The sequence below is a fragment of the Sciurus vulgaris genome (genome assembly GCF_902686455.1).
Source record: "Sciurus vulgaris genome assembly, chromosome: X".
Lineage (NCBI taxonomy): Eukaryota > Metazoa > Chordata > Mammalia > Rodentia > Sciuridae > Sciurus > Sciurus vulgaris.
The window spans coordinates 49,008,018-49,140,282 of NC_136471.1; the positions used below are offsets into that span (position 1 = coordinate 49,008,018).

The window sequence follows — 132,265 nt, forward strand, 5'->3', positions numbered from 1 at the left end:
AATTGGTGTTTATATGCCCTACAGATGATAAATGCTGAAGATTGAGAATCTCTGCTCTAATCCATTAATAATTCATAAGAGTTTTATATGTTATCATCTTACCTGAGCCTCAGTCTCCTCAGTAGAACTGACAAATTTTTCTCCTTCACGACAGTAGTGTTAAAACTGAGGAAAAACCTAAATAAACCTATTTCTAGCTTCATTTGCTTTTATTTACTTGCTTTTAGTTCTTTTAAAAAAATAACTAATTCTGGAGGTCATGCAGCTAAGCTACAAATTATTATTCTCCCACTAGCTTTACTGTAGATAACATCTCTGAAGGGTGAGTCATGATAGGTTGCCTAGGTTACTATTCAGGGACTTGAAGCCTGCTTTTGTCAAAACCTCTTGGTTTTTGTCAAAACCACTTGGGCCTGTGCATATGACCAGTAGGTGACCTTTTGATATTGGGAAGCCAAAAACTCCACTTTCTCATAGTACTAACACTGCCACTTCCTGAACATGTGTTCTGTGACGACTTAGGAAGATTGATTATGCATGCATGGACCACTGGTTTACTTCACCTCCAATCACCTTTCCCCATGCTTTAAATCACCCTGTTTCTTTATCCCATAAATATACCCAAATCCTATTCTTGGGGAAGTGAATTCGAGACATGGATCTCTCCCTCCATATCCAGATGTCTTGTCAGTAAACTTCCTCCTTTACAAAACTCTGTGATTGGCATTCTTTGTAATGGGCTAAACAGAACTGGTTCAGTAACAGTGTGAGGAATAAATGGGAAATTCTATGCAGATGGTATCTGGTGATACCTCTGTTGTAAGATGAATTACTTTCTGGGACTGAGAAAATAATGTAATAGAAAATCTTTATTTGATTTCCTTTTTTTAAAATGTGCTTTCTTGTCATCCTTTATCTTCTGGGTGTCTCTAAGAGAAAAAATAATGAGAAAATCTACAAAGAATGTCTGGAACACAACAGGACAAATGTTATTCTGGCCTATCCTGCTTTCTCTCTCACATAAAGATATGACTTTGACATAAAATGCATAGGACATAGCTATCATAGACAATTTCTAGAAATGAAAGCAAGAAATTAAATATACACACATTTGCATAATGCACGAAGCTTTGGTGTTTCATCTTCATTGCAAGATGAGTGCTAAGGAAAGAAAATACTCCCACAATTTCTTAATTCCAGGTGCTTACTTGGACCCTGTTCAGTTAGTTCTTGTTTAAAACTGGAAAGGAGTCATTCCTACCTGATCAGTCTGGCTAGAGTTTTATTAATTCTCAGTCAGGGCACCTGTCAATCAAAGTAGCCAACCTGAACCTCCAGGCTAATGCAAACATTGCCATCATGCCCAGAATACTGTCTGGAATAGAACAGTCACTCAGTGTAGGGGAATGAATGAATGAATGTTCTGGGCTCAGTCTCCAAATGATCACGAATCTCCTTGTGCAGGAGGCTACAGTCACAACCTCTGATAAATAGAAAGAAGCAGTATCTGAGCACCTGAGAATATCAGGCCCTATTCTGTGTTTGGGATACATTGGTGAAGAAAATGAAGTTCATGCAACCAGCATCTAGGGTTTTAGAATATAGAAGACAAAACAGACAACAATGAAATGCCCTATACACCATAATGTCAGGCTATGAATACAAATGTGGATATGAGGTTTAACATTGAGATTTAACATATAGCATAATTATTCCACCAACAGCTTGGAGAAATGATCGATGCCAATTCTAGAGCATTTAATGTACATGATAAGTTTAAAATATCTTGCTATACCACTTAGCAAAGAAGCTATCAAAGTTTACTACTGGGGAGATTAAAGAATACTGAGGTCATGTCAAAAGTACACAGGAAAAACAGGCAGAGGCTTTTTTTTTTTTTTTTTTTTTTTTTTTTGAGATGGAGTCTCACTACATTGCTTAGGGCCTCACTACTTTGCTGATGCTGGCTTTGAATTTGCAATCCTCCTGCCTTAGCCTCCCAAGCCACTGGGATTACAGGTATGCACCACCATGCCTGGCTATTGAATGTGTTTTAAAAACTGTTGATATTAGTACTCAGAAAAAAATTATAAAAACAATTCAAATATATGAAAGACTATTCAACCTTATTCATAATATATGGAATATAAGTTAAAACTAAACTCTGATATGATTTCTTATGAGATTGGCAAAAATTCAAACATGTGACCACATAGTCTTTTGGTGAGGCTATGCACAAGCACTCAAGCTTTGATGGTAAGAATGTAAAATAGTACAACACCATTGCAGAGAAAATAGTTAATATCCAGTACCCTTTCACCCAACAATCCCATTTCTTGGAATCTAACCCAAAGAAACACTGGCAAAAGTACATTATTACATATGCACTAGGTTATTCATTGCAGCTCCAAAACTAATAGTAGAATTTTTTTTAACCTGAACTTAAATTTTCATCAGTAGAACTGGTTGAATCAACTGTAACACATTCACTTAGATGAAGTATTATGAAGCTGTAAAAAATGAAGAATACATATTCTGTACACTACTTTGAAGTGATCTACTAGTATATTAGGTGAAAAAAGCAAGATGGAGAAAAGTATGTGCATTATATTACCATTTATCTATAAAAGGAAAGAGGGGGTGTTGAGTACATAGACAATACAATGTTCAAGATAGATAGATAGATAGATAGATAGATAGATAGATAGATAGATAGATAGATAGATAGATAGATAGACAGATAGAAATTTTTCTTAACCCAGTTCCATCTGATTTTCCCATTGTTCACACCATGGGTGTAGAAGCTCAGGTTGTGGAATTAGCAGTAGCCAGGTAGCCTAGCTTTGTGAAAACCCACAGGCACCCAAGAACCCAGTCACCCACATAGTATTTGTCCAGCTGGATTTCAGTCTTGCTTTGGTCCCATCCCTTCTTTCTATGTCCCTATTTCTCCCTTGTGGAATGGAAATGTTTACTCTGTGCCTTCATATATTGGATATATGTAATTTGCTTTTGATTTTTTCAGAGGCTCACACTGAGAGTTTGCCTTGAGTCTTGATGGAGACTTTGAACTTGAACTTTTGGGCAATCCTGGAACAGTTGAGACTATGGGGACTCTTGGAAATGGACTAAATGCATTTTACATCATGAGAGGGACAGGAGCTTTTGGGGACTAGGGGCAGAATATTATGGTGTAGATATGAGGTGTCCCCTGAACGTTCATGTGTGAGACAATGCAAGAAAGTCTAGAGGTGGAATGATTGGGTTACGAAAGTCTTAACCTAACTGGTGCATTAATCCCCTGATAGGGATTAACTGGGTGGTAACTGTAGGCAGGTAGGGTGTGGTTAGAGGAGGTGGGTCATTGGGGGCTTGTCTTTGGGGTATATATTTTGTTCTTGGTGGGCAGAATTCTCTCTGCTTCCTAGTGTCATGTCTTGTGTCTCACCTCAGTCCCTAGGAATGGAGTCGGCCATCTAGGAACAGCAAGCACCAAATAAAATTTTCCTCACCCACCAAAAAAAAAAAAGGGGGGTAGTGGTGGTTCTTGCTAGAATGACATAGCAAGATATTTGCTAAAGACAGACCAAGGGCAGTTGGCCATGGCCATGGCCTAGTTGAGCAGAGGGCTCAGATGAACCTGACTAAAATTTGGTCAAACAAGGTATCTATCTTAATCCTTTCGTGCTGTAATAACAAAATACATTGCATTGGATAATTTATAAAGAACAGAAATTTGGGGGCTGGGGAGATAGCTCAGTTGGTAGAGTGCTTGCATTGCAAACACAAAGCCCTGGGTACGATCCCCAGCATTGCAAAAAAAAAAAAAAAAAAAAAAAAGAACAGAAATTTTATTTCTTATGAGTCTGGAGGTTGAGAAGTCCAAGATCAAGACATCATCAGGACTGGCATCTGGCAAGGGTTGCTCTCTGCTTCCAAGATGGCACCTTGTTTCTGTGTGGTGAAAGAACACTGTTTTCAATGGCAGAAGGGACAAAAGACAAGAAAGCATTCCCTTAACCTCTAGCCCTTTTCTAAACCCTCATGTCTTCATCATCTCCCCAAGGCCACACCTCTGATTACTGGTGCGTTGGTAATTAGATTTCAACATGAATTTTGGAAGGGACACCATCATTCAGACCTTAACAGTGTCTTTGCTAGGCCATGATAGCCTGGAGAGAGAATGACAGATTTGGGGTAGTTCAGGGAAGTTTTTATGGAAGTAGAATATTGATACATTGATGGACTACTCTCTTTGATGAGTTTTCCCTGCAGTATGGACCTGCCTTTGGTCAAAGTTGAGTCAAATCCTGTGTTTTCTTAGACTATATCCCTGAATTTCAGGAACTTTACACTGAACATAAAGTCCCCTGAAATTAGAACCAAGAAGGTTGGGTGGGAAAAGCACATAATAAAAGAGGGAGCTTGGCCTGGGGAAGGCTGACAGTCTTACATTCATGGAGTAATTCAAGCTATGGTTGTTCACCAAAGTATTCACCATAGCTTAGGTCAGAAATCTGCTTTGGTAGTATGGATCTGTGACCCTCAGGGCTGACTCATGTCCACACTCAGGAACCAATTGGGATTGGGAAGTTTTGAAAGACTTCAGGAAAAGACTGGCACAAGTCCACTTGTGGGTGGGCTTGGGTCTCCTGGAAGGTACTTGACTCCTATATTTGGGGAGCCATAAAAGGTGTTTGTTGTCAGATATCCCTGATGCAACTGATGAAATGGATCCAATAGAAGTCTATTTGCAGTAGAGAATGAGGAGCCTCCAGGAAAGGACTCAAGCCATTTCCACTGCTTGAGTCAGGCTACATGCAGAGAATTGGTGGGGAGACCTGACATGAGACTATTTTCAGGTCAAATGTGTGAGGCAGGGTCTACTGCAAGAGAACTCAGCTTGAAAGAAAACAGAGTCAGGCACAAGGAACTCAGCTAAAAAAATCCAAAAACACACACAAAAACTTGTCATTAGGGAAACAGAACTGTTCTAACAGCAGCACTAGAATTAGAATTCCTATTTGTGCCTGTTCCAACAGTTCATAATTTAGTATAGGTAAATGGGTCAGAGAATAATAATTGCTGAGTAAGTCATGGTGAGTTTATATGTTGTCTCTTATTACCTATCTCTTCTTTCAGAAGCCTAACTTCCATCAGATGACTGAAGTCAAGTGTGTTCTATGCATCTGTCTGTGCTGACTACTGCTGTGTGGGAAAGCAGTGGCCCGTATGTAGGTTCCATACACAGGCACAATCTAACCCCTGACTTCCTCGGTGGAGTCCTATACTCCACTAACCTGGTGACCCCATGGACGTGACTGTTTTGCATTCCCAAGACTTAATTACATTAATTAAATGTGTGAGAGCAGGTTGTGAAAGGGCTCTTATGGCACTCCTAGACTGATTATCAGTCACAGCAAATGGAATTTAATTCTGTCAGCAGCTCTGTTTCATAATAGCCTTTAGGGTTCATCTTGGAGAAGTCTTCTTTTTTCTAGGAATTCTCTCTGATGGAAAGGAGCTTCATTATGATAAAAGAAAATTTTTGAGATGCCCTAAATTTGATTATAAGGAACTGAAAGTAGAGGAGGGAGAGATAAAGGAAATTAACCATTTAGCTGCAGGTGAAACAAGACAGTTTATGTTGAAATCTTGACCTAAATCCCATTACTGCTGACCACCAGGGCAAAAGCACCCTGAAAATTTCTGGACTGTTAACCCCAACCATTACAGAAGCAACAAGTACTTCTTAAGGACTTCCTTCCCATCCTAATGCTCCCCCTTTTTTCTATAGTCAGTGTAGGTTTAATGTAACCAGGACTTTCCCTCCCCAGGTTTATAAAAATACTCCTACCTCTAGATCTGGCGGACATGTTTGCAAATGCTACTGAGCCTTGTTTCTGATAGTTTGTGGAAGCTCATCCCAGGACCTGGTTCTTTTTCAAGCTAGAATCTGTAATGGTCAATTAAACCTTTTATTTTAGAGATCCCTTAGTTTCAAGAGTTTTGGTTTAACAACTTGTAAATGACTTTGTCATGCATGTTCTTATCAATTTTCAAGGGCAGGTGAGGCAGAGAAAATGTTCTACACTTACTCGTAGCATTGTGTGTTTTCGTTAATCCCTTTAGGGTTGAATGAATGAACACAGGAATACGTGAATGGATGAATGCTGAAATCCATGCATAAGCCAGTGGTTCTTTCCAGCAGAATCACCCTGAGCACTTGTTAAAACACAACTTGCTGGGCCACATGCCCAGACTTTCTGACTAAGTTCCTCTGGGACGAGAGTTTGGGTTCTTAATGAGGTCACAAGTCATGCTGCTGCTGATGATCCACAAACCACACTGAGAAACACTGGCATGAGCTATCATGGAGGACCCTTTAGGCCTCAAATATTGTGGCCTGACACTGCCAAGTAGTTCCCACTGTCTAAAATTATCCCCCTAGGCTGGGGATATAACCCAATAGTAAAATGCTTGCCTAGCATACACGAAGCCCTGGGTTCAATCCCCAGCACCACAAAAATAAAATAAAATAAATCCTTTGACTCTCTAGGAATGTGGATGGGCTGCCAACTTTACTTCTCAGCAAACTTTCCTAAATAACATTAGATTTGAGAGCATTGGTTTATTTGTGGTGCTGGTGGTGATGTATTTGTGCATGCACCTGTGTTGTTGCCATGATGGGTACTGCTATTCTGTCGCATACCTCTAATGCTGACCACTAACTTTTTCCAGGCTCTCTCCTTTGCCTTTCTTAAAATCAAGAATTAATCAAGGAGAAGGAAATGGTAGGTTGTCTGTTCCCCTAAGCCCTTGATCAAGTTACCAACATGGAGAAATGAGAGGATCATGGACTTGAAGCCAGGTACTTAGGAGGTTTGCATGTAGCTTTTAACAGTTAGGTGACTTCCTAAAGCTTTTGGGACTTATCTGAGGCTTAGGTTCATTATCAATAAAGTTAGGATTATGACTTTTACCTCACAATATTGTTGAGTATATTAAATGAGAAACCCTGAATGTGATGGTTAATATGGATTGTCAACATAATATGTGTGTCAATGAGGGTGTTTCTAGAGATTATTGATATGTGGGACAGCAAATTGAAGAGGAGTAAAGTAGACCTACTCTGAGTGTTGGCAGTGCAACCCAATGGGCTAGGGGCCTGGGTGCAAGGAGGGAAGATGAAGGAGGAAGCCATTCTCATTCATTCTTTCTCTTTCTCATTCTTTCTCTCTTTCTCTCTGTCCTTCCTGACCCCCACCATAAGCTAAGTAGCTTTCTTCTGCTGGGCCCTTCCTCCATGATGTACCACCCCACCTTGGACCACAGTAATAGAGTTGGCTATCAACTGAAACCTCTGAAACCATGAATCCCAAATAAACTTTTCCTCTTCTAAGTTGTTCTTGACAGGTATTTCAGTCACCGACACAGAAAGGTGACTAAAACACTGGGGAAAGTATTTACCAGTGTCAGATACATAGTAGGTATTCAGAAAAACATTACATCCCTTCCCATCCTCTATTCTTCTGCCCTCATTCTGATGTTCTTTAATAATATTCTAAGGTGAAGGGTGGAGATGTGGCTCAGTGGTAGAGTAAGAGCATGCTTACCATGTGTGAGGCCCTGGGTTCAAGCTCTGGCACACAAAAATTATCCTGAGGTACTTTCAAAGGTCCCAGGACCAACATGATGTGTGCCCCAATAATCCAGTATGCATAAAGCAAGTGACGTTTGCAGAATTATTTTGGTATCATAATTAATCACCACTTCTAAGGTCTGTCCTGTTTTCTTCACTCAATCTATACTTCTCCACATTAGGTCATTTATCAGACAATAGTAATAATACCAGACATTTATAGAGCACATTCCATGTGTCAAGCACTGGGATTGTTGTAGAGACATTTTTATATTTAATCATTACTACAACCCAACAAAATGATACTTTAGTGATCCAAGTGACAAATGAAGAAATTCAGGCTCAGGGAAATTAAGAGCCTTTCCCCAAAGTGTTTTTATTAAGATCTTACTATTGCATGACACTGCCATAGGTGTTTTAACATTTATATAAGGTAAATCAAAGAAAAGGCTGGTATCTTATAGGATATGATTTGCCCTATCCAAGAAGACAATTCCCTCACATGAAACCACTAGGAAGCAACAGAGAATGCGGGGGCTCATCTTCAGTACAATCTGTTTTGGAAGCAGGAAATATAGGAACAAGAGTGGTTAGAGGGGGCTTCAAGATGAAGGTGAGTAAATCTGCCTAAGGCCCTAAGAGGGAAAGTATACAAATCTTGAAACAAATGTTTATGGGGATTTTTAAATGTGCATGTTAGATTTTAAATTATAAAATATGTGATTATTTTTATATTTATAATTACATATTCAAGTTTTTTAAAAAACTAAAGTAAAATATGCCAGAATGTCAACAGTAATTTCCTCTATATCATTTTAATCTATATGTATTTATTTGCCATCATAAATATCTATAGAAAACATTATTATTGCATGATCAGCAAAATAAAAAAATATTAACAAAACTAGGAAAAAAAGTAACCACTCATCTGCCTTTAAGGAATTTTTACATAACTTTTCTAAGACCAACTGCGGGTGATCCCTTAACTGCCTATTAATGGCTCAGAAAACAGTGAACTTCTGGGACGGAAATACAGTGTAATGCAGTCCAAAATATTATGCTCAAGACTGAATGCATAAAACATGTATTGGGAAACATGTCTGTGTGACAGCTAATCTTTAATCTAAATGTAGGTCATAACGATAGATTTCTACTGGTTTTTGGCTTGCCCTTTCCAGGGGTGGGGGACCCAATCTTTTCATTCTCCCAGATATTCTTTGTATCCTGAAAATCCCTCTGAAGAGGCAAGGAGTTCAAGTTTCAAGTCTGAACGTTCCAAGTGAACAAGATATCCTTACAGTATGGGAGGAAATAAACATATGCTGAAAAGTAGCTTTAGATACAGGGACCACCATGACCATATGAGACATAGGAATGCAGGAGATGGAGGAACAGGAGCTGAAAAGGACACAGCTAAACCTGGGATCCTTCAGAGTCCCACCTCCAGGGAAGCCCTCTAAACTGGAGTTGCCTGAGGCTGAGAGTGGAGACTTCTCTTGACAGTTAATATCCCAGGATCCCATGGGTCTGACATAATCCACACTTACTAAATATTTCTCTTCCCTCTGAGACTCTATTCTCACTTCCTATCCTTACCCAAAGATGCTCACTTCTAAGACATGCCCCTAGAGGGGCCATGCATCATTTGTTGAAAGTAAATGGTTCTACTCGGGGTCTACAGTCATACCTCGCACAATGCCTAGCACCTGATCCAAGTGCTCGATATTTGTTAAGTGGATGAATAAATGGATGGATGGCTAGATGGATATTTGATCAAAGACTTTGCTGGAGATTATGGGCCAGTAGTGTTAGATTTGCTTCTATAGTTTAGGTGAATAGCTTTTGTTTCAGACAGACACTTTGGTTAATGGTGATTGCAAAGGGGTTGAGATGGAGAAAGTCTGGACTTTTGTCACATGATCTTTATTTAATATAAAGCAATAAGAAATAAAATTAATAAATGGAGATAGGGAAAATTGTTTTTGCCCACCTTAGCTGATTGACTATTTAGAAACTAGTCCTCCTTCCCCAAACCAATATTCCTCATCTCCAAAACCAATAATGGTCATTATCTCACAGGTCATTATTTGATTCCTATTAAAAACATTAGCCCAATAATGACCAGTGAAAGTTCACATCATGTACAATCACAAGAATTGGATCCTAATTAGGATAAGTTATACTCCATGTACATATAATACATCAAAATATGTTCTACTGTTATGTGTATCTAAAAAGAACAAATTTTAAAAATTATATTTAAAAAAACCCACTAGCCCCATGCTTGAAGCAGAGCAATCATTCAACAAACATCAGTTCTCTTTCCACTGAAACTTTCCTAGAAGAAACAACTTTGAGATCAACTAAATAGCATAGCTAGCATAAAAATCTCAAAAAAAGGGTCAGCAAGGAGGGAAATAAACGGGCATTTGTACTATGGTTGACTTTATCATTTCTTTGGCATAGGAAGGTCATCTGGTTGAGTCTGGGATAGAAAGAAAAATCATAAGCTTGATTTTATTTACTTAGGTGTCTTCCATGTCTTATTATGCCTTCACAAAACAAGATACAGAGCATTGTCAGTGCCAGGCCTATCATTAACTCTAAGATCTTGATGGAGTCAAGATGCCTGTCCTCTTTACTTCTCCAATAAGATAGCAACAACTACTTATCTAAAATAGATCACCCAGGAATGCTTTGGAAGCTGAACAGCTAGTAAGTGGAACAAAAGGGACTCGAAGGCAAATCTGCTCTTAGAAATATACCACAAGAGAAGTGAGGATGCCCAAATATCCACCTAATCCAAGTGCATGGGAAAAAATGAATAAATATTCATTCCCAGGAGCCATCATTTAACCACAGATTTCTTTTATCCTATTTTCTTAAATAAACTGTCCTCTGCATTTTCTATTTCAGAACATCTGATTGGTAGGACTGAAGACAGAATCTGCATCAGTGCCTGATGCATCACCAACTCTCTCCCAAAAGGCTATAAGAAATAAAGAAACAAATGGGATGTAGAAAAGGATAAATATAGAAGAGGGTCAAAGGAAAGATGAAAGTGACTGACAAAAACAGCTGGGCTTTTTAAAAAAATTATTGAGATACAGCATTCACATAGTAATGTGCACAAATCTTCAATGCACACCTTGATGAATTTGATATACATGTATATACTGGTATAACCAGATTGAGATATAGAACATTTCTATCAACTTATAAGGTTCCTACATGCCCCTTCCCAATTAAGACTCAATTCCAGAAGCAACTAATGATTTAATTATTACAAATATACATAGATTAGTTTGCACTTCCTAGAATGTTCTATAAATGGAATAATGGAAGTATGTAACATTTTTTCCCTTTGGTATTGAGGATTGAGCCCAGGGGTGTTTTACCACTGAGCCACATCCCCAGCCCTTTTTATTTTGGGGGACAGCACCTTGCTAAGTCACTGAGGCTGACCTCAAATTTGTAATCCTCTTGCCTCTGCCTCCTGATTAGCTGGGATTATAAGCATGCATCACTGTGTAGAATCTTTTCCTTAATCTGACTTCTTTCACTCAGCATAGTTATTCTGAGATTTGTCCATGCCGGCGCATATACTGAGAATATATTCTTTTTTATTGTTGAGTAGTATTATATTGCGTGTACGTGTCACACTTTCTTTATCCACTCACTTGTTTATGCACATTTGGGTTGTTTCCAGTTTGGGGCAATTATGAATGGAGATGCTAAGACCATTCGTGTATGAATCTGAATCATAAGCATTCATTTCTCTTAGATAAATACCTAGGGATAAAATCATTGGGTCATAGAGTAAACCTATGTTTAGCTATAGTAGATTTGTTAGGTCTCACTTCCCTACCTAGCCTGTCTTTCAGACAACTTAATTTAATTTCCCCCCTAAAATGGAAGATACATATACTATTTATAGATAATCAGAAAATACACCAGAGTACAAAGGAAGGAAATTAAAAATAAAGCAACCTAGGTTTCAAATAAGCTCTCTCCTTTCTGGGAATTGGTATTGACTATTGGCTGATTTGCGAATGCATAATAATAGCTAGAGATTTTCTGAAAACTTAACTGAGCAGACTTTCAAGCGTAAAATCAATTTACAAATTCATGGAGATGCTGTCTATGAAAGTGATAGAGCCCAATATGCTATAAGGCCCAGTTCAGAAAAAGTCTCCAGTCAAACCCAGACAGGCAAACAAGTGGCAGCCTTCCTGAGGTTTCTTACTACACAACACAAGGGGCAAAGGAACACATAACAGAGTCTATTTCTGCTCTGGGAACTGAGTTTTTTCCTATTAGGAGAAAAATGCTAAGATCACATCATAACATGTGCTACATTCACACAATGTAATAAAGTGTAGTCAAATGTGATTATGTAGATCTATATTTAACAATGATAAAATATGATCAGGACCTATTTTTAGAACTTAATTTAGTATAATGGTTAGGATCATGGGTTTTACAACCAGATAATCTGGATTTGATACTTGCCTGCAAACCTAGTCCTTTAACATGAACAAATGTCATAGCATCAGGTGTGGTGGCACACACATGTAATCCCAGCAATTTGGAGGGCTGAAGAAGGAGAATCCCAAGTTCCAGGCCATCCTCAGAAATTTAGTGATACCATGTCTAAAAATAAAAATATAAAAGGGGTTCGGGATGTAGTTCAGTAGTAAAGTGCCCCTGGATTCAATCCCCAGTACCAAAAGAAGAGAGAGAGATAGAGAGAGAGAATGCTTTGCTGTACCTCCATTTCATCTTCTGTAAAAAGTGAGTAATAATAATAATGTACTCACTTCAGGGAGCTACTTTGAGGATTAAATAAAACATTAGAGCACTTATAAAAGCAATTAGAAAAAATAAATCTTGGTTCACAGTAACTTTATCATCAACAACTTGAAATGAATCATCAGTATTACTCAGCAGCCCTATATTTCTCTGGTCAACCCACAACCTGTCCTCATTCTTACAACTCATTAAATCTCCATTTTCTTCAAACTTCCAAACCCTCCTCCTTATTCTCTCTACATGTGTATGACCACACTCCCATTTACACAGAAAAGAGTGGAGGGAGGCTTTAGAAGGAAGTTCCTTCTCATCTTCCTGACAAGCATAGACCTTCCACAGTTGTACACATCCTTATCAGCAGTCCCTTAATTACAACAGAGATGCTTTTGCTATCTACTGAACATTAATTCCTCCACTTGCTTTGGACTACAGATCCTCCTCTTTCTCAGCAAATGTATACTACAATATAATTCCTTCTCTCTGATTTATTTTCAATCACTCACTCCCAAAAGACACTTAACAGTAAATTTTACACATCCACAAAATTAATCCCTATTTAAGTGCCCCTCAGTCAGGCGTGGTGGTACATGTGTGTAATCCCAGCTACTTGGGAGGCTGAGGCAGATTTGAGGCTAGCCTGGGAAATTTAGGGAGACCTGTCTCAAAACACTTTCCAAAAGGGAGAACTAGGGATGGAGCTCAGTGGTAAAGTAGTAGGCCTCCTTTGACCTCTAATCTCATTCCTGCTACTAATGACTTTTCCACACATTCCACAACCAAAATACTTCAAATAGTTGCCTATACTCTTTTGTTTCTGTTTCCTCATCAGCCTTTGTCTGCTAGCCACACTCCAATCCATTCCAATCCAGATTTCAGCTCCATTACTCCAAAAAAAGTAATCTGGCTAAGGTCACTAATGACCTCCACATTTCCAAATACAACACATTCACCAGTGCACACCTTATTTGAATTCTCAGTACATACACACTTGATAGTTCACTCCCTGTTTCTTGCAACAGTCTCTGTTTTGTTTCAATAACTCAAGTTCCTCCTAGCATTCTTCTAAGCTTTCCTGGATGCTATTTCTATCTCCTTTACAGGTTGATCCTCCTCCACTCCACATGAAATATTAGTGTTTCTCAAGGCTCTTTCCTATCCTCTCCTACATTCTCACTCTGATGCTCTGATCAAGACCCCACACATGGCTTCAACTATTACTTGAATACATATAGCTCACAATTTACATCTTCAGTCTAGAGTTTCCTTCTGAGCTCTAGATCTGTCCATTCTACTAACTATATGGCTTCTTTTGGGTGTTCTCAGACACTTCCAATACATGTCTAAGACCAAACTCATTGTTCTTCACCAAGCTTGGTATTCAGTATCTCTGACCAGAAGCCCAAACATCCAGTTGTATATGTCAAAAACAGAGAAGTCATCCTTGACCCTTCACTTTCCCTGTAAATTATAGTGGGGGAGGTCAAAGTGATTTTTTCCTATTTTTTACTCTACTCAATACAAAATGCTTCTGTGACCCCACAAGTACGGGGGTATTTCCTCACACATCAAGCAATAATTCTGCAGCAGACACCAATTGGGTGTCCTTTACATTTCTTTCTTAAAAACTTTTTGTACTTGTAGATGAACAGCATGCCTTTTGTTTATTTTTTTAATGCAGTGCTGAGGATTAAACCCAGTGCTTCACGCATGCTAGGCAAGAGCTCTGCCACTGAGCTACAGCCCCAGACCTCCTCTACATTTCTGATAATACCTAACTTGAAGATAGCATCAGATCTGATAGGTTAAGAACAGTTCCTCAAGACTGCCCCACCCCAACTTCATATGCCAGATTGTGACCTGTGTTTTGACAAAGTGGCTATAAACCAGGGCTTCCACTATCCCCTCCATGAATTCAATTAATTTGCTGCCACAATTTAAAGAACTCAATGAAACACTTGTATTTACCAGTTTACTATAAATGCTATTTCAAGGAATACAGATGAAGAGCAAGACAAAAGAAATGCATAGGATGAGATATAGGAGGAGGGTGTAGTTTCCATGCCATCTCCAGGCACAACACCCTCCAGAAACCTACATGTGTTCACCTCTCTGAAAGCACTTCTGACCCATGTTTTGTATTTTTATGGAGGCTTCACTATGAAGGTATTATTGATTACATCATTGGCCATTGGACCAACTTAATCTTCAGCCCCTCTTCCCACCCCAATGGTTGGGGTGGGGCTAAGAGTTCCAACCTTGTAATAATGTCTTCATATTTCGGGTAGCTAATTCCCTTTATAAAGTTTTCTAAGGGCCCCAGACACCAATTATCTCATTATACAAAAGGCAACTCATCACTGCAGTGATTCTAAAGGTTTCAGATGCTGTATGTCAGGACACAAGGATGAATCACTGCTATGGCATTAATATTTGTCCCCTCCAAATCTTATGTTAAACTTTGTCATTGTGACAATATTAAGAAGTAGGACCTAAAAGAGGTGAATAGGTGGGTACCAAGGCACAGTGAGATGGAAGCAATTGAATCTAGTTTCTTCTGCACAGTGGGATGAACGTCATTTACGATAACATATTATATGTTTTGTGAGTAATTAGAGGAAGGGAGCTAGAAGGTTATAACATAAAGAAGATGGAAAAATTTGCTCTGATTCTCTGAGTATACGTTATATGCATGTGTGTGTGTGTGTGTGAGAAGTGCCACTGTGTACGCCATAAATATGTATAAAATAATAATAAACTTCTAAAAAGGAGGTAATTAGGCCATGAATGCTCTGCTCTTGTTGTTAGGATTAATCCCATTACAAAAGAATAAGTTCAACCCCCTCTTGCTCTCTCTTGGACCTTCTACCCTCTGCTGTGAGAATGTAGCTTTCCCTAAAATATACTAATGGCCTCCATCTAAACCACAGCTACCCTAATCCAAGCTACCACTGACACTACTCTAGATTGCTGCAATAGTTCCTAATGAGACTCCCCAATACATTGATTCCTTCCCAATCCTTTGCCCACTCTGTAGCAAATATTTCTGTAGGGCAATATTTTCCAAAGACAGATCTGATTTTTTTCCTGCCCCCACAGAGTTTCCAATGGCTCTTAACATATAGACAACACAGCTTAAGCTGGCTTCTAAGTTTCTGCCTAACCCTGACCCTCCATTCTGGCATGGCTTCAACTCCCACCAGACTCCTCTCCCAACTGACCCTTGAACTCCAGCCATACTGGTTTCTCAATCCTTTTACTCATCATGGTACCTCTGAACGTGAAACCTTAAACTTGTTCCCCAAATTCCTGCTCAAAACTAATTAACCTCTACTTTTCCTAATCTCTACTCTTCCTAGAGCCCTCAGCACAATAATCACTTCCTTTGGGTACCAACTTGAATCACAGTCAGATACCCCTAATTTATGGGTTCTCACAGCACTTTATTCCCATTCTGCTTAATACTTGTCCTCAATTCAATTGCACACTTACATGGCTATTTGCTTGCTATTTGGCTTCTTGATGGCAGGGACTTGATGTTTTTGCTCATTCTTCCTCAGCACCCAGCTCAGTATCTGGCAATAAACAGAGGGTCTTTTAAAAAAGAATTGCCACCCAGCATGCCAGACTAATATATACTACCAGAAGCACTGTCTAAGAGTACCTTCTGCCCGAGAGAAATAGAGCCAAATACTAGTTAAAAGCAGTAAAAACAGGGCTGGAGTTGTGGTTCAGTGATAGAGCACTTGCCTGGCATGTGTGAGGCCCTGGGTTCGATACTCAGCACTACATATATATAAAAGATTCATTGACAACTAAAAAAAAAATTTTAAAAAAGCAGTAAAAACAGCCAGGTGTGGTGGCACATGCCTGTAATCCCAATGGCACAGGAGGATTGAGAGTTCAAAGCCAGCCTCAGCAAATGCAAGGCACTAAACAACTCAGTGAGACCCTGTCTCTAAATAAAATACAAAATAGGGCTAGGGATGTGGCTCAACCGCAGGGTGCCTGAGTTCAATTCCTGGTAACTCCCACCCCTGAAAAATGCAGTAAAAACGGATTTTACTGAGTATATACTATTAGAGGAAAAGAGACTTCAGTATAGAACTGAGCTCAATTCCAAATGCAGTAAGGGTAAACTTGGGTTATAGACAAGAAGTTGAGTAAGTGGGTCAGTAGATGGAAGACTACTAAGAGGAGCCATCAAAAGGGGGAGTCTTACTAGAGTCAGGTCAAGGTGATCAGCTATAGAGAATCAGAGGATGAATTAGCCATCCCATATAGGTTTTGTTTTTTCATTTGTTTGTTTTAGCAGTGCTTGGAATTGAACCCAGGGCCACCACCTGCAAGGCAAGGCCATTCATTACTTTCATCTAAGCACAAAATGAGTGGAGATATAGCTTAGTCATAAAGCACATGGCTAGACTGACAGAAGCCTTGGGTTCCATTCCCAGCATCACCACAAAAAAAAAAAAAAAAAAAAAAGACCAGACTAACTGGACAAGCAAAAATCAAAACCACTACATTTAAATAATGCGCTTCAGGAGCCCCAAGCAGGAGGATCACGAGTTCAAAACCTACCTCAGCAATTTAGTGAGGCCTTATGTGACTTAATGAGACCCTGTCTCCAAATGAAAAATAAAAAGGGCTGGGAATACCGAAACAAAAAAAAGAGAGAGAGAAGACAAATCAGTGTGAACTAAGGAGAGAAAGAGATTCAACAAAGAGAAAGATATTTAAGAATCTGCTACAGAAAAAAAATTTTAAAATAAAAATGAAAAGGAAAAATAATATGAAAGGGAAGTAACAAAATAATATGTTCCTAGAACTTTTTTAAGTTCTAATATAGCCAGGCATGCTGCCTGCCTGTAATCTCGGTGACTTGGGAAGTTGAGGCAGGAAGATCGCACGTTTGAGGCCAACCTCGGCAATTTAGCAAAGCCCTGACTCAAAAAATAAAAAAAGGGTCTGGGATGTCACTCAGTTGTAAAGTGCCCCTGGTTCAATCCCCAGTACCAAAAACAAAACAAACAAAAAAAACACAAAGTGCCAATATAGTGTTGTGACCATTGGTGAGTTGTTTATCCTTGATCCAGTCAGCAATGGGGGTTTCTGGAACAGAAGGTAAAGGATTCATCTTAAGGCATAAAAATTGAAGCAACATTCCAATCGAAGTAAACATGGATTCAGCACCTACTGTGTGCCAGGCAAATACCTCTGTGTAGGGCAATGCTGTACCCTCTGCTGGGGTGAGGTAATTGTGTTGCCCCCTAGCATATGCTCCCGGGGCTGCTCTCGGGAGTAGACAGGTCCACATCCCAAGGCAATCAGTTCGAGACAAACATCGGAGTAGGCGCCTGGCACAGGCAGGGCATGAGGCGATCCTAGGGTTCTTCCTTCCCTTTTCCTGTCGCACGGTTAGGCTGGTCCTTACCACCTCCCAACCCCCTGGCACCCAGTGGGAATAAAAGGAGCAAGAGGGGCTGGAAGGAAGTGCGAGGTAATTAGGTAACCAGGACTTTTCTGAGACTCAGCGGTGGTTGACAAAAGTGATTACCTTCCCTTTCCAAGCTGTGCTAACACCAGAGTCCTCTTCCCCTCCCCCACCAACAGCCGCCATTCACCACGCTGACCACTCCCCATTTTCTCTTGCCGCCGGCGCAAGCCCCCGCCTGGCCGCAGCCGCCATTTCCCAGCATCCTCTTCTCGGCCCCTTTCCCTCAAACAAAATATCCTGGAGGATGGAGAAAGAGGTATTTTAGGACCTCTAGAAATCTGGAAGGGAGAGAGGAGTTCTTACCAAACTCTCTCCGCCCACCCCCTTTCTCGTCCTCCTTTGTGGGATAGCGGTAAGGGGGCCAGCGGGCTAGGGAGTGAGAGAGGAGGAGCTGGTTACTGCGTGGCCGCCACCACCTGCATCCCACAGGTCACAGGGCGCCTCTACCTTTACACCATCCCGTGCCGATCCGAAAGATGTCATTCTTTTTCTTCTGCCAGAGATTATTTCCTCCTCCTCTCCAGCATCCTGCTTCTTTCCCCCAAGTTAGTTGATTCCCACCTTCCCTGAAACCGAGTTTCCTGATCTCTAAAGTGGTTTTAACAATGAAACATAAAACTTGTGTAGGAGAAACAGACCTTGTGCAAAGGAAGGGGAACAGGAAGAAGGAGGGAGAGAACTCTATAAACAGGTCCTACTGATGTCCAAGTAGATATCCTAACTGTAAGCAAAGAAGCAAATGAAGGAAATAGGAGAGATGGCTAAACAGTAACACAGGTTTAGTCGGTACAAACCTGCGAAGGGTGGCCGAGTGGAGACTGAAAACTGTCTTCCGCTTACAGCCTGCGGTAGATAATAGGGGAGTGGGTGAGTGCAGTTAGGTCGTTGCTAGGGAGTTGTTAGAAAAGGGTCCTGTGGCGTCACCTTCTTAAGGAACCAAAAAATTTTTCATAATTTCAGTCCCATGTAACAATTTCCTTTCTTATAATGGTGGAGTGTTTGGGTTTTCTTTGCATGATGACGGAGTATTATCTGGGGTTTAGGTCAGGCTGACTCAGTGACCTTGAGGTGATTCTTGTTCTAAGATGGAGGATATTTTTCAAAATGGTGTCACCTGTGTCACGTTCTTCCTAACACTAACAAGTTGGTTAGAATAGGTAATAATTACTGAATGTCATGGTGATTCTCGGATGTTGTCTCTCAGTGCCCATCTCCTCTTTCAGAAGCCTAACCTCTGTCAGAGGGCGGTACTGACCATACACAGGCTCCAAGGACAGGCATAACCTAACCCCTCACCTCCTCAGTGGGGTCCTGCACCCTGCTAACCTGGTGACCCTATGAATGTGCCTGCTTTGCATTCACAAGACTGAAGTCAGTGTGGGAGCAGATTATGAAAGGGCTCTTCTGATACTCCCAGCCTGGTATCAGGCTCCACAACTGGAGTTTTATTCCATCAGCAGCTGTTTTGCAATAGCCCATGAGGCCCGTGCTGAAAAAATGTTCATTTTTACTGATAGGGCTAAGAATTCTCCTTGAAGGAAAAGGAATTTGATTTGTAAATTAATGTGCAGTGCATTTTCTTACCAATTTGCTGAGATGAGGCAGAGATGTGCCACGCTTGCTGGGCTCCACTCTCAGAATTTCTGATTCAATCCTTCTGGGCTGCATCCTGAGAATTTGCATTACTAATGAAGTAATGCTGCTACTGATGTGCCACAAACCACACTCTGAGAACAATTAACAGGAGCCATTCTCCAGTGGAGACTCCCCTAGGCCACAATTACTGTGGCTGCCTACTTTTTGCTTGATTCTGCCCAGTAGCTCATGCAGTCTAAATTGAAATCTCCTGACTCAGTGGTTCAGGGTGTGGGTGGGCTGCCCACTTTATCTCCTAGAATACCCTGGGTAGTGCTAGCTCTAACTGTACATTACCAGTGGTGGCGGGATGTGCCTATGTGTGCATGTTCCTTTGTAGAGCTCTAGTACTAACCGCTGCCCTCCAGGTTCTTTACTTTGCTTCCTAGAACCCTAGAGTTTTTCTTACCCAACAAAGATACAAACACCTATGATCTCAGGATTCAGCCTATCCTTTCCTGGGTTTTGGTGACATCTAGTGGTTAACTGGAGAATCTTCGCTCATACTTGAAGAAACTTCTGGAAAATTAACTGAACAGCAGGGCAAGCAAAAACACCTAGTTTACCCTCTGAGAAAGGCTTCCTGCTGGACTGAGGACAAGATAACTAGCTCAAGAAGAGTCAAAATGAATTTTTTTTTTGCTTTCCTGCCAACTGTTGTCTTTATGGTTTTGTTTTGTGGTACTGGGGATTGAACCCAGGGTTGCTTTACCACTGGGCTACACCCCTAGTCTTTTGTCTTTTGAGACAAGTTCCCCCTAAATTGCCCAAGCTGACCTCAAACTTTCAATCCTCCTGTCTCGACCTCCCAAGTTGCTGGAAGTACAGGTGTGTGCCACCATTCCTGACTCCTGGCAAATACTACAGAAATTATAAATCCTAAGAGAATCTCAAATCTCCCACTGCATCCTCAGTTTGAAGGCTTTTCCAGAAATGGTACTCAATGAAGTCTCCCTGAATAAAATGGGGTCAACTAGTATATGCTATTTAGTTTCTATTTCAGGGTATTTCTCTGGTTCCAGAGCTTAAACAGCCTAAGGATTACAGTCTAGTTCCGAGGTAGTCAGATCTACAGATTACTGTAGTAGTTCAGATGCAGCTGGTACTGATCTGAGGGTATCCAGGACTGGAGGTCTGAGACCTGATGTTAACAGACTCTCAACTGTTAACGACCACTGTGATGTGAACAGAAATCTAATATACACCCAGATAGAGAGGCCACAATGACAACTTGAAATCCTCATGTGAGGTCCAAGATATAATAAAAAAATATGTGGCTTATAATTTTAAAAAAATTTATAAACTACTTGCTACAGGAAACAAAGGGAAGGCAATCAGGGATGATAAAGGAGGCTTCATCTTAAAGTTGTTCTTTCATTGTTGGACCTTTAGCAGTTGGAGAACTGTGACAAGTCTCAAAACATAGTCTTGAGACTGGCAATATCAGCATATTCTTGGGTGCCACCCAGAACTACTTAAACTTCCAAGGTTGGAACCCAGCAATGTTTTAATATGTTGTGAATACAAAACTGATGCATGATAAAGTTGGAGAATCACTGGTTTAAAACAAGCTTTAGATACCCTTGGAAAACCTGAAAGTAAGGGGTGGTTTAATGGTAAAAAGTCTCTAAGAGTCCTATGGAAATGGTAATAAGTTTAGAAACAGGAAAATGTTAAATCTTAATATTAAAGAAATACAAATTAAAATAGCAATAGAATATCACTTTCAACTAACAAACTGGCACACATCAAAATGAATAATGTACATTGTTAAAAAGGGTATAGAACCAGATGTGGGAGTAACACCTGTAACCCCAGAAGCTCAGGAACCTTAAGCAGGAGGATCGAAGTCAAAGCAACTTAATAAGACCCTGTCTCAAAATAAACATAAAAAGGCCTGGGAATGTGGCTCAGTGATTATACACTCCAGGGTTCAATCCCTGGTACCAAAAACCAAAACAAACAAACAAAAAAAGAGGGTATGGGGGGAATAATCAAACATGCACTCCCAGGAGAAAGACAAAGTACTGTAAAGTTTCTGGTAAGACAAATCAAACGTTTTAAAAATATGTTTACCTTTGATTCACCAAGTTCACTTCTAGGAATATATCTTAGAAATAATAATAATATATACAATTATGTATACATAAAAATGCTAATATATTGTTTACAGCTTAAAATTTAAAACTCAATTTCAATGGCAGAGAATATTAAAATCTATTAGTGTGCCCATATAATAGAACATTGTAAAAAATCAAGCTATACAAGATTCTTTTTCCAGTTTTTAAAAGGAAGATTTATTTAACAAGTTTCACTTAGTACAATACATCTAAATGGAAATCACAATACAAGGAAATATTTAAATCAAAGCCTCAGAATTTCATACAAACGACATGACCAAACTCCTGAAGTATTGGTATTACAGCTCAAAATTGTCCCAGATCTTAAAAAAAAAAAAGTAAAAGTGTACACTCACGTGCCTTACAGGATATTAAATCAAAAGCTAGAATTAACAAACATGCCAAATGTTTTCACTTTGAATCGTAGACACAGCTCCTATATTTGAGTTTTACAGAAAAGCATGTTTCTCAACATGCATCTGAAGTTTTCAATGTACTGTGGTATAAGAGCAACATTTAACATAAGTGAAACTGCTTTAACCTAAATATGCTTACTGCTTAGGTACACTCCTACAACATAACTAACTTGAGGAAAGCTGAAAGTTGTTTTAACAGTTATGGTCAATACTGAACTTTGTTATTACATCCTAGATGAATGTTTCAGTGTTCAAAATTACTGAGCTTAAAGTTTGAAAACAATCTTGACTTCCACTTTACAGTAAGCATGAATCACAAGCCTGTAATGCAAAACTGTTAAACTTAACTTTTGTTTTCTTAAAAAAGGAGAAAGAAAGGAAGAAAGGAAAGAAAGCTGACCAAGAGTGATCAGAATCAATTTTATTACCCATTTACCAATCATACTGGATATACTAGACATCCCTCCCATTCTATTCAGCTCCCATAAATGCACAGCTTTTATTTCTGTAGTAGCTGTTTAGTGCTCCTTCTCTACCTAAGCAAGGTTTGACTGATAGTCACTGGAGTTTTCCTGCAGAACTTGGTCATAACCACTCATACTGCTCTGACCACCATAACCACCTCCATAACCACCACTCAGCTGCTGGCTAGCAGGACCCCCATAACTAGACTGGTTGGATAAGCCCATCCCTCCCATCATTTGGCTACCATAAGCACCACCACTTGCCCCTGCTGTAGAATTCAAAAAGAGTTCTACATAGCTGTGATCATAAGCCCCTCCACTTGTTCCTGCAGTAGAATTCAAAAAGAGCTCCACATATCTGTGTTGCATATTAGCTTTATCTTTTGCCATAGCTGCCACAGCATCTTCATGAGTAGCAAATTCAACATCTGCCTCACCAGTAACTCTGCCATCTGGTCCAATTTCAATGTGTACTCTCATGGGATTAAGAGGTGAGAAAAAATTGTAAATATCATTCTCAGTGGCTCTGTAAGGTAACCCCCTCATGTGTACACAATGCCCTGTGGTGCTCTGGAAACTGGACCCACCATCTCCATATCTATGATCAGACATTCCTGAGAAACAGTAATTGAGGTCTCTTCCAAATCTATCAGACCCAAAGCCATACCCGTCATTATAGCCACCATAGTCATCATAACCTCCATACCCTCCACCATATGCACCCCGCCTCATCCTCTCAAAACCAGCTCCTCTGCCAATGCTATTATACCCTCTGCCAGCTCCTGGCCTGTCATAAGGACCTGGCCGCTGCATAGCCATGAGCTTTCGAGGGGGGTCATAGTGGGTTCGGACTTCAGCTCTGCTACTCTTGAAGATTTCAATGTACCTGTGCCCTATCCTTTCCTTGTGTTTCTTTAAGGCCTTTTCAGCTATCTCCTGTGAAGCAAACTGCACAAAAGCCTCCCCTGTGCTCCGCCCCTGAAAGTCCACCGGCAGCGTCATCCCATTTGGCACAATTTCCAACCCTGAAAAGAACTGAACAATCTCTTCCTTGCTACAGCCAAATGGGAGTCCTCTAAGCCGGACGAAACCATCGTTGGCAGTATCAGGACTATTTGGACCTGTATGCTTCAACACCCAATCCATTTCAACACTGTTGGACTTGAATACTTCAACATATCTATGTCCCATGGTTTCTCTGTCCTTCTTCAAAGCCAATTTCACTTCGTCTTCAGATTCAAGTTCAACAAATGCTTCACCACTTGGTCTGCCTTCTCTGGTGTAGATGAAACGAATACCTGATGTGCCATTTTGGATTTTGCAATCAGAGAAGAAGCGCATCACTTCATCAGCTGAGCAGGACCAGGGTAGGCCCCTGACCTTCACCACGAACCCCTCCCTGCCTTCGGTGCTCAGCATCATGGTGACTGTTGGGCTCTTCTGGCAAGCTTGGCTCAATGCAATTTCAATGTGGCTGAAAAGAAAATTAGAAAGACTACTGTCATGGAATAATGTTCACAATATAGGAAAAAAGGAAACTATTAAATTACACTGGTAGCTTTTTAAAAAAAAAATCCCTATAAACAAAAAAAGACTGCACCAAATTTTTAACCCATTCATTCAGCAATTATTTACTCAATGCCTATTCTGTGTCAAGTACCATTAATGGTGATAATGTCTGAGTGCTAGGATTACAGGAACTTTTTGTTTCAGGGGATTTTTTCCCTTTGGACATTTCTGTATGTTCTAAGTTTTCTGTGTATAAACATCATACAAAAAAAGCTTCAGAAATTAACAGCAACAAAATCAGTGAAAGTGGACAACAAAAAATATGGCTATATCTGATTACATAAGAATGAAAAACTTCATTAGATGAAAGATTAAACAATTAAAAAACAAAACATGAGAAGATACCTGGAAGAAATAAATTAATATCCTTATTATATAAAGAATGTATGCAAATCAATAAAGCCTGGGAAATATTAAGGCCTAAAAGATAAACAGTAAAAAGACATTACTGGGAATTTCTGTATCCAAACATTTTTTTAGATGCCAGGTCCAGTACTTATCTCTGGCATACAAGAATCAATAGGCCCAGAAAGAGTTTATGGTCCTACAGGGACAGTCTTCACTAAAAATGTAAGTGCAAATATACATTATACCTGCTATGAGAGAACTCTGTAGAGTGTAAGGACAGTGTAAAGGAGGGACTAGTTGGTCAATTCTATCAGTTGGAGGCAGAATTGTTAAATGAAACAGATACCTAACCCATTCAGGGAGTCATAAACAATTTTTTTTAATTCTGACAGCATAAATAGGAGGGGTAAAAGCAAGAAAAGATGGCAAGGTGGAGATCAGATCCCAAAGGCCCGATTTCATATACAAATGCTAAGGCCTCTAACGGGTTTTAAACAGTGGAGTGACGTCATAAACCCTTTCAGACAGATCACCCAGGCAACAGTGGCACTCACACAGGAGGGGGTCTAGGTGAAACGCAGGAGATTAGTCAGAATGGTCTCTCAGAGATATGTTAAGAGATTCAGTAAGGGAACAGCGGTGAGAAGGAAAAAGATAATATTGTACACACATATTTAAAAAGTGGATTCTGTAGGACTTAGTAACATTAAATGTAAGGGGAATACAGGGATAAGAAGATACAGGAGTGGAGTCTGGGAAATTTTCAAACTTCATTAATTATCAGAAATAAGTTAAAACCAGAATCACCATTTTTCACCCATCAAGATAGTGAAAATTAAACAGTGACAATAATACTGTTCAGGGGTTCACAAACTAGTACACTGCTAGAGGAGTGAAAAATAGTTAACAGTATTCTGGAAAGCTATAATATTTATCACACTATTTGACAGTTCACTTCAGGTTATATACCTTACAGAAATGAACTGAAATTTAGAGCAAGATTTGTGAAACTATATATTCCCTGAAATATATTAAATCAAGAAAAATAGAGTATCACAAATTTACGTAAAAGTTATAAAAATATTTAACATGAGAATAGCATGTTATAATAATCTTAAATCACCCAAGATTACAGCTATTTTATAATCTCAACTATGTAAAAAATAAATATTCACATACCCTTTGACTCTGCTAGAATTTCTTCCAGGAATCTGGTCAACAAAACTACTTACAAAAATGTTTGCTGCAGCACTGTAATGGTAGAAAATAACCATCAATAAAATGGCAGAATGAATTATACTGTATCCTCAAAATGGAATGCTCTGCAGCCATTTAATAAAAGATCAATTTTCCCTGACCTAGAAAGATTTCAAAAATACATTAAAGAATATATAGTATGATCCTACTTATATTAAAGTACAAGCATGTATGTAAATGTGTAAAAAGACCTATTAGTATGTAATACAAACTTTTTTGAGGATAAGAAAACAACTGAAGAGTAGGGTAAATAAAGCGGGACTTTCACTTTTTATACTACATAATTCCATACAGGTTTTAATTCTTTAAACTCAGTTTATTGGAATAAAAATAACAATGTTAAAAATATGTATGGGGATGATGTCAAATGTTTATAGTGATTACTCTGAGGGGTAGGTTCATGGGTCTTTTTTCCTTTTTATTCATATTTGTGTGAATCTTAATTTTCCACAGAAAGAAAAATTACTTTTACTTCAGGAAAAAAAAGTAACAAAAAAATAAAAATATTTGCCTTTCTGGGATTTGGCACAGCGAATTTTATAAAATTTTCTAATTTTGTATGTGGATAGCTTATCTGACATGGTCTCAGAACATTGGGCCTTTTGAAAAGAAAGTACGAAGTGTAATAACTGTCATAAAACCACACTGAGGATTCAATTCAAACATTTACTAATTGCCCATTATGGTCCTGCAACTCCAGTGAAAACCATTTTCCTACAAACAATCCTTAGATCTCAGTGACAGATCACCCCTGGAATAATGAAGAAGTCGCCGTGCAGCACTCTACCGCTTAATAGCCCCTCTGTAGTGGCTGGAGGTCCCGCTTCCTTACAACTCCTGGGAAGGCCTCCAGAACACTTGCCTGAAGTGGAACTTGGATTCCATTTGTGAGTTAAGATTTTGTGTATTTACGTATGTTATACACACACTTTAAAAAAAAACTTAATGACATAAGGTTGAATAGTGACAAATTACGTTTGTTTAAAATTTATGAAGTATACTGTTATTTTTTAAATGATAAAAATTTGACATGTAATTACTGTTATAAGCAGAAAATAAACGTTATTCAAATACTCAACTAAGCATTTACTGGGCGCCCCAGTCAGGCACGCAGCATTTGCCTGGATGGGACTCTACTGACTTAATTCACTTGAGGCCTCTACCGACATACAATCAGGCAGTAGAATAAGTGCCTGAATGGATGGACCAGCACTCAAGACCACTGGTATCAATATCGGTTTTTCCTAATTCAGTGCCGTAGTTTTCAAATCTTTTCCACCTTACGGGCCCTCTCGGGGGTTTCCTGAGACCGGCCCAGACAAACAGATGTACAAAAACACACACACAGTCACGAACGTCCACCATTTCCCCACCAGGCGCAGCGAAGGCGGCTTCCCGGCACTGAGATGAGGGGGAGGGGGGAGGGGGAGCGGGGGGAGGGGAAAACCGAAAACGAAAAAGGCGGAGGCGGCTCCCGAACCCCGCTCTGGTCTTCAACATCACCATCCCCGAATCCCCAGCTCCCACCCACACACCAACCTCTAACAATACCGGGTAATTTTCCTCCTTCTTCCCTCAAACGGCTATAGCGAGACGGTAGACGACGACCAGAACTACTTCTGCTCACGTAAGCGTTTGATCACGTGAGCGCCTACGTCATGTGAGATCTCGGTCACGTGAGCAACTCTCGGCCTAAACTCGGGATCACTAAGGTGCCGCACTTCCTTCTGGTATAGAAATAGGGCGGGCCAATATCAAGAAAGGAAGAGTGTGATTGGTTAGCTGTGCGTCTTACGTGATTGGTTATTGGTCTGACTCTGGAAATAACCGTCCAGTTGCCTGAGAAACAATAACGTCATTATTTAATAGCCCATCAGTGATTGGTCCGCCCCTCAGGTTAAACTTAAAAGCCCAGGTTACCCACAGAAAACTGTATCACATAATCACCGTGACGATGAAGCTGAAGAGCCAGGATCAGTGGCTGGGCTATGTGCTTGCGCTTCACTTCCCGACCCTAGTACTTTGGAGAGACCTTGGGGCCATGGCACTGGACAATGGCTTGGCGAGAACACCTACTATGGGCTGGCTGCATTGGGAGCGGTTCATGTGCAATGTCGACTGCCGGGAAGAGCCGGATTCCTGCATCAGGTATCAGATTATTGGGTGCCCCCTTCCCTTCACTTTTCCGTATGTTTATCTGGATGTGTTTGGGGGAATGGAGGGTCTCAACGTGAATATTTGAACCAGAGGAAGAACTCCCCTACTATTGTTTGCTTTTTTTTATCCCCAGCAAACTGCTCTAAACTTTTCTCTGGTGACCCTTCCTTGTTTAGAAGCCCAGCCAGCGGCAACTGCTTCACTCCCTCTCGCTCTCCCTGTCAGGTAACCCAGCCAGGGACTTTCTTCATTTAACATGTGGTTATATTCAGACCCTTCTTGTGACATTCTTCTCTGTCTTTGCCTGACACTAGCCTTCAGCCAGCCCTAAGCACAGCTGCAGTGGGTTGGAAGACTGGGAAACTTAAGATTCGTGCCAATTCTTCTCCTTTTGGGGGTATGGGTTCCTTGGGTGTAACTGGAGAGTTTTAAAACGGCCATGGGTTCTCTGAAATCTACATCAGCCCTCGCGCTTGAGTGTGCAATCAAGCTGGAAAGTTGACCTGGTGGAACGTAGTACATCAAAGGTGATATTGAGGCTGGGTTAAACAGGTATTTAACCTATCTGACCCTCATCATCCTTGTCTGTAAATTGGAATAACATTACTTACCTCAAGGAACTGACTCAGAGAGAGAGAGAGAGAGCTATAAGTTGAATTCCTATCTCACACTGGTGAGCTTTCATTGAAATTAACCCATTTAAAGTATGTAACACACGATCCCCAGCACCCCCCCCAAAAAAAAAGTATGTAACACAGTGCCTGACCCCTAGATTGAGCAAATGGCATCCATGGGAAATAGATATTAAGTCTGCAAATTTGAATATGTGTATTTTTCTGGAAAGGGGGTCTTTACATTTCTTAATATTCTCAAAGGGATTCATGATCTAGAAAAGGTTACTTAAGAATCACTGATATTGTTGAAAACATAATAAGGTTACCCATGGTGCAGAGGCCCCTCTAAAGGCAGTAGTTGTAGTACCTCTTTGCGTCCATAAGTTATTCCTGTGAATGTTATTTACAGATAAAGTGAGGATGTTGGTCAGACATCACAAGTAATTGACCCTTTAAGTTTCAGTTAGTCTGCTGTGACTTTAGCATACAGTGTGTGTGGCACAGATGCACATCCCAGATTTCTTCCTTTGTTTTTTTTTTGGGGGGGAGGGGGAGCTTTTCCTTTTTTTAAAGTGATGGTTGCCTTATTTTTGTTCCTGGTTGTAAAACCAATGCATGGTCATTGCAGCAAATGTAGATGGTAAAATATGGTACAGTGAAAATTAAAATTCCTATTTCACAATCCAGAAATAATCATGGTTAAATTATGGCATATTTGCAACCGTTTTCTATGTAAATGAAAACTTCGGTTTCTTTTTTTCATTATTTTCCCTAAAATGTGTATCACATTTATATCATGAGTGGTTAACTGCTAGACTCTGGGACCCTGCCTGAGTTCAAATCTTATCTCATTGTTACTTTGCCATGTGACTTTGGGCAAAGTACATATCTTTTCTAGATATATGCAGAGTAGAGTGCCTGGCACAAAATAAGAGATTCATAAATGCAAATTGTCTGCATATACCATAATTTATTTAAGTAATCCCCATTTAAGAAAGTCACTGTTTTTCTGTTGCTAGCAACTTAGTTCTTCAAATGTTATACATCATCTGATTTTTACCTAATTTTTTCCTTAGAACCCAAATTATTGGATCCAGATGTTAGATAGATTGTTTAGCCATGAACGGGTGAATATGGGAAGGATAGACAATAAAGAACCATAACTTCCAGGGAGAACATCAGACAGATATATCAAAAAGAGAGTCCTTGAACACAGAACTGGGGATAACAGGAAACCTTATCTATACAGACAAGTGTTGGGGAAATGGGGACTGATATGTCAAACCCCAGTCATAATTTGTTATAACCCCTTAAAAGAACTATTGTTTCAAAACTTTATCTCTTAAGACCAGGTCTCCATGACCCTCCCTTTGTAGCTAAGTAATCACAACCACCACAAAGTTTATTGAGGTCTGTACAAAGGGTAATAAGTCTCTTAGGGGGTTATGTAAAGTTTGCTGAGAGCTGTTCAAAGAATAAAAACCATTCTAGCATTCTATGGGTATGCAAAAACTGGAACAAGAACAAAGAAACCCAAATTTTAAAAAAATAATCCTCAGACTCTAAGACATGACCCTAAAGTATGCATCCTTATCTCACCCACTCTCTAGTAAACTCCTGCCTATTACTCTGAACAACTTGCTGGAAATTCTTTCTGCGGGGGTGTAAGAAATGATTGCTGTGGATTCCAGTAGTCCCGTTTGCCCTGCAGGTCTTCTCTGGAACACAAAGTTATGTCCATTCTGATACATGTCACACTATCCTTCCCAAAGATTTTTCAAATGTGCATTCTCAACAACAGTGTGTAAGAATGCCTGTTTCCCTCCATCCTGGCCAACAATATATTTTTGTTATTCTTTGAAACCTTTCCAATCTTGTAGGTGTTTTTATTTGCATTTCTTTTTTGTTTTTTAAGATGCTGGGTATGGAACCCAGGGGCTTCACACATGCTAGGCTAGGCAAGTGCTCTACCACAAAGCCTCTATTATTTGCATTTCTTTGATTACTAACAAAGCTGAATATCTTTTCGCATGATAAATCGACTCTTTCCAGCTGTTTCTTTCATGGATTGCTCCTTTGTGTCAGTCCCCTATTCAATTGGAATGTCTGGGTTTTTGTTGTTCTGATCAACCATATGTTGGGAATACAGGTGGGATTCCTGTTATGTGTTGTTTTTTTTTAATGTATGTAATCAGGCACATCATTTCTTTTATGATTTCTGGCTTTGGGGTCTGGATACCAAGAAATATTAAACATGGTTCAGATAAAAGCAAAGACAGTTTTATTTGAGTGCAGAATAGATTTATAAATCAGGAGCACTGGCTTAGTTAGATAGAACTAACATTACACAAAAGGGAAGGTGAGCTTGGTTTTTTTGTTGTGGTTTGGTTTGGTTTGGTTTGATTTGGTTTGGTTTCGGTACTGGGGATTTAATCCGGGGACACTTAACACTTAGCTATAACATCACCCCTTTTTTATTTTGAGATAGGGTCTCACTAAGTTGCTTAGGGCCTTACTCAATTGCTGAGGCAGCTCTCAAACTTGTGATCCTTGTGTCAGCTTCCCGAGTTGTTGGGATTACAGCCATGTGCCATTCCACCTGACTGAACTTGGGCTTTTATAAGAAGTGTGTAGTGCAGTTTACCATATTTTAGAGGGGAAAAAGTCTCATGGTATCAGGTGACTGAATCTACTTCTAAACTTTCTCTTAAAGTTCTTTAATCTTTGTATTCTAATTCTAAACTACACTAGGTGTCTTTAATTTTTATAGAAAGTACACATTTACTCTTTCAGGTGAACTTTTTTAATCTTTTTGCCAAGTTCCTTAAAAAGTTCTTTTGGGATTTCTCAGGGTTTTATTAAATATAGAAAGAGTTCATAAGGTCAGTTTGCTTTTTAATTTTTTATTGTTTCTTTTTCATTATAACATTAGGATTCATTTTGACATAATTAAAAGCATGGAATATAATTTGCTCAAATTCAGTCTCTAGTATTTCCCCTTCCCCTCCCCTCCTATCTTCCCCTGTTCCCTTTCTTCTACTCTACTGACCTTTCTTACTTACTTTTATATACATACATATATATATATATATATATATATATATATATATATATCTTTGGTGATGAGGATGTGAGGGAAGTGGTACACTCATACATTGTTGGTAAGACTGCAAATTAGTGTAAGCACTCTGGAAAGAAGTATGGAGATTCCTCAAAAAACTAGGAATGGAACCACCATATGATCCAGCTATCCCACTCCTCGATATATATACAAAAGATCTAAAATCAGTATACTGTAGTAACACAGCCACATCAGTGTTTATAGCAGCACAATTCACAAGACCCAAGCTGTGAAATCAGCCAGGGTGCCCTCGAACAGGTGAATGGATAATATGTGGTATATATACACAATGGTCTATTACTCAGCCATAAAGAAGAATAAAATGATGGCATTTGATGGTAAATGGATGGAACTGGAGACTATCATGCCAAGTGAAATAAGCCAGACCCAGAAAGCCAAAAGCTGAATGTTTGCTCTGATATGTGGAATGTAGTCTGAAATAAGCAGGAAAAAACGTTGGCTTTTCAAAAATACTGAGTTTTCTTATCCAAGAGCAAAATAATGTTTCTCCAATTATTCAAATAATTTGGGAACATTCATAGTTTTAACATATGGACAGTATATGTATCTTAAATTTATCTTTAGTTTATTTTAGCTTTTTCTGTTTCTTCTTAATTGCTCTTGTGAATGGAATAATTTTCTCCAAACAGGTAAGTGTTGATATCTAAAGGAGCTGCTTATTATATTAACTTTACAGTTTCTTATTCTGCTAAACTTTCTTCATAATTCTAATACCCTTTTCAATTTCCTTATGTATCCCTCATTCCTATTTTGTTCCTTTTATTGCAAAAACATATGCTTTTAGTTTTAAGAAAAATCTACCATAAGATAGGCATAAGAAAAGTAGTAAAATCCATTCCCCCCAATAACCTTGCCCATTCACTTGACTGCTCTTCTCCAGAGACACCCACTATTCAGTGCTTGCTTGTATAGCCTTCCAGATGTATTTATGCATTTGAACACAAGTCTGTGTTTTGTCTAAAATACAAATTGCTGTGTTAGATATGAAGTTTTTTACTTGATTTAAAATTAAATATTCTGGTCACCTTTCCTTGTTAGAATATATAAATCTACTTTAGTTTCATGGTTTCATAGTATTCCATTAAGTTCAACTTAACCAGTTCTCTTCTGATAGAAATTTAGGTTCATTACAGTTTTTCAGTATTGCAGACTATACAGCAATAAACGTACATTTTATGCAGTAATATCACTATCCATAGGATAAAATTCCTAGAAATGATACAAAAAGACTGCCAAGCTGGGCGCAGTGGCACATTCCTATAATCACAACAGCTCAGGAGGATAATAGGGCTGGGATTGTGACTCAGTGGTCAAGTGCCCCTGAGTTCAATCCCTGGTAACAAAAAAGAAAAAAAAAAAGACTGCCAAATAAGGCAGCATTCTCTTCTGACTCTCCAACCAATTCAGGGTCCTGTTACAACCTAACTAACTTTTAGATGAAAATGGCATCTCATTTGTATTTGTGCCTCTTTTTGTAAAAGTGAAAATGGGCATGATTATTCGCCATTTGTATTTCTTTGACTCTGAAATGTGTTGCCCATTTTCCTGTTGGGTTATTCATCTCTTGTTTTTACTAATTCTCAGGAGTTTTCTGCCATCCTTTGTTCAAATATGCTGTAAATATTGTCCAAGGTAGCTGCTTAACTTTGTTTATGGTGTTTTCAGCCCTCCAAAAATTTTTAATTTTTATGCAGATAAATTTGTCTGTTTTATCCTTAATAATTTGAGTTTTAGGTCATTTAAGTGAGGATTTTGGCAGAAATTTGGGGGAAATTGTTTTTGTAGTAACTTCTAAATCATTGCTTAAATGCTGTCAATAATACTTACATAAGAGTACCTTCAGAGACAACTCCTTTCCCAGATCATTTTTTTAAACTTTTTTTGTTTTAGATGGACAGAATACCTTTATTTTATTTATTTATTTTTATGTGGTGCTGAGGATTGAACTCAGTGTATCACATGTGCTAGGCAAGCGCTCTACCACTGAGCCCCTCCCAATAATTTTTTAACAAAAGTAAGTCAGCTACATTTTCTCTCAAACTTTCCTAATAAACAACTAACAGGCAACTCTGCACTCATTAAATATTACTTACAACTGCATCTTCTTAAAATCTAGGAGTTGCAAAATGACTACCAAGCAGGCTTAATTTCTGACAAGCTCTACTTTCTGCCCTTCAGTCCTCAACAGCATAAATGTAAAATTAAGTCCAACAACTAGATTTTCCCTAGTGTAGCAATAATTTAGTCATGTCTATGAAAGCCAATAAATACTTCCTATGTAAACAAACTTGTAATTCTGTAATAGCAGAAAACTGCTTATGGTGCTATCTATACAGCATTCTATTTATTTCCATCTCAGGTTCTGAAACAAAAAAAAAAGAATTTTACCTCAAATTACAATTATAAAATAATTCAAACTATCCCTTAAAGCTAAATCAGATGCTTAAATTAGCCATCCTCTCTCCATTCCCTATCAAGGGAGGAAAACAAACCTGGTCATAGTTTTCTATGTTGCAGTATCAGCTGTCATTTAAAAGCCTTCCATCTCTAAGCTGATGGGCACAAATAATGCAACTTGAAAGTTAAGGAAATTGGCAGAACTTGGGGGAAAGAATATTTTCCACAATTTTACAGTACTTGTTTAGCGTTTAAGTATTTCCAAAGTGGTGATCAACTCTTCAGATTATATTAGAAGCATCATACCTCTTCACATCAACCATTGCCAGTTTCATTCAGTGACCTCCTTCCCCTATGGGAAGTATCCAGAAATTTACTATTTTCTTTTACAACTACTCACTAAGGGCTCTTCTACTGATGAGAGTAGGCAAAGTGCACGCTGTGTGTTGCATGTTTTATTTACCACCCTTGGCTTTATTTTCACAGTGAATTCCTGGCTTAATTGTAATCAGCCAAGAAACCCTCCCTATGTGCTCTCCAGTTATTCCTCATTACTTGCAAGGAGAGTCAAGCACAGAGGAAAGGAAAAAAAAAATACTTCAACATTGCCAGCCAAGCCATAAAAATGTGCGTTCTAGTTTGCTATATACCGGGAAACCATAGATGTGCTTCAGCCCCTTTCAAACCTGCAGGAAAAAAAAATCAAAAAGGTATAACTTTAAGGAATGCTAATTAGCTGTCGAAAAGGGGGGAATGGATAAAAGAATGGATAGCCTCAAAAGCTAACCACCCTCCAAACAGAAGGGAAGAGTACTGAGCATAGAAAAGGCAACACTGGGCCTGCCTTTAGAAATAAAATGACCATGCAGAAAATTACATTTGCAGATTGCATTAGAATTCAAGCCAACCAGACAGGATTAAAACAAATCTTAATTCTTCCTTGGGGCCAACATCCAGACCCCCACCCCACTCCAAAGAGAAGAATGATAATAGAGGTACTCACTAAAGAGAGAAAGACTAAGTTAAACAGATGCTTCCAAAATCTATCCCCATTCATTTGGTACAGTGTTCACCACAATTTCAACTAGACTAACATAGGAAGAGGTTAGAAAATATGCAATTTGCGATCAGGAGAAAAATATGGGGAGAGAGTAGTTTTACTATAGCATTGTTCATTTCAGTCCAGTTAAAACATTCCCACCATTATGGCTTAAAAATATATCTGTACAGGGAATTTTTTTTTTGGAGGTGAAGAAGCAGGGGATGCTTTTAAACTCAGTGTTTTAGAGAATTCATGGTCAGTCAGACAAAGAAGGGCTGTGCAGTTTTAAATCACAAGTCCCTCTCTTGCCTTTGTCAAATAACTTAGTCAAGCCCCATTTGCAGAATGTTGTCTATACAGCTGCTCTCCAGGATACCTGGATGGAAAGGCCATTTGGTTTAGTTGCTGCCTTCTAGGACCCAGGTTCCTGTGGTGGCAGCAGCAGCTCTCTCATTCCCATTTTAACTTTTTGGAGGGTTTTTGTTGTTTTATTTTTGTTTTTACTATGGTGTTGGATATAGAACCCAGAGCCTTGCCTATGCTAGGCATGGGCTCTAGCACCATGCTACTACTCTAGCCCCTTGTTTCAAGTGTTTAGGGTGGAAGAAATTTTGAAAGAACAGTTAATTTTACCTTACATTAGTTGTGATTACTTCCACACTTATTGGACTTGAAAATTTTTGTGTGATCCCAAATTTCATCTAATGAATTGTAATGATTATTGGAATTCCTTTTTCAGTGAGCAGCTCTTCATGCAGATGGCAGAACTCATGGTCTCAGATGGCTGGAAGGATGCAGGTTATGAGTATGTCTGCATTGATGACTGTTGGATGGCTCCCCAAAGAGATTCATTAGGCCGACTTCAGGCAGACCCTCAGCGCTTTCCTGGAGGGATCCGCAGACTAGCTAATTATGTGAGTTTGTAAATGAATCATTTTCATTCGGGGATCTGTAAGCACTTAGTCATAGAAGCTTGTTGAGAAATAGTCCTCGTGCCACTTAGGGAGTTGAATGGCTGCTGTTATCTGAACCCTGATTGTAAGACTTATCAGGTGGAATTTTCATCCCATCAGCAGATACATGTTTTGCAATAGCTCATGAGGCCCATCTTGGAGTTCTCCTTTTACTGAAACCTCTGAATTCTCTAGGAGGAAAAAGGAACTTGGTTCTTGTTGTATGTATGCATATATTTCCATATAAGCTTTGGGCAGCTATTAAAATTTTATTATAAACTAGAATTTTAGAACACACAAGGAAAATATTTTGGACATTAAGAGAAATAGAGCCCAATGCTAGCTAAAGGTGACAGACAGATTTTTTTCAGTAATACTGCAGTAGGGGAAAGAGCCAAGCTCAAATCCAAATGCAAAAAAGACAAGTGAAGATTCATAGCAATAAGCAAATTGAGGATTGAAGGGGTCAGTAGATGGAAAATTACTAAAAGATGTGAAGGGTGAGGGGATGATTTAGCAGGATTCTTGCTAAAACTGGGACATTAGAACACAGTTGAGGCTTGTCCTTGGAAAGGCATATTTTGGGATTCCATCAGGAATATTAGAGTAGCTGACAGCTTTCTCCTCAGTTCTGTTCTGTAGGTAACATGTATGGTTTGAACTTTCTCAAGAATTGGGGGATTTGTTCTTTGCCTTGCAACAAACTCATATGGAAAACTGGGGTGGGGAGATAATGGGAAAAAAAAAAAAAAAAACTCCAATATCCGGTGAAGCACACTTATCTGTTTCCCCAGCCTGGAGTGGTAGTGGTTTTCTCTACTTGATTGCCCCTCTATTGTGGTGACTCTTTCTTCTCATTTCAGGTCCACAGCAAAGGACTGAAGCTAGGGATTTATGCAGATGTTGGAAATAAAACTTGTGCAGGCTACCCTGGGAGTTTTGGATACTATGACATTGATGCTCAGACCTTTGCTGAGTGGGGAGTAGATCTGCTAAAATTTGATGGTTGTCACTGTGACAGTATAAAGCATTTGGCAGATGGTACGTTTCATTCGAGGGATTTATCTATGAACAAAGGGAAGAACTTTGAGACCAAGGTAGCTGAACATCCAAAGAACTAATCTTCAGGTTTAAAATATTCAGTTATAATATTATAATTTTTCTCAACTCCCACCTTTTCTCTTTCAGTTTGTTGGTTCATTCATTCATTCGTTTGTGGAATCCATGCATGCTTAATCATGGCTAATATTGTACACTTTTAACTCAAAAGAGTTCTGACAGTTCGTTACAATTTAGTGATTTAATTCTTTATAATATCATTTAGAAAAGAATCCAGAATGTCACATAGTCACAGAGAAATAAGCATCTTCATTCTTGCCTTTCCTAAATTTACATACCATCTCTGCAGTACCTCCTCAGAACAGCAGTCTGGGAAATATTATGCACAATTTTAGCACAGAGCAACCACTTTTCCCTGCTGCTGGTTTAAAATATAAATGTGGACCTTCCAGAAAGCCTCTTAAAACATACAGACCCAGATGGAAATTCCCTTTCCCTTATTTTACCCATTGTTTTCTCATACAGGTTATAAGTACATGTCCTTGGCCCTGAACAGGACTGGCAGAAGCATTGTATACTCCTGTGAGTGGCCTCTTTATATGTGGCCCTTTCATAAGGTGAGCTAGTGAGCCCAGAATTAAATTTTTAGAACTTGAGAATGAAGAAGACAAGATTCCCTTAAAGCCCATCCACTCCTCACCATCCCCACTACTGTAATTTATAGTCTAACCTACCACCACCTAGGAAGTTATCTTTGATTCTTCCCTTTAGCTCACCATTCATGTCCTATCCATCATCAGTCCTGCCAGTACTATCTCCAAAATATATCTTCAGTCAGCTCACTTTTTTCCCTCCTCTGCTTTCACTATTATGGCCTCCCAAGGCACTTACATTTCTCACCCAGACTTCTCTGATAGCCTGATCTACTTCCAGCCCTCTTCCCACCTCCATCAGTTTTCCAAGCAGCACCAACATTATCTTCTTAAAATCACATCTTTATCAGTTCCTTACTTAAATTTCTTAACTGGCTTCCCGCTGCACTTGGAATAAAATCAAACTCCATTGACCTGGCCCTTACTTGCTTTTCCAGCCTCCAAGGAATGATAGCCCTTTCTTACTTCACTGTTTTTCTGTCCCTCAAACATTGCTAATGTTTTTATACTTGCTTGTTGTTTTCTGCTAGGAGACATCTGCCCCCAGATGCCTTTTTAAAGGGTAGACTCCTTAACATTCAAGTCTCAGACCAGATGCCACATACTCAAGACAAGTCTTCTCTTAACTACTTTAAAATAGTCCTCTGTCCATTATGACATTAACCTGTTTAATTTCCTTCTAAAAGCTTGGCACCATTAACTTATTGTATGTCTCTCCACCAGAATATAAATTTCATAAGGACAGGGAACTTGTCCTACTTTATCACTGTTATTGCTAGCATATGGTAGGTAATAGTTATGAAATGAATTCCTATTTTCTTAAAAAGCCCTACAAGTCTCATCTTTTCCTCATCTTACACCTCAAACCTTCCACCTGTCTACAGACTTTTTGTTAATTCCAGTAACAAATTATATACTTAGGACTCAGATCTTTATGTTAATGGAATACTATGTAATTTGCAGCTTATTTTTACTTAAGATCATTTAAATCTGATTATAAAAGTAATACATGTTAATTTTACAAAAGTTTGGAAATTAAAATAACTTCCATAATGCCAGTAGATACCATTTGGTAAATTTTCAGCATAAACAGTATTCAAGTCATATTAATCCCTTATTAAAGTAGTACTGCCTACTTCTGAAGTACACTTATAATCTTGACACTTCATGGAAACCTTGATTCTGTAAACTAAAGGTTCCAAGAGCCTCATCTAAAGTGGGCTGTTTTCATCTAAAAAGAATGATAGAAAGTGAACAGAACTTTTACCTGTTTTCACAGCCTAATTACACGAAAATCCGACAGTACTGCAATCACTGGAGAAATTTTGCTGACGTTTATGATTCTTGGGAAAGTGTAAAGAGTATCTTGGAGTGGACCTCTTCTAACCAAGAGAAAATTGTTAAAGTTGCTGGACCAGGGGGTTGGAATGACCCAGATATGGTAAGGACTTGAGTCCTCCTTGTTCAAGACCAATAGTAGGATTGTTTCCTATTTGACATCCAAGGAAAATGGAGGTAAAGTTCCTGGGAGGCTTTCTGTTCTAAGAGAAGGGTACTGTAGAAAGTAGCTTTTCTCTGGGGTTCAAGGCAATTGTACAAATGTTTGGCCTTCTCTCATTTTTGTCCCAGTTAGTGATTGGAAACTTTGGTCTCAGCTGGGATCAGCAAATAACTCAGATGGCCCTCTGGGCTATCATGGCGGCTCCTTTACTCATGTCTAATGACCTCCGACACATAAGTCCTCAAGCCAAAACTCTGCTTCAGGATAAAGATGTGATTGCCATCAACCAAGACCCCTTGGGCAAGCAGGGGTACCGCCTTAGAAAGGTAAATAATGTTCTGTGGGAGAAAATAGTTCAGGAACTTGTTCTCCTTCCTTCTCTGGTTACAAATCAGCTGTTTTAGGTATGTATTTTCAGGTAGTCTTTTTATACCCAAGGATCATTTGTGGGCCTAAATCTGTTACATGAGGAAATGACTGCTCTTTTTTAAGAACACTGGTTTTTCCTTGATCTTTATGCCATCATCAGTAATAAGGCTTTTTGCTAGAACCATTACCTATTTCCAAAGTAGTCCTGTTACACAAGATTATATTCCTACATGTGCTCTTTTCCCCCTGTACTGGGGTTGGAATCCAGGGGCATGCTCTACCAGTAAGCTACATCCCCAACCCTGAGACTGGCCTTAGCTGGTCTGGAAATTGTGATCCACCTGCCTCAGCCTCCCAAGTAGCTGGGCTTATGAGGCATGCAACACTGCAACCAGCATGTGCTTGATAGTTCTGACATTATGACTGAATGCCAAACTAAAAAAGCAGCTCATTCCTAGTTATCAAGTAATCACTCTTTTTTTTTTTTTTTTTTTTAGGAAAACAACATTGAGGTATGGGAACGACCACTCTCAAACTTAGCCTGGGCTGTAGCTATGAGAAACCTGCAGGAAATCGGTGGACCTCGTTCTTACATCATCTCACTTGCTTCCCTGGGTCAAGGAGTGGCCTGTAATCCTGGTTGCTTTATCACACAGCTCCTCCCTGTGAAAATGCAGCTTGGGTTCTATGAATGGACTTCAAGCATAAAAACTCGAATAAATCCCACAGGCACTGTTTTGCTTCGGCTAGAAGGAAAAAACAGACTGCATCAAAAAGCTTAAATATACTTTTTAGTTGTATACTTTTTCTGAAGTGTCTAGCCCACTTTTCTACATTTTCTTCCACTTGCACTTTTATTTCCTTGAATAAAATTTCTCAAAGTTGGAAGTATAAAAGAGCTACTTAAAAAGTTAAAGAGAACTGTTTGGAGAAGGGCTTTTGAAACTAATGCCAAGTAACATCTCTAATTTATTGGGTACTTCTATGCCAGATTCTAAGATGCTTAAGGTGCTGATTCATTTTAACCCTCAGTCCTGAAGTAGGCATCACTGTGTACTACAAAACCCCAGATGTTAAATCACTATACTGTGCCTAACAAGGTACTTGGATGGTTTTACATACAATTTTAGTGCGAAGGGAAAATGAAATCTGCCATCTCAGGACAAGATGACCAGGTGAACTGTGATAAATTCCTGGTGGTGTCTGTAATCTACATCTAACAAATACAGATGGCTTGCTTTCACCAAGAATAACTAGATTATGACCCCTTAAAATGAAAAGACCCAGTGAGGAGGTAGTGATCTTCAAACCTAGAGTATTCAGACATGGTTATCATTTCAAGGTGATCTCTAGTCACTCTTTTAATTCTCTACTTTTCTCACAACTGGCTTGCCTGAGAACAAATCTGTAGACAGCTGCTCCTTTTCTACCTCCTTTTTATTACAAGCCTCCCAACAGAACTATGGACCTCACCCATCCTGAATATTCATACAACAGTACCAAAAGGCCCACCCAAAACAAAAAAAAAAAATGCATGCTGGAATAACTGTAGACTAACATCCAGTTGATAAAATCTGGAATAAAATTGTTAAACACACTCATCAGTGAATAGATGTACAATCTATCCAATGATCTTTCCATTGACAGATTGTGTGCCATATTTGTTTCACCATATAGTTCTGCTGCTGAAATACGAAGAGCTAATCAGTAAGACTGAAATGTAGGAGGAAAAGGATATGTAACTTCAAATGATGTTTCAAGAGGTATTTGTTAAAATGGAGAGAATAATAAGGTTTCATTTGTTTTTTCATTTACCAGAGATTGAACCCAAGGGCACTTAAGCTGAGTTATATCCCCAGCCCTTTCTTATTTTATTTTTAGACAAGGATATTGCTAAGTTGCTTAGGGCCTCTAAATTGCTGAAGCTATGAATTTGCAACCTTCCTGCCTCAGCCTCCAGAGCTGCTGGGATTACAAGCATTCGCCACCATGACCCACTGATTAAAGTTTCTTAAGGCACTTAATACACTGAAGTATGTAGTTTTTTTTCCACTTATCCCAACATGATAAAAATATCAACTTTAAAAGGGTAGCACTTGTCTAGCATATAAGAAGTCCCAGGTGCAACCCATAATACAGTCCTTCCCCAAAGTTTAAAAATAATGTAACATGTCATAATGGTTAATGGGGAGGGGGGTCTAAAGATCTAAGAACTATACATTATACAATATATAATATACTCTGCCTAGATAGCAGGGCCAATTTTTTTTTGCAGTGCTGGGTTATGCAATGCCTCACATGTGCTGGGCAAACAGCACTCTACCACTGAGCTATATACCCAACCCACCCCCCGCAAATCCTATGAAATGCCTGAGGTGCCAAAGAGGTATGAGAGTTTATCTCAGTTATCTCTACTTAGATAAAATAAGAACCAATAACTTTTGCTTAACAGCAAATGGGATCCCTCGGAAGTCCAAGTGACTAAAGTGCCAAATTAGATAATCACACATCTGATATGAGCTCAGCCAGTTAGTCAAAATGTAGTATTCCAAACCATAAGCACAAATTTCCCAAACACCAAATGCAAACAAATTAAGTGAAGATAACTTCAACATTTTATTATCTTCATAATAAAAAAATGAACTTAGAACTGGATCACTTGGCCCTGTAACAAAACAGAAAAAAAAAGTTAAAAGAGTTTTGTATTTTGCAAACCACCACCACTCCATCAATGACATCTTTTCTAAAGACAGAATCATGCTATCTATGTTGAAGGAAGTTTCCTCATTCTTCCTTTCCTACTTAAAACCAACACCAAAAACCTTACACTGGTATCAAAATTTTCTAAGCATCAAATTGATGCTTAGTAAGTTTTAGATTTCAGATACTGGATTTAAGGATGCTCAATGCAAGTCTATGCAAGTATTCCCAAACCTAAAAAATTTCTGGTCCTAAGCATTCAGACAAGGGATACATAAGCTATACCACCAGGTATAAACTGAGTAATTTTTTGAGGACTGTCCCTGAGCTGTATGCCACAATAAAATCAGCAGAAATGGTCACAACACTAAACATACTAAAGCTATAAATAAGATTGTACCTTTCTCTTCTTATCTCCTCCCAGTTCAAAATGCTTGCATCTCTTAATAGCCAACATTCTCTTAGATCTACAGTTAGGCTCAACACACTCAAGCCTCAGCACAATCTTCTTTGTAGTTTTAGCCTGGAAAAAAAAGTTAAATCCTTTGTGTAAATCATTGTAGATCACTTTCTGGCTAGGTATGGTGGCACACACCTGTAATCATAGCAACTTGGGAGGCTGAGGCTGCAGGAATTCAAGTTCCAGACCAGCCTCAGCAACTTACCAAGACCCTGCCTCAAATTTTTAAAAAAAGGGCTAGAGATTTGTAAAGAATGCTCAGTGGGTAAAGCACCCCTGGGTTTGATCCCTTGTGAAAGAAAAGGAATTTAAAAAATCACTTTTTTCAAAAATCTTGAGTATTTTGTGTTCAACACTAAATGTTTTATAAATGATAGTGCCATTTGTCTTTAGCTGTAAGGAGAAAGTAATATCTAAAAATCTAGAAAAAGAATGGCAGGTTATCCAACTGTCATCAAGTTCTAATATCCAGTCACATCAAATATCCTAAAGAGCTTATTATACTTTCATTATGCCACCTTGAGCTTCTGGCCTCTCAGCAGATTGATGCATAGTTCCTATATATTTCATATAATCAAAAAGGAGTGAACCAAGTTCTTGCAACTATGTAAGAACAACTTTTCTGGAATTCATGTACATTTGAGTGGATTATCTAACTCAAGTTACACTCCCTACTAATACAACTTTTTTTTTTTGGGGTGCTGGGGATCGAACCCAGGGCCTTCTGCTTACAAGGCAAGCACTCTACCGACTGGGCTATCTCCCCAGCCCCCTAATACAACTTTTAAGCCTTCCCCATCAAGGTTCTGCTGCTCATTTGCAGCTCTCAAAAGATCAAGACATAGACAGAACCTCTCCATCTTTTAGACAATTTACATAACCACCCTGAGGTCATACCACTTACTGAACTCAAATGAAGTCACTCCTTAATATTTTCTGGAACCAGGCTGGATGAGGAGAAAAGTGGTAAGAGATGCAGTGCAGGATGGATTGCTATATTCCAGGCACTGTGCAAATTACTTTAAGTAGCCAAATCCCATAGAAGAAAAACAGCCCAAGAACAACAAATATATTATTAAGGTCAATGGAAGGCCTAAATGACTATTTGAAGGCTTCATGAAAGAGGTAGCAGACAGAGAAGCCAAATGACTTTTGGTTTTTTTTTTTTTTTTTTTTTTTTTAATAATGCTGGGGAATTGATGAATACTGGGCTTTACCACACTAAGCAAAAGCTCTTCCACTGAGCTATAACCCCAGCCCCAAATAACAATTCTTAGTACAATCAAGAGCTGAGAATTCACACCTGATAAAGGGAACAGGGAAAAGGACTTACTGATGTACTAACACTTCGAGCTTTAGGAAATAGGACATAATCCTCGATTTTTGCCTCTTCAGAAAGAGAAAGAGGACAAAAAATGTAAACAGTGCAGTACTGTAAACTAGGACATCCCGGCTCCACTGCCTACAGGTATCACTGCAGGCACCTGCAATAACTTTGCTGAGATTAAGGCTATGTGTGTGGAGTAGAGATGACAAATGCAAGATTCTTACCACAGTAAGAGCCATATCAATTCATGACAACCACTAACCTTTTTCCTGAAAATTGGCTTAGTCTGCCCACCATAGCCACTCTGTTTCCTGTCATAGCGCCGCTTTCCTGGGAAAAAGAAAAGTTATTTGTTATGGTACATTACAGATCATAAACCACAACAGTCACATGGAAGTCTTTTGGGTTTTACCTTGAGCTTCTCAGATTAGTGCCTATATGAGGGCAGGGTGGCGGAAAGGACACGACACTGGGCTCTTAACCTTAGCGCACTGCTTCGCAAATGCCCCATCAACACCAAATTAGGCAGAAAACATCTTACCCTGTGCATACAGAGAATCCTTGCCCTTCTTGTACTGTGTCACTTTGTGGGGTTGGTGTTTGCCACACTTCTTACAGAACGTCCGGCGGGTCTTAGGAACGTTCACCTAGTAAACATACCATTCACAAGGGAGTATTATCAGACTACAATGGCACAAGAGCCTCACTGACTCAGCCGCAGCTGAGGAATCCCACGCCCATTCAATTCTAAATCCTTGCTAACACGTAACGATCAAAACGTGGTCCAGTCTCATGTGCTTCAAGAAGTACAGCGACCTCCATTGGGCCCCAAAGAGGGAAGACAGCTTATTAACCTCGCCCACGGCTAAGTCTACCTCTTTGACCCCATCACTTCAATTTCAGACCCCAGAGCCTGGTCTCTTCGGAATCGATCCCAATAATAACGGGTTTTATTGGTATATGGGGGCCACATAGCGGCCTGGACCCACGGCAGGATAGTACCGTCTAAGCATTGGCAAGGATTAAGCTGGATGTTACAGGATCCAAACCGAATGTCCTACCATGTTTGCGGGAGCGTTATCGGAAAGGAAAGAAAGAAGTAGAGCCGGAAACGGAAGTATATAGGCGGTTCCGGCTCGCACTTCCTCATGGGAGTCGGAGAGAGCCACAAAAGAGTCTAAGGTTCGGGGTGCAGCGCCCTCTGGTGGCTGAGAGGACTCAACTCCTAGCCCAGGGCGGGAGCTTCAGGAAGGGCTTTACCTAAAGGTTGGTCTACGCTCCTCGACCCCTCCTGTCTCCCGGCTTTGCAACTTTTCATTTTGGGCGGGTGTTACTATGTAGTATCGTTAAGTGAAGGGAGCAATCCTCTTTCCAGACTCTCTGGCCTCCCTGTGCCTGAAGGAAGCAGAGACTAGGGTAGAGTGCAGGGGCCCTCCATCTCTGCATTTCATTCCTGTTTCACCTCAAGTATGCTGAACATGTTTCGCAGCGAACTGCTGCTGGTTTGAAGAAGGAATTGGAAGGAGCCACTTGCTCTAATTAATTTATCACGAGGTCAGTAGGTCTATTCAACAAATGTTTATTGAATGTCTATTCTGTGTCAGGCACTGTTGTAAGGGAGAGACACAGTAATCTAATATACTCAAAATATAAAACTATGGATTGAGTTCTTTAAAGAAAAGGAAAAATGAACCCTATTAAAGCAACACCTTTTAGGGGAGGGAGTAAGTTGACTGCTGCAGGTTATGACAAGTGACAGTGAAATTGTTCAGCTCCTGCAATAGCAGTAATCAGGCCAAGAATGTATCCATCAATTCTTCCCTTCCCAGTGTAGTTGGCAGCAGGTGTGTACTAGGTTTCAAGACAGTTCAGCAGAGAAAGGCAAGAGTGCTGAACTTCAAAATGGATTGTCTCCATACAATTCTCGCAGTAATTCTAGAATGTAGATGGTACTATCATTCCCATTTTACAGATTAACAAATTGAGGCCATGTAATGTTGTGATTTACCCAATTTCAACAGTATTTAGTGGATCCAGGATACAAACCTGAGTAGTATAACTCCAAAGTCTGGGTTCCTTTACAATTATGCAATACTGCTATTGTGGCCTACTAAGTATAACACTGCTAAATAAAATTATGGAGCACTGATGTGCTAGGTATTCTCCTAACCACCTTGCATACAACCTCTTTTAATCTTGACAACAACCACAGGAGGCAAGTACCATTATGAGTATTTAGCAGGTAAGGAAACCAAGGCATAAGAAGCATTAAATTCACTTACCTAAAGTCACACGGGTGGTTATTTTTTAAGCTGGAACGTGATCTTAGGTGGTCTAACACCATAACCTTGTACTTAACCACTATACCACACAGGCTGAAGCAGAGATGTCAGCATGGTTGAGAATAGTAAGGACAGAGAGTCTGACTGGGATGCAGGAGGAGGTGGCAGTGGATTAGGATCTAAGGAACTATGAGAGCCTAAAGTATACTGTTTGCACCAATGAGTCCTGAGTTGACGCTGGTCACTCCCTTTTTTATGGTCTCTGGGACTGTTAATAAAAACATTACCATTATCTGCTACATTTCTTAAAAGTTTCTTTGCCAAACTACCAGCTTGAAATCTCACAGCATGTTCTTCTCTTCAGACTAAAGCAACCACACTGATATTTAGGGAATTTCTAAAGGTTTGTATGTCGATTACATGGAAACATGGGTACAGTGAACACAAGGCCTCTTCCTCTAATCAACTTTTGTTCTATCATTCCCCATGTGGCATGACTTAAGTTTTTTGTTTGTTTTTATTTTAAAAATATTTAATTGAAAAATTAATATATATTCAAGGTATCCAGTGTGATGATTTGATATTCATATACATTGTATAATGATTATCATAGTCAAGTTAACACATCCATTATCACCCATAGTTGCCATTTTGTGCATGTATAGGAGTGAGGACACTTCAATCTGTTCTCTTATCAAATTCAAGTAAACAGTATAGTATTAACTATCCTCAACATGCTATACATTGGAGCCCCAGAACTCATTCTTCTTATTCATTTGTATACCAATCCTGATCTCTGTCTCAGACATGCTCCTGCTCATTAATTTTCCCATACAGTGAGGCACTCAGAATTTAACACAAGACTGTAGGTGTGGTTAGGCCTTGCAGAGTAGATGTTATGTTCACTTTCCTCTTTCTGAATATTTTAATTCTACAAGAAAGTCTAATGTTGCCTTGGGTTTTTGGGCAACCATGTAACTAACGTGACATTTCTCTTGATTACTGTCTACAAAAACCCTGAACCATTTTTTACAAATGTTACTGCTACCCCACTTTTACTTGGAGTCATTTTCTTGGGGTGGAAGGGTGGTAACTGGGGATTGAAACCAGGGGCACTTTGCCACTGAGCTATAGCCACAGTCCTATTTATTTATTTATTTATTTATTTATTTATTTATTTATTTATTTATTTATTTTAATTTTGAGACATGGTCTTGCTGAGCCTGGCCTCCAACTTGCAATCCTCCTGCCTCATTCTCCTGAATTGCTGGTATTACAGGTGTGCACTACTGTGCCCAGTTTACCTGAAGTCATTTGAATTTCGAAGTTGAGGCTAAGTTATAGGACATCATCCTTAGGCCTGGTAAAATACACTTTATTGAATTTGACTTCTCACAACAGGTGGTCAATGGTCTTTTTGGTCTTGTGTCTATCATCCAGGGTAGTCCATGCAAGCTTGCACTACTCACAGATTAGCTAGGCTACTTTCTCTGTCTTCCTTCAGGATAGCACTGAGAACTGAACCTTAATATTACATTGGGAATCTGAGGTGACACTTACCATTTGTTCACACTATTCAAGTACAGTATTTTGATATGGACAAGTATGCTAGGGGAGCAGTTATGGGCAGAGGGTGAAGAATCTAGGTTCCCTTTGTCCTTTCCCTTGTCCTCCTCTCTGTCTGGATTTCCATTTTTTGCCTATCAACTCCCAATCCCCATCCCAAGATGAACCTGGGCAACAGATGGAGCATGTGATAATAAGCAGCATCTGACGGAAGAAAAAGTGAGGCAAGGTCAATGCCTGTGACCAACACTCAGGCAATGAAGTGAGCAACTACTGCAGGTAACTAATGAAAAAATATAACTTGTCAATAAAGTAGGGAGATTTGTACAACACTCGCTACCCATCTGTCTTGTGCAAATTTGAAGATTAATCACTCTACTATCCTACAAAAGTTCATCTTTTTAAAATAATGTCGCCTTAAAAATTCCAATGGACTTATGGGAACTGTGATCTGTTTCTACATTAGGGTACAGCACTACAGGGCAAGGAAATATGCAAGTGCCACATAAGTCAAGGTGGGCAAACAGATCAGTTACGAGGGGTTCTGTCACCACTAGGGTCTGCAGGCAATACTGTTTGTATTTCCTTGGAGAACCCTTAGGGAGAAGATTGCAGGTGGAAATAGGCTAGGAGGCTCCTGAGGAAACATCCAGGCTTCAAGTAACACACTTAGTCTAGTTTACTGTTTTATAAGATTAAACAGAAAGGTGTAATTTGTTAATCCCTGAGGCCAAATCTTAAATGGAGGATATCAACATTCATGGAAAATGGGGAAGGGCACAAGTCTTTGTGTGGGCTTACATCCTAGCATTTTTATCTGTAGAAAAAAAGAGCTTTCTTAGAAAATGACTCAGCAGGGGAAGTCTTGTCTGTACCTTTGTCAGGCTGTGTACTCTTGGGTCCCTGTCTGAGCACTCTCCTTTCTTTACTCAAGTTTAATTTTGTGACCCTAGGTCTCCTCTGCCTCAAAGGATGATAGACTCTAAAGACACTCCTCTTGAGCAGTCCCTTTGTTCCATCTCCACCAGCTTGGGCATCTCTCTTTTTTCCAGTAAGCCTTCTTTCTCTGTGCTAACCATCCCTACAATCCTTTGCCTCAAGGAGGGCAGCCTGACGATCTGTCTACTCATTCCAGCCCTTTGTAGAGTCTCAGTGGTCCTAGTAATGTTGAGAAATGTTTTTTTCAAAGTTGGACTCAAGATAGTAGTGTCAGAGGTCCCAACCAAATGAGGGGCGGGGACAACTGTGGGGGTGGAATAAGGACAGCACCAAGGAACCAGATACCATGCTGCTGAGAAGAAAAAAAAAAAGACATTGGTTTAAGTCAGGAAACAAAAAAAGGGAACTGAGTGGCTGTGAAAGGGTGGGGTTTGCTCAGACTGTCCTTCCTCTCTGGACTGTAAGAATATGTCTCCAGAGCCAGTGTCTTCGGAGATCGAGCGCCACCTCCCAAGTCCTGGCATCTCAATGCATCTGGGAAGCTACCTCCATTAAGTCAGGACCAAGGTGGGTCTGGGGCATGGCAGGGGCTGGACAGAAGCAGTAGCAAGTACCTCTCTTGGGACCCCTTAAGACCAGACAGAAAGCATGGCTGATGCCATATATCTGCTGGTAAAGGAGGCTGGTGGAGGGTGGGAGTGTCATCAGCACAAGGCCCTAGCAGGCCAATCTGGTGATGAGAGGGACTGTAAGGGTCCTTTCTGGAGAGGGATGTGGGGGGAACAGGAAGAGAAAAAATTATCTGAGGTGACCATCTGAACAGGTAGCAAATGTTGGAAGGGGACATCTCTGCAAAACTTGGTAGAAAAGAAATATTGCAGTTGGCAGTAGGGTTAAAAAAGTAAAACTTTTGGTCAAATATCACTTGAAGACCCAAAATGTTCACTGGGTCAATGAGGCCCTTAGATGAAGAAATTCTATGAGGCAGCTCTTCTAGGAAAATGGTAAATGCTCACATGCACAACAGGCAGTGCAAGCTGGGGAAAGGCCCTAGCTAGACTAGGGTGCTGGACTGTAAGCCTTGGTCTGCATCAGGCCAAATATTGGCAGGATCAGACCTGGCTTGTTGGAAGGACTGTGTGGATGCTGTGCCAACCTCATGATGATAGTGGATAAGACACTGGGCCAGAAGAAAGCAGCCTCCACCTCAGCCCAGACAGTGTGCCCAACCCCAAAGGTCATGGTGAAGATTTCTCTTCTTACCATTGCCTACCATGTGCACAGCTTGCTTTTCCCTGGCCTTCATTATTTATCCTCTTATTTCCTCTCCATTTCTTCTCTCCTTCTTCTTCCTTCTCTTCCTTTCTCTACCTATATCCCCTCTTCTTTACACCGTCCTGTATTTTACTCATTACCATATCCCCTGATTGAGAGTCAGCACTTAATAATCATTGAATTGAATTGAATATTTCTTGCCCTTTTCTCCTCTATTTACCATTTTCCTTCTCTCCCTCCCAGTTTGCCTAGTACCCTCCCCACAGGTTTATTGGAAGCAGTTTATGTGTAAATAAATATAAAGACATTAATATGGGCCTGGCAATAATTAGCACTATATCTCAGCATTTGCTATTATTTTTATTCTGCTTAAGATCTGCAATGTCTTCACAAGTCCAATCTAGAGCAAGTGGTTTAGCATTTAGAATAAAAAGGATTGCTGACCCCTATCAAGACATTCTTGGAGGGGTTGTCAGACCTCCAAATGGAATCACAATTTCCTGGCTACCCAGTTCTCAAAGCTAAAAATCTCTATTCCTTGTGTGCATTTCCAGAGACAGGACAGCAGCAAAGTCCAGAGGCTGGGATAGGGGAGTTTATACAGCTCAGGAACTGTCCTCTTTGCTGTTAGTTATGTATTCGTTCTGCTCCTTTCCTCATTTTGCATGCCAAGCCTCTGAAGCAAGAGTGCTACAGCCTCTCTGGAGCCTCAGTTATTTGATAAAACAGTGTCACCCTCAAAATAAGCCACAAAATACAGATACTTGTGCAAACCTTAAGCTTTAGACCTAAAAATATCTCTTAGGGCTTGCCCTATCTACTCTATTCTGGTGCCTTTTATATTCATGCTAAACTGTTGCTTGTGTTAAAGTCAAAATTCCTGTTGCTTATGGCTATTGGTGTTTTTGTTTAGAATCCTTTGTAAATTCCTTATGGTAAGAACTAGTGTAACTTTCCATTCACTTCTAGGGTATTGGTGCAGTTTTAAATTATCACTATGATTTATTATTTCCATTCGAGCAAATTTCCTATAGAGTTTCCTTTCAGTGGACTAGACCCATACCAGGAAGTCACTTAGGTATAAGAGGAAGATATGGCTTTTGAAAACCAGTTTGTGTGTTCTTCAAAGAGTGATCAAATACCTGCTACTTTTTCCTCAGTAATGCTGAGATCGGATTGCTAACTCTTGAGACTAAGGGAGAGCTTGGATTTTCAGTGAGGCAGTATACAATAAGAAGATAGAGAAGAGACTTTGACCTATTTCACTCCAAAGCTGCTTGGTTATGCATGAAGCCATCAAGGGGGAGGGGAAGGTAGAACTCCTCCGAGGACCCTGAAACAATTGGGCCACGTGTGACTTTCAGTTTCTATGGAGATTCATGTGCAGTGACTGTGGGGGATTTGAGAGCATTACAAACCTAGAAGTTTTAATTCCAGACTTTCCTCTCCACTTTTTGAAAGCCCTCACCAGAAGCTCATCTCACTATCCTGTCTCCCTGAAATGAAAATAATCTAGAGTCTATTAATTTACTCCTAGAAGAAGGAAATGTTAGTCAAGAGAAGTTAAATTGTAGACAAGTTTGAGGTTGGAATATACTGAAATTCAAGATCACTGACTAAATGAAAAACAACAGGTTAGTCTGCCATAAAATCAAAGTTTAAAAAATGATTGCAAAAAGAAAAGAAATAAGCAGAAAAGAGATAAGGATGTAAGGAAAGGGCCTCTCAAAAACTATTTGGAGCAGAAACTGGTAAAATGTTTCTGGAGACTGTTTTGGCAATATGTATCAAAATGCAAAATGCACAAATTTTTTGACAAATTGAAGATGGTTATATAAAGATCCTAATAACATGAGGAAACAACCAGGAACAAGAACCTTAGATCTTATTTGGAAAAAGGAACGTTGGATAGGTGAATGGATAATTTTTAACAAACATGCAAGCCATAAATAGTAAGTGCAATATAATCTCAAATATGATAAGAAAATGCACAGAAAAAATAGAAAGAAATATGCCAAGAGATTAGTGCATGTGGATAATAAACTTATAATTGATTTTTCCTTGTTAATACCCCTGTACTTGAAACATTGCCTATAATGAAGATGTGTTATTTTGATATGGAAGGACAAATAAAATGTTTAAACCAGCTGAGTGTGGTGGTTTTCACCATAATACCAGCAAGTTGGAAGGCTGAAGTAGGAGGATTGCAAGTTTGATGCCAGCTTGGACAACTTAGCAAGACCTTGTCTCAAAAGCTAAATAAATAAAAAGGGGTAGGGATGTAACTCAGTGGTAGAGAGGCCCAGTTCTATATCCAGCAACACACACACACACACACAAGTTTAAACTAAAGAAAAAATAATTAAGTTGAAAATAAGAAAGGCCAAAGAGGCACACAAGGTGGACACCCTAGCAGTGACCCTTAGGACAGAGAGACAATACTGAAAGTATTTCACCAATCTGACACTGACTGTAAACTTGCAGATTGAGTGTCTCTCTTCTGGCATCACTTGCCCAGAAGCTGTTGTTTCTAGTGTAGGACAAAAGAGATGATGAATCACTGAGATCTAGAAATTTCCAAAGCAACAGAAGAAAAATGTAAAACATCAACAACATAAATGGTATGGAAAGAATCAGAACCCCCAGACCTGTTGGAAATGACTACTGCAGATCAGAATTTTCCTGGTTAGCATGCAACTCCAAAATCTAATTTTGGCTGGAAGTTTTACCCACAAATCTGGTTACCTGTAGCACTGACGATGAAACTTATTATAAAATAATTATGTTTCACTGGAATCAGAACAGAGATTCTTGGGAATGTAACAAGATTAATTAAGGTTGGTTTGTCCCTATGATTATATTTTAAAGACTTTTCTTTTCGTTCCAAGGCCAAGAAATTCTCAATCAGAACCTGAGGGATGCTTCTTAGGACTGAAAAGAGATATTTGGTAGAACAAATTTAGCCCATCTGTTATGTTCTCCCTTTAGAGACAATTTATGATTTTACCAGGTTTTATTGTGAAGCATCAGGAAAGATAGAAGTAAAAAGGGAACAAGAAATCACATGAAATGTATACTCCAATAGATAAAATGGAACTCAGGCTTGCCACTTTGTCTAAAGTAACTGAGAATTCATTTTGAAAGCAAAAACTATGATCACATGTACTACAGTGTTCATGGTAGCATTGTTTATAATAGAAAACAAGCAATGTAATGTGAAGCAACAGGAGAATGGGAAAAATTGGACTGTATTCACCAGAAATACTCTACATGCATAAAAATGAATTTAAATGAGTTGGGTGCAGTGATCCACACCCCTAATCCCAGCAACTCAGGAGGCTAAGACAGGAAGATCATACGTTTGACGCCAGCCTCAGCAACTCAGTGAGACCCTATCTTATAATGAAAAATAAAAGGTTTGGGGATGTAGCTTAGTGGCAGAGTACCCTGAGTTCAATCCCAAGCAGCACCCCCAAAAAAGAATTAAAATGTGTGAATTAGAACTACCATGATAAATACATCATAAAACTTTATATTAAGAAAAAAAAAGACAAGTGGCTGGAGAATACATACCATTTATATATAAAATTTAAAATACAGAAACTGATGCTAAATATCTTTTGTGGATACTTACACATGTAGTAATATTGTAAAAATATGCCTAGGTATGACAAACATAAATTCAATATATTGCAAACCTGTATGAAGGGAGGGGACTAAGACTGTAGAGAACAAGGAGATTTGGGCTCTAACAATAAGATTTCATTTCTAAAAAAAATGACTGATGCAATTATGGCACAATATTAGGATTCTATAGAACTTAGTGGTGAGTTCATGAGTATAATGTTATTCTTTGTACTTCCAATTTGAAATATTTCATAATATACAAGAAAACATAGTCAATTAAAGTTTTATATTTATAGTAAGTGATTAAAAACCCTAGGGATAGAGAAGAGTGGGCATCCAACCTAAAATTGTACTTTCATTCCACTAAACATAAAACACCCACTCCCCCCCCAAAAAAACAACAGAAAGTGACTAAAAATTCGCTAGTGAGAAAGAATCTCATTGAGGGGGATTTAAGGAAGGAAAATTAAAAATAAATAAATAAAATGAAACCAAAAAACAACAACAGCAACAACAAAAATCCTGATGAAACTGAGAAGAGCTCTCATGTGAGAAGGACAACTAACAGTTGCAGGAACAGATTACCCATACCACCTTGGAGGACTATGCAGAAGAAAGTAACCAGGGTCCAGGATTCTCTCTTATTCCCTGTATTCACCACCATTTCCTTTCTGGCTGAACATTCATAGAAGATGCAGAGGAGCCTTTCCCAGTTGCTCTTTGATGATAGCCATGGAAATGACAGGGGGCTGAGGTGGATGACATCATACTTCACTGACGGCAAAAAGAAAGCCCAGGGGTAATGAAGTAGCACAGAAACAGTAAGGACTGATTTCATGATATAGCAAGGGCTATAGATGGGTGAGTTTGGACAAGTCATGTAATCTCTCTGGGTCTCAGATTTCTCATCTGTTGGGCCATGGATATAGCTCAGTTGGTAGAGTGCTTGTAGCACAATGCCCTGGGTTCAATCCCCAGCACCACCTCCACCAAAAAAAAAAAAAAAGAAAAAAGAGAGAGAGAGAGATTTATAATGTGTTCGTTGTGAAAAATTAATGAAATAACACATGTAAAATGTCTGACAGGGGCCAGGGAGGGGCAGGTGCAAACTTGTACTTGCCTACTGTGTACAAAGCCCTGGGCTCAAATCTCCAGCACTGCAAAAATAAATAAATAAATTAAATAAATAAAAACAAAATAAAATGCCTGGTAGGTAAATGACACTCAGAGAAATAGGAGTTCCCTTCAATCCCTCTACAGAGAGAAAGGGAATGACCAGAATCTTTCTGGTCAATTAAGTAGTACATTAAAGGAGACATTCTAGTTAGGTAGTTATTTGAAATACTCTTAACTAGATATTTCTAAGTAGCCTTTCATGGACTTTCCCAATCAGAAGCAGGCTATGTAGGTTTTGTAATTTTGCTCTAGTGTTGTCCTTAATAGTGTCTTCTCTTAGAAGCAAGATAATAGCCTATGATGGTTTATTTTACTGATGATTTTCTAAGTGCTATTTATATTAATTCCTTGGCATAGTGCAATTTGTATGATGGCTGAATTCACATTGATAAACTTCCTCTTTCTGAATTCTGCTGCAAAAGGTGGCTGTGAGAAAATCCTTGCATTTGTAGTTTAATACAAAGAATATTGTGGGGTGTGGTGGCACATGCCTGTAATCCCAGCAACTCAGGAGGCCAAAGCAGGAGAATCTCTGCTTCTCTGTTCAAAGCCAGCCTCAGCAACTTAGCAAGGCCCTCAGCAATTCAGTGAGACCCTACTCTAAATAAAATACAAAAAAGGGCTGGGGATGTGATTCAGTGGTTAAGTGCCCCTGGATTCAATCCCTGGTACAAAAAAAAAAAAAAAACACAACACAACAAACAAACAAAACATTACAACACTGATACTGATACTCTGTTTTAAATAAAGAATTTTTTCTTTTTATTATTTCTCCTCTTTCTCTTCTTTTTTCTTTATATGAACAACCACGTGTGTATATGTGTGTGTGTGTGTGTGTGTGTGTGTGTGTGACATTATGTCACCTCCATTTCCACCCCACCTCATACTGCTTGAGGGAGGTGCAAGGTAAACCCTAATGTGCATAATTTGTGGTTGAATTGACTCTGTACACTGCTGATTATTGTTAGAGGAAAAAGACTGGGATCTTCCACAATGAGTATCCACAGAAGTTCTGCCTTCTAATGCAGAACCAACCTTCCAGAAGACATAAAGATGAATGTCTGTAATTTTACATTATTAGTTGATGGATTGGTGGTGCCTACAGAAGAACTACCACACATTCAGGCCACATGAGTCTGGACTAAATCACAATGGATAGGAGAAAAGTAGTCAAAGAAGGGGATACCAAACCATGGAACTCCCAGTAATACTTAAGATCAGTAATCTAGAGGTTGAGGCCATTTCACTTCTTGCTTAGAAGGATGATGGCTAGTGAAAAGCTTACTTACTTCCTCATACTTGGACCAGTGCTAAACCCTATCCCAACACAGACATTTGAAATGGAAGGCTTCCTCTTGTGCAAATTGGATTTATTCTAAAAAAGAAATAGATAAGAGGTGGTACCATCCAGAAGGACCTGTCTTAGAGGAAATAAGAGCAGAAGCTAATACTAAAGCAGATGCTGGTCTCAGCAGGGAATGTATCCATGAAGATCCTGCAACAAAACTAAGGGTAAAATGTTAGGTACGCTTTACTCAGCTAAAGGAAGCACAACTGTGGTTTGTTGGAATGATTTTGATCCCATGTACTGGTTATGCTACTCATTTCTTTTAAGGTTTTATTTTCTGTTCTGAAATTTGGGTCTTTGATTGTGAAGAGGTACTTAATTGTAACTCACCACGAAACAAATGTGATCTTATTACAGGGAGCTCAATGAATTAGCAATTCCTGAGAACAGAGTATTATTACTTGGTCACCACTACTTCTCAGTAAATGAATAATTGTAATGTTAAAAGAAACCTTTTTGGAATTTGAGCTGAAATCAAACATTAGAAAGACCAATTGGTTGTAAACTTAGCAGTTTATCACTCCTATGTGAGATAATTTAAACCAGGGAATCAGGGAAGAGAGGTGTGTGACATAATGTAGGGAAAGGTTTGCACCTTTGCCCGATTTTTCTCCCAAGATTATTTACAAAATATTGAACTAATTCACTACCAGAATACAATGACGTCTACATGGTAGACAGGAGGGAAAGTGATCATTCTGAACATACTGGTGTCCTTTTAATCTATTTTTGTCTTCCCAATATGATAATAGAACTGTCTCCACCACAGGAAAGAGCAAACTGTGGATAGCCCCAAACTTTTATAAAAACCACTCATTGCTCTCCTAGTGTAAGCAATATCTGTGCTTGATGAGCAGAAAAAAAAAACTGCTGACTTTATTCTGCTTCCCTGGTGCCACGCAAAGCATAAGAAGTTTAGTTGAATAAATAAATCTAAACTTCTTCATAGGAAAAAAAACCCTGCTTATAACAAAACTTGGGAGGACTGGTGATTTTTTTCCTTTATTCACTTAGCACTTAATTTTTGTGACACTTTGTTTTCACTGTGCTTTCAAAATAGAGATTTGGAATTAGTAATAAGATGGTACATAATTTTAGGTGAAGAACTGATGTAAAGTGTGTGAATTAAAAAAGCAGGGGCTGGGGTCCTCAGGGTAGAGTGCTTGCCTAGCACGTGTGAGGCACTGGGTTTGATCCTCAGCACCACATAAAAGTAAATAAGTAAAATAAAGGTATTGTGTCCATCTACAACTAAAAAAATGTTTTAAAAATCATTTTTAAAAAAGCAATTGGTGGATTTGAGGGACTTTTCTTTTTACTTACCTGAACTGAATCCTTCTGGAACATTGAACTTTTGAGCAGGCTAATCACATTACTGTTCATAAATGAAAACTGCTGGCTTCCATGCCACTAAGACAGTTGCATTACTTTTACATGATGTTGCCTAAATTAACTAAGAAAAAAAGGGGAAAAAGCCAAAAGAAAAAACACGACTGTCCCCCCATAAAAAAATAGTTTTCAATTTGAGAATAAAAATTTTACCTTTTGTACTTCAATCTGTGGGTAACGTACAAAATCTGTTGGGTGACAGTTAGCATGTATCTATAATTACAGGTGTAGTCTCCATGTCCTTATTAGACTCCTTGGTTGACAGACCCTAGTGGGACAATGTTTGAAAAATTACACTCACTATCTAGGAAATTGAGAATCAAAGGCCACTATCTGCTTCCATGGAGTTCTGGCAGTTGCATTATTCCTTTTGGAAACATTAGGGTCAACAGCGCACAGAGACTTTTGCTGTTCAAAAATTCTGTACACATATCATAAAAAGGTGACTAGTATAAAGCTGCCTCTTGACATTACCAAGCACACAGGTACATGTCATTTAGCATCCAATGCATTCTATTGAATTATACAGGAACCCCATTTTTGTGAACTCATAACGTAGAATCAACCCCTCCAATTCAGTGTGTATCTATTTTTTTTTTTTTGTTTCCTTTTTTTTATTTTTTAAAAAAGCCCCTAAATTCTATGGCTTCAAGGAAGCATCAGAGAAACGTAAATGCCATTTCTGTACACTTTGTAAAGCAAGTACTACTCTCGACCACCCCTGGGGAGGCCCAGGCGCCTCCGCCCGCCCCCGCGCCTCCAGGCGCCCCACCATATCCTGAGTGTGTATCTATTATTCCTGGGAATTCGCAGACTTTGGGGACAGTGTAAGGAGGGTGTTAAGGTGAAAATAGGCTCTTTGCTAGTAATGCACACTCTTGTTCCATCTGCAGTAGGTAGCTAGGCTGAGGGGGAACTAGGAGGGATGAGAATTAATGTGCTGGACCCTCAAGAACTTTCATTATCAACAGCACACAAGTGAGCCCCAGAAAGAAGAAGTGATGGCTGCAGTGATACTGGAGAGCATCTTTCTGAAGCGCTCACAGCAGAAAAAGAAAACATCACCTTTGAACTTTAAGAAGCGTCTCTTTCTTTTGACTATGCACAAACTTTCCTACTATGAGTATGACTTTGAACGTGGGGTAAGTTTCTCAGCTGTGAAGCCTGAGTTTCAAGATTTCAAGATCTTTTTTGGGGAAGTGGTACATCTTCCATGGATGAGGGAAAGAGGGAGTAGAAATGACCCATGTATATTCAAGGTCAACCAAATATTTCCTAGAGTAGAGCTAGCTACAGCCATGCTCGGGTAGAATTTCAAAGGTGCTAAGAAGTCACAGGGAAGTCTTACCATGGAATTTTGCAGTTGGTGAATACTCAATAAATAAGTCTCAAGAACAAAATCCCAAATTTGAAAATTGTTTCATTGTTTCTTATGGCCCATAGAGTTTTTAACACTTTCATAGTATTTGTCCTCTATCTGGTAGTCAAAAGTTAGATTAATAGATTTGGAAGATTTTCTTTTTCCAAAATGACAGGTTCTGATATAGAGTGTGGGTGCCATCTCACCATGATGAATGATTAGATAACAAAATGTAATCATCTGGTTGCTTAATCACTCTTAATCTTTCTCCATTTTCTTCCTCATTCTCTTTCTCAGAGAAGAGGCAGTAAGAAGGGTTCAATAGATGTTGAGAAGATCACCTGCGTTGAAACAGTGGTTCCTGAAAAAAATCCTCCCCCTGAAAGACAAATTCCGGTAAGAAGAGATTAACTGACTCTTCGAGTTGATTTTTTTGTTAATGTTGTTTTTTTTTTTCCTGATTGCAAGAGTAATACATATTTATTATAGAAACTCTGGGAAATATTTTAAAAGCACAAAAATAAGATAAAATGGTACAAAATCCCATTGTCCAACTAAAACAACTATTAACATGTTTGTATATATACACTTGTAGATGCTTTTCTCTACTAACAATGCATACACATGTGTGAATATATGTTATATATTTAGAACATAAAAATCATACTATACATTTTGCCTTGTAATCTACCTTTTCAATTTAATAAGAAACTTTTCCCAAAGACAATAGTTTTGTTTTATTTTGTTTTGGTGCTGAGGATTGAAGCAAGGGCTTCTTATATGCCAGGAAAATGCTCTACCAATAATAGATATTTTTAATTAAGTGATTTTAATGACTGCATGATTTTACCTATCATGGATATATTATAATTTGTTTAACTAATCTTTTTTTTTTATATTGGGGATTGAACCCAGGGATGCTCTACCACTGAACTACCCTCCCAGTAGTTTTTAATTTAATTTTATTTTATAATAGTAATTATTATTTTTTGGTGCTGGGGCTTGAACCCATCTTTGCTACTGAGCTACATCCCTAGTCCTTTTTTATTTTATTTTATTATTTATTTGGTACTGGGGATTGAACTCAGGGTGCCATTGGAAGTCTTCTTCTGTGTCTTCAGAAGTTTATCCTGCACAGACAATGCCAATTCTTAGGAATTAATTCCTATAGCCCAGTTGGAACCCATATTCACAGGATTCAGTATATACTCGCTCAAGAAAGCCTCATGCAGGTCAAATCATTGGGAAAAGGAAAATTTCTCAATAATTGGTGCTGGGACATCTAATCATTAATATTAGAGGAATGAGGAGAATGGGGTTTATACACCAAAGTAAATTTCAGATGAATTCAAGAACTTAATATAAAAAGTGAAAACTATGAGTAATAATAAATATAAATGCCTACTTATATGATCTTGTGGGAGGGAAGTCCTTTCTAATAATAATGATAAAGATTGGAGCTATTAAGAAACAGATGAACTGATTTGATGACACAGACTTTCAATTCCTGTATGGCAAAAACACCATAAACAAAAATCAAATATAAATGATAAACTGGAAAATATTTTGAACATATAGTTAAAAGATTAGTATTCTTATATCAAGATCTTATTGAAATAACTAGAAATACAGTAAATATCTCAATAGAAAAACTGACCAAAAATTAAGGGACGATTCATAAATGAAAAAATGTAAACAAGCAGTAAATATATGATTGTCCAATCTTGGGAGTAAAAGTAAATTGCAAAATCAGTTGGCAGTGAAATACCATTTTCATGGCTGTCAAATTAACTAATATTTAAAATACCCAGTGTCAAAAAGAATGTAAATAAATAGATACTCTCACAGATAGCCAGTAGGAGTATATGTAATTCCAATTCTACTTCTAGAAAATTAAATAGAATAAAAAATAAAAATAACCAAAGTACACAGATTTCATAAACAGAAGAACAAAATTTTATTCCTAGGAATTTATTATGAGGAAAGAATAATAAAAGTACACAAAGATTTATGCATGGATCTTCCTATCAACGTGGTATATGCTGTTGAATAATTGGAAACAAACTAAGGTGTAATAATAGATTATTTAGCTGGGTGCCATGGCAAACACCTATGATTCTAGTGACTCAGGTGGCTGAGGCAGGAGGATCACAAGTTCAAGGCTAGTCTCAGCAACTAAGAGAGACCCTCAACAACTAAGCAAGACCCTGTCTTGAAAAAAAAATTAAAAGGACTGGGAGCTGGGTGTGGTGGCACACACCTGTAATCCCAGCAACTCGGGAGGCTGAGACAGGTGGATCACAAGTTCAAAGCCAGCCTCAGCAACTTAGCAAGGCTCTAAGCAACTTAGTGAGACTCTGTCTCAAAATTTTAAATAATAATAATAATAATAAAAAAGACTGGAGGTGTGGCTCAGTGGTTTTCCAATTCCTAGCTGGGTGTAGTGATGCTCAGTTGTAATTGCAGTGATTCAGGAGGCTGAGTCAGGAGGATTCCAAGTTCAAGGCCAGCCTGGGTAACTTAGTGAAAACTTGTCTCAAAATAAAAAATAAAAAGGCCTCGGGATAGAGTTCAGTAGTAGAGTGCCCCTTGGTCCAATCCCCACTGCAAAACAAACAAACACACACTCCCAATACTTAAAGAAACCCAGAAAAGAGTAATGTATAAACTGATAATCATAACCATACTTCTTTCATCATAGAGAAGGGGTGAAGAATCCAGTGAAATGGAACAGATTTCAATCATTGAAAGGTTTCCTTACCCTTTCCAGGTGAGTTATTTTCCCTCTTCAGCTCTGGGAAGGACTCTGCAATGTAGTTGGTAGGGATAGGGTGCAGGGCAGAGGGAAATATACTAGATCCCAGTAAATAGAAGTTGAAGTGAACAAGGAAGCTGTGCTACTAAACCAGGCCCATTTGCCCACTGTGTAGTATGCTAATCACTTAAACAAGGAGTTTTGCAAAAGAGCTTGTTTCCCAATATGGAGGTGGGAGACCCAAATCTCAAATCTGCCTTGACAACATGTTTAGGAATATTTATGGGGTCGAGACACAGGGTGGTTGGAAGTGAAGCAATCAGTGGTCTGCACATGTGCAGCCAATCTTCATGGTTCTTCATGGGGTGCATCTTTAGAAAATAGCTGTGTAAACATGATCTGAGGGTGGAATTTTGGGTCTCCTGATGTGAAAAGGTCACTCATTGGATCCCTGCATTGGCTCAAGTAAAACATTAGTGGTTTCCACAAAAATGGGTTTCCAGTTCCTGAAAAATAACCTAGGCATGCTGTTTTCATGACCCACACATCAGAGGTGTTATCTAGAGCAAAACTAGTGGGAGACTAATAGCATATATCTCCACTGTATGACCTCCAGAGTTAGTGATTTTTTTTAAGCCAACTAAAGGCAAGTAACTAAGGCTAAACACTAGGACTGAGTCAGAGAAGTAAAAGTTACAAAGGTTTGGTTAGTGTAAATGAGAATAGGCCAGCTCTGTTTGTTGACTGGTAATTGTCAAAGGTAGGATTTTGTCCTCCCATGGAGTCTTGAAGACAAATGTCTTATTGTTTTGATGATTATGTTCTTGAGAATGGCTCTCAAATATTTGAGAGATGCTTCTGTCTTGAAAAAGATATATGTTTACAATTGTAAGTCCTTCTTTTAGTAAATGTACAGTAGATGGTTGTGGTCTATTGACCAAGTGTTTGGCTTTAGCTGGACCAAGAAATGAGACCAACAATGATTGAGAATATTTGTTTTGCTATTTTCCTAATGTAACATAGTTTCTTTCCATCTTTACACCTCAAAAAGAATACATAGCTCCAATTCTGTGTGTCTTGTCTATAAAAACTGCATTGAGAAAGATGCTGTACTTGTTGAGTGAGCATTTCACTTCCTTCTGGTTCTGCCTATCTGTCTAATGGTGGTTATGTGGGTTGAAAAGACAGAAAAGGGGAGGGAAAGAGCAATATTAGGAAGTTCAGTATGGGGAAGGTCTATTAGACTTACACATAAACCTAAATTCTATTCTAGTATGAAATAACTGAAGAACTAATCACATAGGCATCTGTTTAGTAGATCCAATATAAGCCATAAAGGATAGCAAGATTTGATCTTCAACATGGCTTGCTTATGTCCTGAGAACTCTATAGGCCACATATTGTGAATATAGCAGACTCTGCAACAGTGAAAGCCAGAAAAGGAAGTGGAAAGTCTCAGGGGAGGGGGCTGTCATGGATTTCTGAGCACAGCAAGATTAACAAGCCAGAAGAAAATGCAAAAGGATCTTATTCATGTCCCTGACTGTTAGAAAACCCATAAAGGAAGGGTATTTTAGACATAAATTTTACTGCCATTTGTCTTTCAAGAAGATGATATTATTTGGATGTGCTACTGGATAATGTTAAACAGTAGATAATTCAAAAGTAATTTATTTTGACTTTAGAATCTATTGTGTGCCAGCTATTAACTCTGAGAGTCAGAACCAAATCTTTTATATTTCATATATCTCCACAATACCTAGCATGGTCTCTTGATCATGGTAGGCATTGAAAACATATTAATTGATGATACTACTTAATATATACTTTACTCTCTTTGAAGTAGGTTTGTGGTTCCAAATTGATTTATTTTGACTAGTGTTAGTGAGAGGAGGACATTAGGTGTATGTGGGAGAACCATGAATTAAAATTTTGCTCCATATTGTCCAAGTGAATAACCCATATGTATTAACCAAGATTTAACTGCTGAAGTCTGTGTGTCCATTGCTCCAGGTTATATATGATGAAGGACCTCTCTATGTTTTTTCCCCAACTGAAGAACTGAGAAAGCGTTGGATTCATCAGCTCAAAAATGGTAAGCATTATTTGGAAAGTAGACAGGTTTTCAAAAGAAAAGGGGAAGAATGGGGAAGGGAGAGAGATTGGGAGAAAGATAAAACGAGATGGAGGAAGGGAGAAAGAAGAGAGGGAAAGGAGAAAGGTAGAGAAGAAGGAAAAATGAGTGGAAGGAAAGTAGAAGAGAGAAGGAAGATGAGGGAGGGAGAGAAGGAAGATGAGGGAGGGAGGAAGGGGATAGAGAGAGAGGGGAAAGAGAGACAGAGAAAGAGAGAGAGAGAGAGAGAGAGTCTGTATTTTGCCTCAGTAGTAGTGCTACATTTGAGTTTAGAATTTCATCACGTGAATGAAAGATAACACATTAGACTAAGCGTTCTACCCACTTCCACTACTATCTTTCTCTTGCAATTTTGTAATTGTGGGCATATCCATTTGTCTGTTTATAAAAAGTCCCATTCTTTACACCAATCACAAGGGTAGTGTGTTGTTCAATGATTACACAATATTCAGAGTCCTAGTTATGAAATACTTAACTCCAAAAAATTAAATGAGAAAATGCATGAGAGTACTTAAGGTCAGAGTAAAAGAACCTGGTTTCAAGATACCTTCTATCACTTACAAGCTGGGTGACTTCTGGCAAGTAGACCAGAGAGCTTCTCTGAGGTTTGGTTTCTTCTACTGAAGAGGAATAACAATAATACCTCCTACACCTACTTTCAGGGTTATTCTGAGGATCACACAAAGTAGTATTGTATGTGAAAGTATGTGAAAAACTGTAAAACACTGTATAAGAAAGCATTATACATCTCTTCGTTGTGGCTAAATATTTTCCAAGGAACTATTTTTTGTTTCTTGCTTTGTGAGGACTTGCACTTGAACATTGTTTCAGCATTTCACATAGCCCAAACAGTGTTTTAAGATAAACTTGACTTAAATGCTTGCAGTACAGGATGCATGAACATATATTTGTGTGTATATATAGCCACATGTCAAGTGACTAAGAGATTAACTGGTTGAGTTGACATCAGGAAAGGCTGCCTAGAGAAACAGGAAGGAGGACAGACTGATAATGGCATGGTTGGGTTATTGCATGACAGCCCTTTGCCTTAATAAACATTCTGATACTCAGCAGTTGGCCATACCAGCCTTGATCACTCTCTTGAGAGCAAGTATGATTGGTAGAAATTATGATCACCAAGTCTTTCAAACTGAAAGGGGTATCAGAAAAGGAAGAAAGGGATCACTTCATTGAAATTTTGCTATGCGTCAGACACTGAGCTAAATACTTTATATTCATTATGTCATTTAATTTTCACAACAATCTGGGGATAAAAACGACAATAATAACTAATACTTAATGGGCACTTACTGTGTACCAGGTTCTCTGCCAAGCGTTTCAAATGTAATAGCACATTTAATCCTCATGATAATTTTGCAAATTATGTATTATTCCCCTATTTCCAAATGAAGGAACTGAGGCTTAAACAGGTACATAACTTGCTTACAAGCACATAGCTAATGAGTAGTGGAGCCTGGATTCTTACTACATCCCTGTGCGTGTGTGTTCCAAAGTTCAAGTTCATTACATATTTCTATGCTGCTTACTTTCCAAGTCCAGAAATTCTACATGTAGTTAGTTACAAAATATTCTTGAGTAAAGCTATGTTGAGTATTACAAATACCACAACTTTCAGTTCTTGGCATATTTTGAGTTAAGGGACCAGCTTTAGCCCTGGGGATACAAACTGAGCAAACTCATCAGTAGTGTTTATTAAGATCCAGACTCTTCTCTAAGTTCTTTAATATATTACCTCACCTATTCTTCACATTAACCACATGAGGCAGTTATTTTCATCATCCCCATTTTACAGATAAGAAAACTGAGTTACAGAAAGATAAGTAACTTGCCCATATACAGTCAATTGGTACTATTTCCAAGCCAGCAACTGAGATAGGAGCCCTAGAGGGCATACATATCTGCACTTCTTTGGTTCCCTCCATAGTGCCTGATACAATGCCTTGCACACAAAAAAGAGGTCCATAAATAGTTGTATTAATTGATTTTTCTATGAGTGTAAACAACCACCACCAACTTGGGCTCTACATTGATAGATGGCTGGGATTTAATTTGGAAATAGAAGGAAGTAAGGCAGAGTTGCTGAGGGAGAAGCAAGGGAGAAACGTGTGGTGTGTCCAAGTTAGTAGTCCTTTACACTTCAAATACTAATTTCAAAACTAGTCTTAGTTTAGTCTAACAAACACTTTTGAATGTCTACTATGTTACAAATTATGAGTAATGTCCAAGGATAAGAATATCATGCTAGGCCCAGTGGTGCACCCCTGTAATCCCAGTGACTCTGGAGGCTGAGACAGGAGGATTGCGATTTCAAAGCCAGCCTCAACAACTTAGCAAGGCTGTAAGCAACTCTAAATAAAATACAAAATAGGGCTGGGGGTGTGGCTCAGTGGTCGAGTGTCCCTGAGTTCAATCCCCAGTACCAAAATAAATAAATAAATAAATAAATAAATAAATAAATAAATAAATAATATCCTGTTTGTAAGCTTTGTTTATTAACCCAGATGTTAACATTACCATGTTGATTATGCACTGCAATTAAAGTTCATTAGCCAAGTAAATTTACAGTAAGCTAAAACTAAAGCTTAAACAAATATCAACACCATCACTGCAGTTGTGCCATTAGTGTGGGTAGATAAATGTGGCTACGTGCAGTTTTGCCATCTCTTCCCTTCTATTTCACTGAAGGCATTTTTTTCCCCGTTGTTACACCCGGATGTATGCCATGTCAAACTTGCCTGGAGTGATCTACCACAGAAGCCAAAATGTAGGATCCCCTTCTAACAAATACCATGACTGCTGGGAGATTTAAATAAGATTCCTAACAATATCAGGATAGCCCCAAGTGCTAGCAATGCTAATGGTGAGTTATCCTAGGAGTCATCAAATACCACTCTAGTGATGCTATCTCTCAGGCAAAATGCACCTATTAGAAACCACTAACATGAAAAAGCAACCTCATCAGAATACTGATGATCTCTACAGGGGTATTGATCATGAAGGAGTAAGGGGGATCTTTTGAGGCCTGTATCTGAATTAGAGTTAAACAATGGACAGTTAGGCATGTTTATAATCTTAGCTACTTGGGAGACTGAGGCAGGAGGATCATAAGTTTGAGGCCAGTGTGGGCAACTTAGCAAAACCCTGTCTCAAAATTTTAAAATAGATTATTTTCAAAGGCTGGGGGTATAGCTCAGTTGCTGAGCTCTCCATCTCCATAAAAAAAAAAAAAAAAAAAAAAAGAAAGAAAGAAAATAGAAAAGATAAAAGAAACAAAACAAATGATTGTAGACAAATGTGGCTCTCACTATATACCTTAGATCTGTGTGATTTGTCATATGTAAGTTATAACTCAATTTTAAAAGTACAGCTTCAGGTACCTCCTATCCAGCAGTCGCATTTTCTCAATGGCACTTTGTTTGGAAAGATTTATTCCTGAGGACTTAGTCACAGATTCTCTTCTTCCATTTCCTTGAATATGGTAGTGGACACTTCTATGTTACAACACTACAGGTATTTGTCTACACTCATTCTTTTCTTTTCTTCTTCTTCTTTTTTATTTATTTATTTATTTTTTTGATGTTGGATATTGACTCTGGAACCTGGCTCATGTTAAGCATGTGCTCTACCTCTGAGCTCCACCCTACACTCATTCTTGAATCTGTTTGGTCAAGCTCAATAGATCCTATCTTAATTGTTACTTCAGTAATAAGTAAAGGCTGGCCTCACAAAAATGAATGGAAGAATGGCATCAGCAAAACTTCATGACTAATATAGGGAGGAATGATTTATGCATGCCTGAAATAATTTTAGGCATTATCCCGATAAACATAGATAGCAATGACCAATATTTGGAGAATGCGTACCCACCATTAGTGCTTCTCAGACAATACAACTGTGCATTGGTGAAGCAAGCAGTCTCCTCTAGCCTCTCCTACTTGTACATTCTTCTTTTGTAATCCTCTTCTAAGTAGCTGGAAATACTGGCTCTAGATTAACCAACAAAAGGGGTGGCATCTTCAAGGGACTTCTAAAGAGGCAACCATTAATGGTGAATGTAGGCAGAGTTCTAAGTTATTGTGCTAGCGGTGGAGAGGGCAGGACACTTTATTTCCTCTTATTAGCACATTAGCATAGTTTAAGGATGAACTAAGTCACTAAGCTGTGCTTACTGGTTCTTAGCCCTGCAGAAAGTACCTGAAGGCCTTGAAATCCCTGGGTGAAGGGGACTCTCATGGCAGGGGAGGCAGAGGGTAGATATGGTGAGAGCAATCAATTCTGGGAGGGAGAAGTAGCAGTGACATTATTCAGAATTATCAGTGCCTCATTGTAACTAAAGGCAAACAGACTTTTTATTTTTATTTTTATTTTTTGGTACTGGGGAATTAAATACAAGGGCCCTTACCACCAAGCTACATCCCCAGCCCTTTTTTATATTTTATTTAGAGACAAGGTCTCACTGAGTTGCTTAGGGCCTTGCTAAGTTGCTGAGGTTGGCTTTGAACTTGAGATCCTCCTGCCTCAGCCTCCAGAGCCACTGGGATTACAGGTATGCACCACCACTCCTAGCAAGGCAGAAAGACTTTTGATAGGTTTTATTATTGTTTCAAAATTATCTATAGGCAATGCAGCCCCTTACATCCTACATTCTATCTGAATAGCTCTTCCCCTATGCCCTTGGAAATGGTGAAGAATACTGAAAAGGTGTGGGGGGGGGCGGTGGCAGGGGACAGTTGTTAGAAGTCTTTAAATCCATGTTGAGAACAGCAGCAAGATGTTGTTTGAATTTTAAACTTTGACAAGTTTTGGTGTAATTAAACAATCATATTTGTACATTGAAAAAAGATGTTACTATTTTTAAAAGGTAGCACCTTTTGTTCATCTGCCTGTAAAAAGCACCTGTCACTAGAACTTCTAGGCTTTCCCCAAAGCCTTAAATCAGTGGAGTGTGGCTAGTAAGCTTTAAAGGACTTGAGTTGTTTTCTACAGCAGAAGGTTTTGTTTTCATTCCTGTCTTTTTTTAAAGGTTATGTGGGATTCTTCTTAGCCGTAAATGCTGAAATGTGTGTGTCTTCAAATGTGCATGTTCCTAGACCAGCCTGTGTCTTTACCTTAGTCTTACTACTACTATTGTTTCAGTTGCCTTTGCTTCCCTAAATTATCTGACAACATGATCCTTGGAGGCCTTATCTAATTGACTTCCTGATAAGGTTCTGAAGATGCCACAGTATTATAAACAATAATACTAATCCTTCCTGTCTGCAAACCACTCTTCACAAAGTGCTTTGACTTCTGGATATTTTTCGTCTCACATTCCTATGAAGGAAATTGAGCTGCTGTGTTTATATCTGGCATTGAGCTCAGCCTACCTCAATGGTCCTATTAAGTTTGGAACCATGCTTATCCTAGAGGCAGACTCACCTTCATTTACCTTTGAGCTCAGCTCTGTTGACTATTCTAAGAACACAGGAAGCCCAGTACTAGAAGTTATCACTAAAGCAAATATCCTTAACAGATCGCTCAGGAACTGGGAAATTGGTATGTTAAAAGAGGAGTGAGAGTTTGGTTTCCACATATCACATTGTTTCCCTCATCTGAAAAACATATGCCATAGTCATCATCTGCCATAGAAGATTGTAATGGCTACTGAGAAAACATAGATAATATTTTTGTTGTTGAGCTCTAGTGTCATCAGATAGTCTTATCATGTTGACTGGAGATACTCTTCATGGCAGACCACTGCAGACAACTGCATGGGAGATTTTTGGGGGCCAGGGCACATGGGCAGGCAGGACAGTCACGTGAACCAGCTGGTGCTTGGTCTACTTTCCTTCAGGGTATCTAAGGAGATGGCAGGTATTTGAAGCTCACCACTAAGCTCAAAGACGAAAAGGTGCAAGTTGTGAATTCTGCATATCAAATATGATCTCTCTTCCTTCTCTCCTCCTACAGTAATCCGATACAACAGTGATCTGGTACAGAAATACCACCCTTGCTTCTGGATTGACGGGCAGTATCTTTGCTGCTCTCAGACAGCCAAAAATGCTATGGGCTGCCAAATTTTGGAGAACAGGAATGGAAGTAAGAGACCTGATCAATATAGTTTCTTCCTCCTCTTCCCCCTCACCATCCCAGTGCTAGGAAGAGAACCCAGGGCCTCACACATGCTAGGCAAGCATTCTATCTCCACTAAGCTACATTCCCAGGTCAATTTTTTCCTTGTTTGGTGATAAGAGATATGGATATGTAGCTATCCACTGCATTCCCAGTGTTCATTGAACCCAGGGACACAGCATAAATTTGTATATTTTAGCCACTGTACAAGCAGATTTGGGTGAAAGGATTAGTGATGGCTAAAATCCAAGCATAATCTGCTCTTTAAGCCATGTGATCTGGAATCCATACACTTTTTCTAATTTGCCTAAAGGCTCTGTGTACAACAGCAAAATCCCTGATGAAATCTGGCCTTCAGCCCTTTCCTAAAATGCATTTCATATCATCACTGACTTCTTGTTTTGCAGGCTTAAAACCTGGGAGTTCTCACCGAAAGACAAAAAAACCTCTTCCCCCCACACCAGAGGAGGACCAGGTATAGAGGAACTTATATACTGTTACTGCTTAAATGGAAATTTTTAGTCAAACTCTAAAGATACACCAGTCTTAGAAGTCCTTAGAACTTGGTAGTGTTAATTTGTGTTCTTGCTGAGATGGGATTTATACTTCTACTTAGGACTTCCTCTCCAACTAAAAGATAAAGGGCTGTTAGGTAGTTCTAGGCAACTATTTAATCCAATCACCTGTTTAAAACATTTTAAAATACAATTTATTTTTATTTTTTAGTGAAAATTATTTTCCAACTATACAGTAAACTTGAAAGAATTTAGCACTGAACATCCCTACACACAACTCCTAGATTCTACCACTAACATTTTACTTTGTTTGTTCTTTTTAGATATATGTGACAGTAGTGAATTTTGACATATTACATGTACATGGAGTTTAACTTATTCTAATTAGATGCCATTCTTGTGATTTTACATGATGTGGAGTTTCACTGGTTGTGCATTTATATATGAACATAGGAAAGTTATGTCCAATTCATTCTATTGTCTTTCCTATTCTCATGCCCCCTTCCCTTCATTCCTCTTTGTCTAATCCAATGAACTTCTGTTCTCTACCCCCTCTTGTTTTGGGTTAGCATCCACAAACCAGAGGGAACATTAGGCCTTTGGTTTCTGGGGAAATGGCTTCTTTCACTTAGCATGATAGTCTTCAGTTCCATCCATTTACCAGCAAATGCCATAAATTCATTCTTTTCATCTGTTGAAGGGTAGGTACCTATGTTGGTTCCCATAGCTTAGCTATTGAGCTGCTGTAAACATGGATGTGGCTGCATCATTGTAGTATGCTGATTTTAAGTCCTTTGGGTATATACCAAGGAGTGGGATAACTGGGTCAAATGGTGGTTCCATTCCAAGTTTTCTGAGGAATTTCCATAGTGCTTTCCATAGTGGTTGCACCAATTTGCAGTCCCACCAGCAATGTATAAATGAACATTTTTTCCCACATCCTTGCCAACATTTATTGACTAACATTTTACTTTAAAACTTTATCTTTTGGTTCCTTCCTGAGGTCTAGAAAGTTCTTTCTGGTATATTATAAGTGAGATGGTTATGCTCATTTTACAAAGAAAACAAAGGTCCGAGTCATTTATTAGATCCATGTATTACTTCAGTGCCAAGCAGGTATCCTGACCTTGGCTGTACATGGTTTTTCTGGGAAGCTTTAAAAATACTGATGTCTGGGCTGGGGAGATAACTCAGCTGGTAGAGTACTTGCCTTGCATGCACAAAGCCCTGGGTTCAATCCTCAACACCACAAAAAAAAAAAAAAAAAAAAAAAAAAAAAAAAAAAAAAAAAACTGATGCCTGATTCCTAGTCCCAGGAATTTTAACATAGATGGTCTGTGGAAAACTGCCTAGGCATTGGGATTGTTAAACACTCCCTAGGTGATCTTCATGTGTACCTCAAGTTGAGAAGCCCTACATGGGTGCTTAAAAGTGGTTGCTGAATGAATGCAAAGTTTTTATTATGCCAAATTTGGGCTAGAATGGTGTCTCTAGTAAACTGGAGAGTTGGGGGAAAAGAGAATGCTTGATTAGCCAACCCCACCCCATATTTTTCTCCTACCTATAAAGATCTTGAAAAAGCCACTGCCCCCTGAGCCAACAGCAGCACCAGTCTCCACAAGTGAGCTGAAAAAGGTTGTAGCCCTTTATGATTATATGCCAATGAATGCAAATGACCTTCAGCTGAGGAAGGGTGATGAGTATTTTATCCTGGAGGAGAGCAACCTACCGTGGTGGCGAGCACGAGATAAAAATGGGTGAGTTCATGCCATCTCTTCCTGAGTTTGTGCCTGACCTGACCACTGCACACACATGCAAAGTACCACAGCTTAATTCCCTTCAGTGTCCTCATCAGAGATTGTTCTTCCCATGCCAAAGTGAATATATTCTCCAAGTACTTCTTGATGTGCAGCTCTACATGTGGCCTCTGTCGCCTCTTGGAGTCTCTGTTGTCATACACATATAACCAATACCACATGTTCAAAAGCTCCACCCTTAACTTGCCTAACCATGCATCAGAGACATGGTCCTTTTTAAGGGAGGGCCATGATCTCTCTCTCTCTCTCTCTCTCTCTCTCTCTCTCTCTCTCTCTCTCTCTTTCTTCATTTGAGATTGATCTGAGCTGGGGGTTAGGCATATAAATCTGTTTAAGATGGGAAAGTACTGAATGATCTACCATATTGTCTTCTCTACAGGCAGGAAGGCTACATTCCTAGTAATTATGTCACTGAAGCAGAAGACTCTATAGAAATGTATGAGTGAGTATTCTTTTATTCTCAGGATACTATCTTCCAGAAGGAACAAATTAAAGTCTATACTCTTTTTATATCCTTAACAGACATTTTTTATTTCAAAGTACATATTAAAATTAGTTACAGCTGGGTCAAATGATGCCACCACCCCAAGTTTGTGCTGATGTTTTTACTGTGACCTCAAATGTTCTCTGCTTATGAATTCTGGAGATGTTTCCACACTCCCAAATCCAAAAGAATCGGAGAGTTGACAACCTGATCAGAAACATTTGAAAGGATAAAAATGTCTAATTTGTGCTGACATCCTAATCATAGTAGTGGACTGTCCTTGAGTGACAGTCTCTGATCTTGTCCCTGCAAATCCTGCTTCCTTTCTTTGCCCACTACTTTCCATTTCAGTGCCAATCTGGGTGTTGAAAGGGGGTACGATGTGCTGTGCATGACAGGCTCTCAATAAATAGGGTTTGAGTGAATCAGTTGAATCATATACATGGATGACTTTGGTGCTGTATCCTTTGAGTCATTTAAACATGGCTACAGGGCTCTCAGAATGCTCTCCCTTCACAGGTGGTATTCCAAACACATGACTCGGAGCCAAGCTGAGCAACTACTAAAGCAAGAGGTGAGTGTGGACCACAAGCTAATGACATTCTCTGTGCATAATAAGCAAAGATACTGAATTAAGGGCCTGTTCTGCCCATCACCTTCAGACAATACAGAATCAAGGCGGCCTTCATCTGGGGTCCCAATTACACTCTACAGTATTAAAAGCAAGGCAGCAGCAATGCTGGGTGCAGTGTTGCATGTCTGCAATTCCAGCAATTGAAGATGCTGAGGCAGAAGGATGGCAAGTTTGAGGCCAGTCTCAGCAACTAAGCAAGACTCTGTCTCAAAATATAAAGGTTTGGGGGTGTAGCTTAGTGGCAAAGTTTCCCTGGGTTCAATCCTCAGTACCAAAATAACAATAAATAAATAAGCAATCAAGCAAGGAGCTTGCGGCTTAAGCTTGGAACTTGGCAGTGAAATCACAGATTGTTCTATTTTCTCTCAGGATTGGGAAGGTGGGATCAAGTGTGAGCACCACTTCCTCCTACAGTCAGCTTCATTTTCATTGTTTCAGGGGAAAGAAGGAGGTTTCATTGTCAGAGACTCCAGCAAAGCTGGAAAATATACTGTGTCGGTGTTTGCTAAATCTACAGGGTGAGTGCTATCCCAGGGCCCTTGGGATTAAAGATTGGGGTGCCCTCCTAGCAGCTTCTTAATGGTGTGGCCATCCCACATCTTCTGTCCCCTCAAGTCAAACTCATCTTACTTCACTTTTTTGGTCCTTCCAATCCTTGTTCCCAATTACTGACTATCCACTTCTTCAGGGACCCTCAAGGGGTGATACGCCATTATGTTGTGTGTTCCACACCTCAGAGCCAATATTACCTGGCTGAGAAACACCTTTTCAGCACCATTCCTGAGCTCATTAATTACCATCAGCATAACTCTGCAGGTGAGTACCAGGGCATTACAAACAAAAGAAGCAATTCAGGACTAAGTGGTGAGAGGAAGAATATACCCCATGGGGCAGTGTGGATTAGGTGTGAAAATAAGCCTCTGTGATGCTGAATAGGGGTCAAGTCAAGAGGTGGTCACACTTTACACCTAATAGGGAAGGACTTATTTGGTTATTGATGCTCTGTGCTAAGGAAAGACACAGAAGAGGCTAATGACTAAACAGTCAGCAATTATTCATGTTCCTACTGTGTACTCAGCAAGTCCCTCTGTTCTAGAAGAGAACACAGGAAAATTCATAGTTGAAGTCCTTTCCTAAAAGAACATACAGATTAGACAACATCAGAACACAGTTTCTAAGTAGTGTAGAAATTATAAATACTGAGAGATTAGTGAGGGTATGAACACATGGGAAAAGTTTCATTGAGAAGGTAGATGTGAATTAAGACTGGCTGGAAGGTGGCGATACATGGTAAGGGGTGTATTTCAATAAGTATTTCCTCTCCTTTGTCCCTGAAAACTCTTTTGTGAGAGGAGAAACTTACAGAAAAGTATGGGTTCATGGAGTTCTTCTAGGATTCAAAATGTACTAGAAGGATGCACATTGGAAGCATGAGGCTTGAAGTGAGGATGTTCGAGCCATCTTACCCCCCATGGTGAACCAAAAGCATGATCCCTCTGTATCTTTCAGGACTCATATCTAGGCTGAAATATCCAGTGTCTCAAAAAAACAAGAATGCACCTTCCACTGCAGGCCTGGGCTACGGTAACTGCTTATTTATCTAGGGTACAGGGGCTGGTTAGTTGCAAGACTATTTTTGCAGACCTTGTCCTAGGGAGTGTCCTTGAGGTCTGCTGTTCTGTACCAGCTGCCTCAAGGAAGATCAAGACAGGACCAAAGTTATTTAATGATTTTCTCCCTCTAGTGGTTCCTACTGGTATGGCAAAATATAGATTATTCATAAAGGGATTTGAAGTTTGCAGTCTTTTTTCATTTAATTGTGGTAAAATTTTTCAGCATCATTCCTGAGTTTGTTAGCTACCATCATACAAATAACAGTAAAGGGCTTTGGGAATATTTTTTGTCTATTTTTTCCTTATGACTAACTTCCACCTAAAATTCCCACTCTTCTAATAACCCTTGGCCCCTGAGATTTACCTGAGTAAAGGTGGATTAGTACTCCTGAGCATTTCCCATTTACTGCTTTTCCTATTTCAACCCTAGTAAGGCTTCATATCTATTGTAGGAATTATATATATATGACCCCCAAAGAATCACACGAACACTTTGTTGTTAGGATCATGGGAAATTGATCCAAAGGACCTGACCTTCTTGAAGGAGCTTGGAACTGGACAATTTGGAGTAGTAAAGTATGGGAAATGGAGAGGTCAATATGATGTGGCCATCAAGATGATCAGAGAAGGCTCCATGTCTGAGGATGAGTTCATTGAAGAAGCCAAAGTCATGATGTGAGTTACATCCCAAATTCAACTCTCGATTCAGTTGCTAAAGTCTAGGAATTATTAGGACAACCCACTGTGGTCTAAGGGTTCTTACAGTGATAGGGATTTGAGATCAGGGCCTAGGTCAACCCATAATTGCTACAATAAGAATTTGTCTTCCTTAGATACTACTTGAGAATAGTGTTGGTCATCAGTGTGTAGCATTTCAGTGGCATTTGGGGGTAGATGTAGAAAGTGAGACCTCCAAATAAAGGATGATTCTAATTTAGCCTTAGTGTTCTTTCAACCCTGGACTTGTTTCCTGTTCAATTGCTAGGCTCCAAATCCCTGTGCACCCCATATATTAGACACTTCAAGGGTTTGAGTTGGAAAGGAAAAAAGTAATCTTGCTATTATGCTACCTTACCTAATGCTCTATCCTAGGCCAATCCCTTCCATCCCCAGTCCCTTTATGATTAGTATGCAGAGCCAAAAGGGGAGGACTAGCTCCTTGCCTCTTCTATAGGAATCTTTCCCACGAGAAGCTGGTGCAGTTGTATGGCGTCTGCACCAAACAGCGCCCCATCTTCATCATCACTGAGTACATGGCTAATGGCTGCCTCCTGAACTACCTGAGGGAGATGCGCCACCGCTTCCAGACTCAGCAGCTACTGGAGATGTGCAAGGATGTCTGTGAAGCTATGGAATACCTGGAGTCAAAGCAGTTCCTTCATCGAGATCTGGTAGGACATCAGAAGGATTGACCTGGGATCAAGGAGTTGGAAGTAACCATGGAAGATATATTGTATATTGTTAAGGAGGGTTTCTGGTGCCATCATTTCAGTTATATCTAGAAAACACTACAAGTTAGGTATGCCTCTACCTAGTGGTGAGCTAGTCAAGAAATCTCCAGCCTCAAATCCAAGAGGCTGGCTATGGTGAGAGCTAGGGCAGTCACTCACCCCAGCTCCTTGCCACCTATGAGGAAGTGGTCATTAGCCATAAGGAAGTCCTTCTTTGGCCATTCTGAACTTGCAGCAGAAGGGCAATCCTGTGCTTTCCAATGGGACTACTCTTGGCAAGAAATCACCATTTAGTTACAGCAGATTTAAAAACTGGGGGTTCATGGATGCATTTGGCCCACATGTTGTTTTTAAAAACATCTTAGATGGGGCTGGGGATATAGCTCAGGTGGTAGAGTGCCTGCCTCATGAGCACAGGCCCTGGGTTCAGTTCCCAGCACGACACACACACACACACACACACAAAATACTCTGCTCATTAAAATGTCTTAGAATAGTTAGTAAACACTTTAATATAAACATTTCATATTTTAAAAATGGACTCCAGGTGCAATGGCATATGCCTGCAATTCTAGAGACTTGGGAGGCTGAGGCAGGAGGATTACAAGTTCAAGGGCAGCTTGGGCAAGTTAGTGACAGCCTGTCTAAAAATAAAAAATTAAAAGGGCTGGGGATGTAGCTCTGTGGTAAAGTGCCCCTGGGTTCAATACCCAGTAGTTCAAAAACAAAATAACAAATAGAAAAAGAAAACCTTAGTTTCTAGCTTCTCTTGGAAATCCAGGCCATCTTGGAGCACTGGGCCCATATTCTCACAGACACTTGCATAACATTCACTGGTAACATTTAGTCACTTTGAGCCGAGCAGCTGCCTCCCTTATATCAGGTCTGTGCTCTCCATTTCCTACAATCTCCATTTACCCTACTTCACTCTTCCTTTGCCTGCCTGGTTCCTGGAGACATCAGAGTTGTGCCCCTGTTTCTTCCCTCCAGGCCAAAACTCAAATAGCCCTATTCCCATTGGTAGAAGGCAGAAAACAAAGTTACTTCCTGATCTCCCTTAATTCTCTCAGCATTTCAACGAAGGAAGCAGTGTTGTGGAATTGCTTTTGTGAATGAAATCATTCTGTATGTCCTCAGTACTTTATATAGGACTGCATACTAGGTCACTTTCCATGCAGCAGAAATGCATCAGATTTTTACACTGGCATCAACTGACTTCTATTAGGTGGGAAAGTGTCTCTAGTTGAAGGGGATGAGCTATTCCTGGCTTCACTCCACTGATAGGCAGAAGCTTTGTGTCTTTAACCTGGTGTGTCAGAGACAGGATCTTACTGTTACCTGTTGTTGTACTACAGGCAGCTCGAAACTGTTTGGTAAATGATCAAGGAGTTGTAAAAGTATCTGACTTTGGCCTGTCCAGGTAAGTATGCCATTTTCATCTTTCCCTTTTAAAGTTAATATTTGCATACTACAAGCACGGCAAAGTGTTATCATTTTTTAAAATTTGTTCTTTTTAGGTATACATGAAAGTAGAATGTATTTTGGCATATTATATACATAGAGTTTAACTTATTCTATTTAGGGTCCAACTCTTGTGGTTGTTCATGATGGGAGTTCCCTGGTTGGTTAAGTTTTTAATTTTCTCTTCCTTTTATGTTCTCATTCTGTTTTCCTACCATCTTTCTATTCCTTTTCTTCCTCTGAATTATTTAGGTCACTTCTTTCATCCTTTTGCTTTATTGCTACATTCTTCTCTCCTTTTTCCCTTTACCTCTGATCCCTTCTTTTTAAAACTATATTTCCCCACTGGGGAATGATATTAGCCAAATCATATTATGTGCATGTGCAAATATGTAACAACAAACCCCACCATTATGTACAGTTATAAAGCACCAATAAAAAATATGGAAAAACTTATCTTGACCTGTTAATTCTGTTGACTTTCCTCCATCTCTCCTTCTTAATTAGTCTAATCCCCACTGGCAACTGTAGAATAGAAGGAAAGGAAGAATAGAGAAATGAAAAGGAGACAGAGAAAAGGAAAGGAGTACCTATTAGATCTTATTTTACTTCATTCTTCCTGTAACCAGACTGTCAATGAGGAAAGCTGAATCAGTAATGAAAACAGGAATTTTGTTAAATGTAACATTTGTAAAAGACATTGGCTGAACCACAGAGACTTTTGAGAAAGCCTGTAGGTGTGTATTTTTGCAGTTCTTGTGATTGTACCAAGAAGACTTAAGCAAATATCAAGCTCTCCAAATCCTAAAAGTAGTATGTCTTAAATCCCTCACAGGTATGTCCTGGATGATGAGTATACCAGCTCAGTAGGCTCCAAATTTCCAGTTCGGTGGTCTCCACCAGAAGTACTTATGTATAGCAAGTTCAGCAGCAAATCTGACATTTGGGCTTTTGGTAAGTGGATAAGATTATACAGATTATACAGCTCAAAGGAAGAGGAATGCACTGGGTAAATTCAATTTTGAAACCTGCACAGAAAGACTGTTCTTGCTTTCATTAATCTCATCCTTAGGGAGGGTTTACTATGTGTTAGAAACCTCAGGGGTTTCTGAGGACACAAACAGTAAACTGGATATGATCCCTGCCTTCTTAGAACTTACAATAATATATTGAGGAAAACAAACAATTCATTCAGTATTCAACAGTTTCTGAATACTGATTATGTACTAGGCGCTCTGCCAGACCCTATAACTACAAAGACAAATAAGATGCTGCCTCTCTTCTAGAGTAGCTAATGGTTCAGTGCAACTCCAACAGCCATCCAGCGTAGTCAGTACTATTGCAGAAATTTGGACAAAATGTTAAAAGCACAGAGGGGGAACAAGCGGATTCTGGTCTTTGAGGTTGATCTTGGAAGACTAGGACCCCTATTCTTTCCAAAAGGCTGAAAACTGTTTTAATACTGTTTTTATTATCTTCTAGGGGTTTTAATGTGGGAAATTTACTCCCTTGGAAAGATGCCATATGAGAGATTTACTAACAGTGAGACCGCTGAACACATTGCCAAAGGCCTACGTCTCTACAGGCCTCATCTGGCTTCAGAGAGAGTATATACCATCATGTATAGCTGCTGGCATGAGGTAAGTGCCTTTTTGTGACCTTTTAAATTATTTCCTTGAACCAAGTTTCTCATTTAGCTGGCTAGTCCCCATTTTCCATGGCTGTTTGGCAGCTGGGCACAGACTGATAACTGCACACATTCCCTGACCCTGGTCTGCACCACATCCTCTGCTGATTAGAGGCTTTCCCAGGCCCACCCAATTCTCACTACAGTATCATTAGCAGACCCCAATACCAACTTAGCTTTAGTGGGAGGGGGTGTTGTGTGGCCATGTTGTCTAGCCTAAGCAGCTAGTCAAAGGCACTCAGGTAAGTGTGTGGGCATTACAAAAGAAAAGTCACTGAAGTTTGTGTTCATTCGGAGTCATTAGCCCTTTCTTTCATTCTTTTTTTCTTGCCAAACTTTTCTGGCTGAGGTCCCAAATGGTTTTTTTAAACCTACGGTTTGGAAGGGACCCCAAATAAGTAGTTTTTGTTTATTTGTCTGTATGTGTGTGAGGGCAGCTACTGGGGCTTGAACCCAGAGATACTGTACCTCTGATACTGTACTCAGTCTTCTTAAAAATTTTGAGATAGAGTCTGGCTAAATTGCTCAGGCTGGCTCCAATCCTCCTGCCTCCACAGTCACTGGGATTATAGGCATGCAACACCTCCCTGACCGTTTTTGCTTTTTGATATGGTACACTGTGGAGTTGGGAGGCAGGCGTGTTATTCTGGAAATAAGGAGCCTGTCCCACTATTACTAAATTGCTTTCCTGCTCTCATCTTGGGTTTTTTTAGGTGCTTTTTTCACTTTTCAGTAGAAAACCATAATTTGACAACACAAATCTTTAGTAGGAAGTAAATACTCAACTCTTAGTTCTGCCACTCTAGAAATAGATAGTGTCCAACAAACACTGATGTGTATCTAGAGTCCTCCTGAAGAGATGAAAAGTAGGCTCAGAGCATTAGCTCCTTTCCCTTGGGACAAATGATAGAGGTCACAAAGAAAGGGAGAACCCCTTGGAGAAACTTCCCTTTTCTCCTGTATGATGAAGGATTAGGGGTAATTAACTATGCTCCCTTCTAACCAGGACATCCTTACTCTGCTAGTTAAAAACTATTTCAGATGGTACTTTCTCAACAGCTTATGTAAAGTAGTGGTCAAAAAACAGGGTGCACATCAGAATCCCTGGGGAACTCTTTAAAATATAGGTTACTAAGGCTCTTACCTGGAAATTCTGATTAGGTAATATCTGAAATGGAACTCAGGAATATTTTTAAAACTTCCCTGGAAATTCTAATATTCAGCTCATTTTGAGAACCACTGATTCAAAGGACCAAGAAATGATGACCTTTGGGTTTTGTCACATTGAGACCATTCTGGCATAAATGTTCCCTGAATCATCAAATACATCAGGGGCTTATGGACCATGTCTGTCAAAAAGAGCCTTAGCCTGCAAGCCAGGCCAACAAAAGTTCCCAGGTACTTCAGGTTCCCTGCCCAGAGATATAGACTGCGGCTCTCAAATATTAAGCCCTTTGTTCATTTTGGCTTTGGGATGAGAGAAACGGTGTTTGAAACCAAACTAAACATTGTCACAGTTTGTTGGAGTTCTGTTCTGCTAACCACTTAAATGTATTTGGTAGCCATTTACATTTGAAGCTACAAAATAATACATTGTCATTATGTAATGAACTTCCCCTCAGTTTTAATCAATGTCGGTTTAATTTGTAAATTGTTATTATCACATTAAGTAACCTGAGTTACTAAAGATGAAAAGTGCACAAGCACTTTTGGAGAGCCTACTTCCTTTCCATTTTTTTGGTAATTAACAAACAGGGTATGTTACTGGGTATACAATATATACTTAATAAACATTTGCTGTTTACTATTGAATTTCCCTTGGATTCTAGTCACTGTAACACTCTACTTTTTCTTTATTTTTAGAAAGCAGATGAACGTCCCACTTTCAAAATTCTCCTGAGCAACATTCTAGATGTTATGGATGAAGAATCTTGAGCTGGCCAATAAGCTTCTTAGTTCTACTCCTGTCCTCCACAGCCCCAAATTCATTTTCTCTGAAGAAATCCCAGGCTTGCAGGCTCTGGAGCCTTTAGTCTCCCACTGGATACACAAAGGCTCTTCTACATGTAGAAATGTAACACCTTTTCTTTGATTTCCCTGGGATAGTGCTTCTGAGTAAAGGCCAAGGAGTTTCTGTGCCTGGTATTAACCCCACACACACTCACACAAAACCCCCCCCCCCCCCCCCGAGAGAGAAAATTACCCAAGACTATTAAGACAGACTGAATTTGGGAAGGAAATTTGGGGAGGAGGGAGGCATGTAAATAACCTTGCAAGGGGTCCAACAGCTCTTTGGTAGGCATTAGAGCTTGGGGGTGGGGTAGAATTTGGCAGGAATGAAATGGTATCATAAAGTGAAGGAATGTTTTGATAAAATAAAATTACTGGAAAGAGTGAAGGTCTTTCAATTGTGCAAGCCTCCCCGAAGCGCCCTATCTCCGTATTGCAAGAACAGCTGTGTGGCATTCGTCTGGTGCATTTCTACACTGAGAACTCAACTGGATCCTCCACATTTAACGCTTTTGCTCTTGTTAAATCTTACCTCTGAGTGTGAGATGAATTCACAAATTCACAATGCCTGGCACTCAGAAGGCATGAGATATCATCTGAATGGATTTTAAACTTGGGGACAAACACTGCCTGAGTCTCATATCCCTATGTCGATACAGGCAAACTCTCAAAGAACTAGAGGCCAGGGACATAGGATGGCAAACTCATCGGCCAAGCGGTCCCAGTCCCGTGCAACGACATGGCAGGGAAAGCGCGGGCCAATTTGGAAACTGGCAGGGGCGGAGCTGCTGGGCTGGCCCGCTACAGGCCACGTGGCCTAAAGTAACTTCCTCCCCCCGCCCCGGCTCCCTTTACTTTTTCCCTTTGGAATAACGACCTGACAGCGCCTCAGCTCTCAAGGGTCAGGCTAGGCGTCCCCGGGAGTTGTGGCTGGGAGGGGACCCAGCGGGCGGGGAAAGCGGAGCACCAGCGCTGGGAGGCAACAGGCCGGGATCAGGTGCCAGCCTCGCGCCGACGCAGTGCACTCACGGGGGCGTTCCCGAGGCGGCGGGTTGTGGTTCCGGTTCCGTCGCTGAGACACGTGAAGGTCGGTGAGTTGGTGTGGAGTTCGCCTCGGCACGCGTGGTCGCGCTGGGATGGATTCTTCCTCGTCCTCCTCCGCGGCGGGTTTGGGTGCAGTGGACCCACAGTTGCAGCATTTCATCGAGGTGGAAACTCAGAAGCAGCGCTTTCAGCAGCTGGTGCACCAGATGACTGAACTTTGTTGGGTGAGGATCCTGGGGCTGGGATCTGGACACTGCACCCACCTTCCCTCTGCCCTTCTTCCATGGGACTCGCTACTTCGTCGGGGATTTGGGGAGAGGGTGGGACCCGGTAGCGCTGCCCTGCAGAGCCGGAAGAAAGAAGGGTGACTCCACTTCTTAGGGGACAGGCACTCCCTGGACCTTGGCTTTGTTGGTGCAGTGAACTGGGGATCACAGACTTACTCCACTATCCCACCCAGTACTTGGAAATATTTGAGTTTGCAGCTACCTAGTACTGATCACCAAACTGGGCGCAGGCTCCAGTACAGGGTTTTTATTTTGGGGAGCCTGAATCCTGGAGAGTCCATGAATCTGCTATTTTGTATTCCTTGGGATTTACTTTGATTACCCAGTCGTTCTAACCCTCCCGGTGAAAAACGAGTGTCTCTAGCCCGCTGACTATAAAAAGTGGCGTAATCTCTTCCAACATACTCATTTATTTGCCTTCTTGTTGGGTTGTTGTGTAATACCAAACCGTGTCGGGTCTGAAGGTTGAGGAATTGAGTCTGCCCTGTGAGGGGACTTTGGCAAAAGAGTGGAAAGCATTTGCAGTTTGAGATCAAAGTGTCTGGTTGCCAAGGACAGCATACTGCTCTCCCTTGACATACAAACTCATAGAATTTAGAGGCCAAGGATAATATTTCCTGAAATTGGACGGTCTAAGACTTTTGTATACAGAAGAGAATTGTGAATAACTTTCAACCGAATCCCTTTGAACTATATCCAGTCATCAGTTTCTACAGTCCCTTTCCCATAAACTTAAGGTGGTGCTGGACTATGATCTTTACCAAGTGCTTAGCTTATTCTGGTCTGCTGCCTTGGACCAGAATATTTTAATTCTTTCTTTAAAAAAATGATTCATGGGGCTGGGGAGATAGCTCAGTCGGTAGAGTGCTTGCCTTGCAAGCACAAGGCCCTGGGTTTAATCCCCAGCACCCAAAAAAAAAGATTCATTACATTTGGACCAGGAGGGGGTGTGGTTAAGGACTCCTTTAAGAATCTGTAAGCTGTGAACCCTTTAAGAAAATTTACAACTTTTCGCTCCTTGTGACAGGATTCAAGAACCTCTGGCTTAAGTAGACAGGGTTATGCAATCTCAGTTCTTAAATTTTCTTTTGACGGGTGTTAGGGTACCTTACGACTCTATTTAGTGCCTTTAAAAAATAATGATTTGCCTTTTAATCATTTATTCTTCAATTAATTTAATGGCATTCGATGCAGATAGCATTGTGAAGTTACAACCAAATTCAGCAAAATATTACTTTATTGATATTTTGCTAATTTTCTTTCCCTATGATATCTCAGCTCCACCATTTTCTAGCCCTTTGTCTTTGGGTAGACGATCTCTGTGCTGAAGTTTCTCTTTGTAAAAGGAGGATTATTAATAGTGTCTATTCCATGGGGTTGTTGTGAGAATTTAATGTAAACCTGTAGAATATTGGTTGACACTTGGTAAACTGCCAAATTAGAAATATTAACATATATTGTTTTTAGGTAAAGTTTTTCCTCTAAGCAATGAAGTTAGTCTTTTTTTTCTGCAAGTTCCCTTTGTGATTCTGTGTCTTATCCTGAGCAGGAGAAGTGCATGGACAAGCCTGGGCCAAAGTTGGACAGTCGGGCTGAGGCCTGTTTTGTGAACTGCGTTGAGCGCTTCATTGATACAAGCCAATTCATCTTGAATCGACTGGAACAGACCCAGAAATCCAAGCCAGTCTTCTCAGAAAGCCTTTCTGACTGATCTCAGCATTACCTTTTTGGAAAAGGAAGGTAGTTCAAGAAAGGAACTGTTGATGGGATGGTTGAAGAAATGGCTATGGGGAATTGACTGGCTCCCACCTTTTGTCACTCTTGGGACATCTTGTCATCTGAGAATGAACAAAGACCAATTTTCTGGTGTGGGGTTTGAGGGTCATATATGTACTTGGTTATGTTTTTAATGCTAATCTTGTGAAAATAATTGACAGATGGAAAACTATTAGATGCATATTACTGTATGTGGGACTATGCTTTTCTCAAGGTCCCCCAAACTGCTTCCTATGAGTTTGATAGTGGAATTGCTTTCTGTAATTTGATGGTGGGACCACACAGGTAAAATCTCTGTTTGTGTGACTTCATTTCACATTTTGGGGGAGATATTTTTGTCTGTCCATAAAGGCAGCAGTGGGAGAATTACTATTTGGCACTTAACTGTGGGTCTCCTTAGCTAGTATTTGACTGTCAGTGCTGGGAAAAAAATCCCATGGGGTGTATATTCAGTTACACTTCAGCTTTCTAGGTTGTCCCCCTCCCCTATACTATGATTTATTTAAACATATCTAAATTATGGTCTCAAGGTAGAACAGGCAACCTGTTAATCTAAAGGTCTTTAATTATAAAGGAATCTAGCCAATGAACATAATTCTCATTACTAGATTTCCACAGGAAGAAGTTAACTTACCCTATATATCAGGGTAAAAAAAAAATTCTAAAGAAATTACAAAGATTTAGGCCAGTCAAAAACTAACAGCAGTTTCAGGTAGAGATGCATGCCTGATGTTAATCATTACAGATTCAACTGACTGCATTCTTTTGATCACTGAAATAAAAGCTTCTACTCTGTGATTAAGAGGCTTTCTATTCTGGTTTTTATCAGTAACTCATAGAGATTTAGTGTGGGCTCATTCCATGACTGAAATGTAGTCAGTGTGTATTCTAGAGGCCCCTGAACTTTTTGTCAGAAAAGAGAGCCTTGAGATGAGATGGAACAGATTCAGTGCTGACAGTTAGGTTCCTGAGTATAGTAGAAGAGCTTGTAGTGACTGGATTCACCTTTTTTTGGGGGTGGGGGTGCTGGGGCTTGAACCCAGGGCCATGTGCTTACAAGGCAAGCACTCTACCGACTGAGCTATCTCCCCAGCCCCTGGATTCACCTTTTATTTCACATCCTAGTAAAATAAAGTGAAACTACTTTTTGGGAGCCTCTAGGGTAAATCCATGAAAATTGGGCACATACATATTTCTAGAAGCCTCGGGTCCCTGTTTAGCATTTCCCCCTATAGGTATTATGAGGAAATTTTTTACAAATCATGATGGAAACACAATTCAACAAAATTTTAAATGCTTACTCCATGCCAGTCACTGCCTTTAGTGACACGGATTCAGCAGTGCACAAAATAGAACCTGTCCTTGAAGAGCTTATGTTCTAGCTAGGGAAGACAGAATATATGCATAAATGTAAATGTAATAAAAACCATGGAGAAAAAGACAGTAAGAGTGTTAGAGAATGTTTGTAGGGCATCATTCTTTTTATAGAAAATGGTTAGAGGCCTCATTGGAAAGGTGGCATTTCATCAGTCCTGAAAGAACTAAGAGACCAAGCTTTGTGGGTATCTGAGAGAATATTTCAGACAGAGGTAACAGCAAGTCCAAAGGCCCCAAGGTAGGAGCTGTATGACATGAGGCCATTTACAATAACAGTGAAAAGGTCAGTAGAACTAGAGTAAAGTAAGGAGAAAGGTAAAAAGTTTGGAGAAAAAATAATGAGATGGGTTAGGACTGGAGAAGTAGTATGTACTGATCATGTGGGGCCTTGGAGGTCATTTTAAGGACTTTGGGCTTTACTAGGCAAGGTAGCCAATTGAGGGATTTTAGCAGATGAGTGATGTAATATAATTTAAATTTTAGGAGTGTCTGGCTACTGTTTGGAAAACATGGACATTGTGAAGTAGTAATAGTAATAAGAATAATGGCATTTTGAAGTCTAGGAAAAATCAAGCATTTAGAATAGCTGTCTGACACATACCTTGTATCTATATGCCCATGTTCATTTTTCCCTCTATAAGTCTAGTGTTCATGTAAAACCTCAAGTGATATAGAGGCTTCTTTAGTCTTTTTCTTATTTTTAATTATTAATCTATTTATTTTATTACATCATTATTCTTCATTTAGTATTAAATTATTCTTATTACATGTACACACAAACAAAATGTGTTTACAGTATTATTGCTTATTCAACTAATATAATGCAAAAGAAGGTTTGTTAGATTCCTGCAATATACTTGAGCACCAAGTTTGTGTTCACTACTAGGCAATGAGGAAGAAAAGGTATAACATTTTCCTCTGACCTCAAGGATATTAATAAGAATGAGAGCAACAACTTGGGCTTTTGTTCCATCGATCTCAGAAATTCATTTTCAGAACCTTGATAGAAAGATGGTATTGTCAGTCCTGATATTCAAAGCCTTCATTTCACATATTCAAGGTAGAAAACTTAAGAATTAATTATAAAACAAAAGGATTAGATTAGCAGACCCTTCTGAAATGAAATCTTACTTAGAAGCCTAATATGTAAAATAGAAAAGCCAAGATGCTCTGGTAGGAGGGTATCTATCTGGAATTCTCATTGCTATTGTCTCCTCACCCACCTGTGCCCCTAATAGTGCTTCAGGTACTCTGTTCAAGCCTCTAGGCATTTATCAAACATACCGTGAAAACTGGAACCTATTTCTAAAATCTACTAACATTAGGGATAACAGATTCAAGGAAATCAGGCAAGAACTTCATATTTATTATTGATAACAAATCTCTATAAGGAGTTTGAATTCTAAAATGTAACTCAATAAACCCGATGTAAAATAGCCTTTACATGGAAAGAGGAAAAGCAATGGTCCTTTCTTTTTAAAAATCAATTTTCTCTCATATTTAGGCTGTAAGAAATATCTTAGCCTTAGGGAGGTTGATTCTAAAGATCACCCAAGAGCATACTTGTCTTAAAACTTCATAATCTTCTTCATCCTTATCTACCTATTTATTTATTTATTTCAGCACTGAGAATCAAGCCCAGGGCCTCACACATGCTAGGCAAGTGCCCTATCACTAAACTATATCCCTCCCTTAGCATTATTTTTGTCAGCGTCTTCTGTGAAGGTATCTGGTATCCTATATCGGAATTCAGAATCACAAGATACCTTTAAGGTACTGTTCAGATTCACTGATCTCAAGTGTTATATTTTGGATATAGTTTGAATGTGTCTCCCAAGGGTTCATTGTGTTGAGAACTTGGTCCCCACTGTGGTGTTGTGGGAGGTGGGGCCTAGTGGGAGGGGTCCTTAGGTTACTGTGGGGGGAGCTGACCCTGGAAGGAATCAAAGTAGCTTTTGTGAAACCTCTGAGCTCTCACAAGAGTGAGTTGTTTTAAGAGCAAACCTGACCCCTGAATTTTTCTCTTGCTTCCTATTTGGTGTTATAATGTCTTCCTACAACCCATGCTTCCTCTATTGTCATCTGTCATGAGGTCAAAACAGTTAAGGAGGACCCTTGCCAGAGCCAGTACCATGCTCTTTTGGACTCTCAGCTTCCAAATCTGTGACCTAAATCTTTTTTTATGTATAATATTAGATAGACTCAGGTATTTCATTATAGTAACAAAAAACAGACTAATACAAGTCAAAAGCCAACAGGTGTGGACTAAAAGAGAATTTGAAAGGCATGGAGAAAAAAAGGCCAAGAACTGTGGTAAGGAACCCACAGGTGGTATTAAAATTGAGGCCATATGCTTCTCTTGAACAGGATGGCAAGCAGGCCATGGTAACAGCAAGAAGGGGACAACATGAGAATTGATACAGAGCTAGTGGAAATGACCAAAGCTGTTTTCAAACAGTTAAATTTTTCTGTGTGTGGTGCTGGGGATTAAACTCAAGGCCTCATGTATGCTAGACAAGTGCTCTACCATTAAGCCACATCCCCAGCCCTAGAAAGTTCATTTGAATGTTTACATAGATGATAAGACAAATCAAGAATATTTAGTTCAGGGCCGAGTTTGTGATTGGCTTCTGTGAAACAGTTGGCATCCAGGTAGTGCTCGAACCTTTGACATTTGACACAGAAAGTGAGCCATGTGAAGTGCAGATAAGAATATTTGCTGGGAGGTTACTCTGACCATAGCCAAGTCCCACTATAAAGATAAGCAAGGTAGAACTGACCACTACACACAGAATCAAACAGATAAATCCTGCAATAAAAAAATTAAATTGTTCTTTAATACTTACATAAGAAAAGCTACAGCAATTTGACAATTACAATCCTTAATATCTTAATGAGTAGCATTTGAGCCATTAGCCATTTAATGTATGAACTAATAAAAATTATGTATCTAATACTATGTGTATTACAAATATCACTCCTAAAAAGGCAAACCCTATGCAATATGCTACACAGAAATACATAGAAGGGACAGTTAGGATATGGCAAAGCAGAATTCAGATGTACTGATTAGGAACTCTGAGTGAGCAAAATAGCTAACAATCTTGAGAGTTATCTGCACCATAGTGACAAAAATAGCTATTTTTATCAAAGGTTCTTATACTGTCTGGTATGCAGTTCCATACACTATGTTGCACGTTTTATATGGATCATCTTTTTAAAATTAAAACAACTCTGTGAGAGGAGCTATTATTACCATGCCTTTTTCATAGGTGGAAAATCTGAGACTTAGGGAAATTAACTTATTCAAGGCCATACAGCTAATAAATTTAAGGGATGAAATTGGAACCCAGGCAACCTATCCCCAAAACTGTGGTCTGAACTGTTATACCAAACTGCCTCATAATGTACTTTAAGATAGAAAGAAATGGTTCTCTAAAAGACTGAACCAAAATATACCAAACTGCCTCATAATGTACTTTAAGATAGAAAGAAATGGTTCTCTAAAAGACTGAGACAAAATAACTGGAACATATCAGTGTATATATAGTATGGTACATGTTGAGCATCCCTAATAAGAAAATCCAAAATCTGAAAATGTTTTGAAATCAAACTTTCTGAGCTTCATGTCATCACAAAAAAAAATCTTCAGATTTAGAAGTATCTTGAGTTTTGGATTTTCAGGCTAGGGATACTTAACCAATAGTCTATGCAAATATTCCAAAGTCTGAAAAACTTTGAAATCTGAAACACTTCTAGTTCCAAGTTTTTTGGATAAGGGATGCAAAACCTGTATATGGGAAAGACCACACATCTTTAGAGTGGGGCAGAACTGAGTTCAAACCCTGCTGATACCTCTGTGACCTTAGAGAAGTGACATAACCTCTTTGATCCTCAGTTTATCTGTAAAATTGAAATGGAGATATAAAATGAGATGACATGAAAAGCACTTGGAATTCGGTGGATGCTTTAATGGTAGCTATTTATTATTATCTGAAACTGAGCATCTTTGATAACCCCAAGAGGGTCATTATCTCTTACCTCAAGTTGGTCAATAGATGAAGTGGCAGAGCTGGTATATTATATTAAAAATGTTGAGTTTCATTATGCAGTCAATGGAAATTCTTGGAGGATTTTATTTTTGGTGGTGGTGCTGGGGAGGGATCTCAGGGCCACAAGCATGCTAAGTGATCTACCACTGAGCTACATCCTCAGCCCTGTTGGAGGATTTTAAACAGTGGAATAATATAATGATAAATGCACTTTTTGAATAACAAAACTATTCCATGCATGTTTTAAAACTTCCAAACAATATAGAATTACTTTACAAATGAAAATCTTCCCCTTATTTTCATATATACATTTAGAAATATCACTTTACTTTAGAGCTATATAAGATTGGAGTAGAGCACAGAGAACAGTTAATAAGGATATTTCATTAATTCAGAGAAGAGACTATGTAGAATTTGGAGTGAGGGTGAAGAAAAAAAGACATGTTAGGAATATGGAGGAACTGAGAAATCAGGTATAAGGTCAAAAGTGAGAAGAAAAGATGATAGAAAAGGAGGTAGGATATAGAAAAATGTGCCAATGAGGATATATACCTTGGAGTTCAAAGGCAGCAAAAGTGACTGGAAAGAAAAGAGAACTGAACATTTGAAAGGACTACAGAAAGGAAGTTACACAGTTGGCTATCCCCAGTTCCATAGCTCCAGAGTCTGGATAAACCTGGAAATCATTTCCCCCTCCAATGTAAGAAACATAAGCATACTCCTAGATTCAGAAATGCCTACAAGATTATTTACAAATGCAATGTTTCATAAACTGTTAACAGGAAATTTTAAAAAGCAAGCCAAGAAAAAATCAGCAAAATATCATTTGACTTTTAACACTATTCTGATAAGGAAAAGAAGTAGTGGAAAGTAAAAGAAGGAAATAGTGGTAAGTCAGGGGCTCAGCAGTATTTGCTAAGCTATACTTCAGCCATATAATTATTTTAAGGTTTAAACTATTTGCTACACAACATGACAGATATATTAACCCAGTGTTGTTCAAATTTAATACATTTATGACATTGTTAGAAATACCTTGTTGCTACAAAGTAAACATTACCAACACTGTTTAGTTCTTCTCTGAAGAGTTGTCCTTCATTCTTCTATAGCAGGATATACCACCAGGTCTAAAGAGCTAATCCCCATTTTTTTAATACTGTTTTTTTCTTCCCTCAGGCGGGTATCAGTGATACTTTCTTAATGCTGCCAACATTTTTGGATTCTTCTCCCTATCAGATTAACCATTATCCCCAATTCATCCCATTACCCACACTTATGACAAGCACACAGAAGCACTTAGTATTTTAACCCCATGTCTGTTTCTCCATAATGATAATAAATATAAGAAAATTGCAAAGATTATGAAATTTTACAGGTTTCTAACAATGCCAATTCATACTCCATTCCTTAAGGATGTGGTTATTTCAAAGATCCCCCTCCGTCGTTACTTGAGTGGGATAAAACTTTGCCACTTGATACAAAGCTTAGAAACCATAAAATAGAAGGACTTTTTTGTCTATATAAATCCCAAACAAAAAATTCCATATGCAGTGAAGAGAAAAACAACAAATGGGAAAATATTTGAAACTTTTTCACATTAGACTCATTTCCTTATTATGTAAGGGCTCCTACAAATCAATAATAAAAGGTCAATAGTTAAATAGATGTATGAGGAAATGATGCTGTATTAGTCAGGGTTCTTCAGAGAAACAGAACCAATAGGACATGATAGATTAGGGGAGACATATGAGAATTGGCTTGCATCATTATGGAGGCTGAGAAGTCCTATTATCTGCTATATGCAAGCTAGAGAACCAGGCAAGCCAGTGACATAACTCAGTCCAAGTTCAAAGACCTGAGAACCAGGGGAACTGCTGGCATAAGTCCCTGAGTCCAAAGACTGGAGAACCTGGAGCCCTGATGTCCAAGGACGGGAAAAGTTGAGTGTCCCAGCTCCAGAAGAGAAAATTTGCCTTTTCTTTGCCTTTTTATTCTATCTGGGGCCTCAATGGATTGGATACCTGTTCACATTGGCAAAAGTGGAGCTGTTTTCTTAGTCTACTGATTGAAATGTTAATCTCTTCTGGAAACACCCTCACAGACACAAGAAGAAATGTTTTACCAGCTATTTGGTATCCTTTAACCCAGTCAAGTAGACATAAAATTAACCATCACAGATAATGAGTGTTCAAAAGCATGGAAATACAAATGTTTCTTGAACATGTGAAATGATGTCCATGTTCAAGAGAATTTTATAAAACTACACTGAGACTATACTATTAAGTTGTCAAATCAAAAATCTGATAACATACCTTTGTGTGTGGGTGTAAGGAAATGGGTACTCTCTTATATTACTGATGGGAGTATAAATTGGTACTGTCTCCTGGGACAGCAGTTTAGCATTGTGTATGTAATTATAAATGTAAAAGCCTTTCATTCCAGAAATCTGACTTCTAGAAATTCATCCTATGAATATAATAACATATGTGCAAATGAAATATAAATGTGTTTGTAATAAAAAGGAATTGAAAAGAAACCAAAATGTCTCTTATTGTTTGGATAAAAGTTGTTCCCCCAAAGCTCCTGGGCTAATTTTGAGAGGTGAGATGATTAGATTATGAGAGCTCTGACATAACAGATAATCCCTTTGATGGATTAATAATTTGAATGGATTTTACCTGGGTTTTTAACTGAAGGCAGGTGAGGCATGACTGGAGGAATTGGGTCATTGGGGGTAGCATGCCTTGGGGATTGTATGTTTTGCCCCGGCTCCTCCCGCTCTCTCTCTGCTTCCTGGTTGCCGTGAACTGAGTAGCTATCCTCCATCACACCATTCTGCTATGATGCTCTGCTTCACCTTGGACCTAGAGCAATGAACTCAGCCAACTGTGAACCAAACCTCTAAAGCCATGAATTCAAAATAAACTTTTCCTCCTCTAAGTTGTTCTTATCAGCTATTTTGGTCACAGCAATGAACAGTCTCACAATATGGTATTAGTTAAATAATCTTACAATGAAATACTATGTGACAATAAAACTAATATAATAAAACTAATGTAGAATGAGCTGCTGTTAAATATGTTAATGACAGTATGTTGTTAAACCAAGGTTCAAGAAACAATATGGGGGTGTTTTAAGATGGTGGCATAGAGAAGGAAGTTGCTTTCCTGGCCGCTCCATGGCATGAAACCAAGAAGGCAGACAGGCAGCTTCTCTGCAAGGTGGGTGAACAAAAAACAGGCGGGGGGGCTTTACTGGAATTTAAAACCGAACATTCAAAGCACATTAGGGATTCAGGAGGAATTAAAGGAACCCACATTTTTAGGAGGCCCAAGGCATGTCTGGGTATGGAGCATTTAGAGATCAAGGACATTGCCTGACAAACCTGAAAGGTGTGCTATACAATATCCTTGTGCAGGAAATAAGCCACCATCTCTCCAGGGAGCATGCCTGAGAACAAAGAAAGGAACAATTTTGCAGCTGTAGTGCAGGGGCCAGCACCTAAGAAAGTCAATTCCTGGCAAACCTGAGTTTGACCCAAAATACAGGCCCAATAAATACACAATGCATAACATAGAGTGTGCTTAAGTGACCAGGAGAAAATCAAACATGGAGAGAGGTTTACATAGGGGCGACTGGTTGTGAAAACCCACCCAGCTCTACCCCTCCAATCTGACTGCTTGCAGGACCAGCTGGGAGAAACACATGGGCCCAGGAATTTGGAAGGGTGGGAGACGGAGTGATTGAGTTTGGAGACTGAACCCAAGACCAGGAAATATGGGTTCCATAGGTGACATAGGGGATTAAGAATTGAATCCCCCACCACATGAGTGGAACCCAAGGGAGATCCCTTGGGTGCAGTCTTCCAGCATGGACCAGCAATTACTGGGCCTTGGAGGTGTGCTGATTTAAAATCTCCAGATTAATTGGCATTCAGTGAAGAGCCTGGAGCCCACCTAAGCCTAAACCCTGCCTCCAGGAATTCCGCCTATGGGATTACCTCTGTCACTCCAGCAATCCAGAGGGTTTGGGGTCTAGACAACCCCACCTAAAACTGCTGAGCAGAAAAGCCGAGAATCTTTGAACTCCAATGGAAAGAATTCTTTAACCTTTCATCAATACTTTTCTCTTTTTTACTTTTTAATTTTTTTCTTTGTTTAATTGTGACCTTAATGGTACATGGACATTTATACATATTCATTTTAGGTTTTTTTCTCATTTCTAGCATTTTTGAAGCCAGTTATTTTTCATGGATTAGTTTTTTGAGGACTAGGATGTTCTATTAGTATATTTTAGTTTTGTTTTTTATCTTTATTTTTAATTTTTAAATATTTTTTACTTTATATATATTTTTTCTCTTACCTGTTTTCCTTGATTCTCTTTCTGTCTTTCTTCCACTAACAACCAATCTCTATTGTTCTCTCACTCTTCCTTTAATTTTTTTACTTCTGTCTTCTCTTCTCCACCATAATCATCACATCCTATATCACTTCTATTCACTCCCTATCCACCATTTGAAAATGTAAACCCTGCAAACTTGTGTTTTTATTGTAGGCAAAAACTGATCATATCATTTCTGTTTATTGTTATAATTGATATTGTAGATGTCATAGTAGGAACTATTTCATTTAATACTGTATTGTTTGCATTGGTTGCTATTATTACTTGTCTCCTAAACAGTGAGGTACTGGAAACATTCAGGGATATTATAAGTCCACAGGGTAGAAACTCTACTGCCTCAAATACATACTGTTATAAGGGTAGGTACACAAACAACATAAAAAAGCAATGGAACAAATTGCCCCAAACAAACCAAGATACTCCAATAACAGAATCCATCGACACCCCAGTGGAAGAAAAGTCAGAGAAGGAGTTTAGAATGTAAGGTTAAATTGAGAGGTAAAAGATGGTATAAGGAATGAAATAAGAGAAAGTTTTCTGAGGAATCTCCAAACTTGCTTTCCAGACTGGTTGCATCAATTTGCAGTCCCACCAGCATTGTATGAGTATACATTTCCCCCCACATCCTCGCTAACACTTATTGTTAATTGTATTCTTTTTTTAAATATTTTTAATTGTAGGTGAACACAATACATTTACTTATTTATTTGTTTTATGTGGTGCTGAGGACCAAACTCTGTGCCTCCCATGTGCTAGGCAAGCACTCTACCCCTGAGCTACAGCCCCAGCCCTATTTTTTTTTTTTTTTTTTTGAGTGCTGGGGCTCGAACCCAGGGCCTTGTGCTTACAAGGCAAGCACTCTACCAACTGAGCTATCTCCCCAGCCATTCTGACTGGAGTGAGATGAAATCTTAGAGTAGTTTTGATTTGCATTTCTCTAATTGGTAGAGATGTTGAACATTTTTTCATGTATCTGTTGATTGCTTGTAGATCTTCTTCTGTGAAGTGTCTGTTCATTTCCTTAGCCCACTTGTTGACTGGGTTATTTGTATTCTTGGTGTAGAGTTTTTTGAGTTCTTTATATATCCTGGAGATTAATGCTCTATCTGATGTGCATGTGGCAAAGATTTTCTCCCATTCCATAGGCTTTCTCTTCATGTCCTTGATTGTTTCCTTTGCTGTGCAGAAGCTTTTTATTTAGGATCCATTATAATTATTGATTCTTGAAAATACTTCTTGTGCTTTTAGGAGTCTTGTTAAGGAAGTCAGGTCCAAAGCCCATGTGATGAAGATTGAGCCAACATTTTCTTCTATTAGGGGAAGGGTCTCTGTTCTAGTACCTAAGTCCACTTTAAGTTCATTTTTGTGCAGGATGAAAGAGGTTTGATTTCACTTTGCTAGATATAACTGTACTTATGTGAGTTTGTCTCTGTGTCTTTTATTCTGTACCATTGGTCTACATGTCTGTTTTGCTGCCAGGGCCATGCTGTTTTTGTTACTATTGCTCTGTAATGTAGATCATGGTGTGGTATTGTGATGCCTCCTGCTTTACTCTTCTTGCTAATGATTGGTTTGGCCATTCTGGGCCTCTTAATTTTCCAAATGAATTTCATGATTGCTTTTTTCTAGTTCTATGAAGGATGTCATTGGGATTTTAAGAGGAGCTGCATTAAATCTGTATAATGCTTTTGCTAGTATGGCCATTTTGACAATATTAATTCTGCCTATCCAAGAGCATGGGAGATCTTTCCATCTTCTAAGGTCTTCTTCAATTTCTTTCTTTAGTGTTCTGTAGTTCTCATTGTAAAGGCTTTTCACCACTTTTGTGAGATTAACTCCCAAGTATTTTATTTTTTTGAGGCTGTTGTGAATGGAATAGTTTTCCTAATTTCTCTTTCAGTTGATTCATCATTGATGTATAGGAGTGCAATTGATTTATGGGTGTTAATTTTATATCTTGCTGCTTTGCTGAATTCATCTATGAGCTCTAGAACTTTTTGGTGGATTTTTTGGGTCTTCTAAATATAGGATCATGTTGTCAGCAAGTAGGGGTAGTTTGAGTTCTTTTTTTCCTATTCATATCCCTTTAATTTCTTTCATCTGATTGCTCTGCCTAGAGTTTCGAGGCCTATGTTGAATAGAAGTGGTGAAAGAGGGCATCCCTGTCTTTTTCCACTTTTTAGAGGGAATTCCTTCAATTTTTCTCCATTTAGAATGGTGTTGGCCTTGGGCTTAGAGAGTTTAGATAGATTTTACAATGTTGAGGTATGTTCCTACTGTCCCTAGTTTTCTAGGGTTTGAACAAGAAGAGGTGCTATGTTTTGTCAAGTGCTTTTTCTGCATCTATTGGAATGATCATGTGATTCTTGTTTTTAAGTCTATTGATGTGATGAATTACATTTATTGATTTCTGCATGTTGAACCAACCTTGCCTTCTTGGGATGAACCCCACTCGATCATGGTGCACTGTCTTTTAAATATATTTTTGTATGTGGTTTGTCAGAATATTACTGAGAAATTTTGTCTATGTTCATCAGGGATATGGGTCTGAAGTTTTCTTTCCTTGATGTGTCTTTGTCTGGTTTTGGTATCAGGGTAACACTACCTTCATAGAATGAGTTTGGAAAGATTCCCTCCTTTTCTATTTCATGGAATAATTTGAGGAGGATTGGTTTTAGTTCTGCTTTGAAGATCTGGTAGAACTCAGATGAGAATCTGTCTGGTCCTGGGCTTTTCTTGGTTGGTAGTCTTTTAATGGCATCTTCTATTCATTGCTTGAAATTGATCTGTTTAAATTGTGTATGTCCTCCTGATTCAATTCGGGTAGATCAATATGTCTTTAGAAATTTGTCAGTGTCTTCAAAATTTTTTATTTTATTGTATTGGAGTATAAATTTTCAAAATAATTTCTAATTATCTTCTGTATTTCAGTAGTACCCATCATGATATTTCCTTTTTCATCACAGGTTTTAGTAATTTGAGTTTTCTCTCTCATTCTCTTCATTAGCATAGTTAAGGGTTCATCAATTTTACTCATTTTTTTCAAAGAACCCGTTTTTTAATTTGTCAATTTTTTGAATTGGTTTTTTGTTTCAATTTCATTGATTTCAGCTCTGATTTTAATTATTTCCTCTTTTCTATTGCTATTGGTGTTGTTTTGTTCTTCTTTTTCTGGGGCTTTGAGATGTAATGTGAGCTCATTTATTTGTTGACTTTTTATTCTTTTAATGAATGAGCTGAATGCAATGACCTTTCCTCTTAGCACTGCCTTTATAGTATACCAGAGATTTTGATATGTTGTATTGGTTTTCTCATTTACTTCTAAGTATTTTTTTATTTCACCCTTGATTTCTTCTGCTATCCACTAATCATTCAATAGCATGTTATTTAGTCTCCTGGTGTTTGAATAGCTTCTATTTTTTATTTTTTTGTTGATTTCTACTTTCATCCCATTATGATCTGACAGAACGCAGGGTAGTATTTCTATTTTTATTTTATTTTACAAGAGTTGCTTTGTGGCATAACATATGGTGTATTTTAGAAAAGGATCTATGTGCTGCTGAGAAGAAAGTGTATTTGCTTGATGATGGATGAAATATTCTATGTATGTCCATTAAGACTAAATTATTGATTGTATTATTTAGTTCTATACTTTCTTTGTTTAGTTTTTGTTTGGAGGATCTTTCCAGTGGTGAGAGAGGTGTGTTAAAGGTATTATGTTTTGGTCTATTTGATTCTTGAAATTGGGAAGGATTTGTTTGATGTATGTAGATGCTCCATTGTTTGGGGCCTAAATATTTACAATTGTTGAATCTTGTTGATGTGTGATTCCCTTAAGCAATATTAAATGTCCTCCTTTATCCCTTCTGACTACCTTTGGCTTGAAATCCACTTTATCTGATGTGAGAATGGAAATCCCTGATTATTTACACAGTACATGTTAGTGATATGCTTTTTCCCAACCTTTTGCCTTCAGTTTGCAGACAGCTTATCCTAGGAAGTAAGTCTCTTAAAGAGAGCATATTGTTGGGTCTTTTTTAAAAATCCAATCGGATAGTCTATGTCTTTTGATTGATGAGTTTTGGCCATTAACATTCAGGGTTATTAATGAGATATGATTTGTATTCTCGGTTATTTTGGTTTATTTTTGGTTTTGAACTTGACTTAGTTTCTCCTTGGATTGACTTTTCCTTTAGTGTAGTTCCTCCCTTTACTGGTTTTCATTTTTTTTTCTTTTCATTTCCTCCTCATGGACTATTTTGCTGAGAATGTTCTGTAGTGCAGGCTTTCTAGTTGTGAATTCTTTTATCTTTTGTTTATCATGGAAGGTTTTTATTTCATCTTCAAAGTTGAAGTGTATTTTTGCTGGATATAAAATTCTTGGTTGGCATTCATTTTCTTTCAGAACTTGATATACATTATTCTAGGACCTCCTGGCATTGAAGTTCTGGGATGAGAAATCAGCTGAGATCTGAATTGCCTTCCCCCTATACATAATTTGATTTTTTTTCTCCTGCAGCCTTTAAAATTTTATCCTTATTCTGTATGTTAATCATTCTCATTACAATGTGCCTTGATGTGGGTCTGCTGTAATTTTGTACATTTCAGGTCCTGTAAGCCTGTTGTAGTTGATTTTCCATTTCATTCTTTAGATTTGGGAAAATTTTTGTTATGTCATTGAAAAGATTGTGCATTCTTTGGTTTGTATCTCCATGCCTTCATCTAGCCTGATAAATCTTAAATTTGGTCTTTTCATGTTATCCCATATTTCTTGGAAATTCTGTTTGTGGCTTTTTACCATCTTCTCTGTACGGTTGACTTTATTTTCAAGAATATATATTTTGTCTTCATTGCCTGACATTCTGTATTCCATGTGGTCTAGTCTGTTGGTGATACTTTCCATTGAATTTTTAATTTGGTTAATTGTTCCCATCATTTCAAGGATTTCTTCTTGATTCCTTTTTATAATATCTGCCTCTTTATTGAAGTGATATTTCACTTCCTGTATTTTCTCTGATACCATTCTTTATTTTGAAGATCAGTGTAACTATGTACCTCCTAAACTCCTTCTCTTACATTTCTTCTGTGTTGTCTCTGGATTCTATTTTTGGAACATCTTGGTTTGTTTGAGGCACTTTGGTCCCTTGTTTTTTCATGTTGTGTGTCTTCCCATCTAATGGTATGGATCTGAGTTTCTATCCTGTAATCTGATAGTATCCCTGAAGGCTTCCAAAGCCTAACCTTTAAGGGGGAGGACCAATATTAATAGCACCCAATGCAAATAATGTACAACTTTAAACCAAGTATCTCCTATTAAGGTGTCTACAGTTTTGTAACAATAAACAGAAATGATGTGTTCAATTACTGTCTACAATATAAACAGTAAGTTTGCTAGAAGAGTTTACTGTTTCAAGTGATGGACAAAGGAGGAACAGAAGTAGTATAGGATGTGATTTTATTAGGGAGAAGGAGAGAAGATAGAGGTAAAAAATTATAGTAAGAGCAAGGGAGGAATTAAAAGAGGTTGGCTGTTAGCATGAGAGAAGTGAGAAAACATCCAGGGAGATAGATAAGTGAGAGAAAAAATATATACAGATGTTTTTAAAAAGTAAAATTTTAGATTCAAAGATAGTAGAGATGTGAGAGGGCAACAAAATAAAAGGAAAGTCTCAATGGAAAATTGAACAATTGTTTTTACTGGTTTTCAAAATTTTTTCAGCTTCTCTTCTCTGCTGATAAGTAGGGTTGTCTGAAGTTTGATGGTAGCTCCAGTCTGTTGGGTGCCAGACTGGTTGGTTGGGCAAGCTAATATCAAGATACCCTCATACCCCCTTCTAGTCTTCCCACCCGTTGTGGCTGGCCTCTTTTGTCCTGGCACACTTTCGAACTCAATGAACTGGAGAGAGCACAGTTTTCTCCAGTTTCTCTAACCTGAGCTCCCCCCATGGAAATGCCCCCAGTCTTTGGCTTTCCATAGGCTTGCCAGGCCTAGACTGTCCCACACCCACCCAGCTGCAATTTGATGGATCTGAGCTTCAGATTCCCCAGGTTCTGCCTTGCTGCAATCCCAAGATCTCAGGGCTGTTTCAACTTCCAAAGAGACCATCAGGGATGTGCTCACACAAAGGACAGACCCTGAAAAAGAGGCAGTCAGATGGCAGCAAGTACCACACTGATCAGACAGACCTCAGGTGCAACCAGACCTGCAGATACCCTGACAATAGATCAACAGGTCCTGGTCAATGTCCCCAGAATGAGGAGGTCACACCCTAAGATGGTGGTGGTGACAGAGGCAAACCTGCAAGTCACTTTGCCCTGGACTCCCAGGTCCTGGCTGGTGTCCCATGATAGTGGCATTTGTGTGTAACCAAACTTGCAGGTACCTTAAAGATGGACTTCCAGGCAGCAGCAGGCAATAGGTGATGTGGGGGCATATGGTAGGCAGTCTGCAGGCATTGGTGGGTGATCAGTGGACGAACATTGGGTGGCAGGCAATGGGTGGGCAAACAGCTATGGGCAATCGGCTGTGGGCAATTGGTGGTGATCAGAGAGTGATCTTAATGTTGGGCTTCCAGGCCCTGGCCAGTGTCCCAAGATGGAGGTTGCCGTCAAGATGGCTATGGTGAGGGCTGGGGATACAGCTCAGTTGGTAGAGTGCTTGCCTCATAAGCATAAGGTCCTGGGTTCAATCCCCAGCACCACAAAAAAAGACCCTGTCTCTAAGATGGCTGTGGTGGTGGCTGTGGAGTCCCAAGATGGAGGCAGTTGCTGAGGCCACAGCTGCGGGCAGCTCAGTGATGGTGGGTGGCCACATTCACAGATGGGGATCCCACAGAACAGAGGTCAACACAGCCCGGATGTCTCTTCTACCTTCTTTTTAAAGTAATCATTGATGTCTATTTCTAGAAATATGCTGGCCAAAATGACCTGAAAGTCCTCCTATACTACAAAATACTTAGAAATATGAAAGAAAACAACATTATTTTAAATGTACAGCTGAGCTTGTAAGTAAATAAAGAAAATCACCAGGGGTCCAAACAAGCAGAAAGCCAAAAAACAAAAACCAAAGCATATGGTATAATTTGAAATTTTAGCTGCTTCATTGGTTGTGTAGGGCAGTTTGGTTACCTTACTAAGTAAGGTTCTCAAGTTAGATGATCCTGTAAAAATGGAGTACAGAGCCTTAGTCCAAAGTAAGGCAGAGAGTTGAATCACAGTCACCTACTGAAAGCTGAGACTTTCAAAGGACCCCATACCTTCCCTAAGATTGAACTAAATAAAAATTCATTCACTAGCATAGAGAAACAACCTAGAATCTAGGAAGGTAAAGATCTCTGTTATGAGTATTTGTAACCTCAGGGTTGCTTTCACATGGGATTCAAAATGTATACCTGCTATAAGTTCCAGGAACCCTCCAATCCAAAAACAACATAAAGTGCTTCTTAACTATTGCTATTGCCTGTTTCCAGCAAAAGCAACATAAAGCAGCTCTACAGGGATAAATCCTTCATGGGGTCCCCAAAGTTAAAGCCTGACTGAATTTCTTTGAGGCACTGGGAATTGAACCCAGGGATGCTCTACCACCCTATTTTAAAATTTCATTTTAATTTTTTTTGAGACAGGATCTCACTAAATTGTCCAGGCTACCCTTGAAGTTAACAATATTCCTGTCTTAGCCTCTGAGTAGCTAGGAATACAGAAATTTGTCACAGCACCTGCTCTGAAACTAACTTAATCCATTAAGTCCTAAGTTTACAATTCTTTGAAAATTAAAATGAAATTGACACAGGTACATTAAAAGAGGCAGGAAATAATAATCTAGAGGTTATATATATTATATTTATATACATTATATTAATTAATACAATTCTATTATTATTAGATATTGCTTTATATGATTATATTATACATCATACACTATACTTAAGTTTCCATATCTGGGAAGATGAGAAAAAATGGGTTAAAATAAAAAATTACAAAACACATGAAGAAGCACCTTACCAAAAGCAATTGTCTAAAGACAAAATGATCAGCAGGAATAGACTCTAGGATCTCCAGATAATAAAGTCATCTGGTATACACTATAAAATAACTAAAAGTTATTAAAGACATAATTGATAACATTAGAAAAGAACGAGAAAATTTTTAAAAAGACTAGGTCATTTAGAAAAATAATTATAGAAATGAAAAATAATTTTAAAATTAAAACTTGATGAATATATTAAGCCACACATTGGATACAGTTAGTGAGAAAAAATGGTAAACCAAAATAGAGATATACAGAATGTAGCACAGAGTGATAAAGAAATAAAAAGCATGAAAGGGAGGTAAAGAGACATAGAGGACAAGTGGGAAAAGAAAAAGTAATATTCAAAAAGGTAATGGCTGAGGTGGGGGGGGTTAATTACATGAAAAGCAAAGGGAACTCAGTAGAGTAGAGGAAGGAGACAAGGCAGTTTGGGAAGAGATGGGGAACATGCTGGGAAGGGACATTGGCCAAATTATATCTTGTGCATGTACTAATATGTAACAACAAACTCCACCATTTGTACAACTAATGCACCAATAAAATGTGGAGGAAACAAAAAGTAATGGGTGGGGGTATTCCAGAACTGATGGATTAAAAATGCAAATCCTCAGATTTAAGAAGTATGAATCCTGAGTAAGATAAATACAATTAAATTCACATTTGAATAATTTGGTGAATCTTAAGAACAGTAAATGATAGTGATGATAATACTTAACATTTTCAATGTGCAGGAAGTATTCTATATACAAAAAAGTTGAGGTGATAATACCAAAGAATAATGATTTTAATATGTTGGTATTTTTCCCAGTCTTTTATCCATTCATTGTTTATGCACAACACAAAAATTACAAAGCAAAATCAGAACAACACTATACATGATACTTGGTGTTCCACTTTTTTAAATCAACATTTTACTATAAGCATCTTCCTATGTTATCTTTTTCCTCCAAATTTGCTTTATATAATTGGGTGGATATAAATTAATGAGCAGAAATTTAAGCAAGATACATTAACTTTTTAACAAAACCTGATAATCTAATTTATTTTAATTTTTCTCAAATTCATTTGAGTGTTTCCATCATGGTGCTCATAAGGAAATTAAACAACATACGGCTACTACAGTTGAATGTCAAATTAAGTACTTATGACATATTAAGTTATTCTATAATACAATTATAAAGAAGCTTCAAGGAACTTATGTTTTGTATGTAGAAAAGTGTTAAGAGTCAAACATTCAACCAAATAAAAACAAGAAACATTTTCTGATTCCATTGTTAGGTGGAGACTGCTTCTCCTTTTGCTAATGAATGTTTTTTAGCTGTAGTATCACTGAGCTGAACAGATAAATCACCTTGAGTACATAAGGAAAAATAAGCACATAGTAAATGGATAAACATTACTACTACATCTTTACTAGACCATCTCTACCTCTAACACTTCAGAAGCTTAGAGATTTAGAGTATTCTTACATAACTGCAAGAAAAATTAAAGGAGAAATTCCTTTTTTGAAATCACACTATAAAGTCATGTAGTTATACAAATTCTGCATTTGTGTGCAAAACATGAAGCACATTTACCTTTATTCTCCCTACTTAGTCTTGTCAATCACCTAGCAGGACTTAACAGATACCTTTCCAAGAAACAGAGACTAAAATGTATTTACATAACTTCAATAACCTCATCACTACAGTAATGAGAGATACAGTATCCTTTTGCTATGGTTCAAGACAACAGGGAAGGAGATCACAAGAAAGAGAAATCAAAATTAATACAACTGAGAAACTACTTCTCATTAAGTTTCACCGTGGTGCCACCTTCATTTTTACATAAGCATGGTGGCATAATTCAAGCCCAATAAATCAGAAATCTTAATATTTAAAATTCAAAACTCAACTCAAAATAGATCAAGGACCATGGAATCAGACCAGAGACCCTGCATCTTTTTTTGGGGGGGGGATGCTGGGGATCAAACCCAGGGCCTTGTGCTTACAAGGCAAGCACTCTACCGACTGAGCTATCTCCCCAGCCCTGAGACCCTGCACCTTATAGAAGAAAAAGTAGGTCCAAATCTTCAACATGTCGGTTTAGGATCAGACTTCCTCAACATGACTCCCATAGCACAAGAAATAAAAGCAAGAATCAATAACTGGAATAGATTCAAACTAAAAAGCTTTCAGCAAAGGAAACTATCAGCAATGTGAAGAAAGAGCCTACAGAGTGGAAGAAAATCTTTGCCACTCATACTTCAGATAGAGCACTAATTTCCAGAATATATAAAGAACTCAAAAAACTCTACTCCAAGAATACAAATAACCCAATCAACAAATGGGCTAAGGAAATGAACAGACACTTCACAGAAGAAGATCTGCAAGCAATCAACAGATTTATGAAAAAATGTTCAACATCTCTAGTAATAAGAGAAACGCAAATCAAAACCACCCTAGGATTCCATCTCACCCCAATTAGAATGGCGATAATCAAGAATAAAAGCAACAACAGGTGTTGGCGAGGATGTGGGGAAAAAGGTACACTCATACTAGCAAGGTAACCCATTGCTAGTGGGTTTGTAAATTAGTGCAGCCACTCTGGAAAGCAGTGTGAAGATTCCTTAGAAAATTTGGAATGGAACCACCATTTGACCCAGCTATCCCACTCTTTGACCTATACCCAAAGGACTTAAAATCAGCATAGTACAGTGATGCAGTCACATCAATATTCATAGCTGCTCAATTCACAATATCCAGACTGTGGAACCAACCTAGATGCCCTTGAATTGATGAAAGGATAAAGAAACTGTGAGATACACACATACACACACACACACACACACACAATGGAATATTACTCAGCCATAAAGAATGATAAAATTATGGTATTTGCAGGCAAATGGACAAAATTGGAGAATATCATGCTAAGTGAGATAAGTCAATCTCAAAAAACCAAAGGACGAATGATCTCACTGATAAGCAGATGATAACACATAATGGGGGGTGGGAGGGGGGCAAGAATGGAGGAAGGAGGGACTGTATAGAGGGAAAGAGGGATGGGAGGGGTGGGGGGAAGGAGAAAATAACAGAATGAATCAAACGCCATTACTCTATGTAAATGTATGATTACACAAATGGTATGCCTCTACTTCATGTACAAACAGAGAAACAAGATGTATCCCATTTGTTTACAATAAAATAAATTAAAAAAGATAAATTGTGTATATACACATACACACAAATACATGTATATTTCTTTAAATTACATATTGAAATTATAATATTTTGCATACATTGTACTAATCATTGAAATTAAAAAAGATATTTAAAATTTACCATCACTTTCATTTATCACATTAACAACCAAAAGAATTAGATAAAACCCATAGGAAAGGGCAATATTAAACCCACTTTGCTGAGTTGATTTATTGCCACAGTAACTCAATTTTTATAGAGAAGGGATAGTGCATCTCAGTTTGCTTACAAACTAGGAGATCACTTAAAATTCTGCATTTCCTAACTGCACACAGAATATAACACTTACAACAGGTTATAAACTGGTTTTCAAGCATAGAGCCAGCCCCAACGATAATACACTATTTAAAAAGACGTAAGGCAATGAATTCCATTTCCAATGGAAAAAAAGAACTGTGCAAACAAGCTTAAAACTACTATTTTTTGTGCCAGTGTTATAAAATGTAGCTTTTAATAAAACCTTGACCCAAATGCCAGTAACTTCAGAAAAGAATTTGGTGGAGAGAAGAAAGTTATTTCATTTAGGAAAAATAACCACTATCTTTTTCCTAATCTTCAACACACACAATTTAAACATATACAGGTGCTTTAACACTTTACCCAATTCCTATATACTGGAGCAATTACAAGATCTAAATACAATTATATTTTTAAACACTGGGTCAAGGCTTTACATAAAAATACCATCCTACTTTTCCCCCCTAAGTTTCTAACATATCACATACTTTCCTCAACATCTGCAGCCATCCAGGAATTTTTAGGAAACTTTTGTGCATGATCTTAATTCCTAATTCCTGGTTCTTTGGACTCAGTGACAAAAGATCAAAAATGATGGTTCACTTGAAGTCAGACGAGAGACCCTGGCTCAGTTAGTCTCATAGGATGAAAGCAGTGCTGCATCAACTGGCTCCATGCAGGAGGGGCACGTGAAGGATCTCATCAACCAGTCATCTATACAGGCCAGGTGATAGATGTGCATGCATGGCAGAAATTAAATTTGGTCCGCATAAACAAAGTCCATCATACAGATCAGACACTCCTGGATCTTGTTTTCTGATCCATCTCTTCCAGGGTCATGAACTCCTCAGGCAGATGCTGTATAAGTCCTATTCTTTGAGCTATCCTAATTTGTTCCTCTTCAGTCAGCTGAGTTGCTAGCTGAGTCTGGCTGGGTGTTGGTTGATAAACTAACTGAAACTTGTTCCTGATATGGCAGCAGCTCCTGATCCGGCTCCTTCCCCTCACCAAAGCTAGCCTGGTTGGACTGAAACTCCTGAAGCAGGGAGATGTCATCCGAGTTGGGGAATTTGAGGCAGTTCCCCATCTTCCCGGCCTGGGGCGTGTGATCTTTGCACTGTTCTGACAGTCTTCTCTTTCCTATGTTATTAAGCACCACAGCAGCAGAAGTAGCTGCTAATATTTTAGTGTTGTGGTTATAAGCCTAGGTTTTGAAATCAAATGTTCTGGGTTACCACTTACTGTGGCACTGGTCAAGTGATGCTCTCTGATTTCATTCCCTCAGTAGTAAAAACCTACATCATAGAGTTATTATGAGTTTCTACTACTAGCTGTCTCGTAGCCACTGTGCTAAACACAAGAATAATCTCATTTCATTCTCACAAAACCCCAGAAAACAAACTGTTTATGCTCCTAATTTACAGATAAGTTGGGCTCAGAAAGACTGTTAGGTGATTTGACCAAAATTACATAACTAATGATGGTGTTTCAACTTGAAGGTTAATACAGTAAGCCTGGGTTAACACAACAATATCAACAAAACACAGGTTTACTGTGTTAACTGGGAGCAAAACGCAGAGTGAAATATTTGAAGAACTTGCAGTTTGGTCAGATAAGAAGCATGTATAAAACTGGGGTCAAGGAAGATTTGGTTGCTGAAGAGTTTACCACCACTAAAGAGAAGCTAAGTATTTTGCACAGAGATTGCCTTCAGGGCATCTCAGCAATCAGCAAGATTAAACCCATTGCAGGATGAAGGTTATGAAGTGAAAACATTTTTGAAAGACGTTGCTTTGAGAAGATGACACCACTACTGCCTAGAAAGTTATTTCCCCAGGATTCCTTTCACTGTGTGCAGCTGCACAGGCATTCAGGGTTCTCTGCAGTCATTTTCCAAGGGGACCAGGTTACTGCTGGACCTGGTGCCAGATCTTGGCATTGTCCACATGATGCTGGTTCTGCAGGAGTACAGGATACTGGAATTAGGGGTCACCAAGGCTTCCACTGAGATTTCAAAGAAAGACCTGAGAGGCCAGGCATTACAGTATAACAAAATCTCTGAATGTATCCCCTAAGTGGGTGATGAATGAAGCTATGAAGGTGAAGCTGAAACTGCAAAAGGGAACCTGGAAATTAAGAGATACTAGGAACATGGATTGTCTATGAAGGAAAGCTACAGGAGTGAGCAGAGTCAGACCAACAAAGGCAATGAGGACTGCAGCCAGTGAAGCTAAAGGAACAGGATCGTACATCTCACCACCATGTGCGTGTGCCCTGGATGCTGAACATGGAACTATAGGACTTAATGTTTGCCCAGCTGGCTTCCAGTCTTGCTTTGGTCCCATGATTTCTTTCTTTGTCCCTATTCCTGCCTTTTAGAATGTGAATGTTTATTTTGTGCCATTGTATATTGGATGTATGAAACTTGCTTTTCTGATTTTTACTGGGGCTCACAACTAAGAATTTGCCTTGAGTCTTAGAAGAGAATTTGGACTTGTATTTTGGGACTGTGTGATTGTGAAGACTACAGGGGCTCTTGGAGATGGACTGAATGCATTTTGCATTGTAGGTTGGACATGAGCTTTTGGGAACCTGGGGCAGAAAGTTAAATTGGGTTTGTCTGTTTGCTTTGATCTGGGGATTGAACCCAAGGGTGCTTTACTACTGATCTATCTTCCTGTTCTTTTTTTTTTTTTTTTGTGGTGGGGGTGCTGGGGATCGAACCCAGGGCCTTGTGCTTACAAGGCAAGCACTCTACCGACTGAGCTATCTCCCCAGCACCCCCAGTTCTTTTTTAAAATGTTTTGAGACAGGATCGTGCTAAGTTGTTTAGTGCCTTGCTGTGTTCCTGAGACTGGCCTCAAAACTATAATCCTCCCGCCTCAGACTCCCATACCACTGGGTTTACAGGCAAGTGACATTGTGCCTGATTCTGGTTTATATCTTTAATGTACCCTGAAAAGTTCATGTATTAGGCAATACAGGAATGTTCAGAGGTGAAATGATAGGGTTATTAGAGCTGTAACCCCAGCAGTGGATTAATCCATTTGATGGATTGATAATTTGAGTGGAGTGGTAATGTAAGCAGAAGTGGGCATGGCTGAAGAAGTAGGTCACTGGAGGTGTACTCTTGGGTTATATCTTATCTCTGCCTCCCCTCTCACTTTCTCTGCTTTCTAGCCATGAGTGGAGCAGCTTTCCTCCAGTATACCATTCTGCCATTGCATCAAACCCAGAGTAATGGAGTCAGTCAAACCTGAACTGAATCTCTGAAACCATGAGTCCAAAATAAACTTTTCCTACTCTAAGTTGTTCTTGTCAGATATTTTGGTCACTGCAATGAAAAGTGAACACATATACATTCTGTAATGATTACAATAAAATTAGCATATCCTTTACCACACATGGTCGCTAGTATGTATTGGGGAGCAGTGAGGGCACTGCAGATATACTCTCTTAACAAATTTCAAGTAAACAATACAGCATTATTAATTGTAATCACTGTGCTATATATTACATTCCTGGAACTTATTCACCTTTTAACTGAAAGTTTCTACCCTCTATTAGCATGATTTCTATTCCTATAACAAAATACCTAAGGCTAAGTATTCCTATAACAAAATACCTAATACCTAAGGGTACTTTATAAAGAAAAGAGGTTTATTTGACTCATGAGTCTAGTGGCTGAAGGGTTCAACAGCATAGCAGCAACTACCTGGTTGCATCATGACATGGTAGAGAAATGGAAAAGGAATTAGCCATGTGCAGAAGTGAGAGGTCACATTACAAGACAGGAACCCAAAGACCAGGAAGCAGCCAGTTTTGTACTATTTATAAAAGCTTTCTCTTTTAAGAATCCACTTCTTAAGACCAGCATTAATCCCTTCCAAAGGTGATGCCCCCAATGACCTAAATACCTTCTATAAAGTCCCACCTCTGAAAGGTTCTACCACCTCTCTTAATACACCCACTGGGACCATGCCTCCAGGACATGAACCCTTGGAGGACAAACCATATCCAAACCATAACCTATCCTTCAACTAACATCTCATTTCCTGTATCTTCCAGCCCATGGCAACTATTATAATATTCTCTCTTTCTAGTAGTTTGAGTTTTCCAGATTCCACATACAGGTGACCAGTTTAAAAGTTCTTTATTTTATGAACACTGTTTTCTAATACATGTTGGTACTTAATATTTTATATTCATATATATCACTATTTTCTTCTGAGATATCTTCTGCTGATTTATACTTAGAAAGTCCCTCATATGCCCAAATGAAGGAAATATTTACCTATATAATTTCTTATTGTTTTATATTTTTTACTTTTTAAATTGATATATAATTCAATAATCCATCTGGAATTTATTTTGAAATATGGGAAGAGTAGGGGTTGAATTTATTTTTTCTCCACATAGTTACCATTTCCCTGAGCATGGTATCTTACAAAATATTTTCCCCATAAATCTGTGATTCCCTATGACTTATTTAAGGTTTGTATATGGGTTTTCTATTCTTTTTCACCGTTAGGATGACCAGTCATTCCAGGTTGCTCAGGACTATCTTACTTTTAGTACTGAAAAGCCCATGTCCAAGGAAGCCTCTCAATGTTGGGCAAACTGGAATGTTTGGTCATCTTTACCACTCCATATTTTTGTGGCATTGCCTCATTTTGTTATCTATTGCATCTTTAAAATACATCTTAAAATCTAGTAAGGCAAATATCTCTCACTCTTTCCAAAAATTGTTTCTTCTTTCAGATGAAAATCAGGATATTCTATTTTACTAATTTCAAAAATAAAATACTTTGGAATTCCATTATAATTCTAAATAACTTAAGAACACTTTATTTTTTTATTAAAATATTTTTTATTTTTATAGACACATTTTGATTCATTGTACACAGATGGGGTACAACTTTTCATTTCTATGGTTGTACACAATGTATATTCACGCCATTCATGTAATCATACATATATATAGGGTAATACTGTCTGTTTCATCCTACTGTTTTTCCACCCCCACCACCTCCCACCCCTTTTTCCTCTATACCATGCAAAGTTCCTTCATTCTTCTCTTCCCCCATCGCCCCCCTCCTTGTTATATATTGTCATGCACTTATCAGAGAAAACATTCAGCCTTTGGTTTCTTGGGCTTGGCCTATTTCACTTAGCATGATATTTTCCAACTTCATCCATTTACCAGCAAATGCCATAATTTTATTCTTCTTTATGGCTGAGTAATATTCCATTGTGTATATATACCACAGGTTCTTTATCCATTTGTCAATTGAAGGGCATCTAGGTTGGTTCCAAAATCTAGCTATTGTGAATTGGGTTGCTATGAAGGTCAATGTGGCTGCATCATTGTAGTATGCTGACTTTAAGTCCTTTGGATATAAACCGAGGAGTGGGATAGGTGGGTCAAATGGTGGGCCCATTCCAAGCTTTCTGAGGAATCTCCACACTGCTTTCCAGAGTGGCTGTACCAATTTGCAACTCCACCAGCAATGTATGAGTGTGCCTTTTCCCCCACATTGACGCCAACACATATTATTGCTTGTGTTCTTGATAATAGCCATTCAAATTGGAGTTAGATGAAATCTTAGGGTGGTTTTAATTTGTGTTTCTCTAATTACTAGGGATGATGAGCACTTTTTCATATATTTGTTGATCACCTGTATATCTTCTTCTCTGAAGTGTCTGCCCATTTCCTTAGCCCATTTATTGATTGGGTTCTTTGTATTTTGGGTGTAAATTTTTTTAAGTTCCTTATAAACTTTGGAGATGAGTGCTCTGTCTGAAGTGTGTGTGGAAAAGATTTTCTCCCACTCCGTAGGCTCTCTCTTCACATTGTTGATTGTTTCCTGTGCTGAGAAAAACCTTTTTAGTTTGAATCTGTCCCATTTATTGATTTTTGCTTCTATTTCCGGGCTATGGGGGTCTTGTTAAGGAAGTCTGGTCCTAAGCCAACATGATGGAGAGTTGGGCCTACTTCTTCTTCTGTTTGGTGAAGGTTCTCAGGTCTAATTCCTAGATCCTTGATCCATATTGAGTTGAGTTTTGTACAGGGTGAGAGATAGGGCTTTAGTTTCATTTTACTGCATATGGATTTCCAGTTTTCCCAGCACCATTTGTTGAAGAAGTTATCTTTTCTCCATTGCAAGTTTTTGGCACCCTTGTCTAGTATGAGGTTACTGTACTTATATGAGTATGTCTCCATGTCTTCTATCCTGTACCATTGATCTACCTGTCTATTTTGGTGCCAGTACCATGCTGTTTTTGTTACTATTGCCCTATAGTAGAGTATAAGGTCTGGTATTGTGATACCTCCTACATCACTCTTCCTGCCAAGTATTGCTTTGGCTATTCTGGGTCTTTTGTTTTTCCAGATGAATTTCATGATTGCTTTTTCTGTTTCTATGAGAAATGCCATAGGGATTTTAATTGGAATTGCATTAAATCTGTATAGTGCCTTTGGAAGTATGACCATTTTGATAATATTAATTCTACCTATCCAAGAACATCGGAGATCTTTCCATCTTCTAAGGTCTTCCTCAATTTCTTTCTTCAATGTTTTGTAGTTTTCATTGTAGAGATCTTTTACCTCTTTGGTTAGATTGGTTCCCAAGTATTTTATTTTTTTAAGGCTATTGCAAATGGAATTGTTTCCCTCACTTCCCTTTCAAATGTTTCATTGCTTATGTATAAAAATGCTTTAGATTTATGCGTGTTGATTTTATAATCTGCTATTTTGCTGAATTCATTTATGAGGTCTAGAAGTTTTCTGGAGGAGTTTTTTGGGTCCTCTAAATAGAGAATCATGTCATTAGCAAATAGTGACAGCTTAAGTTCCTCTTTTCCTATTCGTATCCCTTTAAATTATTTAGTCTGTCTAATTGCTCTGGCTAATATTTCAAGTACGATGTTGAATAGAAGTGGTGAAAGAGGGCATCCCTGTCTTGTTCCCATTTTTAAAGGGAATGCTTTCAGTTTTTCTCCATTAAGAATGATGTTGGCCATGGGCTTAGCATAAATAGCCTTTACAATGTTCAGATATGTTCCTATTATCCCTATTTTTTCTGGTGTTTTGAGCATGAAGGGTGTTGTATTTTGTCAAATACTTTTTCTGCATCAATTGAAATAACCATATGATTCTTATCCTTAAATTTATTGCAATGATGGATTAAGTTTTTTTGATTTATGGATGCTAAACCATCTTTGCATTCCATGGATGAACCCCACTTGATCGTGGTGCACAATTTTCTTAATATGCTTTTGGATATGGTTTGCGAGTATTTTGTTAAGGATCTTTGCATCTATATTCATCAAGGATATTGGTCTAAAATTTTTTTCCTTGATGTGTCTTTGCCTGGTTTGGGTATAAGGATGATATTAGCTTCATAGAATGAGTTTGGTAGGGTTAGCTCCTTTTCTATTTCCTGGAATGCTTTGAGAAGTATTGTAATGAGTTCTTCTTTGAAGGTCTTGAAGAACTTGGCTGAGAATCCATCTGCTGCTGGGCTTTTCTTGGATGGTAGTCTTTTGATGGCTTCTTCTATTTCATTGCTTGATATTGATCTGTTTAAATTGTGTATGTCCTCCTGGTACAGTTTCGGAGGAGCATATGTCTCTAGAAATTTGTCGATCTCTTCAGTATTTTCTATTTTGTTGGAATACAGATTTTCAAAGTAGCTTCTCATTATGTTATGTATTTCAGTGGTGTCTGTTGTGATATTCCCTTTTTCATCATGAATTTTAGTAATTTGAGTTTTCTCTCTCTCTTTGTTAGTGTGGCTAAGGGTTTGTCTATTTTGTTTACTTTTTCAAAGAACCAACTTTTCATTTTGTTGATTTTTTGAATTGTTTCATTTGTTTCAATTTCATGGATTTCAGCTCTGATTTTAATTATTTCCTGTCTTCTACTACTTTTGCTATTATTCTGTTCTTCTTTTTCTGGGGCTTTGAGCTATAATGTTAGGTCATTTAGTTGTTGACTTTTTATTCCTTTCTTGAATGCGTTCCATGCAATGAATTTTCCTCTTAGTACTGCTTTCATAGTGTCCCAGAGATTTTGATATGTTGTATCGTCATTCTCATTTACCTCTAAGAATTTTTTTTAATCACCTCCCTGATGTTTTCTGTTATCCATGTTTCATTCAATAGCCTATTATTTAGTCTCCAGGTGTTGGAGTAATTTCTGTTTTTTATTTTGTCATTGATTTCTAATTTCATTCCATTATGATCTGATAGAACACAAAGCAGCATCTCTATTTTTTTGCATTTCCTAAGGGCTGCTTTGTGGCATAACATATGGTCTATTTTCAAGAATGTTCCACATGGGCTGGGGAGATAGCTCAGCTGGTAGAGTGCTTGTCCTGCAAGCACAAGGCCCTGAGTTTGATCCCCAGTACCGCCAAAAAAAAAAAAAAAAAAAAAGAAGAATGTTCCATGTGCTGCTGAGAAGAAAGTGAATTCGCTCATAGTCGAATGGAACATTCTATATATGCCTGCTAAGTCGAGGTTATTGATTGTGCTATTGAGTTCTATGGTTTCTTTGTTTAGTTTTTGCTTGGACAATCTATCCAGCGGTGTCAGTGGTGTGTTAAAGTCACCCAGAATTATTGTGTTGTGGTCTATTTGATTCCTGGAATTAATTGAGAAGGATTTGTTTGATGTACATGGATGCACTGTTGTTTGGGGCATGTATATTTATGATCATTATGTCTTCCTGATTTATGGTTCCCTTAAGCAGTATGAAATGTCCTTCTTTATCCCTCCTGACTAACTTTGGCTTGAAGTCCACTTTATCTGATATGAGGATGGAAACCCCCACTTTTTTACTGAGTCAGTGTGTATGGTATGTTTTTTCTCATTCTTTCACCTTTAGTCTGTGGATGTCTTTTTCTACGAGAAGAGTCTCTTGAAGGCAGCATATTGTTAGGTCTTGCTTTTGAATCCATTCTGCCACTCTGTGTCTTTTGATTGATGAGTTTAGACCATTTACATTCAGGATTATTATTGAGATATGATTTGTACTCCCTGTCATTTGGGCTTATTTTTGGTTTTTAACTTAGCTTGGTTTCTCCTTTGAATGGATTTTTCTTTAAGGTAGTTCCTCCCTTTGCTGACCTACATTGTTGTTTTTCATTTCCTCCTCATGGAATATTTTGTTGAGAATATTCTGTAGCACAGGCTTTCTATAAGTAAATTCTTTTAACTTTTGTTTATCACGGAAGGATTTTATTTCATCTTCAAATCTGAAGGTTGGTTTTGCTGGGTATAGGATTCTTGGTTGGCAACCATGTTGTTTCAGAGTTTGAAATATGGTTTTCCAGGCCCTTCTAGCTTTTAATTAGAGTCTGGCCTGAGAAATCTGCTGATATTCGTATTGGTTTCCCCTCTATGTAATCTGAAGCTTTTCTCTCGCAGCCTTCAAAATCCTATTTTGTATGTTAGGCATTTTCATTATAATGTGTCTTAGTGTGAATGTATTGTAATTTTGTGTATTTGGTGTTCTGTAAGCCTCTTATAGTTTATTTTCCATTTCATTCTTCAGGCTTGGGAAATTTTCTGATATTATTTCATTGAATAGGTTGTTCATTCCTTTGGTTTGTATCTCTGTGCCTTCCTCAATCCCAATAATTCTTAAATTTGGTCTTTTCATGATGTCCCATAGTTCTAGGAGATTCTGGTCGTGTTTTCTTACCATCTTCACTGTTTGGGCAACTTTATTTTCAAGATTAAATATTTTGTCTTCATTGTCTGAGGTTCTGTCTTCCAAGTGGTCTAGTCTGTTGGTGATGCTTTCCATTGAGTTTCTTTATTTGGTTTATTGTTTCCTTCATTTCAAGGATTTCTGTTTTTTTTTTTTCAGAATCTCTCTCTTTATCAAAATGATCTTTTGCTTCTTGCAGTTGCTCTTCTAACTGTTCATTGGAGTGATCATTCATTTCCTGCATTTGCTCTCTTATCTCATCCTTTCCTTCACAAATTATTTTAATTAAGTATGTTCTGAACTCCTTTTCTGACATTTCTTCTACCTTGCTGTCATTGGATTCTGTTAATATAGAATCTTGGTTTGTTTGGAACACTTTCTTCCCATGTTTTTTTCATGTTGTTCCTGATGCATGAGAGGTACCTGACAATAAGCTTCTGGTCTCCAGTAGGTGTCTCAGGATGGAATTGGCCCCACCTAAAATGGCTGCTTCTGCTTCTAGGATAATCCAATATGGTTGCACTGGCTTCCAAAAGTGTTGACAAATGGGGAGCTGCAGCATGGGGCATGGGCACTAAGTCCATGTGGGGTGTGGTTGGTCAGACAGGGGGTCCTGGATGCAGGGCATGGTCAGTCGGGTCAGGGATCCTACAGGTCCTGGCTGTTGTCCCAAAATGGTGGCAGCCACGTGTAACCAAACCTGCTGGTACTGTGACAGTGGACTTCCAGGCAACAGCAGGCAGCTGGTGATCCACTGGCAATCTACGGGCAGTCTGTGGGCAGTCTGCAGGCTACTGGCAGACAATTGGCATGTGGATCTCAGGTGGTGGGTGAGGGGTAGGTGAAAGGCAGGTGATGGACAGACAAGAGGCAGGCAAACAGGCAAATGGCAGATGATAGGCGGCAGTCAGTGAGCAATCTGCACTCAAAAAGTAGTCAATATGCTGGCAGACTGTGGGTGATTGAGATAGACAAATGGGGTAAACAGCAGGGGATTGATAAACAGCGAAGACTGCCTCACAGAGAAACAGATTTTCCTCTACTTGAAACCTGAGTTACAGAGTGACAAGGAATGCAGTATCCCTCTAGTCTGCCATCTTGGATCTCACCGGTGGCATATTAAGCCATCTGGTTGCTTTCCTAATCTATTTACTCTCTGTTTGAAGGAATTATTTGGGTGCTCTATAATCTGGTGTTCCTAAGGGGATGGGGGAGTGTGATATTCTGAGCCCAGCAAAAATCTTGAACTGGTGACTATGCTTTCTCGGTTGCTGCATTCTATTATTCTTTTCCTGGTCACATGCCCAAAGCATCACAACAATTACTTTTTAATTTTTATTTTAAAATCAGTTAATTGTAAGTTAGACTATGACCAGGTACAGTTTATTACAGGAATGCAAGAGTGGTTACACATAAAATTTGTCCTCATAATTCATTCTATCAACAAATTAAAGGAAAATGCTCCATGAGCACATGAATAAATGATGAAAAGTTATTTGATAATATTTAACAGGAATTCCTAATAAAAAATTTAAGCAAAATAGGAATCGAAAAAAAACTACTTAAATGCAATCATCTTTACTAAAATGTAATTACAAATATTAGTAAAATATTAAAAGATATGTAGCATAAGACTAAAATCATTTTGATTAAAAGCCAAGACTATAAAGGCATGCATATTATTTTCATTATTATTTAACATTATTTTGGATTTTCAAGACCTGTACTACTCAATACAATAGCTACTAGCCATTTAAATTAATTACCATATTTAAATTAATTAAAACTAAATTTTAAAAATTAGTTCTTTAGTCTCACTAACCACATTTAAAGTACTCAATAGCTACATATATTTAATGGCTACTATTTTAGAAAACATAGCTGCAGAACATTTTCATTATCACAGAAAACTCTATTGGACAGTGCTATTCTTTTTTCTTTTTCCTTTTTCTTTTGTGGTACTGCAGAATGAATCTACCACTGAGCTACATCTCATCCCTTTTTAAATTTTGAGATAGGGTTTTACTGAGTTGCCCGGGCTGACTTTGAACTTGTGATCCTCTTTTCTTAGCCTCCTGCAATTGCTGGGATTACAGGCATGTACCACCATACTTGGTGGCAGTGCTGTTCTTAAGAATGAAATAAGGCATGGTGGTGCACGCCTTTAATCCCAGCAGCTTGTGAGGCTGAGGCAGGAGGATCATGTGTTCAAAGCCAGCCTCAGCAAAAGTGAGGCCCAAAGCAACTCAGTGAGACCCTGTCTCTAAATAAAATACAAAATAGGGCTGGAGATGTGGCTCAGTGGTCAAGTGCCCCGAGTTCAATTACTAGTCCTCCCCACAAAAAAGAATGGAATAAGGCAAGAAAATCTGTATATATTGTGGGAAAGATGAGATAAAATGATCTTATCTCTTTTTTACTAATTTATGTATGTGTAGGTGTTAATCAACTTTTCCTTAATGTAACTGAAACACCTAACAGGAACAACTAAGAGGAGGTAAGATTTATTTGGGGCTCAAAGATCAGAGGACTTGGAGATGGGGTCCTAGCATGTGTGAGGCACTGGGTTCAATCTTCAGCACCACTTAAAAGTAAACAAAAATAAAGTGTCATGTCCATCTACAACTAAAAATATTTTTTAAAGAATGATTCGAAGGGGCTGAGGAGATAGCTCAGCTGGTGGAGTGCTTGCCTTGCAAGTACAAGGCCCTGAGTTCAATCCCCAGTACTGCAAAAAAAAAATGATTCAGAGGGGCTGGGGTTGTGGCTCAGTGGCAGAGCACTCGCCTAGCATGCTTGAGGCCCTGGGTTCGATCCTCAGCACCACATAAAAATAAAATAAAGGTATAAAAAATATATATAAAAAGAAAGATTCAGAGGTCTCCATCTACAGTCAGTGGCTCCATTGCTCTGTGCCAGAAGTGAGACAGAATATCCTAACAGAGCAGTGTGGCAGAAAAAAATCTGCACACACAAAAAAAGAGAGAAAGAGAATACATGTGAGGAGACAGGGATAAGATATAGTCCCCAAAGACATGCCCCAGTGACCTACTTCCTCTCACCACACCCCCCCTCCAGTTATCATGTAGTAAGTAGTACATTCAGCTATCAGTAGATGAGTCCATTTGCTGGATTATAAGGTCAGGGCCCTAATAATTGCCTAAAGTTTCCACACCTCTGAACCTTGGTATGTTTGGGTGGTGCTTTCAAAACATGAGCTTTGAGGGAGAGATTTTATATTGAACAATACACATAGAAAACTGAAAGGACTTTAGTAAAATCTATATAAAACAATTTGTATTCAAGAAATACACAATAATAAATAATGTTCTATATTATAGCTATACATGTCTACAAAAATGGAAACGAGAAAAATATTACGTTTAAAATAGCAGCAAAAATAACTTGGAAATGCTTTGTAATGTGTTTAACCATAAGGGCATAGGGCCTGTATTAAAAGCTATAAAATTTCATTATAAATAAAAACAATCTCTGAGCTCATGTGCATTGTTCTTGAATGAGGAAGGAAAATCACAAGTTTGAAGTCAGCTGAGTAATTAGTGAGATGCTGTCTCAAAATAAAACATAAAAAATTAAAAATTAAATGGTAATGTATCTCAGTGATAGAGAACCTATATATCATGAACAAGGCCCTGGGTCGTATCCCCAATATATCAAAATAAAAAAGTAAAAAGGTAACAATGGAAATTCTAGTACACTGTGGGTATAGTGCAGGAACAGAGGAAATCTTTTTAGTAAAGACTAGATATCCAGAGTTACATACAGGAAGGTAGACCTATTCAACTACATAAACATTAAAAGTCTAATTTTTAGAAAGAGAAAATAATCAGTTCATACTGATATTTCCATCCAGGCATGATGGCACATGCCTGTAATTCCAGTGACTTGGGAGGCTGAGGCAGAAAGATTGCAAGTTTGAGGCCAACCTCAGGAACTTAGAGAGCCCTTAAGCAATCTACTGGGACCCTTTCACAAAATGAAAAGGGCTGGGAATGTGACTTAGTGCTAAAGCACCTCTAGGTTCAATCCCCAGGACTGAGGTGGGTTGGGGGAGAATATATTATACTGATATTTCCTGTTCAAAATTAAAATGATAGAAATGTTATCCAACTTCTTCAATATTATATTTGCATCTCTTTTATGCTGAAGAACTTGCTTACTAGTGACATTAACATGATTATTCATTTTATCCTACTATATACCTAATAGTTTTTAGTAACAATCCCACTATTATTTTTTTTAATTTATTTTTATTGTAAACAAATGGGATACATGTTGTTTCTGTTTGTACATAGAGTAACAGCATACCATTTGCGTAATCATACATTTACATAGGGTAATGATGTTTGAATCATTCTGTTATTTTTTCCTTCCCCCACACCCCTCCCACCCCTCGTTTCCCACTATAGAGTCCCTCCTTCCTCCATTCTTACACCCCTCCTCCACCATTATGTGTCATCATCTGCTTATCAGTGAGATCATTTGTCCTTTGGTTTTTTGAGATTGGCTTATCTCACTTAGCATGATGTTCTCCAATTTAATCCATTTACCTGCAAATGCCATAATTTTATTATTCTTTATATCGGAGTAATATTCCATTGTATATATATATATATACCACAGTTTCTTTATCCATTCATCAATTGAAGGGCATCTAGGTTGGTTCCACAGTTTGGCTATTGTGAATTGAGCAGCTATGAACATTGATATGGCTGTATCTCTGAAGTATGTTGATTTCTTTCTTTCTTCTCTTTGGCAGACAGTTTTGAATCTTCATCAATAGTTTTTAGTAAATGCAGCAGCTCATCTTTGGTTGTCTTCTGTGTACTGCTGGAATAATCACTTTGATCAATTCTCTGGCAATAAATATACCCTGTGTCTTTATTTGGATCTCTTCCCTTCTGTATGGCCATAAGTTTAACACTAACAATTTTATGTAAAGTTCCAGGAATCTTAAAAACATCTTTTTGGTGATCCATTAAAAAGAGTACCAGAAGATCAGTTTGCCTTTGGACAAATTTTTATTGTCAACAATAGCCTTTGAGAATATCCTTTTCACAACCATTCGATTATTACTTTCTTTCTGTAATTTAAATTCGGAAGGATGTGCTGCAACGACCATGAAATATAGTAGCCTTCTAAATTCTTCTCTATTTTGGGAATCCAAAAGCTTCAGAAAGAGCTGAGTAGCTTCCAAAGCTATTTCAGTCTTCCCATTAACTAGGAGTTCTGCAATTCCATTATGAACATCAGATAGGTGATTTAATAGTGGTTCTCTACTACTGTAATATTTGCCAGTGGCATCAAACAGAAGTTCTTTCACTAAGTCTGTTCTGTCTGGTTGCTCAGGAAAGTTTCTGCTTATGTCTACCACCATCTGGTCTGGAAGGTATTTCAAGCAGTCAATTGCAGCAGAGAGCCATTCATCTTCCTGAGAGTCACCATAGGCCTTGAGAATCCCTTGATCCAGATAGTTACTGCTGTTGATTATGTCAGGCTGCCTCTTGGGTTGAGAAACTTTAGGTACAACCTCTTTCTGTCAGACTCCTTACCTTACTCAGGTAAGGAGTCAAGAAGTGGAAGGTCTACAAGCTGTAGCAGATGCCCAATTGTTTCTTCTTGCCACACTTCGTTAATAACTTATGGAGACAAGGTTGCAGAGATATTCACACTGGGGGAGTTAGCAGGCTTTAAGCTCAGATTTTCACACAGGTCCTCCAAACTGTCCGATTTGATATCAGATGAGTTAAACAATGCATCTGCATATCTGGAAGGTGAATATACTTTGTTCTCTTTGCCTAACTGACTGTCTTGGTTATGTATCATTGTGAATCTATACAGGCTGCAACTACTGTCTTCAAATGTAGGCTTTTTGTCTTTTCCAAACACCTTGGTTAGAACGGCTTCAAATACTTTATAGTCCATAAGTGCTTGACACACTCTCACCACTTTGGCCCGAGGAATATCTACATCACCAAAGTACTTATCCTAAACTAGGAAGAATAAATGACATCTACAGCTTCTGAACCGACAAAGCAGTCATTGTATCGTTTTAAGTGGTGCCTTCGTTTTTTTACTTCCACTTGTGTCTGAAGAGTATTTATAATGCTGCTCCATACGTATGTGGCTCCAAATGGCTTCTGGGCCACACTGAAACCGGGAGGCTTCTGCGCCGGACTGCAAAGCCAAGAGGTTCAGCGCGGCTGCCCTCTCCCACACCATGGCCATGGCCCTGGCTGCCGGGACACCACCTCGGGGACCGCTGCTGCTCCACGAACTAAAAAGCCTCACTGAGAAAAAGCAACTCTAAGAAGAAGCACTGCTGAAAAGAAGCACTACTGAAGAGAAGCACCTCTAACAAAGAAGCACCTTACTCTAAAAAGCAAGAAAGCACCTCTGAGAAGAAGCATCTCTGAGCTAGCAGCTCTGAGAAAAATAAAGAAGTTGTTCATTCCCAGTCCGCCTCCGATTCCTTCCCGCGGGTTCGTTGCTGCAGGCAGCAACAAGTCTTATCCCTGAAGGAATTTTTGGTTCTCTAATTAGCAGTATGATCTCTCCCTCCAACATGTGCTCCAGCTATGATGCCATGTGTCATTAGGCTCTCACCAAAAGCCAAACCAGTGGAGTCACCTGACCCTGGACTTTCAGCTTCCAAAACTATAAGGTAAATAAATCTCTTTTCTTTATAAGTATCCAATTGCAGATATTTTATTATAATGGTGTAAAATGGGCTAAGACACTTTATATACTGTTCTATGCCTTGCTTTTCTCACTTAACAGTAGATCCTGGAGATTACACCATAGTATATAGAAATATTTCTTATTTTCTGGCTGCATAGTATTCCATTTTTCTAACACTTAATGTTTTATCCAGCAAATTTCCTATGATGTACATTTGGGTATTTTAAGACTGGCAAAATGTATTGCTGGTGGGCACATGGGAAAGGGTATTATTACACATTGATGGTAGAAATATTTAATATTTCAACCACAGTATGCAATCTGGTACTATCAATTAAAAAATTTAGGGGGGATTCAAGATGGCAGACTAGAGGGTGGCTGCGTTTCGTGTTGCTCCAGGACTCAGGACTCAAGAAGAGGAGATATAGAGAGACTTGGGACCAACTCAAAGCAGCCGGGTGAGTCTCTCCTGTTGGGGAGGCATCCCGGACGGGGCGATAGCCCCGAATGCAGGGATCTTTGTGAAGTAGAGCTGCCCGGCGAGACACCCCTCCTCCCGCTGGAGCAGTGAATGCGGACAACTGGGAGCATCGGAGAGGAGGCTGCTCAGCACAGCACTGGGACTCGGCGCAACCCACCCGGGCTCTGGGAGGCTGCCCAAAGGAGAGGGTGCGTGGTGAGCTGTTTGGACTGAAAGCGACCACCCCTGAACACAGGGGGCTGCCCAGAGGAGAAGGAGAAACACAGGCTCCGCACGTCGCTTGGACTTGGAGCAGCTGCGCCAGGGCTCCTGGCGGCTATCCGGAGGAGCAGCGTGGTGAGTGGTTTGGACTCAGAGCAAGCGCTCCTAAACACAGGGGGGTTGTCTGGAGAAGGAGGAGGAGCGCGGCGGGGTGCTTGGGCTCGAAGTGACTGCACCAGGGCTACGGGTGGCAGTCGGGTCGAGGAGGTGCACAGTGAGTTCCTGGGACTCGTGACGAACGCACCAGATCTCTGGGTAACTGCCTGGTGGAGAAGGAGGTGTGCAGTGGGTCACTTGGACTTAGAGCGACCGCACGGAACACCAGGCGGCTGCCGGAGGAAGAGGCGTGTGGCAGGTCACTGGGACTCGGAGTGACTGTAAGGGGCTCCAGGTGGCTGCTCAGAGGAGGGGCCGCATAGCCCAGGCGATTAGGTGCAGAGCAGGGTCCCAGGGCCTAGGCAGCTTCTTGGTGGAAGAGCCGCACAGACAAACTGAGGGGCAGAGCAAAGGCTCCAGGACTGCAGGCAGCTTCTCTGAGGAGAGGCAGCCTAAGGAGATTCGTCTGCGAAGGGCGAGGCTTCCAAGCCCAGGAGGTAGGTCCGAGTCCCTGGGAACATTGCAGAAGAAGGCTGCCCAGCCCAGGCGGTAGTTGTGAATTGAACGGAACCTCTAGGAGGCGAACTGACCAGCGAGACCTCCCCACCAGGTGAGTCCTCCCTGCCGGGTGAGGTTCTCCCACAAGGACTGTAAAACCAGAGACACAGGCCCAAACTGGCCTTGCATCAGCCCACATCCTACTTCCCCTTTGGATGACCATTCGTCACCAAGTGAAGGTACCTCTGCCCACTAGCAGGGAATATACCCCACCGGAAGGCCACCACCCCTAGGGAGTCAGCTTCCTTGTGGAGCACTGCATTATCAACTTCCTCCAAGACTTCAGGCTACTGAAGGCTAAGAGGGGATATACTAGAAATCTTCAGGGACATTATAAGTCAATAGAGGAAATCTGGAATATCACAGCAGTCAACTGATACCTGAACAATATGAGAAAACAAGGAAAGAAAATGCTGCAAACAAATCTGGATGTTACATCAATGAAACCCAATGACAGCATGGCAGAAGAAATGACAGAAAGGAAGTTCAGAATGTACATAACTAAAATGATCAGGGAAGCAAATGACGAGTGCAAGAGCAAATGCAGGCACTGAATGATCACACAAATCGACAGTTAAAAGAGCAAATACAGGAAGCAAAAGATCATTTCAATAAAGAGTTAGAGATATTGAAAAAAAAAAACAAACAGAAATCCTTGACATGAAGGAAACAATAAACCAAATTAAGAACTCCATAGAAAGCATAACCAATAGGATAGAACACCTGGAAGACAGAACCTCAGATATTGAAGACAAAATATTTAACCTTGAAAACAAAGTGGACCAAACAGAGAAGATGGTAAGAAATCATGAACAGAATCTCCAAGAACTATGGGATATCATGAAAAGGCCAAATTTAAGAATTATTGGGATTGAGGAAGGCTTAGAGAAACAGACCAATGGAATGAACAATCTATTCAATGAAACACTATCAGAAAATTTCCCAAATCTGAAGAATGAAAGGGAAGATCAAGTACAAGAAGCTTATAGGACTCCAAATATACAAAATTACAACAGACTGACACCAAGGCACATTATAATGAAAATACCTAACATACAAAATAAAGACAGAATTTTAAAGGCTGCAAGAGAGAGGAATCAAATTAGTTTCAGGGGGAAACCAATACGGATATCAGCAGATTTTTCAACCCAGACCCTAAAAGCTAGAAGGGCCTGGAACAACATTTTTCAAGCCCTGAAAGAAAATGGATGCCAACCAAGAATCTTATACCCAGCAAAACTTACCTTCAAATTTGATGATGAAATAAAATCCTTCCATGATAAACAAAAGCTAAAAGAATTTACAAAAAGAAGGCCAGCATTACAGAACATTCTCAGTAAAATATTCCATGAGGAAGAGATGAAAAACAAAGAAACAAATCAGCAATGGGAGGAACTATCCTAAAGTAATTGTCAAATAAAGGAAGAACCAAGTCGTGTCAAAATAAATAAATAAATAAATAAATAAAATGAACCAAATGACCAGGATTACTAATCATATCTCAATAATAACCCTGAATATTAATGGCCTGAACTCATCAATCAAAAGACATAGACTGGCAGATTGGATCAAAAAGAAAGATCCAACAATATGTTGCCTGCAAGACTCACCTCATAGAAAGAGATACCCATAGACTAAAGGTGAAAGGATGGGGAAAAACATACCATGTACATGGACTCAGCAAAAAAGCTGGGGTATCCAACCTCATTTCAGATAATGTGGACTTCAAGTCAAAGTTAGTCAGAAGGGACAAAGAAGGACATTACATATTGCTTAAGGGAACCATAAATCAGTAAGACATAACAATCATAAACATCTATACCCCAAACAGTGGCTCATCCATGTATGTCAAACAAATCCTTCTCAATTTCAGAAACCAAATAGACCATAACACAATAATACTAGGTGATTTTAACACACCTCTCTCACCTCTGGACAGATCTTCCAAACAAAAATTGAACAAAGAAAGCATCGACCTCAATAACACAATCAATAATTAAGACTTAATGGACATTTATAGAATATACCATCCAACCAAGAGCGAATACACTTTCTTCTCAGCAGACATGGATCCTTCTCTAAAATAGACCATATATTATGCCACAAAGCTAATGTTAGCAAATACAAGAAGATAGAGACACTACCTTGTATTCTATCAGATCATAATGGATTGAAATTAGAAATAAATGAAAGAGTAAAAAACAGAAGCTACTCCAACACGGGGAGATTAAACAATATGCCATTACATGATGAAAGGATAACAGAAGATATTAGGAAGGAAATTAAAAAATTCCTAGAGGTAAATGAGAACAAAGAAACATCATATCAAAATCTCTGGGACACTATGAAAGCAGTACTTACAGGGAAATTTATTTCATGGAGCGCATTCAATAAAAGAAGTAAAAATCAACAAATAAACGACCTAACACTACAGCTCAAAGCCCTAGACCAACACCAAAAGTAGTAGAAGGCAGGAAATAGTTAAACTCAGAGCTGAAATCAACGAAATTGAAACAAAAGAAACAATACAAAAAATTGACAAAATAAATAGTTGGTTCTTTGAAAAAATAAACAAAATTGATAAACCCTTAGCCACTCTAACAAAGAGAAGACGAGAGAAAACCCAAATCACTAAAATTCGGAATGAACAAGGAAATATCACAACAGACAGGATTGAAATACAAAACATAATTAGAAGCTATTTTGAAAATCTATATTCCAACAAAATAGAAAATTTTGAAGACATCAACAGGTTTCTAGAGACATATGAATTGCCTAAATTGAACGAGGAGGACATACACAATTTAAATAGACCAATTTCAAGTAATGAAGTAGAAGAGGTCATCAAAAGCTTACCAACAAAGAAAAGTCCAGGACCAGATGGGTTCTCAGCCGAGTTCTACAAAACCTTTAAAGAAGAGCTTATTCCAATACTTCTCAAAGTATTCCATGAAATAGAAGAGGAGGGAACCCTCCCAAACTCACTCTATGAAGCCAATATTACCCTGATACCCAAACCAGACAGAGACACATTGAGGAAAGAAAATTTCAGACCAATATCATTAATGAACATTGACGCAAAAATTCTCAACAAAATTTTAGCAAATCACATACAAAAATATATTAAAAAGATAGTGCACCACGATCAAGTGGGTTTCATCCCAGGGATGCAAGGTTGGTTCAACATCCGGAAATCAATAAATGTAATTCACCATATCAATAGACTTAAAGTCAAGAATCACATGATTATTTCAATAGATGCAGAAAAAGCATTTGATAAAATACAGCACCCCTTCATGATGCTCAAAACTCTAGAAAAAATAGGGATAGTGGGAACATTCCTTAACATTATAAAGGCCATCTATGCTAAGCCCATGGCTACTATCATTCTAAATGGTGTAAAACTGAAAGCATTCCCCCTAAAAACTGGAACAAGGCAGGGATGCCCTCTTTCACCACTTCTATTCAACATCATACTTGAAATGCTAGCCAGAGCAATTAGACAGACCAAGGAAATTAAAGGAATACGAATAGGAAAAGAAGAACTCAAACTATCCCTATTTGCGGATGATATGATTATATACTTAGAGGAACCAGGAAACTCCACCAGAAAACTTTTAGAACTCATAAGTGAATTCAGTAAAGTAGCAGGTTACAAGATCAATGCTCATAAATCCAATGCATTTTTATACATAAGTGATAAATCCTCAGAAAGAGAAATTAGGAAATCTACCCCATTCACGATAGCATCGAAAAAAATAAAATACTTGGGAATCAATCTCATAAAAGAGGTGAAAGACCTCTACAATGAGAACTGCAGAACACTAAAGAAAGAAATTAAAGAAAACCTTAGAAGATGGAAAGATCTCCCATGTTCTTGGATAGGCAGAATTAATATTGTCAAAATGGCCATACTACCTAAAGTGCTATACAGATTCAATGCAATTCCAATTAAAATCCCAATGATGTACCTTACAGAAATAGAGCAAGCAATCTTGAAATTCATCTGGAAGAATAAGAAACCCAGAATAGCTAAAGCAATCCTTCGCAGGAAAAATGAAGCAGGGGGTATCACAATACCCGAACTTCAACTCTATTACAAAGCAATAGTAACAAAGACGGCATGGTATTGGTACCAAAATAGACAGGTAGATCAATGGTACAGAATAGAGGACACAGACACAAACCCAAATAAATACAACTTTCTAATACTAGACAAAGATGCCAAAAGTATGCAATGGAGAAAAGATAGCCTCTTCAACAAATGGTGCTGGGAGAATTGGAAATCCATATGCAACAGAATGAAACTAAACCCATATCTCTCACCCTGCACAAAACTCAACTCAAAATGGATTAAGGACCTTGGAATCAGACCAGAGACTCTGCAGATTATAGAAGAAAAAGTAGGTCCAGATCTTCAACATGTCGGCCTAGGACCAGACTTCCTCAACAGGACTCCCATAGCACAAGAAATAAAAGCAAGAATCAATAACTGGGATAAATTCAAACTAAAAAGCTTTCTCTCAGCAAAGGAAACTATCACTAATGTGAAGAAAGAGCCTTCAGAGTGGGAGAATATCTTTGCCAATCATACTTCAGATAGAGCACTAATCTCCAGAATCTATAAAGAACTCAAAAAACTCTACACCAAGAATACAAATAATCCAATCGACAAATGGGCCAAGGAAATGAACAGACACTTCACAGAAGAAGATCTACAAGCAATCAACAAACATATGAAAAAATGTTCAACATCTCTAGTAATAAGAGAAATGCAAATCAAAACCACCCTAATATTCCATCTCACCCCAATTAGAATGGTGATTATCAAAAATACAAGCAACAGGTGTTGGCGAGGATGTGGGGAGAAAGGTACACTCATACATTGCTGGTGGGGCTGCAAATTAGTGCAGCCACTCTGGAAAGCAGTGTGGAGATTCCTTAGAAAACTTGGAATGGAACCACCATTTGACCCAGCTATCCCACTCCTTGGTCTATACCCAAAGGACTTAAAATCAGCATACTACAGAGACACAGCCACATCAATGTTCATAGCTGCTCAATTCACAATAGCCAGATTGTGGAACCAACCTAGATGTCCTTCAATTGATGAGTGGATAAAGAAACTGTGGTATATATATACAATGGAATATTACTCTGCCATAAAGAACGATAAAATTATGGCATTTGCAGGCAAATGGATGAAATTGGAGACCATCTTGCTAAGTGAGATAAGCCAATCTCAAAAAACTAAAGGAGGAATGATCTCGCTGATAAGTGGATGATGACACATAAGGGGGAGGGTGGGGGGAGTTAGTGTTAGGGTTAGTGTGAGGGTTAGGGTTAGGGAGGGGGACAAGAATGGAGGAAGAAAGGACTGTTTAGAGGGAAAAGAAGGGTGAAGGGGTGGGGGGGAGGGAGAAAATAATAGAATGAATCAAACAACATTACCATATGTAAATTTATGATTATACAAATGGTATGCCTTTAACCCATGTACAAACAGACAAACAACATGTATCCCATTTGTTTACAATAAAAAAATAAATAAATAAAAAAAATTAAAAAAGAGAAAAAAAATTTAAAGATGTACATAATATGCTACCATTTTTAAAAGCAATGATAGGGCTGGGGACATAGCTCAATTGGTAGAGTGTTTGCCTCGCAAGCAAAAGACCCTGGGTTCAATCCCCAGCACCACACACACACACATACACACAACAATGATAAAAACATTTATTTATATATCTGTATAGGAGAAAAATGGAAAGGTACATATTATTTTATTAGTAAGATCCTATTTAATATGGTGGCATAAAATTTTACATACATAGGAAAAAAGATGTGACCTAGTCTATATGAAAAGAACTTTAGTCCTTTGATGAGAGACAAAAGAAGGCTCAAAAGAGGCATCCTGTTTTACACAATTATGATATTTTAAAATGTGTTCTTGGAGATCCAAGATGGCACACTAGAGGGAGGCCGTATTCCTTGTCACTCCGTAACTCAGGTTTCAAGCAGAGGATATCTGTTTCTTGGTGAGGCAGTTTTTGCTGCTTATCAATCCCCTGCTGTTTGCCCCATTTGTCTACTGAGATCACTTGCAGTCAGCCAGCATATCAACACCTTTTTGAGTGCAGATTGCTCACTGTCAGGAGACTGTCATCCACCATTTGCCTGCCTCTTGCCAGTCCATTGCCTGTCTTTCACCTATCCATCACCCACCGCCCGAGATTCACCTCCCAATCATCTGACAGCAGCCAGCAAACTGACCACAGACTACCAATGGAGCACCAGCTGCCTGCTGTTGCCTGGAAGTTCACTGTCACAATACCTGCAGGTTTGGTTACACGTGGCTGCCGCCATTTTGAGACAACAGCCAGGCCCCATAGGACCCCTGGCCGAACTGACTGAGCCCCATGTCCAGGATCCCTTAGCCCAACTGATTACTCCCTGCCTCTGGGGCCCTCATATAGACTGATTTCTCCATGCCACCAGGACCCCCAGACCGACTGACTGTGCCCTATCACCAGGACCCCCAGGCTGACTGATTGCACCCCACCTCCAGGACCTCAGGCTGACGAAGCCCACACCCAAGCTGCAGCTCCCCATTTGCCAACACATTTGGAAACCGGAGCAGCCATCTTGGATAATCCTGGAAGCTGAATCTCCCATCTTTAGGTGGGGCAAATCCCATCCTGAGACTCCTGCTGGAGACTTGAAGCTCATTGTCAGGTACCTCTCATGCATCATGCTACTGAAGACTGGGATGTTTGAATACTATATGACTGTTATAGTGTAGATTTTCTTTTTTTTTCCTTATTGAAAATTTTTAAGTTTTTATTTCTTTATTTTTCTTGCTCTCTTTTCCTTTTGTTTACCTGTTCCCTCAGAGTCTCTTTCTCCCTTTTCGCATGCTAACAATCAACTTCTTTTGATTACACCCTCACACTTTCTATTATCTATAACTTCTTTATATTCTTTTCTTATCCCATTAACAGCTGCATCCTACACCCCTCCACATCCTCTTTGTCCTCCATTAGAAACTGCAGACCTTATTGCAAATCTGTTTGTTATACTGAAGATAATAATTGAAATCATTCTGTTTATTATGACAATATTGTTAATGTCCTCATAGGGGCTATTTGGTCTAGGGTTGCATACTGTCTGAACTGGGCACTGCTAATATTAATTTCCCCCTTAAAGAAAAGGTTTTGGAAACCTATAGGGCCACTATAAGCCTATAGGGAGGAAACTGCAATATCCCAGATCTGTACTGCTAGAGGGGAAGATATGTGAACAACATGAAAAAACAAGGGAAGAAAATGATCCAAACAAATCTAGATTCTATATTAATAGAATCCAGTGACAGTATGGTACAAGAAATGTCAGAAAAGGACTTCAGATTATACATGATTAAGATGGTTTGTGAAGCAAAGGATGAGATAAGAGAACAAATGCAGGAAATGAATGATCATACCAATAAGCAGTTTAAAGAGCAACTGCAGGAAGCAAAAGATAATTTCAACAAAGAGATAGAGATTCTAAAAAAAAAAAGACAAATGGAAATCCTTGAAATGAAGGAAACAATAAATCAAATAAAAAACACAATGGAAAGCATCACCAATAGACTAGACCACTTGGAAGACAGAACCTCAGACAATGAAGACAAAATATTTAATCTTGAAAATAAAGTTGCCCAAACAGTGAAGATGGTAAGAAAACATGACCAGAATCTCCTAGAACTATGGGACATCATGAAAAGACCAAATTTAAGAATTATTGGGATTGAGGAAGGCACAGAGATACAAACCAAAGGAATGAACAACCTATTCAATGAAATAATATCAGAAAATTTCCCAAGCCTGAAGAATGAAATGGAAAATAAACTATAAGAGGCTTACAGAACACCAAATACACAAAATTACAATACATTCACACTAAGACACATTATAATGAAAATGCCTAACATACAAAATAGGATTTTGAAGGCTGCGAGAGAAAAGCTTCAGATTACATAGAGGGGAAACCAATACGAATATCAGCAGATTTCTCAGGCCAGACTCTAATTAAAAGCTAGAAGGGCCTGGAAAACCATATTTCAAACTCTGAAACAACATGGTTGCCAACCAAGAATCCTATACCCAGCAAAACCAACCTTCAGATTTGAAGATGAAATAAAATCCTTCCGTGATAAACAAAAGTTAAAAGAATTTAC

At 38.9% G+C, this 132,265-nt stretch overlaps 5 protein-coding genes, 1 long non-coding RNA gene and 2 pseudogenes across 13 annotated transcripts; 3 read left to right on the top strand and 5 right to left on the bottom strand.

Annotated features, from left to right (window-relative positions):
- Positions 1 to 2,724: 2,724 nt before the first annotated feature.
- LOC306650743 lies at positions 2,725 to 18,653 on the bottom strand. The gene is made up of 3 exons (XR_013761001.1): positions 18,396 to 18,653; positions 18,009 to 18,185; positions 2,725 to 3,954 (listed from the first exon to the last, which is right to left on the bottom strand). It is a non-coding gene; the product is annotated as an uncharacterized lncRNA (long non-coding RNA).
- Positions 18,654 to 21,852: 3,199 nt separating this feature from the next.
- On the bottom strand, positions 21,853 to 27,443 carry HNRNPH2 (heterogeneous nuclear ribonucleoprotein H2). 4 transcript variants are annotated; one of them, XM_079124420.1, is made up of 3 exons: positions 27,297 to 27,443; positions 25,680 to 25,751; positions 21,853 to 24,057 (listed from the first exon to the last, which is right to left on the bottom strand). In XM_079124420.1, the coding sequence occupies exon 3, from the start codon at positions 24,003 to 24,005 to the stop codon at positions 22,656 to 22,658; it is 1,350 nt and encodes a 449-aa protein (XP_078980546.1). In that variant the 5' UTR covers positions 24,006 to 24,057; positions 25,680 to 25,751; positions 27,297 to 27,443; the 3' UTR covers positions 21,853 to 22,655. The 4 variants fall into 4 exon arrangements, with proteins under 4 accessions (XP_078980546.1, XP_078980547.1, XP_078980548.1 ...); XM_079124421.1 differs by having other exon boundaries at positions 27,309 to 27,437; XM_079124422.1 differs by lacking the exon at positions 25,680 to 25,751 and having other exon boundaries at positions 27,297 to 27,441.
- A 202-nt stretch (positions 27,444 to 27,645) lies between these two features.
- GLA (galactosidase alpha) lies at positions 27,646 to 41,230 on the top strand. The gene is made up of 7 exons (XM_079123999.1): positions 27,646 to 27,905; positions 35,849 to 36,023; positions 36,926 to 37,103; positions 37,647 to 37,738; positions 39,054 to 39,215; positions 39,404 to 39,601; positions 40,142 to 41,230. The coding sequence occupies exons 1-7, from the start codon at positions 27,712 to 27,714 to the stop codon at positions 40,424 to 40,426; spliced, it is 1,284 nt and encodes a 427-aa protein (XP_078980125.1). The 5' UTR covers positions 27,646 to 27,711; the 3' UTR covers positions 40,427 to 41,230.
- RPL36A (ribosomal protein L36a) lies at positions 40,392 to 45,253 on the bottom strand. Its single transcript, XM_079124000.1, has 5 exons — positions 45,193 to 45,253; positions 44,673 to 44,778; positions 44,394 to 44,461; positions 42,745 to 42,867; positions 40,392 to 42,309 (listed from the first exon to the last, which is right to left on the bottom strand). The coding sequence occupies exons 1-5, from the start codon at positions 45,193 to 45,195 to the stop codon at positions 42,289 to 42,291; spliced, it is 321 nt and encodes a 106-aa protein (XP_078980126.1). The 5' UTR covers positions 45,196 to 45,253; the 3' UTR covers positions 40,392 to 42,288.
- A 48-nt stretch (positions 45,254 to 45,301) lies between these two features.
- Positions 45,302 to 81,963, top strand: BTK (Bruton tyrosine kinase). Of its 3 annotated transcripts, none has more exons than XM_079123998.1 (19): positions 45,302 to 45,397; positions 58,705 to 58,875; positions 59,391 to 59,489; positions 61,795 to 61,863; positions 63,862 to 63,943; positions 69,953 to 70,081; positions 70,522 to 70,589; positions 72,199 to 72,386; positions 72,826 to 72,888; positions 73,450 to 73,504; positions 74,003 to 74,082; positions 74,253 to 74,380; positions 75,074 to 75,148; positions 75,681 to 75,852; positions 76,352 to 76,568; positions 77,984 to 78,048; positions 78,925 to 79,043; positions 79,572 to 79,729; positions 81,640 to 81,963. In XM_079123998.1, exons 2-19 carry the CDS (start codon positions 58,735 to 58,737, stop codon positions 81,709 to 81,711), a joined length of 1,980 nt encoding a protein of 659 aa, XP_078980124.1. In that variant the 5' UTR covers positions 45,302 to 45,397; positions 58,705 to 58,734; the 3' UTR covers positions 81,712 to 81,963. The 3 variants fall into 3 exon arrangements, with proteins under 3 accessions (XP_078980124.1, XP_078980123.1, XP_078980122.1); XM_079123997.1 differs by lacking the exon at positions 45,302 to 45,397 and adding an exon at positions 45,448 to 45,685; XM_079123996.1 differs by lacking the exon at positions 45,302 to 45,397 and adding an exon at positions 49,290 to 49,485.
- Positions 81,964 to 82,669: 706 nt separating this feature from the next.
- On the top strand, positions 82,670 to 85,691 carry TIMM8A (translocase of inner mitochondrial membrane 8A). The gene is made up of 2 exons (XM_079124001.1): positions 82,670 to 83,054; positions 84,667 to 85,691. Exons 1-2 carry the CDS (start codon positions 82,923 to 82,925, stop codon positions 84,826 to 84,828), a joined length of 294 nt encoding a protein of 97 aa, XP_078980127.1. The 5' UTR covers positions 82,670 to 82,922; the 3' UTR covers positions 84,829 to 85,691.
- A 20,608-nt stretch (positions 85,692 to 106,299) lies between these two features.
- Positions 106,300 to 107,318, bottom strand: LOC306650591 (RING finger protein 11-like; annotated as a pseudogene). The gene has a single exon. The product of its transcript is annotated as an RING finger protein 11-like (transcript).
- A 13,346-nt stretch (positions 107,319 to 120,664) lies between these two features.
- On the bottom strand, positions 120,665 to 122,198 carry LOC306651092 (DEP domain-containing protein 7-like; annotated as a pseudogene). The gene is made up of 2 exons: positions 121,545 to 122,198; positions 120,665 to 121,506 (listed from the first exon to the last, which is right to left on the bottom strand). The product of its transcript is annotated as a DEP domain-containing protein 7-like (transcript).
- Positions 122,199 to 132,265: the final 10,067 nt, after the last annotated feature.

Excerpts from the sequence above, each read along its gene's own strand:
- HNRNPH2 (XM_079124420.1), bottom strand. The coding sequence starts at position 24,005 with ATGATGCTGAGCACCGAAGGCAGGGAGGGGTTCGTGGTGAAGGTCAGG.
- GLA (XM_079123999.1), top strand. The coding sequence starts at position 27,712 with ATGAAGCTGAAGAGCCAGGATCAGTGGCTGGGCTATGTGCTTGCGCTT. Across the intron at positions 37,739-39,053 it reads ATATGTGGCCCTTTCATAAG|CCTAATTACACGAAAATCCG; the intron begins GTGAGCTAGTGA and ends CTGTTTTCACAG. Across the intron at positions 39,602-40,141 it reads AGGGGTACCGCCTTAGAAAG|GAAAACAACATTGAGGTATG; the intron begins GTAAATAATGTT and ends TTTTTTTTTTAG.
- RPL36A (XM_079124000.1), bottom strand. Across the intron at positions 44,462-44,672 it reads GGATTCTCTGTATGCACAGG|GAAAGCGGCGCTATGACAGG; the intron begins GTAAGATGTTTT and ends TCTTTTTCCCAG. Across the intron at positions 42,868-44,393 it reads AGCCAATTTTCAGGAAAAAG|GCTAAAACTACAAAGAAGAT; the intron begins GTTAGTGGTTGT and ends TTTTTTTTCCAG.
- BTK (XM_079123998.1), top strand. The coding sequence starts at position 58,735 with ATGGCTGCAGTGATACTGGAGAGCATCTTTCTGAAGCGCTCACAGCAG. Across the intron at positions 61,864-63,861 it reads GGTTTCCTTACCCTTTCCAG|GTTATATATGATGAAGGACC; the intron begins GTGAGTTATTTT and ends CCATTGCTCCAG. Across the intron at positions 75,853-76,351 it reads GAAGAAGCCAAAGTCATGAT|GAATCTTTCCCACGAGAAGC; the intron begins GTGAGTTACATC and ends CCTCTTCTATAG.
- TIMM8A (XM_079124001.1), top strand. The coding sequence starts at position 82,923 with ATGGATTCTTCCTCGTCCTCCTCCGCGGCGGGTTTGGGTGCAGTGGAC. Across the intron at positions 83,055-84,666 it reads AGATGACTGAACTTTGTTGG|GAGAAGTGCATGGACAAGCC; the intron begins GTGAGGATCCTG and ends TATCCTGAGCAG.